Raw genomic sequence first — 101,919 nt, 5'->3', positions numbered from 1 at the left:
TATATGCCTGTTTTGGCCCACGGGTACCATGGTATCACAGCTCATGTCAGTGAGTATTTTGATGTATGAATATCAGAAGAGCCTTCTGGATCAGGCCAGTGGTCCAGTTTCCTATTCTGACAGTGGCTGACCAAATGCTTGTGGGAACCCTGTAAGCAGGACCCGAGCACAAGAACATCCCCCCCCACAAAGTTTCCAGCAACTAGTATCCTGAATGTCCTGCTGTCTTGAACCCTGGCATACCTGGATGTGAGTCTTGTGGGTGTACACAGTCACAAGGGCCATGCTAGAGAGTAGTCAGTCCTAAAGGTAAAAGAACAGCCCAGTACCACAAGCAAACAGTAAGGCCAGGTTCCTCACCTCTGCAGCAGACCCAGGGTCAGAAAAAGTCCCTAAGTCACAGTCCAGTGGCGTTTGTGAAGCAGCCAAGCCGTGGTCCACCCACGTAGAAAGCTGCTTCCCTTTTCTCCTTCCCATCTTGATGGACACATTTGGGTTTGCTCCACTTGATGAGGCAGGTGATCCTCACCTGCTCTGAGCCTAATCCAACGGAGTGACCACAAACCTAGAACTAACAAATCCTGTGATCTTGACATGCTCAACTAGTAAATTTGGCTTGTTCTGTTGCCTGTCTCAGTCTCCTGGAGTGTACCTCCCATTGTTCCTGAATCCTCAGAGCCTGCTGTGTCTGTGGAGATGGGGGGGCACCTCTGATTTCTGGCAATGTGTCCCCCCTCCCCTGACTCCCGTGACCTGTCAGCTGCCCCCCGCCGTCCTCTGATGTCCCGCGAGTACCTCCTCAGTCCCCAACTACCCCTTCCCCATCTTCAGCTTTCCCTGGGGTGTTCCAGTCGTGGCTACACCTGTTTGCCCAGTATCCCCTCCCCTTCCTCGGTGTCCTACCAGTTCATTACAGCTGCCTCCCAGCAGGGAAGGCAAAATGTAGCTCATGGAATTAGTCGCCACTGATAGCCAGCAAACATTTGCTTGATGTATTAATGTTTTTGACCCTCCATGAAGTGGGGAAGGATATATCAATGAGCAGCAAATGAATAGTTAAAGCAAGTAAAACAAAACATCTGGCGGATTTGTGGTGACTGCTGTTGGGAAGAGGAAGAGAGCAAAGGGGTTTGATTTGGTTTGCGAAATGCCTTCAAGTTTTTAATAAGGGAATGTGATGGAGGATCAGGGAGCTACGGTGGCTCTGTTCTTCCTCCTGGGAACCTCATGTCACAACATGTATATATATTATATATCTGTTATTCACAAAAAGTAATTGCAACTGCAGAGCAGTGAGAATAAATGTTACCATATGAATGCAATTTTTCAACCCTCTACCCAAATACCTGACTGGTTCCTTCAAGTCCTAATGAAGATAAGCCAGAGGCATTTGCTAAATTAAAGTAAGAGGGAACCCCAGTCAAGCCCCCTGGAATTGAAAGCTTGCCCAGGCTCCATAGGAGTTGAGCATGGGGAAAAATGAATTAATTTTCCTTTGCTGGTGGGAGGAAGAGTGCTATGTTTTTCCTGCAAGAAGGACCACAGTTCAGGAGTGAAGCAAGCCCTTTGCACGCAGAAGGTCCCAGAACATCAGTCAATTTTAAAAAAAGGATCAGGTGGCAAGCATTAGGAAAGATCTCTGCTTCAGAGCTGCTGCCGGTCAGTGTAGACAATATTGGGCTAGATGGACAGAGAGCCTGATTAAAGCTTTCCTACGCCCTTGACCTGAAGATGCTCTGCAAAAATCCACCTCTTTCCTAGCAGCCTGGGCACCAGAAGATCCTTTCTGTGCTGCTCACAAGGGCTCATGATAGACGTGTGTGAGTGGGGAGTCTGTGATCTGGAAGCAGTGGCTCTGCGGAGAGGTAGCTGGTTGCGCTGGAGGGCGTTCATCTCTCGGGCTCAGAGTCCGGTTGCCATGAGGCTCCGTGTAGATGGTGCCGGTTTGGGCAGGTCCCTCCTGCAAGCCAGCCTCGTCCGCTTTGCCCTCTGGCTTCTCTGCCAGCCGTTGAGCAGGCGAGTCGTATTGCGCCAGGGCCTCTGGGCAGACCGGCGAGACCAGGGGTCCTGCCTGGCTTTGGGGAGAAGAGATGACTTTGATGACGCAGACGTTCTTCCTGAACGCGCCTCCTTCCGGCTCTGCAGGAGGAGACTGATCTAAGAAGGGGGTGGCATACTCTGGCTCAGGTGGCAAGGGCTCTGCGTACTCGTGGTGTTTTCCTGGCACATCGTAGTGATTCACCACCAGGGGGAGCGTGTAGCCTTCGTCCAGAGCCGGCTTGAATGTGGACGGGATGGACTGGGTACTGGGGCTAACTTGGACCACATCTGGCTCGGCGTATTCTGTAAAGGGGGAAAATCCCGGTGAAATTATGGATTCAGCCCTCTGAGACACATCACCCACAATCTGCCTATATATGTACGTACCTTGGTTCTCGAACGGCTTGGCTCCCGAACAAATCAGCTCCCAAACGCCACAAACCCAGAAGTAAGTGTTCTGCTTTGCAAATGTTTCTTGGAAGCCAAATGTCTGACACGGCTTCTGCTTGAGTGCAGGAAGCTCCTGCAGCCAATCGGAAGCCGCGCCTTGGTTTTCGAACAGTTTTGGGAGTCGAATGGACTCCCAGAACGGATTAAGTTCGAGAACCAAGGTACCACTACATTTTTTCATTCATTCATTTACAAATACCGTATTTTTTGCTCCATAAGACGCACTTTTTTCCTCCTAAAAAGTAAGGGGAAATGCCTGTGCGTCTTATGGAGCGAATGGTGGTCCCTGGAGCTGAATTGCCCAGGGGCCAAAAGAGGATCATGCTTTTTATTTTACAAAGAGAAAAGGGAGTGTTGAAAGGACCCCGCTCAGCAGCTGATCAGCAAGAGATCGGGAGAGAGATAAGAGTCCCGGCTCCCTTTTGAATGTGCTGCAGAGGGAGGTTGTTTGTTTCCCCAGGACATGTGACTGGCTGATTAGATTATCTGTCTGGAAACTGTAGAAATGGCTCCCTTTCCTTAAGATTTTTCAGAAATGTGAGTTAAACCTCATAAAAATGGGGCTTTTCCTCTTTGCTTTTCCCCCTTTGCAAAAGGAGCTTTGCTTTTCCCCCTTTGCAAAAACAGCTGCAAAACTTTTAGCTGATCCTCAAAAAAGCCAGGGCTTTTCCCTTTGCAAAAAAGCTGCAAAACTTTTAGCTGATCCTCAAAAAAAAACACACACACACACACACACACACACACACACAAAAAGGGCTTTTAGAGGAGGAAAACCAGAAAAATATTTTTTCCCTTGTTTCCTCCTCTAAAAATGAGGTGCGCCCTATGGTCCGGTGCGTTCTATGGAGCGGAAAAATACGGTAATTGTATGCCACTAATTTATTTTATATTTCAGAGTGGATCACCACAATTGCAAATAAAAGCCATGTGATAAAAGCCATATTAAATAAGTTTATTTTTTATTTTAAAAAATCATGTCACTGTTGTGGAAAGATGTATTTTGAAATGCCTGTATCACCCTGACGGAATAAAAGAGTTTTTCAACAGGCATATTTAAAAGTTGAATTGGAAAATGCCTGCTGAACCTCCATTGGCAGAGTACATTCCACAATACTTCCACATTAGAAACCTTACTTGTGTTTGACGTAATACCATCTCAGGATGTCTGTTGTCTGCATTCTTGTACTGGTGCACAAAGCCCTATGGGGCCCGGAACCTGAAGGATTGTCTCACCCCTTATAGTCCCAGTCGATCACTGTGCTCTGCAGCTGAGGGCCTCTTGAAGCTACCATCTTATCAGGATGTCCCTTGCACCCAATATAGGAATTGGGCCTTTAGTGTTGCGGCACCAGCCCATTGGAATGCTCTCCCCTCCCTTTGAATATTAGACAGTTCCCACCTCTCTTGTCTTTTCCCACCTACTGAAGACCTTCCTGTGTCGACAAGCTACCTAAATGGAGATCTTCATCCTAGTTTGCATCTGTATCATCCCCACACCCCCAAACATGGATTCTGCCAGGACATATTTCCTTGGTCCTACTCCTACAAGCACTGCTAACATCCTGCACTTGCCCCTGAGAAATGTGCAGCAACAGGACTTGTTCCAAGTGGCTTTGTACTGCAGGGACAAAGGGTTGGGCCATGGCAGGGCGCAAAATGGAGATTCCCCCGAATTCCTCCCGCCTCCCTGCTTCCTTCCTTCCTGTGGGCCTGACCCCTTTGCACGAATGGCACTGCCACCAGCTGCTCCAGAATGCAGATGTTTGCTGATGGCCTCATGCCCAGTTCTCCCCCCCCCCCATGCGTGCTTAGCATCATGGATGGAAATCGGGAGTCAATGGGCTGAGTGTTTGGTCCCATCTGTGTAGGGTGAATGGAGCGAATATGCTGAGCACGAGCTGGTAATAAGAGATGTCCAAATTTGCCAGAGTTGTTTCTGCACAATGAGCTGCATTGGCTCGAAACTAATTTATGGGCACCCGAACCCGGTTCCTTAGAATTAACCCTGTGTTTTCTCCACCACAAAGGAACAAGACGGCCATTCAGAAAAGGCATTCTTTTCCCTCCCCGCATCCCCTGTGTTTTGGGGGGGGGGGGAATGAAGGGCAGGGAAAGAAAAAACAGGTGTCTGTAAGTTGCATTCGGGATGGTTTGCTCGTAAATATTGTTATGCTCTCCCTACTTCTGCAACCAGGAAGTGATTCCTGCGTGGGTAGTACTTACCTGGGTCTGTAGAAGCTTATGGCATTTCATAATGATTTACAGATATGCAGGTTGAGTAGTGCTGGCACGTGGCCCCTGGAAGGTTACCCAGAAGGGAATGCAGCCCTCAGGCACAAAAAGGTAACCCAGCCCTTGCTTTAGGCAACAGTGGGCCTTTCTCAAGCCCAGAACAGATGCCACCTACCTGGAGACTGAGCTCTGCTGAGATCTACTGGTGTTCCAGACCTAGGGAACGAGGCGATTTCCGAGGTGGACAACTGCAGGCTCCCTCTGGGACACACCTGGCTGGCCTCTGATGTCGGGAAGCCTAAAAGGGAATCTTGAGGTCAGCAGGAGTAACAAGCGAGCAGCTTGAAGCCACTTGGCATGCTGCAATCAAACAGTCCATTTTTCATTTTGGAGAAAGAACTAAATGGGCAGACAGCTCACCACCACCAGAAACACACAGATCCTACATTGGGGCTTGGACTAGAGGATCTCTAAAGTCCCTCCCAGCTCCTGTGATAAGAAATAAAAGAGCGTTCCTTTCCAGATATAATTGGAGCAATTTTTAATAATAATGAGCAGGCCGCAAAAGGAAATGACATTCAGTTTTGGAAGTTAGCGAACAGAAGCTGATGGGAGGCTGTTACTTGTCTGAATGGGGGTAGGCAACATGCATGCCTTCTAGATGTTGCTGGACTCCAACTCCCACTGGCGCCAACCTGCATATGGTCAGGGATGATGGGAGTTGTAGTCCAGCAACATCTGCAGGGTACCATGTCAGCTAACTCTGGTTGAGGAAATGCACGTACAAGCCAGCCTTTATCATTTCACTCCTTGAGTGAAAATACACAGTGAAAAAGTAAAACCTCTCATTCTCTCCCCCCCCCCCAACCCAACAACAGAACAATTTAAAAGATGGAAAATGTCCTCATCCACCCAGCAGACCAGACGGGAGCATAATAGCTATGAAAACCAGCAATTCAAAGAGCTGGAATGCCTTGTAGTTCACCTGGAGCAAAAATACAAATTAGTGTTGGGCAGGTTTCTCTGGGGAGGGCATTCTAGACACAATGGTGCCATGACTAAGATATTGGAAGGTTTGGGGGTCAGCTCAAAAAAAATGTGTGTGTGGGGGGGGAAGAGCCATTTCAAAACAGGTGTGCAGAAACACAAAATAATCTGTCTCCCTGCACCATACACACTTGTACTGGAAAAGCAGGGCGATCCGCTCACCAGTTCCCAGATGTGACTACCTGTGCTAGTTCCGTGTGCTGTTAGTTAGGTGCTTTACCTTTTATGAGGTTGCAATCCTGATCTGCTGGTGTCTTTCTGCTGGGGAGAGAGAGGGAGAAAACTTATCGAGCAGGTTCAGCCACATTTTCCACCCCGACCCCAAGGTTCTGGATTTCTTGATAGGCGGCAAGAGCCCTGTTTTGCCAGCTGCTCTCCATAATGGGTAAGGGAAGATCAACTTCGAAATCGCAGAAGCATTCGGTGCCCCAGACTGGCACCTGGACAAACCCCGCAGCAAACAACCCAGCTCTCTGCCCCCATTTGGGCATGTGCACTAATTTATCCCTTAGTCGTTACCTGATTGGTTCCAGCAGTGCTTTTTTCGGGGACGACGATGGCACAGGGGTACGCATACCACTAAACATTTTGTGAATCTAAGTTTGACCTCATTGAGGGGCAGTATTTCAATATGAGTAGGAAAATAAGAATACCCCTAAACAATTTTTTAAGGAAAAAAAAAGCACTGGGTTCCAGGAACACTCCCAATTCATGTACCTGCTTCCTTCAGAGGTAGTGCTACCCCATTCAGGGCAGGCAACTGGAGCCAAGAACCACACATTCACAAAGCCTCTGTCTTCTCAGGATTCAGACTGAGCCTAATAGCCCTCTCAAGGCTGCTACAGACCTCTAAAACCTAGAGATCTCTCCCATCGCACGACCAGTGCTTGGAGATGATGAGAACTGTAGTACAACAGGAGGTTTCTGGAGGGAGTCAATTTGTGTGAAGTGAGAGGGCAACAACCGCCTATCCCTAGTGCAGCATGATCTCAGAAAGCGCAATCTATTTGCAGACTCTTTGCGGTGACTGGATGGGAACTCTTCTTGTACGTATGTGCTCAACTTGTGTTTGTATAAAAATGTGTTAATATGGAACTAAACTGACAATATCATCATACAAAAAAGCATTCATAGATATTTCCTCAGAGGCAAAGCCTATATATGCTTTAAAACATCAAAGTGCTGATTCAAAGTGCAATATACAAAGTGCAATATAATGTTAAAGATGGTTATGCAAAAGTCTATAAGACGCATGTGTCCACCCTCCCAATGTTGGAGAAGGTTACACAAAGTCACTCAAACATGTGGGTATGTTCTCCCGACGGGTGGCCAGCTTCAAATCTTCCCGTTTCACCAGCAGTTTCGTCAAGGTCTGGACTTTATCTTTGATAACAACGATACAAACCATCAACTTTACTAGAGATAGTTTCTACTGTGCAACTTGTGTTTGTGGCTGTATGCGTATCGTACCGTTGGAGCAAACAGCTTTCCCCAAGGAATCCTGAGAACCATAGTTTATCTCTCACAGAGCCACAATTCACAGCACCCTTAATAAATTACAGTTCCCAGGCTTCCTTTTGTTATGTTTATTAAAGCCATGTGCCATGAAAGTATGGTGTGTATGCAGCCCATTGTCAAGGGGAGATTGCAGGAAAGCTATAGCTCATGGACCTTGTGATGATGATGATGATGATGATGATAATAATAATAATAATAATTTATTATTTATACCCCGTCCATCTGGCTGGGTTTCCCCAGCCACTCTGGGCGGTTTCCAACAGAATGTTAAAATACACTAATCTATTAAACATTAAAAACTTCCCTAAACAGGGCTGCTTTCAGGTCTGGTAGTTGTTTTTCTCTTTGACATCTGGTGGGAGGGTGTTCCACAGGGCGGGTGCCACTACCGAGAAGGCCCTCTGCCCGGTTCCCTGTAACTTGTGACTGTGACATCTCCCGCTCTTCCAGGATGGGATTGAAAGGAGCCCCCACAAATTACAGGGCTGGTTGGCGAGAAGTGGGAGGGGGGTGCTACTCACCTCTTCTTACGACAGAGGAAAACCAGCAGCAAGAGAGCGGAGGAGATGAGCACAAAGCCTCCAATCAGCAGCATCACCAGCAATGGGGGCCCTGGAGAGAAAGGAAGGGAAACAGTTCAGTGCGGAAAAAAGGGGAGAAATTGGCAACGTGATGGAAGTGTACCAAATCAGGCAAGGTGTGAAGAAAGTGGAGAGACAGTGAAGGCTTTCTTCCTCTGTCATAATACCAGAATGTGGGGTCACCCAAATATGCTGAACATTGAGAGATTCAACACAGGGAGGAAAAGTGTGGTCCTTAGAAGCATAGAATTGGAAGGGACCCAAGGGTCATCTAGTCCAACCCCCTGCAATCCAGGAATCTCAGCTAAAGCATTCCTGACAGAAGGCCATCCAACTTCTGCTTAAATATCTCCAAGGAAAGAGTCCACCACCTTCTGAGGGAGACTATTCCACTGTTGAACAGCTCTTACCTTCAGAATAATTCTTTCTCATGTTTGGTCGGAATCTCCTTTCCTGCAATTTGAATTCGCTGGTTTGGGTCCTAACCTCTGGAGCAGCAGAAAACAAGCTTGCTACACCATCCATGGAACAGCCCTTCAGATATAACCCATCATTTGTGCCTCTGCTCCGACAGCTAGGCCAAGCCACTCCTTGCCACCAGCGAGCACTTACCTGTTTTTTCCGAATTGATCACTATTCCTGGGATTCGGGTGAAAACAGCTGGGCTGCTGGTCAGGAGAGGGGACTCCTTGGGGCCACTGCGAACTGCAAAGGGGTAGAGCTTCAGGGGACATACTTAAAGCACCACACTTCAGGTGTTGCCTCTTAACTCTTACTCCAAAAGGGTCCAAACACAGCCCACGGTCAACCTCCGGCTGCAACATGGGTTATAGGGGGCAGGTTGCTTTTCTCAAGCCAGAGCGTTTTTCCATCTGGCCTAGTATTGTTCAGCTCTCCAGGGTCTTGGGCAGAGAAGAGTTTTCCCAGCAGCTGCTCAATGGACGCTTGACAATATGAGCAAATCTCAGCCTGCCCTTACTTTCTACCTTCTTAGAACCAGTTCAGAGGGTGGTACAGACTGGTAACATTCCTCCTTCTGCACTGCCTTTCTAGGCCTCATCAGGGACAAAACTTGAACTAGTGGGCTCTGGCTATCGTTGGCTCTGCCTCTTCCTGTCAGTAGCTCTGGCCTCACCTCCAGGCCTTGGCGGTGCCGCCGCCGCCACCACCAGGAGCTGCTTGGTCGGCCTTGACTTGTGACGGCCTTATACAATGTATGAAATGTTACAAACCCCATTAAAACCCACAAATAAATAAATCGTCTTTCCAAGAACCAAACATACAGCCGGCCCCACCCCTCCTTACATCCGCCGTCGCTATAAGGGTGCTGGGACTTCAGGCGAGCCACTTGGCACCCCAGAAGCGCCACTTTCAGAGCGACCCTCTGGTTCCAGCTGTGGGGCACGATGCGCAGGTAGCGGGCCAGGATTGGGGGGATGAAGGCGTTGGAGACTTCTTCGTGGCTGTTTTTATTTCCTTCGAAGACCTGGGATGGGTTAGAGAGGGTGAAATGGAGGGTCAACTGCGGGGAACTTTCCAAAGCGACCTTTTGCTACCCGTTTTCCATCCTGGCCTAAACCATTCACCGATGCTAATCCCTCCGCACCTTCTCCTCATGACCACCATTGGATTTGTAGACCTTCCAGTTCTTTCCATCCCTGCTGGAGAGGACTTGGTAGGACTTGACGTAGTAGTCGTGCTTGTGAGACGATCCCTTAGTTATGATCCCTGGAACAGAGATGGGTTAAACAGGTACCTCACATACAGCAATGGTGCTAATGTGTGAAATAGGCTCCTGTCATGCCACCGTTGTGTCAGCCACTGAGCTGCAATTCCCAGAGTTCCTTGGGAAGAGGGAGCGGTTGTTAAAAACACTGAGAACTGCAGCTCTGCGAGGGGAAAAGAAACCTCCTAACATCTCCCAGCACCCTTAAAAAAAAAACTACCCTTCTTGTGAATCGCCCTGAGATCTTAGGATGAAATAAAATTAACCCACTTCCCAGGATTCTACAGGGGAAGCCATACCTGTTTAAAGTGGTATGATCCTGCTTTAAAAGTGTGGTACAGATGGGGCCTATGTTTGCTCCATAGTTTAAACTATGCATTTCCTGAATCCTCTCACATTCAGCTTTATCGGATGGCCCCAAATTCTGATATTTTGAGAGACTTGTAATATAGAACAACAACAGCCACAGGAGTCCCTCCTCTGTGGACCACTGGGACCTGATTCTTGAAGCTTTTTGAGACCAGTCCGCTTGTATGTTTAACCCTATCCCCTTGCTCTGCCAAACACCAGCCGGAGAGGCAATCAGATAAGCCCCCTTTCCATTCATGCGTTCCCTTTCCTGCATTCCACTCAGCCCCCAGCCACTCGGCGTCACAATGCCTCTCTTCTTCCTCATGCCAATTAACAGGCTAACGTTCTGGGTTTGCCACAGCAGAAAGGGCCCAGTTTGTCCTCGGGCTTCGCCAAACAATAAAGAATGACTCTGAAAGGACATAATATGAAATTTGTTCCGTGCAATGGTGGCCTGGGCCATATCCCTGAGGTAACAAGGGGCAGTGGAGGAAGGAATGGGGGAAAGGAAGCAAAAGAAGGCAAGAGGAAGGCCTCATCTGCACTGTGCGTTTAAAGCAGGATCATACCACTTTAAACAGTCATGGCTCCCCATGGCTGACAGCTAGGGTCACCCCCCCTGGACTGGATACAATAAGCAAGAAGGCAGACTGAAGTTGGGACCAATTCCCACTGAAGTGATGGGAAGGATAGGACTCTGGAAAGCTTCTGCCAGTCAGAGCATATTGGACAAGGGTCATTGTTTATCTCCTTCCACTCTGCCTGTGGAAACAAACAAACAAAAGATGTGGATACTTACTGACCTGTGATGTTCCTCTTTCCACCCAAGTCTATTTCCAACCACTCATCTGCAGAGCTCTGAAGTGCTGCCCAGGAAGTGCCGTCGGCACCGAAAGAGGCTTGCTCTGCTATCCAGGCCTTGTTCTCCCCCATGACGTTCTGTTCGTGCCAGTAGGATGAAGCGTTGAAGCCAGATACTTCCAGGAAACTGGAGCAGGCTGCAGAAGGAAGGAAAGGGTGGCTTTTGGCTGAACGCTAGGGAAAAAACATGTTTCCAGTAACAGAAGTTCAGCGGTGGGACCAATTAACTACAGAGGTAGAGCTGGACATATCTCTCAGCTTCATTTCTCTTAAGTGTCTTGGTTTTGCAATCTTAAATTGGATTCTCCACATTTTTTGCAGCAATTTGTGGTGGTTGTTTTTAAGGCTGAAGATTTGTCAGCATCATAGCAGGAATAGAAATCCCTCTAAACAAATGCATCAACAAATTACCGGTAGTACGAGTGACATACCTTTGTGAAAGATGAGGCGTTTTTCAGATAAAGATCCCCTATTCAAAAGGAAATAGAAAGATGGATAAAATTAAGGATCTTGAGACTCAGGTTGCTTCCAGGCGACCTCTTTATTGAGCATTCACCCTTATTTGTTTGCAGGGAGATTAGACAATGTTGGATATTTAATGAGCATCCGCTCTGATTTGTCCCCTCACCTTTTTGAGTAAAGTCCATTGGCAAAGGTTGACTCGTAGAGAGTGATACCCTTCTCTCGAGACACAGTGACCTGTCCCCCTTGCTCATCTAAGATTACGCCGGCATGGACAGCAGCTTTGCAAATAACAGATGTCTGCAGGTAACATATATTATGAGACAGTGAAAGGAAGAAGATTGTGGTGACAAATCCTCAGGCAGCAGAAATCCAGCGGGAAGACACCAGAGGAATGGAGAACATTATTTTATGTATTAAACAAAATTGTTATACCACTTACTTGATTAAAAAAAAAAAACCACACACACACCTCTAAGTGGTTTACAAAGTAGAATTGAAAATATTCCTTAAAAATACAAAAAAAAACAATTTTTCAAAAATGTAAATAACCGATCTTAAAACCACTCTACATAATACTAAAATTACATTCTGAGCTTAACTGCTGATCTTCCCATACACCAGATGTGTTGCAGGGATAACTTTACAGAAACAATGGTTGTATCAGCATTGAAGTTATATTTATTCTTCACTGCCTTGGTATCTTTGAAGAAAAGCAGTTTCTAAATATCTCAGTAAAGAGAAACAAGTAAACAGAGGCAAAAAAGGGAATTGGGAAATAGATGTGTGTTTTGTCCATGTGAAGAACCATCTGTAAAGAATGTCCCATTTCTTTTTAAAGAACTATTTAAACCCTTCACTGATATCACAATTGAAACATTTTAATCAAGGCCACTCCTGCCTTTATCACACAATATCCTGTTTGAGGCTGGGGACTAGCGGGGTTTATTGGTTAGGGGCTCAGCAAGAGTTGAGGCACGGCTGCAGAAGGTCAGGACCACAGTCAGCTCACTGTGGGGCTGGTCAGCAGAGACCTTGGGGGTATTGTTCTGGCCACCACCAGTGGCCAACTGTGAGCTTAAAGGTGGGCATTCCAAGCCTCACTCTTTCTGAGCTTTCAGAAACAGCCCAGTGTTGTCTGCAGCCCCGCAGGAAAACATATTCACTCAGGGACTTTCCACTGCAACAATTTCAAAGCAGGGTAGCTATGTTTGCCTGTTGCAGCCAAAAATAACCTCTGAAGAGTCTTTTGGCTAATTATAAAAGCAAAAGCAAAAGAAGCTTTCGTGGATTATTTCATGCCCCTTCAGATGATATGGACTACAGCTCCCATCAGCCTCAGCTAGCCTGGCCAAGGGTCAGGGGTGATGGGAGTTTTAGTCCAAAACACCTATGCCTTTCTGAAAGCATGACTGATGCTGCAGGACTCACATCTCGGTAGCCTTGATTCGTGTTGCCCCAGATGTCTCCCGTTACTCCTTTGCAGCCTGCAGGGCAGTAAACTCTGCAAGAAAATAGAAGACAACATAGTGTTGGGTCCTTTTCTTTATGTGGGAGCAGCTCTGTAGAGCTAGCCAGTTTTCATATATCCTCAGGTGGCATTTGCATGCTTTAGGGTTCCATTTCTACCATGCTATAACTTAGTGTCCTTGGGGCTCAAAGACACTAAGAAAGACTCAGTCCTAGTTGAACACGGATTCAAATCCCTGCATTAGGATAGGACCACAGAGGGCAGCAGCCCCAGTGCAGCCCCACAAACCTACTTAGAGGACAGGTTTATGCTGGCCTTGGGTTGTTGTAATTTTTTACCCTACGGTCCCAAGGCGGGTTACAACAATTAAAACACAGCATTAATATTAAAACACAATGTTACACTGTATAAAAAAAATTAAAAACTTAAAATCACAAGAATTGGTGGGTCCTAAATCTCAAGCGTCAGAGCTCAGGGTAAAGAGCTGTACCTTCAGCATTTTCCGAAAATGGTATAATGATGGTGCCAGAGGGACCTCTGTGGGAAGGGAGCTCCACAACATGGGAGCTGCTAGAGAGAGGACTCTCTCCTCAGCCACCGCCCTGGAGCTTCTGAGGGTGGTGGAACACCCTTGGGTGATCTTAGCACCCAAGAGGGTCTGTGAGGAAGGAGGCGGTCTTTTAGGTATTGAGGGCCCTTTAGGGCTGTTAAGAAGAATCCCATCTATGCTTGGAGTCTCACGTAAGGGAACACTCACCTGATTTGTTCCTTCTCATAATGGATTCCCTTCTGCAAACAGGAGATCAAATCTAAGAGAGAAGGGGAGAGCTCCATTGGGTAAGAGTTCAGAACTTAGGGCCTGGCTGATTGCAAGTCACAGTGACTCTGACGCTCTGACCCCTTGATAGTGTGGGTTGTCTTCAAGTAAGTCCTACTCAGAGTAGACCCATTGAAATTGATGAAACCAAGTCAGTCATGTCTATTAACTCCAATGGGCCTATTCTGAGTAGGGATACAATCCAAAGGCACCACCAGAGCAGGGCATTTGGGCAGAAGTCAAGAGCAGCAGAAGAGGCAGCAGGGTAGGCTTACTACATTTTAAAATAAGTGATGAAATTCACACTTCCAGCTAAAGTGTGTGTGGTCCAGAGTGGGGTGGGGCGGGAGAGTAAGACCATTAAGTCTAAAGGGTCTAAAACAGGCTTCTTCAACCTGGTGCCCACCAAACGTTTTGGACTCCAGTTCCCATCAGCTTTACTCAGCATAGCCTATGGTCAGGGATGATGAGAACTGTAGTCCACCAACATCTGGATTGCACCAGGCTGGGGGAGACTAACCTAAAATTACCTAACTGCACTACTGCCTGGATCCAAATGTAGTCTGGGCTTATAGAAATAAATTCAGAACTCACTTTTTCCTCTGTATGTGAGGAAAACAGAGGCAAATCTGTCATGCAGCACAAAATTTGAGGCAACAGAAACAGAATCAGTTCTACTAGTTCAAAACAAACAAAATGAATTCCAGTAGGGACAAATGTAAGGTTCTGCACTTAGGCAGGAAGAACCATATGCACAAATATAAGATGGGGGCACCTGGCTTGCAAGTAGTACACGCAAGCAGTAGCTCTAGGGGGGTCTTAGCGGACCACCAGCTTAACATGAATTGGATATGTTTAGCCCGGAGAAGAGGAGACTGAGAGGAGATACAATAGACATCTTCAGATATCTAAAGGGCTGTCACATAGAAGATGGAGCATGCTTGTTTTTCTGCTGCTCTGGAGAGTAAGACTCAAAACATTGAATTCAAACTACAAGAAGGGAGATTCCAACTAAACATCAGGAAGAACTTTCTGACAGAGAGAGCTGTTCGACAGTGGGACGCTCTCCCTTGGGAGGTGGTGGACTCTTCTTCTTTGGAGGTTTTTAAGCCGAGGTAGGTTGGCCCTCTGTCATGGATGCTTTAGCTGAGATTCCTGCATTGCAGGGGGTTGGACTAGATGAGCCTTGGGGTCCCTTCCAACTCTACAATTCTATGACTCTGTCTTCCGGAGAGTGTCATGGATTGGCTACCCCTGCATTAGGAGATTCAGCAGCACAAGCTCTATGGGGATGAGGAGCTGCAATACCTATGAACCATATTCTAGGAATCTGTTACTGAGAGAAGAGAACTGCTTAGGCAAGAGTAGCTGATTGACAGTGCTATGCTCATAGCAGGTCAGAAACAAATGTCAAGAATGCAGTGTGTTCCAAGATAGACACACTGGGTGTTGTTTTCTCCCAATTCTCGTAAGAGAAAGAATACCAAGCAGTCCAATGTCCAAAGTTTCTCATCAACCCTGAGGAACTCATATCCTCTTATGATCCCTCTCAAAAAATCTCAAAGGGATGATGGGGTGGTGGAGGATGGTGACTCACAAATGTTTGTGGTGTGGAAAGCCCAATGACTGGCTGCTTGTGTGGGGCCTTCAAAGGCAAAGGCCAGCTGCAGATGTTTCCCATTGGCATTCTGCCTGCCAGTGTCAAGACACTGCAAATGCTCGTGCATATAATGGCTCATTTACACTGCTTTGGGGAAGGGCTGTGGCTCTGCAGGTTCAACCCCTGCCTGGCATCTTCAGATAGGACTGGGAATGTCCAAGCTTGGAGCTCTGGAGAGCTATTGCCAGTCCGTGTGTAGACAATACTGAGCTACATGGACCAATGGTATGACTCACTCTTGAGACGACATCCTGTATTTCTCATCCTTTGGGAAAGGGCCACAGCTCAGTGGCAGAGCATCCGCTTTGCATGCAGAAGATCCCAGGTTGAATCCCAGGCATCTCCAGGGTTCCCTTGCTTGAAACCCCCGAGAACCATTGCTAGTTAGTGTAGACATTACTGAGCAAGATGGACTTGCTGTAAGGCAGCTTCCTAGGTTCCTACATCCCATCAGCAGTTCCTTCAATTGGCAAAGGTGGAAAAAGGTTAACTAAATTGATCAGGGGTCTGGGGCACTTTCCCTACGAGGAACAGTTTCACTGTATGAACAACCACAGATACTTAAAAAAAATATATTCATTTACATTTTTTTTAATTAGAAAGGCATTCATCAAAGGGCAAGAGTGACATTTGTGTGAGTTCACTGAGATATAGTGTTGGAAGTGGAGAGTGCCCACTGGCAGAAGGCTTGAAGAGGCAAACTTTTCCCAGTTATCTGAAACTTTGCACCAAATGCAAGGTGAGAATCTCTCTTACCTGACTGGTTGCCACTGGCATAAGAAAGGAGGAAGCCACGTCCCGAGCGATGTGTTGTTGTGTTGAACAGGATGGTCACTGAGGCGGAGTCCATCACCAGGACTGTGCGTGGAGGATTTGAATTGCTACAATATGGGCCTGGGGAGAGAGAGAGAGAGGAAGAGAGAGAACAAGTTACACTCATGAATCATTACATCAAGAAACACACTGGTCATTCAGCCCAGCCTTAAGCAATCATCTTCAGCAATGGATCAACAGGGAGCTCAGATTGACCCTTGATGTCTAACTTTTCTACCTTCAATTTTTGAATGCAGAGGAGCAATCAAAAAGATGATTCCCTTACTTTTTATAAAAATATTTTTTATTGATTTTCCATATTTATGATCAAAACTATGAAACAACATTTAAAAAAAACCAGTCTCATTGTCTTATTCCTGAAGTTAGCTTAGCAGGTCTCTCCACAGATTGCCATGAGTCAAAGGCAGGTTCTGAACACTGTCCTCATGTTGTATGAAGTCAAGGAATGATTACCAAGTATTGAATATATTAAAGGGGCTTGAATTCTTATTGGCTGTTCATATCTGGCATATCAGTTTTTCAGCCAATGCTAATGACCAGATCCTCATGTACCACAATTCAATGTTCAGACCATCAGATGTGTATCGGTTTCAGGCTACCTCCATGCACACTGCAACTAAAAGAATGGTCAAAAGTTCCTTGTGGTGGACCTGCAAAGCCCAGATGCTTCCCTTACTAACCTTCTTACAAAGGCAGCAAGACTTATTACCGCCAGAGTGAAACACTGGACTATTTTGAAGAACAGTACAGTGGTACCTTGGTTCCCAAACGTCGAAAACCTGGAAGTAAGTGTTCCGGTTTTCCAATGTTTTTCAGAAGCCGAACGTCCGATGTGGCCGTCAGCTATTGTTTCCGGGGCGCTTGCACCAATCAGTAGCTGCGCCTTGGTTTTTGAACATTTCAGAAGTCAAACGGACTTCCAGAATGGATTAAGTTTGGCGCTTTTGTTTTTGCTATTTATTTTGCGGTTTTCTTTTTCAGGCTTTTTTGGTTAATTTGTTTTTGTGACTGTGTGGAAACCAGTTCACCTACTGATTGATTGATGGATTGATTGGCTGACTGATTGTGTGACTGCGGAAATGGATAAAAGCCTCCCATCCAAACAATGACTATCATCAGTGCAGGTAAGAAATTTTTATTTTATTTTATTTTTATCACCTACAATACTGTCTTATTTATTTTATAATATAGTACATTGATTATTGCTTTTATTTTATGGACCAATGGTCTCGTTATTTTTTTTTTTTTATAAGAATTTATTAGCATTTTTCTATAACAACATATACCCACACCCACACCTACAATTAAACAAATGCAAAACAAATAAAACAAATACAAACAATGTCAAGTTATCTTACTGCATCTTTCTAAAAAAAAAAAAAATTCTATTTCCATATCTTGACTATGACTTCCCCTGCCTTTTCACCTTCGATTTTATATCCTTAATCTACTTTATAACCATTTCTCCTGAGAAAAGAAAAGAAAATTAAATTCAATTGTATAATTACATTCAATTTATATCTTCAACATTTTGCTAAGAATACATCGTCATAATAATACCTCGTCGTAATTCTTCTTCACTTATTCTTATCGATTTCTTATCTTAATCTACATCTTAATCTTAATCCATAAACTTAATCCACTAAAATTCACTTTGCTTATACTCCACCTCACAGATCTTCACAAATCATTCACATCAAGTCTATCTCTTCTATCCTTAAGACCACTGCTAATAACATAAAAACTTGAAATATCTCCTTTCATGTTCGAATAAAAAATATAAAAAGAAATATTGTTGACAGTATTCGCCCTCCGATTTCAATTTACCATAACAGGCTACTTTAAATTTTACTTAATGCTTCACCCCACACCCCCTCTGTCCATTATTCTTCTTCTGTTGGCATCAGCACTGAACTTCCATGTAGCTTCCCTCTCCAAACGTCCACAGATCCAGGCACAGTCCAAACCTCTCCTTGCCACGAGTTCAGGGGTGTCCATCTCATCATCCCTCAGCTTCTTCGGTTCTTTGTAGCATTCCTTTTCTTCTTGTAAATACCTTAATTCTCTGTCCCTGGCCCCCGAGCTCACACCTCGGGGACTGGATATAAAAAATCTTGACGTCGCCTTGGGGCTGCCACCCCCAAAAAGCGAATTTCTTCTCCGAAGTAGCTCACTCATTTCTCTCCATCTTTCCATCCACCCTCTCAGCTCCTTGGCAAGGCTTTCTTCCAAAGTGTCAAAAGTTTTAAAAGCCTCCTCTGTGGGCAATTGGTTCCATTTCAGACCCCCACACAAGACTTTGACTTTTCTACAAAGCAGTTCCACCTTCAAGGCAGTGAGTCTCTGTTCATCTGTTAGTCCAGAGTTCAATACCAGTTCAAGGATGAAGCCCAACATACTGGCAGAGGAGGAGGAAGTGGGTATCATATTTCTACTCCTGCCTCTTTGTTCGTCGCCATTTTCCTGAGCTGGAGCACAAATACCGCAACTTTAAATGGAGATATTTTCCTCTAGTTAACTTCCCCAAAAAAGAGATTGCCAGTCTCATGTGTCAATTTTAAATACTTTGTAACCAGTTCTGTAGCAGTAGTCACTCAAATTGGTTAGTTTGAGCTCGAAGGGAGGGAGGCAGGCTGCCTTTCTCCTTCCCCCCGGATCGTTCCGAAAACACGAATTCTAATCAGATTCTTTACTCACGACCACCGGGTTCCTTTAGCTCCATTCTTCAAAGGTAGAACTTAGACGCTCACCGCGGGCTTTGTCGCCGCATTTGCATCCCGGTTGGGGCATGTCCCCGAAGCCCGGCTCCGTTTTCCCTTCACCCCCACTCCCCCTTTACAGGGGGGGCGAGGGAAGGGTTCGGAGCCTCCGCGGGCGCTGCCGGGGAGCCCAGGGTGCGGGACGCTCTTCCCGCACCCCAACCGGAGCCCCGCTTTGCGGTAGCGGGGCTCCTAACCCCCGGGATGGACAGGGCGCTTCGGACCCGAAGCAGCCCTCGACCACCCGGCGATTGCGTCGCCGCCGGACCAATGGTCTCGTTAGATAGTAAAAGTCATGTTAAATTGCTGTTTTAGGGGTTGTTTTTAAAAATCTGGAAGGGATTAATCTGTTTTGCATTACTTTCTATGGGAAAGTGAGCCTTGGGTTTTGGAACGCTTTGGTTTTGGATTAAGTTTGAGAACTAAGGTACCACTGTAATATCAAGTATGGACACTGGCTATAATGAAGGGGGGGAACCATATCAAGCAATTTCACATCATAAGAAACTACAAGGAAGGCAACTTTGGGGGGGGGATACCACTTTGCAAAAAGAGATATTGCTTTCTTGATTAAACCTGGTGAAGGGAACCTTTGGCCCTCCAGATGTTGCTGAACAGCAATTCCTATCAGCCTCAGCAAGCATAGCCAATGGCTCTGTTGAAATCATGAAACTTTTTCTACAGTACTGCCAATGTTCCAGTTTCTTCTTCCCTCCTTTGTTACGCAAAGTGCAAAAGTGCTGCTCCAGATGGCAATAACCCAAGCTTCACTTGGGTAAACCTCGCAGATCAACTAATAAAGTGGAATGATGGATGGTCCAGTATAAATCCACCACTAAATGCACTATAATGGCATTGTTGACATGTTACAGAATATGCAAAAGCAAAACCAACCTTCCACCAATCTGGAAGGGACCCAGGACTGATGGCAGTTTGAGTCCAGCAACATCTGGAGGGCCACAGTTTCCGTGTCCACAGAGGACAAAACCCTCTCTTTCTGTCTCCTGTGGCTGGGGATAGGTAAACCTGCTAATTTCAAAACAAAATCGAAAATTCTTTCTAGTAGCACCTTAGAGACCAACTGAGTTTGTTCCTGGTATGAGCTTTCGTGTGCATGCACACTTCTTCAGATACCTGGTATGAGCATTCGTGTGCATGCACACGAAAGCTCATACCAGGAACAAACTCAGTTGGTCTCTAAGGTGCTACTAGAAAGAATTTTCGATTTTGTTTTGACTATGGCAGACCAACACGGCTACCCACCTGTAACTGCTAATTTCAGTTCTTCTCTGTTTCTCAGTTTTCCACATTTCCACATCAGTTTGCAATTTTATTATTATTATTAGGTTGTCATGAAAATTCACCAGCCAATTTCTCCAGATAATTTCGTAGGCTGTTTTGCCTAATATGTGCATTTTGTAAGCACTTTTCACTGACATATGCAATTTAATACACACTTTACTCTAGTGTATGCATTACTGTGCACCTTACTTGGCCTTGCAACATCCTTTGAATTTAGAAGGATGCCTGTGTTTCAATTCATGTGCTGCTTCAGGAAGTGTGAATCTGGGAGGCTCGCCTTTACATGCAAACGGATCCCTATTTCCCCCCCAGCCATACATGCGACCCAAACGTCTGGTGTCCAACAAATGAAGAGAGATTTAGCTACCAGCTATGGCCAACAAATTCCCCCCTTTTCTCTTTCGGCTCCAAACAACTCAGAAAACAAATCCCCTCGTGCTCTCAGCCATGTAATCCAAATTAATTTGCAATCTCCCTCTCCCCATTAAGACCCCGGATTAACAAACTACCAGCCTTTGCCCAGCACTTTGTAGGAAGGGTCTGATCAATAAGTCCCTGTTTTATAACGGGCAGATTTGCACGGCACAGCTTCCCCCTCCCGCAAGTCCCAGCTGTCATTTCAGCAGGCAGGCCAGGGACACCAAGACCTCTTGCAGTGGATTCTGCTCCTATTCATTTTATGGCTCCCACTTCACCTTGACAAGGAAGGCCTTGTTCACGCATTCTAATCCTCCATGGAACTGAATGGGCTACCTAGACGACAAGCCAGCTCTGCAACTTAAATGAGGGGCGGGAGGAGAGGGTTACTCAAACTGCCAGTGCGGAGGGCCTGATCCAGATTAGGACTGTAGCTTGGTGTGTGTGTGTGTGTGTGTGTGTGTGTGTGTGTGTGTTGGGGGGGAACTTTAACCCTTTGCACGTCAATTCAGTTCCTTCCATGCTGGCTATTTGAATGGGGGAGGGATTCCATTCACTGCAATGTGAACTTATTCCCTTTAGGTCAATCGACTGGCTGGGTGGGGGCAGAGATCTATATTGGGATCATAGCTGGGGACAAAGAGTTAAAGCTCTACTTCTTCCTATATTGGGAATTTGAGTTGTGTGTGTGTGTTTGTATATGTGTGTGTGTGATATAGATTGCTGCTGGATTCAGGGCATCTGAAAATATATACAGGCAACACCCCATTTGCGAGTGGGTTGCGTTCCAGGTCCTTGCGTGCTTGTGTGAAATCACGTGAAATCGGAAACCCGTTGAAGAAACCTGCCAAACACCCGCCCTGCCCTCCAGTCAGCCCTTTTAGTGACGTTTCAGTGAGGACGTTTCCAGGTCATTTCCAGGTTCGGTGCTGTGCACGATTGCACCAATGTAGGCCATGCCTAAAACGGGAGTTACCTGTATATCTTTTCATATGCCCTCAATCCAGCAGCAACCCAGACACAAGAACTGGAGGCTGCAGAGGCACCAGTTAAGGAACTGGACCATGTTCAGGGCTCCGAGTTGACTGTTGGAGATCAGGAGACCACTGGGACGTCTGAGAGGACCGTCCAGAAGAAGCTCCTGGACCAGATCCAGGACCCTAACAGGATGCCTTCCCCTGAATCTGAGGAAATGACCTCCCAAAGTCCATTCTATCCCTGAGAATCTAGAATGAGAGACAGCAGATGAGGCAAAGAGGAGCCGTTCAGGGAAGGCCTTGAAGCCTTCACCTTCACATGCTGGAACAGCCTTGCATGTCCTCTGTGAATCATCTTAGATGGACAATTAATGTCTGCATGGATGAGCTTCCTTCCAGTACAGACTTGAATATGGAAAGGAGGTGTAGATGAATAGAACGGGGGGTGGGGTGGGGTGGGATGCATTTGGAAACATTTCTTGCTGTGTCTCTCTCCTACTCTTTGTTCAGTCCTGCTTTATAGCTGGCTTGTGAGCATATGACACATTTTGCTTGCCCACCAGATGTTACACAAGCATTACTGACAGCTCTGGTATGTGCCACTGCAGGCCAGCGAGTGGGAGGGAGGATGGGAATCTGCGGTCTCAAAGCGCAATGCCAGAAATTCAGTAAAGGTGACCAGATAAGCCAAAGCACCCACTCCAAATCACAGGACACTGTCACTTCCCAAAATCACTGGGAAGTGTGGGATATAAATTGCTTGATGCAAGGTCATCTAACTTTCCAGCAAACAATTCAGAATGAATGCTCAAATGGGGGTGGAAGAGAAAAATTCATTTTGGTTCCCATTTGAATGAGAAAATACCTAACTCACGCTTCTTGAACCAATCCCTGCACCAAAGCACAGCTATGTTTAGAAATCTGCACATCTCTGAATTTTGCAATGCAGTTCTCCAATCAAAGAATATGTAGAAAAATGTGTCTGTTTGGGGGAGACAGTGCAAATAGCATTAAAAAAAAACCCCAGCACTTTATTATAAGAGATTGCTTGCAAAAAATCAGTTATATCTAAATCTAAAAATCATTTATTAGTAGACATTGCATGAAAATGCTGACAGATTTTCGTGAGGGTTTTTTCTTTCTTTAAAATTTTTTCAAAGTTCTGCAGAAATACAGAGAAATGAATTCCAGATTGGGGAAATGAGAAACCTAGAGCACCAAAAGGGACAGATCTGTCCATTCTTAATGCTCAATGATTCGCTTATACTGTCTAATCTGCCTGCACATTTTCTGCAAACAAAGCAAGGAGAGTTATAATAAACAGATCAGCTGAAAACCAACCTAATTCTTGCTAGTAAGGGCATGCAGGGCAGGCGGGGAGGGGAGCTCCTTGAGGCGAGACCCTGAACCTCTGTGCTGCAAAGTCTCCTGTAGATGCTTCCCCCTGATTAAGCAGCCATAAAACTATGGCTGAGTCAGAATGAGTGATTCCCACATCCTCATCTTACCCAAACACCATTCTGCAAAGAGCTCTGACTGGGACAATAGGGCAATCATGAATTATAGAGCCATCACTGGAGTCACTGTGTGCCAAAAAAAAGCGCCTTGCTTCCTCCCTGCAGCTAGACACCCACACAACCTTTTTAAACAAATAGCCATGTGTGTCTCCATCCTCATCAGCCATTAGACATGCCTCACCCCAGTTCCTAACTCCAAACTGATCCATCTAGGTAGATGAAATGGTGGGGAAAAGGAACAGATTCAGAGCCAAAACAGATGTGATGTGTGGGACAACCGCAACAGGCCATTTACCGACACTCTTTCTCCCCCCCCCCTTTGTCTGGCACTCCTTCCCTTTGCTTCACTGCTTCTCCTTCAACTTGCAGATTCCTAGGGAGTAGAGACTTATGTGTACGTCGCTCCTGCCCTATGGGAATCCCTTGCAGACGACAACAGTGACCAGAGGAGGAATGACCGCTGGGAGGAGCCCAGGAAGAAGAAACGCAGCGATACACCTGCATCAGCAGAAGCGGACGCCTTCATCTTCCCCAGATGCAACAAAACATGTCTCCTTCATATCTCTGCAGTCACACCAGGTGCTGTAACTCTCCAACAGTTTGACTTTACGCCAAGGCACAGTCTTCCATTGTCTCCCAAGACAGAGGGTTGCCAACAACTCACAAGTGCTATGGGACACAGATGGTGCAATAAAAACCGAGGGTGGACAATTTGCAGCCTCCATTAGGCGTTGGCCTCATTTGATCTGGGTGGGAAGGAAGGAAACTACCAAGTGGGGAAGGGGTAGTTGGAAGAGGGAGGGAGGGAGGGGTTCTCCCCCCTCTTTTTAGTCCACCCATCACTGGGCTACGCCTTGCCTGCCGACAATGGAGGTGCACTGATTCACCTGCCTACCTTCCAACATAACCATTTCAGAGGGAGTGATTGCCGGCTTAGTTTCATTCAGCATCGCCCTTTAGAACTCAGCAGGGAGGAGGGTGGGAGCAAACCTAGAATTGGTTGGTTCTGCCTGTCTTTGGCTCTGGCTCCGGCTCCTGCCCCAACTGCCACCAGTCACCACTGTCCACCTGGCAGATGATCACTCTGGCCTCCACAGAAAAAGGATCTTCAGATAACTTCAGCTATGCTTCCCTGCTGTATATAAAATAATAATGGGGCTATTTATTTTATTTTATTTTTAGAAAGGATGAATATGGCAAGAAAACAACTAGCGGCTGGCCAGCTTTGAAAGCATTCAGATGAGAAGTGTGGGCTGCAAATATGACCAAAGGAAGCTGCTTTCAGGCCTTTGTAGTGTTCTTTGCCACAGGGCTCCGGCATGAAATCCTTCATTCCACCCCACTTGCCTCAACCTCCGAAGAGCCTGCCAGTTGCCTCATTTCCCACAGCACACTGGAACAAAGTGACGACCAAGAGACAGCCAGAGACCCCCTCTCCCTTCCTCGCTGCACGCACATCGCATTGTTCCAAGGTCATGCTGCCCCAGAACTTACGTTCCAGAGACCTTCCCGAAAGTCAGCCAGGAGCCAGTTCTGCTGAAGGCTGAATTGGACCAGAGAAGCCTCTGCTTTGAATTGAGGATCTGCTCTGGATCCTGCTGCCAGGAGCAGGAACTGGAAGACTGAGGGGGGAGAATCCCAGCCAAGGCACCATGCTCTAGTTAACTCAAAAAAGGTGCTTTCACTATAAACCCAAACTCAGGTGTGTGTGTGTTTGTGTGTGTGTGTATTCTTTATTGAAAGATAAAAAGTACATGACACAAAGTGCACAGAGCAAGATAAGACACAAAAAAGAAGGGGAAAAAAGAAAATAAATGGGACCCATGTAGAAAACAAAACAGAATAGCAACAAAAAATGTATACATTGCAAAAAAAAACAACCTATTGTAGTTAACCAGACCTTAACCTAATACATTATTTATAAAAATGAATTCCAAATATCATTGAATTTGTCCGCAGCAAGTCTACATTGGTACCCAACTTGTTCATGTGTAGGGAGTTTGTAGATATCTTCAATCCAATATTTGACAGGAGCTGCATTTTTATTTTTCCAGTTCATCAATACCTGTGTTTTTGCCGAAGTAAGGGTGCAGAGAATCCATTCCTAGTGTCCCTTTGTTAGATTACATGTACTGGATATATCATTCAAAAGGATATTTCCTCTGCAAATTTAAGATTATTCTGTACAGTCGTGTTGATCGTCTCTATTACCTTCACCCCAACTCACATGTTACAGAGAACTAAAACCATGTAGGGAGCTGTTTTCTAACAATCCAGACCACCAGTCTGCATCAGGGATGTAGAGCTACATTTTTGCATCCTCCTTGTTTTCCTGTTGCAATTTTGCACAACTCTGCTCATGAATATCTTGAATGCTGAGGCCGCTTATTTCCTACCACTTCCTGCATGCCTGGTTGTTCCTCCCCTTCAGTTGACATGCTTCACACTATCAGGCAGAAGCTGGCATTTCAGCAGTTTCCTATGCATCTGTTCATTGGGGTCTTTCGGTCAACAGGACTCCTTCAGTGGTATTCATGCAGTCAGGCAGAAAGCACCTTCTTTTGGAACATGAAATTCTGTTCAGAGAAGAGGAAACTCAAGCATTGTTGTGTTTGGAAGCGGGCAAAGAGGAATTCCAACCCTTTTTCATTCCAGGAAATGTAGGACCAAGATCAGGTCAAAATTATTTTGTTTTTTCCCCCTGCTAGAAAATGAGAACACTATAGCTGATGAGTGAATAATCATTGCAAGGTTGGTAGGGATGGAGGAGAAAGTCAATTCCTTTTGCATTTAAAGAAAAACCAACCCAATTCCAATTTCCCAAAATGAGGTGTGAATCATAACACAGCCATCCTTTGAAATTTGTGCAGTTTTGTGAATTTTGCATTGCAGTTCCCCAGCCAATGCATGTGTGTAAAAAAAATCATCTGTTCATGGAAATAACATGCCAAAAAATTGCATTTAAGGCAAAATTGCAAAGAAACATGAACATGCAAGGAGAAATATGCAATAAAACACTGGTGAATTTTCATGAGAACTTTTTAAAGAAAAAAAAATCATAAACTGAAGTTTTGAAAACCTAAAGAGAGAAGAGGTTTCTCCCTGCTGGATATGAGATTATATTATGAAGCATCTTGTATGTGCTGGTTAAAGGAATGGTTGCTATTGAAGAATCAGCATATTTTAGATTTGGAAGGTCATGATAATATTTTTCGTTGGCACACTTATTTGTGGTATGAAAAGGTGAAAGTACATAAAGGTTTTACAAACCATATAATTAGGAAAAAAATGTATAGAATATGGATCAAATATAAAAAATTATTGGAAATTAAAACACCACTTTGGCTTTTACCTTTGGAAGCCATAGCGGTGAAAAAGAAAAATATGGTGGAAAGCTGGGCAACTTGTAGAAATTTGCTAAGAGAGGAGGGTAGAGAATTTAAACTAAAAGAGTTTAAGGATTTACCAGGAATGTTAACAACATGGTTATATTATTATAATTTGAATGAAATGTTTTAAAAAGATATGACAACTATCACAATTAAAGACCTGTTAAATTGTAATGTTTAAGTGATGTCTAAAATGTAAAAGGTGTTATTGGAATGGCAGACAAAGGATGAACAAAAAGAAGAAAAACCTTCTGCCAATTAGTTTTATTGATTAAATAATGAAAAACCTTCTAAACACCTTACAACAATAAAATAAGACATTGACATTCTTGATTAATAACAGGTTTGTTAGAAGCATGTTTTTTAAATATTTAAAAAGATAATTGAAATCAACGCTAACAAACAAGGAATGAAACACATAGAACTTCCACTTGTCTGGATAGGCTTGCTTAAACAAAAATGTTTTCTGCAGGCATCGAAAGGAATACAGTGAACATTTATTTATTAATCCAAGCAAGCTTTGCACAGCATCCACACAATATCAACCTCATCAAAATGATGCCCCATATTATTTTCCGTTTAATCTGGATTTTATGTTCCTGTGGAAAATCCAATAAGTAAAGAAACAGCACAGAAACAGTAAATCCGGATTAAATGGGGAAGGGTGGGGAAGTATGAGATGGCATCTTCATGCAGACACCATTGTATTCTTCCTTGGTCAGGCTCCCCTTGGAGTCGTGTGCCCAATTCTGGGCATCACATTTTAGGAAGGATGTTGACAAGCTGGAAGGTGCCCAGAGAAGGGCAGCCGAGATGATAAAAGGTTTGGAGATCAAGCCTTATGAAGAACAGTTTAGGAAGTTGGGTATGTTTAGCCTGGAGAAGAGAAGCCTGAGGATGATGGGGTAGCTATCTTCAAATACTGAAAGGGCTGTCACATGGAAGATAGAGCAAGCTTGGTTTCTCCTGCTCTGGAGGATAGGACCCAAACCAATGGATTCAAGTTACAAGAAAGAAGAGTCTGACTAAATATTAGGAATAACTTTCTAACATTAAGAGCTGTTTGACAGTGGTCTCTTCTCCATTGGGGTTTTTTGTGGGAATGTTCAGGGAGGCAGGAGAGGATATATTGTTTATTAATATCCTTCCTAACTTGCGCTAGCAAGATCTATAACTTAGCAGAGTTTTACATTCCCCTTTTACACGCACAGCAGATACCTGGTTGCAGGCTTGTTTAAGCCTCTCAATATTAGATTCCTGGTAAGTTCCCTTAAATCCCTCTTAAAGGAATAAACACGCCACAATCTTGTGTAAAGAATATAAAAGAAGTTTACTCACACCATCATTTCACAGTTGGATCCCTGAAGGCAGACTTAGTTACAAAATATATACATGTGGATCTATCCCATATGGGGATAATCCAGTGTCCTCTGTTGGCTGAGAGCCAACAGAGCAATTCTAGCTAAAAGCTGCTGCTCCAACGATGGAGGAAGTCAAAGAGAGAGGGTGTGCTGTGTGCCTTGTCTTTTTGTTACCTGGGCAGGTAAGGTCACGCCCACCTCTAGTCACAGGCAAAGGAAGTATGTCCCAGCCAGGAGGAAACAGGGAGTTTTCGACTGGCTGGACCAAACCTTCCCCTGCATGTCCACTCTAACAAAACAAGGAATGTTGTACTTGACTGCTACTTATGTATAACATCCCACAGTTTTTAAACAGAGGTTGCATGGGGCTGGACTTGAAGACCCTTGGAGTCGCTTCCAATTCTACAGTTCTATTATTCTTTGTGGACACCATAAAAAAGTGCAGGGATGAGCAGCACCAAGCCCACATTAAACTTCTGTATGGAGGCACCTTCATGACCACTTTAAAGCTTCTTCACACATGTGCACAGCTATAGCCTGAAATAGGAATGTGGGGTGGGGAGAGAATACAAATCTGCCTTTTAAAATATCTGCATGGGAAACGGGCCACATGGAGGGAACTTATGGTATATGATGTGTGTGCCAGTTCATTAATTTTGTCCGCCCCCCCCCCCACCAGGAGAAGCAGTGCTTGAAATGTTTTCAGGATTTCCTAGGAGAGATTTTATGGATTTAAAGGGAGATTGGATGGGCCTTGAAGCAGCCTGTAGAGAGGGAAACTGAAAGAAGGAAGGAGGCAAGCAAGCAAGCAAGCAAGGATGACCTTTGGAAATGTCTTCCAGGAACTGTCTCTCCCAAAGAATCAAGTGAAAGCAGCCTCTGCCAGGAATCGGAGGTGATGGAGTCGGAGAGGCAAGGGGCGAAGGAAGGGGTGGGCAAGTCCCCATGCCAAGAGGAAGCAAAGTTAATTATAGGATGCAGCAGGAAAAGAGCTGTCAGCCAAGGAAGCAAAGAAGGGACAAGGGCCCAGGAGCTCCAAGTGTATATTGCAAAGAGAAGGCCCCTTTGTGTTCTGCCAGAGCGACACATGAGAGGGTCAGCCAGGAGATCATTTAGTGTTTCCCCTTCTTCTGTCTGAATAGCCATAGAAATCAGAGATGGAAAAGACCGGTTCATTTCACTGAGCGCCTCTTGCCTCTCGTTTTTCCAAGCCAATAAGGGAGTGGGGGGACGGCCACCCTATTCCTGGGACAATAATGCGCTTTAGCTGTATTTAAGATTGAATTTTAAATTGTTGTAACAAAATGGCAGGAGAAAGGCAAGAACCTTTTTCAAAAAGAAACTTATTTCTGGCCAGCTGTATTCCTCCCTATAGCCATGCCAGTCTATATGTGTCTAAGGAGCAGGGACACTCTCTGCTCACATTTTAGTCCGTTTCTGTGGCCTCATAGGTACCTAAAGCCATTTGCACATGCAGAATGTAGGCACCTTATATACAGAAATGAGCAAACCAGTGATATTTTAGGGAGGAGGCTAGCAGACCTAGCAGACATCATAGGAGCCTACACAACACAAAACACTGTTGCTGTATGTAGGTTTTATTTTATTTTTATCTTATATTTTGGAGATATACATCCAGTTTTTTCCCTTTAATTTTTTGGGGGGCCCCCAAGAGAGTGGGGCCCTAAGCCATAGCTTGTTTAGCTTATACATAAACCCAGCACTGGACACTGGGTTAAGTCAGAGGGAAGTTCCTTGCTGCTTTTCATTTAGTGGCACTGTATATAGCCCTGTGAATTGCTATTTTGAGATTAATAATGTGCCTTGCTAGTGCTATTAAGCATAAATCAAAAGTGGATATGTGAATATGGGAGTCTCAGGTCTGGACTGGTTGAAGACCATTGGTCTGCACTGATTGGTAGTGGCTTTCAGGGAAGGGACATTCCTAATCCTATCTGGAGTTGCCAGGAACTGAACCTGGAGCTCCTCTGCATGCAGAGCGGATGCTCTCCCATGGAGCCACAGTCTTTCCCTCTTACCTCCACGTGAAAAGGACATGTGCCGTTTCCCCTTCCTGACCCCACTGCAGAGTGTGCTCCACTCCCATGACCCCAAGCTGTCCGCGACTCCTGAGATCCTTACCACCAAGAAGTCAAACGGTTGTCCTTACCGAAGTGGGTTCCATCCGATGGGGAAGAGAGCAGTAGGAAGCCGGATTTGCATTGCTCCGAGGCTTCAATGTCCACGTCTCCAAAGATCAAGCTGAGGTAGCTCCCCGCAGCTCCGTGGATCTTCCACTCGCAAGACGTGAAGTTGGGATAAGTGCCGGGGTAGTTCTTGGAGGTCAGAGTCCCACTGTAAGGCGTCAGCGTCGAGTGACCACAACCATCCCCTGGAAGGCGAGGAGATAAGACTGATGTACACCAGCACTAAGTACTGAGTGCCAAGCATGTTAGGAAGCTGCTTTGCCTCAGGTCAAACGATCTGTCCAGCTACTCAGGAATTGCCCACTCTAACTGGCAGCAGCTCTCCAGGCGGAGGGCTTCTCCATCACTTGTTACCTGATCCTTTGCAGGCTGCATGACTACTAGTCATGATAGGGGAAATTAAGAGAAAGTGCCATAGCTTGGTGGTGGATAGCATCTGTTCTGCATGCAGAAGATTAATAATAATAATAATAATAATAATAATAATAATAATAATAATAATGATGTTGCCTAAAATTTTGGAGAGCTGCTGCCAACCAGTGTAGACAGTACTGAGCTAAATGGACCAATAGCGCACGATGTTCCTACCACCTCCAATCTCATTTTCCCAGTCTTGAACCTGGGACCTTCTGCATGCAAAGCAGGTGTTCTACCACTCAGTAAGGCCCCCCTCTATTGGCTTAGCTGGGATCAACTACCTTCATCTTTCTGCTCTCCCACAACTATCTACTGCAGTGACCATTCAGCACTAAACTGCAAATTTTCCCAGGGAAAAGCGGCAACACAAACTGGATAAGCCCTCAGTTTGCTTAATTTTCTCCTACAGTTCCTTTTAGCCTCTTAGAACATAAACCCCATCATTTTATTTAAAAATGCAACTGGCTAGGAATATATCAAAGCCAACTCTACTCCCCCACCATCACATGGTTGGCCCAGTCAACTTGATCAGAGATCTAGATAAGATCCTGTTTATTAGCACATTGGGGCTTATTCCCAAATGAAGTGTGTAGCTGGTTGCAGATTTGAAAGCCACATAAGCCTTCTCCCAAACAGGATGGTTAAGGGAAAATGGCATATTGTGTTTCTCTCCTACCCTTTCGACAGGGGTTCTCTAATTTGGGGGTGGGGAAGCTATGGCCCATCAAATGTTCTGCCACAGACCTGTAGCCATCCAGGAGGGGAAGGATGGTAGCTCAGTGACAGAGTGCCTGTTCTGCATGTTCGACCCCCCCAGCATCTCCAGATAGAGGTGGAAAATTCCCCATGGCCTGAAAACCTGCAGAGCAACTGTCAGTTAATATAGACAAAGCTGAGCTAGATAGATTAGTGGTCTGACTCAGTAGAAGGTAGCCATCCTATGTTCATGGACTACAACTCCCATTATCCCTGACAATTGGCCACCCTGGCTGGAGCTGGAGTCAAATAATATCTGGAGTGCATTAGGTTGGGGAAGGCTGCATCAGATGATTCTATGATTAAAACACAGGGCATGACCTGTTAAAGTACACCTTTGTCATTCCACCAGTTGCAACTTTTTAACGAAGGGCAATCTTTTAGTATGCAATACTTACACTGTTTTAATGCAGAGCTGTGGTGCTTTATCAAATTTAAAGATACAAAATCTTGGATTACACACGATCCCTTTGACAGGTAAGAGCATTCAGTGAGCTCTCAGTTCTGTCTACTTTCTGATCATCGGTCCATCTACTTTTCTTTCTTGTCTTTTTTTTAGCAAAAGGCAGTTTGTGTGTGTGTGTGTCAACATAATTGTCTTTGGTTGGGGAGTAAGGTATTTATGGGAATTGGTTTTAGACTACGGCCCACTATCCTGATTGAAGATGCAGATGAATGAGATTATGAGTCGGGTTAGAGTTTAATCAAGGGCCTGGGAGAGGGAGAGGGTAATCTGCTTGGGCAAAGATTTCCTACAATTCCACAAGTTTCTGGCTTTGCTTGTTATCGGCTTCCTTCTTAGCTGTACAACATTGCGGGTGGATGCTCTCTCTCTCTCTCTGGCAAATGCATGAAGATGAAAGGTCCAATAAAGTATTTACTCTGCCTGTGTTCAGCAGGGATGGGGAGAGAAAAACAGTGGAAGAACACCAGCAGGAAAACTAGACTGGATAATGAGTGCTTGATAATGAACGCAACACAAGAAATTGTTTTAAAAATACAAAGCAATATAGAAACAAGAGGTGGCTGATTTGGGTATGCTCTGAGAACTGTTTGGGTAGGACATAGAGAGATGAGGGGTCTGAGCTTGGGGAAGGAGCCAGCAGGTTGTCACCCAGTTGGTCCATGCGAGCCCAACCCACAGTCCTGCTACCATCTCCCAATGTTCTTCAGCTGTCCCCAGATGTTGCACTATAATCATCCCTGACCACTGGCTATGCTGTCTGAGGCTGCTGAGTGTAGCTTCCAGATGACTTGGGAGGCTGCGGACTCTCTTTCCTTGGAGGCTTTTAAGCAGAGGTTGGATGGCCATCTGCCATGGATGCTTGATGCTCTGGCTCCACATACTGTTTCTGCCTTACCAGTCCCAGTGGGTACTAGCCAGGTGTGAACAGTGGATTCTTCCCACCTTTCTCTTTGTTCAAAATCTTATAAAACCCCACCATCAACCTAACAATAATAAACCAATCCATGCAAGAAATACATTTTTTGCACACTACTATAAAAATACAGGATGGGCGTATAGACACCACCTTATACCGTAAACCAGCTGACCGACAAACATATCTACATGTTTCTAGCTACCATCCCAAACAACCCAAACAATCCATTGTATATAGCCAGGCCCTACATTACAGCCGCATCTGTTCCAACTCTACAGGCAGATACTCTCACCTAAGAGATCTACAGCAAACCTTTTAAGAACTAAAATATCCCCCTGATGAAGTTAAACAACAGATCAACAGAGCCAGACTAAGACCCAGAGATAACTTGCTGCAAGACAGACCCCAAAAAGAAAATAACGGAACACCACTAGTAATCACATACAGCTCCCAAGTTAAAACAGTTCAACGCATCATCAGAGACCTACAACCTCTCCAAGACAATGACAGTGCTCTTTCTCAAGCTCTGGGAGGAAGACCTTTCATTGCCTACAGACAGCCACCCAATCTTAAACAACTCCTCACCCATAATAATACAACAACCAGACTTAACATGGACACTGGTACCAGAGCCTGCAATAAACCCAGATGCCAACTTTGCTGCCACATACACCCGGACAACAACATTACTGGCCCCAACAACATCAAACAAACCATCTCAGGACTATTTAATAGCTATCTTCTAACATTGTGTATGCCATCAAATGCCAACAGTGCCCTTCAGCTCTCTATATTGGACAAACAGGCCAAACCATACGCGAAAGGATAAATGGACATAATTCTGACATCAGGAATCACAAGGCAGAGAAACCAGTAGGAGAACACTTCAATCTCCCAGGACATTCTATACAAGATCTCAAAGTAGCTGTCTTTCAGAAATAGACTGGAAAGAGAAGTTGCTGAATTGCAACTTATTACCAAACTTAAAACCATAGAGAGACCTGATCTGAATAGAGACATTGGATTCTTATCTCATTATAAAGCTATTTTTAGCCATCTCACCCCTTACTTTTTCCTGTAAGACCAATTGCAGTCGTTAACAGTCGTCAACAGGTTTACCCCACCTATCAGCCAATCACCCATTCCCACCACCCTTCTGAGTACTACCCCTCCCCACCCTCTTACTATATATATGGGTCTGGTGACTTCTGTTTCAGTGTATCTGAAGAGGTGTGCATGCACATGAAAGCTCATACCAAGAACAAACTTAGTTGGTCTCTAAGGTGCTACTGGAAGGAATTTTTATTATTATTATTTTGTTTCAACTGTGGCAGACCAACACAGCTACCTACCTGTACTTATAAAACCCTGTAAGCAATTCTGCAGAAAGGAAGCCCTGCAGTAGGATGGAGGGTTTCTGCCATGCTTGAACAATAATCAGGTTATTGGGGCAGAGATTTGTGGTGGCAGTGGAGTATGCACGTCTAAAAACATAGGTGCCTGCTTGTGGCTCTGAGGCTACACTTTCCTGCCTTGACACCTTTTACTCAGCCTTTGCCCCTGATGTTTTTTTGCAGTGGCCCAAAGTCATAGAAAGTTGGTATCTGTGTGGATCTGAATTTATTTTATTTGTATGTTGTTGTGGTTAAACTGTTTACATTGTTTTAATTGGTTTTATATAAGCAAATGTTTGAACTGTTTTTACATGTGCAGGTTTTTCTATATACATTTTTACTGTAGTGCAAATCGCTTTGGGGTGCCTCGTGGGAAGCCATTCATAAATGAAATACACTGCAGTTCATATTTTGGAAAGCTGTTTGTTGCTATGCAACAAAGCCATTACAAAAGATAAACTAAATAAAACAGAATAAAATTAAATTCCCAAGTAAAAATAATGATTAAAACCAGACATTTTGTCAGATAAGAGTTTGCTCCCATGAAGAATTTAACTTATCACCCCCCCCCCCAAACTTTACTCCTTAAAATCGTTGCTCCGAAGGCAAAACAAGCCAATTTTTCAGAGACTATGCATTTGGACACTTCTTAAAGACAAATGATGCTTTCTGATATCAAAGAGCAGGTTTCTCTCTATGTTTGGATACATTTGCAAACCACTGTGAATCAAGATGAGGGACTGAACCTTTCAAAACTGCTCTGATTTTAACCACTGATTTAAAAACTGGAGTGGTTTTTGTGTGTTCGTGTGTGTGTGTGTCCTAGAATTTCTGAGCAATGCTGGGTACAAGCTTGCTAGATGATAACAGCAGTAGTAGTGATACTAACCATCCTCTCATTTTCTGGATCTGCTCTTATGGATGGATGGCTGCTACATCCCTGACCTGGTATTAACAGCACCTTCCCCCCCCCCCCAAAAAAAACACTTTTCAGAACTATGTTGAGGGAAGCAGCGGGAAATTCCAAGTTAGAAGATGGAGTCACAATTCCCAGGACATTTCACTGGCAAAAAAACATAAGCAAAAAAAACCCCAAACAAAAACCACTTGGTATAAAGAAATTAGACACAACTCAGATATTGAAGGTTCCCAGTGCACAAGTCGTTGCATTTTTCTGGAGCTCATTCAGCAGGAAGACATTACCAATGTCGGTCAGCAAATTCCAGGCGGTATATTTTTCAACAGGATGTGGAGAAGACAAAATACAACAGATGCTACCGGGGGGTTGGGGATGGGGAGTACTTCCTTTTGGATTAAGACCTAAAACCTCAGAACTAATATTTTACACACAGAGAGACACACAGAGGAATAAAATTTCACCATGGCCACTGTGCTTGTTTCATTGTTGTTTTTGAGATGAGTATATAGAAGGGTTATTTTGCAATTTATTTGCTGTGGTTCCCAGAAGTGATGTGACGCACCACTTGATCTCTATACTGGCTTGATGGCGTGTGTGTGTGTGTGTGTGTGTGTGTGTGTGTACACTAGACATCTATACCTATCAGGAGTATCTATTGTCTTCTTATGGTTGCTGGTGATGCTGAAATCCTCCTCCTCATTCATTAAAGTTATAAGTTCTTTGTAAAGCCATTAGATGAGCACGATCATCGATTTAAAGCAGTCCTATTTGCATGGATGGGCATCAACTCAAGAATATTGAGGGACTGACTTCTTTGTGGAAGGGTCCAAAAATGCAAGGACGAGAGAGAGGGGGGGGGAGAAGTGCAGCAGCACATAGCACAATACCCAATTTATTAGGATCAGCATGACCAGCTATAGTCCTTTGCAGAGTTTCCTCTGCTTCCATTAAACTCAGTGGTGCTTACTTCTGACTGTATACTGTGTAGGTTCAGCTTGCGAAGCACAAACATGTCAGACTTTATTGAACAAAGGATTTCCAGACACCTGAAATTCAACCTGAAAACTTTCAATAGGAACTGCAAACCATCTTGAGGAGATTGCCTCGTTCAAAGTTTGTTGCTGCTTTAAAGTCTTTCAGAATTATTCAACTCGTTGTTTTGAACTGGTTCCCCCCCCCACCTATGATTTTATCCCCCCACCAGCACTCACCTCTTTGTAAACCGCTTTGAGGTTTCTTTTACAGTCAAATAGTGCTGTATACACCTAAATAAATAGTGTTCCTCTGCATCCAACCAATCTATGACAGCAAGGGATGTGAATTTTTGTATGATAAGCTGGTTTCTACGACACATGCTCACCCCCCTTCTCTCTCTCTCTCTCTCTCTCTCTCTCTCTCTCTCTCTCTCTCTCCTCCATCCAGGCAACCAAGAGACATTATCAGAGTTCTTCTAAGACATGCTCCTGCCAGATGAAAACACTCAAGACGAGTGTGAAGAGGGTGGGTGGCCTGGAATGGGTCCAAAAGACCAGCTAGGGAAGGGGCCTTAGTTTCCCCATCTATGCCATCCTGCTGCCCAAGACTCAGGAGTCAACACTTTTCAGGTATCTGCGCTGCTTGCCAGGTAAATGTGAATAGCAGGGGCAGGGGAATCCACAGCTCCACGTAACTTGTTGCAATTTCCATCAGCTACAAACAGTTATCAGGGATGATGGGAGACATAGGTTGTCTATACAATGTGATACACATGAAGCACCCCTTCACCCTCACCACCCCGGAAAAAAAGGATCCTGGGAAATGTAGTTTTATTAAGGCTGTTGGGAATTGTAGCTCTCTGAAGGCTAAACTACAGCTCCCAGGCTTTTTGGGAGAAGGAATGTGCTGTAAATGAATGGTGTGCATGCAGCCATAGTCCAGCAGGATTTGAGGGCCATAGGTTCCCCACCCCTAGTTCGTTGTGTCGGATTGCAGCTGAGTATCATTCACTGAGCTCTGCAGCTCTGCAAATGAGCTTACAAACTCTGAAGGGGACAGGAATAAGAAAACAGGGACCGCCAGCAGAAGCCTCTAAGATTTGCCCAGCTGTTTAACCCTAAGCTCCACAGATCCTCTTAGTGCTGCCATCTGGAATGAGAGCCTAGGCCAGGGGTCAGCAACCTTCGGCTCTCCAGATGTTTCGGACTACAATTCCCATCATCCCTGGCCACTGGTCCTGTTAGCTAGGGATCATGGGAGTTGTAGGCCAAAACATCTGGAGAGCCGAAGGTTGCCTATGCCTGGCCTAGGCCAGCAACTTCGCCAAGCCGAGTCCCCGCAGATGTTTTGGACTACAATCGCCATCAGCTGAAGGGAGTGAGTGCTGGCTAGGGCTGATGGGAGTTGTAGTTCAAAGCATCTGGAGGCCCCAGGTTGGCAAAGGCCGGCCTGGGAAATTATCGCCCCATAGTCATGGCTCCAGACCTGTGTTACACATTTCCCCAATAGGATGGGGCAGTGCCGAGTTGCACCCAGAATTTTTTTTGGGGGGGGGCGCTGCGTGTGCCAACCCAGCCAAGCCAACTCTGTCCACCATCCCACACCCACCCATCGCCAGCCAACTTATCTTTGTGAAAGGGACATGTGGGGCAAAGATACTTTGCCCCGTGTTTCCCTGGCAAAGCTTGCCAACGCACCTTCCAGTAAGGCGTTCGCTGGCAATCATTAAAGGGACATGAGGGGTGAAGATGCCACACTAAATCCATCCCATTTTTATTCTTTTATCTATGGAAGTATAGAAAAGAGGTTTTTTATGCACACTTTGACCAACGGAACGTAGAGAGTGGCTTACACACTTGTGACATTGTCATTAGGACTCCCACCTGCAAAAATGATTGGTCTACCATTTCTGGCTCACCCCACCTACAGGTGAAACTTGCTGCCACCAAACCATGTCTTCTGGATAACAAAGAAACATAGGGCAGTACACAATTCAGTGTTACTCAGAGGGGATCTGTTTAAATGAATTCACCTAACTTAGTCCTGTTCATTCATTTCAATGTGTCTGCTCTGGGTGAAACTCAGTTGACAAGTACCGCTAGAGTTGGGAGAGGTTTCTGAGTTCGTCTGGTTCAGTTCCTTGCTCTGGGCAAGAACTGCAACGCGGGATACAACAAGGGCACCCCTGACAAACGGCCATCCAGATTCTGTTTAAAAAGCCCCTCCAGTGAAGGAGTGTTTGCCACTTTGCAATGCACTAAGTCACACCATGAAGAAGTTTCTTCTAACAATTAGCCCATTTGGACAGAGGGGGCAGTGCTCCACCAGCCTCAGTCTACCCCTACCTTTTCCCTCAGTCTACCCAGTCCTAGACTCCTAGTGGGGCAGAGGCACTGGCTCCCAGCTTCCTCCACCTTAGTTTCAGCGTTGTCCTTGAACTCAGCAGGGAGGAGGAAGGTAAGGACAAACTGTGGCCCTTGATGTAAAGCCAGAGCCAGAGTAGATAATGGTCAGGGATGATGAGAGCTGCCATCCTGGCCACAGGATCTCCATCTCAGGTTGCTTCCAGACAGCCTGTTTAGTGAACGTTCACTCTGATTCCATTGCAGTGAGATTGGAGGACGTTGGTTATATACTGAAATCCCTCCTTCCTTGCAGGTTTTCAAGCAGAGGCTGGATGACCATCTGGCATGGATGCTTCAGTCGACATTCCTCCATTGCAGGGGGTTGGACTAGATGACCCTCGGGATACCTTCCAACTCTACACAGTTCTATGATTCTATGAAATGAGCACCCGTCTACTCTACAGGGAGGTTAGACGAGGTTGCATCACTGCAAGTGCGTCCCACGCTTCCCAGCAGCCACTTTCCTTATCCCCGCTCAGGCATAAAAATGAAACAAAATCGTATGTTTTCGAGAAGCGGGTTTGTTGCGCAAGATCTCCCCATCAGCTGCAATTGTGCAACCGGAATTTGCCATGTAAGACTGCAACCCGCCCGAAAGCAGCGAAGCAGCCTGGAAGTGCCCCCCCGAATTCAAGACTGTGTGCTTATCGGTCTTATGGATCGGCCTTTCTTGTGTCAGCAACAGGCGTCGCTTCACTTAGCATTTACAATGTTGGCTTGGCTTCCCATCGCCGCCTCTCCCAACTCCTTGTTCCTTCTGCCAAGTCCTACCCGGACGGCGCCGCCGCCTGCGACCTCCGCCGCCTCTCCTGCGTCCCACCGGCAGGAGTTTCCCAGCCCGTCTCCCAGTCCCTCTGCCGCCTCGGCCACTTACCCGTCTGGCCGCTGGCGAGATCTAGGTGCTGGAGCAGCTGGAGCAGCTGGAGCGCGCGCAGCGCCGGGCGCATCGTCGAAACGGAGCGGCGCCCAGGATGCACGCGAGCTCAGCCCGCCGCTCGCTCCAAACCCGGCGCCTCCACCAGCGCCGCGGCATTCCCGAGCCCCACAGTCCCCGCCTCCCGATTGGCTGCAGGCGCCAAGCCCGGCCAGGGCTACTGGCCCCGCGGAAGAGCCAATCACCGGGCAGGGACTCCCCCAGCCCAGCCCACCGCCCGGCAAGCTCTCTCTGGCGGGCTGTGCTGACCAGCAGGCAGGGAAATCGCGTGTGGGTGGTTGGGGAGGGGGATTACCGCCCCTCTTCTCACTGACATACATAGCACCATGGGGGGGGGGAGTGCAAAGAGAGGGAGGCTGGGCGGTTTGCACATATGTTTTGTCTGCGTCCAAAAGTCTCAGCACCTCCCCTTCTATATGTATTCAGAAGTGGAATTTGCTGCCAAGGAGTGTGGTGGAGTCTCCTTCTTTGGAGGTCTTAAAGCAGAGGCTTGACAGCCATCTGTCGGGAATGCTTTGATGGTGTTTCCCGCTTGGCAGGGGGTTGGACTGGATGGCCCTTGTGGTCTCTTCCAACTCTATGATTCTATGAATCTATTTGATCACCGTGAACTCAGTGGCAGGATTCAAATTTGCTTCCACACTACCAGTGGTAGCACCAGTATTACTGCCAGTGTTACCAGTACTGCCAGGTACCGGTGCTATTTTTTTTTACCTATACCTTGTTTACCTGCCAGGTAGCAGTAATATTGCCTGTGGTGCTACCACTGGTGCCGATAGTATACTTGGGTAATTTTTGAGTCCCGCTTTTGAGTATATGGGGATGGCAGGTTCTTTAAAACAGGGGTAGCCAGTCTATAACCTTCCAGATGTGTGCTGGGCTAGATAAAAATAATGAAGTGGGGAGGGGGCAGGACAGGTGCATATCAGCTGGTGCATATTTTTCCGCCCCTGAATAGGGCTTCTTGAGAAACTGGTTTCACTCTGAAAATAAAAGCTTGTTTCAGATTGATCCATTCCAACCCCTGCAATGCAGGAATCTTTTTGCCCAAAGTGGGGCTTGAACTCATGACCCTGAGACTAAGAATCATGTCCTCCACCAATTGAGCTACCTTGGAGCTAGCATGTTGAGGACAAGCACAAACTATTGTGGATTAAGTTACAGGTAGGTAGCCGTGTTGGTCTGCCAGTCAAAACAAAATAAAATAAAAAATTCCTTCCAGTAGCACCTTAGAGACCAACTAAGTTTGTTCTTGGTATGAGCTTTCATGTATCTGAAGAAGTGTGCATGCACACGAAAGCTCATACCAAGAACAAACTTAGAAAATAAAATATCTGGACTTCTCCATCTCTCACTATAAAACAGGGAGCTGCTTCCTGAAATTTCTTTCGTTTAATGTCTTAATACTTGGCAGTGCCTATTTTCAAAACTTGGCATTCACTCTTTTTCAGTAAACAGATGTCAGCCCTGACACCCAGCACGCCAGGTGGGATTTGGCGCCATCAAGTGGTCATGACATTTGTCCCGCTAAAAGTCCCTTAGAACGAAATAACTTGCTTTGCCTGTGCTGAGCAGCAACAATTTGTGGGCCACCTTGCAAAGAAATAATGGGTTGCAGAGAAAAGGCTAGCTTGCATATTGGACATTTACTTCGAGCAGCATTTAATTGCATATTGAGGAGTAGATGTGCTGAGCTCCTTTATGTGAGGTGGGATTGTGAGTGGCCCAGGATCCCGCCCACCCCCGTGTAGATTCCCCTTCATATGATCCCCGAGCATACAACCAGGGGTGGCATAGCTGACGTGTTGGGGCTGCACAGTGTGATCCCTCACATGCACTTTCAGTGTCTGAGAGGGAGGGCCAAATTGACCTCTTACTACTACTACTCATGGGAATGGTAGGGTGAAAGGCATGGAGACCAACAGTAGGCGGTGCCACCACTAACCAGACCCAGACTCAATGACAGGCAGAGCCAACTAATTCTGATTCTGTTCCCCTCCCTTCCTTGCTGAATTCTACAAGGGCAACACTGAGACTGAGAGGGAGGAAGCTCACAGCTAATACAAACCCCTGGACTTGCTGTTAAGTAGGAAGGGAGACAGGTGTGGGCTGGCTGAGGGCAGACTGAGGTTGGTGGGTCAGAGCACGTTCACACTAACGGACCAGCCTCCCCTGGTGTTAATTCGCCAAATCGTGGTCCGCGGACAAGCTTCATTAAGCAAGTTTACGGTGCATCTGCAAAAATACAATTAAAAATCATACAGCAACTACCACAGTGCACTGCAATTGCTGCAACAGGCAGAAAAATCATTAAGTGGTCTGACCCTCAGCAACTTTTGAGTGGTCGGTGGGGAGAAAAGTTGCACAACCACCAGTTTAGCCTTGCGAATGGGTGTTTTTTAAAATACGATTTCTTACCTGCCCTTCACCATAAACTCCCAGGGCAGGTTACCATATAATGTATGGTACATATAAAAACAAATGCAGAGTTACAACTCTACAAAACGAGTTAAGCCCTTCCAGCCAGAATTGAACAGTACAGACTCAGCAAAAGAGGTGGGTCTCACAAAACAAAACAAAAGCTGTCAAATTGCATGTTGATTAATTCATTAATTTGATACAGGATCGTTCTGACGTATGTGTTTGCCATCCTGAGCAACGTCTTAAAGGTGCCATTCCCTTTTATGCAAAAGAAAAGGGGTTATGTGACTTTTTATTCTTGCCCCACTTTTAAAGACATGAATAACAGAAGTAAAACAAATTATCAAAGGCAGGATAAAACAAAAATCAAAAACATCTGCTTAAAAAGCCCAGCATAGTAATAGTTGAAGCTAAAAGAAACGTAAGGCTTGGTGAAACAGAAGTTTTGAGTTGGTGTCTAAGTCAGACATGAGAAACCTGTGGCCTCTCCAGATGTTGTTGGACTATGACTCCCATCCCTTCCCATTGGCCATACTGGCTGGGGCTGATGGGAACGAGGAGTCCAACAACATCAGGAGGGCCACAGGTTCCCCACCCTTGGTCTAAATATTAGAAGTGGCCCTAAAGATCTCAAAGGGGAGGAAGTTGCTTTGGAACACTGCATTGGCTGAAACTATAGTATTTAACTCAGGGGTCGGCAACCTAAGGCCCATGGGCCACAAGCAGCCCACAGGGGTCGTTTAACCGGCCCACAAGCCACCCCCGAACTGAGCCACCTGCTTGGCGAGTCCCCGCGCGCTGCGCTAAACTGGTGCAGCGCAACGCAGGGACTTGCTTCCACGGCATCGAAAACCGTGTCTGCACAGGTGCAGATGCTGGAAATCACGTCTGCGCAGAAGCTGGAAATTGTGGGTGTGCGCTCATGCGCATGCAATCCGGCCCACAGAGGGATCTCTGCTAGAGTGAACCGGCCCAGGCGAGGTAAACCTTGTCGACCCTTGATTTAACTGAATAGTGCTTTGAGATATACTGGGTTGTATGCAATTAAATGAAAATATTTACAGAGTTTACAGTGGTGCCTCGCTAGACGAAAACAATTCGTTCTGCGAGTGTCTTCGTAGAGCGAATTATTCGTCTAGCGAAGCACCAATGCAAACCGCTAGTTTTCACGACGGAAAAAATAATTTTTTTCGTCTTGCGAGGCAGCCCCATTGACGTTTTCGTCTTGCGGGGCAGCCTTCTGCTAGCGAATGCCGTTCGTCTAGCGAGTTTTTCGTCTAGGGAGGCATTCGTCTAGCGGGGCACCATTGTATAAAGAATACATCTATGGCCTATGAAAGATACATAATCAATCTTGTGTGCCTTCACAACACCGAAATGCAGACGCTGTATATAGTATCACATCCATGTCTGCACCTCAGAGTCATGAAATCATACAATTGTTCTGTTATTATTGCATTGTTGTGCACAAGCCCTATCTCTGAGAGAAAGACTCCAGTGGTTCATGTGCTTATTTGTTTATTTACTATATTTGTATATAGCCTGAAGATCATAGGTCAGCTCACAACAGAAAAATGTGAAACGAGAACGTAAAATACATGAAACAAAAACTAATACCCCCCTCCTAGAAACACATTTAAAAGGAAGGCCATAGAATGTTAATTAGCCAAAGGCCTGATTACAGAGAAACGTTTTTGCCTGGCACCTAAAGATATGTAACGAAGGCACTGCGGAGAGCACTCCACAAATGGGGAGCCACTGCAGAAAGGGTCCATTCTCATGTTGCCACCTTCTGGATGTCTCATGAATGAAGGACATGGAGGAAGGGCCTCAGATGATAATCGCAGGGTTTGTTTGGGAAAAGGTGGTCCTTGAGGTATTGCTGTCCTGAGCAAAGGAACTGGCTTGGCTGGTTTCCTCTTATAAATTCTACCCAACATATACAGGATCACAGGTTTCAAAGGGACCCATAGGTATCATCTAGACACCCCCCAAAAGCCCCTCGTAAAAGTATATTCCTAGACTTATGCTTTGTAAAGGTTTTATAATTTTCTCAAACTTACGTTACAGAAATATGAGTATTTATTTAGTTACCTTGACTTCACTCGCTCTTTTGCATCTAGTCGTACCTCGGGTTACATACTTAATTGGTTCTGTGTCACTGTACGTAACCCAAAACGTATGTAACCCGAACAACGCGTTTTGCGCATGTGCGAAGTAGGCTTCTGCGCATGCGCGGATTGCGCGTGTGATGGGTTATACTTCCGGGTTACGGGAGTACGTAACCCAAAGCGTACGTAACCTGAGGTACGACTGTATTGATTTGCTTGGAGTTCTATTATCCAGGGTTGCTTTTTTGCAACTGACTTCTACTCAAGAGTAGGCCCTACTGAAATTAATGAACCCAAATTAGTCATGCCCATCCACTTTAACGGGCCAACTCTTGACTAATGTTGCTAACATTCTATGCCTTTTTAAATGTGTTCCGGGAAGAGGGATTTATTGGTTTGTTCCTATTCTTATTTATGTATTTTGTGTTCTCGTTTTGCATTTTTATGCTGTGAACCACTCTGTGATGTAGTATACAAGTTTAATAATTTTTTTTTAAAAAATAATCATCCTTCCCATTGCTGAAAAGCGGCTGCAACCCTAAACCCTCAGTCGTCTTAGTTGTGTTCCACTCTCTGTAATCCCATGAACCAGAGCATGCCTTGGAAACTCTCAATTTCTTCTCAAAGCTTCTCCTTTTTTACGTCCATGGAGTTTCCTTGGCAAAATACTGGAGTGGTTTGCCAGTTCTTCTCCAGGTGGATCACATTTAGTCTAGACTCTTGGCTATGACCTGTCCGTTTTGGGTGGCCCTGCATGGCACAGCTCATAGCTTCTTGGAGTTATTCAAGCCCCTTTGCCACGACAAGGCAGTGGTCCATGAAGGGATTGAAATGGATGGGCATGACTAATTTGGGTTCATTAATTTCAGTGGGGTCTACTCTTGAGTAGAAGTGAGCTGCATCACGGCGGGGGGGGAGCAGGTTTCTGCTGAGGGGGGGCAGAACCCGTTAATTTAGTACACAATGCTTTTCAATAATTTTTGTGGAGGGGGGGGGCAGCCACGCCCATACTCCCTATGCATGTTTATCAGGAAATAAGCCCGTTGGGTTCAAGGGGCTCTTACTCCCAAGATACTCCTTGCATCTGACTGCGGCCATAACGGGGTAAGAAATACCTGCAAGCAGTGGTGTCATGAGTTTTGCGTGTTACTTTTTACCCGCTGCTTTGGACGAATAATTGCTAAAGCATTTATACTATTCTGGCTGCCCCATTGCGGCTGTTGCAGCTGAGAAGCGACTACCGGCTCCCGACCACCCGCCGCCTCGCACCGACCAATTTCCTCAAGGGTTGCAAGCCGAACCCCACCCGCCTCTGCCCACCTCCCCAACAAAGTTATTTCCGAGCTCCCCCACATTATGGCCGTGGGGGGCAATATCAGCAATTGCTCGCGGCCCCTTTAAGGCAGGAGGCGGCCGGAAGTGCTGGCGGCCGAGTCGTGGAAACTCCTGCGCATGCTCGCTACTTCCTTCTACTCCCCCTCCCCCCCCACGCTTAACAGCCCCGGACTCGGCCGCTCGGAGACGGTAAGGGGGGGAGGGAGCAGAGGGCGACGTTGCAGCCGCCACCGCCGCGCTACGGGAGCCGGGAGGGACCAGGACGGGACGCAGAGTGCGTAGGGACGAGGGAGGGGGGCTGCGCCTAGAGTTGCGCACGGCCACCGCCGCCGTACGTGCCGCCGCCGGGAGAGCGGACGTCGCCGCGCCACTGCGGGAGGAGGGGAGGGGGGAAGGAGGGAGAGAGGGAGGGAGGGGGGAAGGAGGAGGAGGCTGCTGGCGCGTCGTCCGCTGGCCTGGAGCGAGAGGGAGGTGGTGGTGGGCGTGGCCGCGGAGAGGCCACACCTCTCCTCCGGGGATCCCCGCCTACTTTCTTTCCCCATCTTGAGGGCCTGTGAGGGGGCTTCGAGGGCAGGGAAAATGGGCGCGGAGCGGAAGCCGCGCTCTGGGGTTTCCCTCAGGCACTTTTGGGGCAGCAGGGGTTGGGGTTTTTAAAATAGTAATAATAATAATGATGACGCCGACGACGATAATACTGAGCTGAGATGCTCTGGTCAGAGGCAAAGTGACCAATGGTGGGAAAAGGATTACTTCAGCTGCTGAAATTGCCACCTTTTTCTTTAAAAAAAATTGCTTTCCTGAGCTGGGCAGCAGTGCCTTTTAACAGTGTCAAGATATTACTGATATAGCTGCACATTTATTTATTTATTTACTTATTTATTTTGAGGGAGAAGCTTCATGCCCTGAGGCTCTTATAGAAATAATGTGTCCCTCAAGAAACTGAAACCCTTAAAAAGGTGAGGAACGCCAGACATGGATGGAATTAAGGGTTTAAGTAAAACAAAACATTATAAAGCCCCTCAAAGTTAATAGAATAAAGTTCTGGAAAAGCCTTCTAGCGCTGGGTTTATTACTTATTTTTATTTATTTCAGTTATAGCAAGGAGCAGAATAAAACGACTGTCCTTCCAAGTACATAACGGAAATACCTTTGCAAATGCATAAACAATATATGAAACTTGCTCCCACAGAATGTGGTGGCGGCCCCTAACTTAACTTCAAAACATGATGCTTGGGTAGTTCATGTTCAAGAAGAAATCTATGAGTTCAAACAGCATCGCTGGACATGTCTCCCCTTGCTTTAGGTCCTATTCCTTAAATAGTTCTGATGTAATAAGATCGGTGGGGTGGGTGTGTAGGCAAGAAATGACTTTCATTTGTAAAAGATAAATAATGATTAAAGGGTAGTTGTGATTCCTGGATTAGATATCAATAAAAACCATAAAATGCGCATTTTTTAAAATGCCAATGGCGTATTGATGCCAATGGGTGCAAAATTATGCCTCCGATGACCCTGGTGTAGACTGCAGTTTTGGTGAATGTGCAATTTATCTCGAAGATATATGCTAGCTGGAATCCCAATTCTTTAAAAGCCTGTTTCTCGGTTCCCAGAGTGTTTTTCTCATCATTTCATTATGGCTTCAATTTATGGGCTATATGATTATGGTGGTGGAAGAAAGCAGGGGTTTTTTCACCCAAAGAAGAGAGGATTGTGAGAGAGCAAACACTAATTGTTAAGTGCTTGAAGGGGATGGGAAGGATAAAGGCAGAAATATGATTTCATGGACTATCTCAACATTTAAAGCACACCCTTTACCCATAACAATAAGCAGCTAGGCATTCTGAATTGTCAAAGATAGTATAGTCAATGCCTATGACCCTACTTATCATTATTAATTTTAATCAACCTGAAATTGCAGCTGTGGTCTGTTGTAAACACTATTCATTAGGACTTCTGAGTAATCATGTCTAGGAAGGTTGCAAGTATTGTGATCACTTCAAATCAGTGGGCTTTTCTTTTCAGTAAATATGCATAGTGCCTTTAATAATTTGTTTCCTGAACTTGGTTGTCAAAAATTACCTTCCAGATCTAGTTACAGGTAGGTAGCCATGTTGGTCTGCCATAGTCAAAACAAAATAAAATAAAAAATTCCTTCCAGTAGCACCTTAGAGAACAAACTTAGTTGGTCTCTAAGGAGCTACTGGAAGGAATTTTTTATTTTATTTTGTTTTGACTTCCAGATCTACTCCTTCATTCCTGTATCTTAACAGACAAAAGTGCCTAATTTGTGGACTCCATTTCTACAAGATGGGGTGGTCACCCCTAGCTCAGATCACTTTAAAATTCATTGAGGATGGGTTTATCAATAGCTATGAGGCATGATGGCTATATGCAACTTTCGGCTCAATGGTAGTCTCCAAGTTAAAAAGTATGTTGATAGGGAACCCCAAAAGTAGATGCCTGCTGGTTTATGTCCTGTTTGTGGACTTCCCAGAGATATCTGACTTGGAAATAAGATAACTGAGCAAATGGACAGTTTGTCAGACCCCTGAGGGCTATTCCTATGAGCATAACGCCAAAAAAAGCTTTGCTTTCTATGTCTTACCAAGCCAAATGAATAATGGAACAGATACTCTTCTTTCAATAAGAGCCACATGGTAAAATTTCTTGAATAGGGAGGAACCATAGCTCAATGTTAGAACTTTGAAAGTAGAAGGTCCCAGGTTTGGGGCCCTGTCACTTGGTTGAAAATATCTGGTAGCTGGTGAGGTGGGGTGGGGAAGGACCCTTTAGCTGGGCCCCTGAATAACCACTGCCAGTCAGAGCAAACAGTGTTTAGCTAGATGGACAGCTTTTTAAGAATATATACACACTACTTTTAAAGCACATTCAAAACACATTTTCTGCCTCAAAGAATTTTGGGCACTGTATTTGTTACTATGAGGGAATTTGTTACTATGAGGATTAAGCTACAGTGGCCATAATTATTTGAGGGGGGAAATGTGCTTTGAATGTGCTATCAGTGTATATGGTATGTACTCTGCCTGTGATAATAAACCAAGCTACACAACTTTCTAGTTATCAGGTACGGTCCCTATTTTTTGTTACCGGTCTCTAAAAAAATACTGTGTTTGCCTTTTGTTGACGCCTTCTTAAAATATTGCTCCTAGTGTTGTCTTCTTCAGAGTCTTTAGAACTGTGTGGGGCAATCCTATAAGTGTCTATTCAGAAATAAGTCCCACTGATTTCTGTGAAACTTCCTTTAAAGTGCATGAAAACTAAGGCAACATGTTGAACAAAGCCTGCCATTTCACACATGAAAGGCGCTGAAGTACATTTTGCATTGTAATGTTAATATTGTCAGACAACTGCATTTTTGTAATATGGACCATTTTGGGGGGGGGAGCCATGTTGGTTTTTAAATGGATGGAGGGTATGCTCTTTATTGAAAATGAAGTTAATGGAGCATAGTTTTTAACAACATGGAATGGTAGTGGTGGGCTCCTCCTGCCCAGACAGCCTGCATCTCCTCTCTACCCTAGCCTGACTCATGATCACTGTAGTAATAGCCTTTTAACATTTCAAACCTGGTACCTACCTTCCTGTCAGCCAAGCATGCATTTTAGGGAGCAAGCTTTTCTTTGACTATTTAGCTGTACAATAGCAGAGTTGCTGTGCAGCCTGTGACTTGGTAATGGTCCTGACACACTAGTTGAAGACCAATGCAGCATTATTATTAAAATTATTGTTTTAATATTTATTGCTCATTTTTAAGCTTAAGATTCCAGGGCAGGTTACAGCACAACACAAGTAATGCAACTTAAAACCAAATAAAAAATCACAGATGTACACAAAAATCAAACATTTTGGGGCTTCAGTTTTGGACACTGATGTTTGCTTCAGCTTAACCCTTTCATGTGATTCGGAGAGGGGATAGAGAGAAAGCACAGGCATATATAATCTCTTGAATCTTGAACTGCTCAATGGAGTGTCCATGTTCCCTATGCTCTAGTTGCCCTGTGGGAAGAATCGTTGGAGTGTTACTTTCTGTCTTTCCTCTACGGCACGTGGTATGACTCACAGCTTGCTAGGACTGTTGCATGTGTACTCATAAGTGAGTCATGTTGAGTTTAAAGGACTTTACTCCAAAAAATTGTATGTAGGATTGCAGCCCTTAATCAGTGAACTGGTTGAATAAATTTGCTAGTTCTGCAGCAAGATAAAAATCCGGTCCTTCTGAAGAGGATAGGACTCCTGCATCTTTTATAGTTGTCTTGCAAACTACACCTGCTGAAATTCATTCTACACAGCTGGCAAAAGTGCAGGTGCCTTGTCTTCTTTTGCATTTGACCATATTGCACCAGTTTGAGAGAAAGGGGAATGTCTCTGAATAAGGTGATGAATGCTCTCTGCAGTTTTTAGATGTACTTGTATTAGAAAATATATATAAAAGAAAAACTTGGGGCAAGCCAATGTAGCCAGTAAGGCCTTGGCACTTTCCCCTTCCCAGGACTTCAGTGATCTAAAGATTACGGTAACTGAGCAACTGAAATGTGATTTTTATGAGCTGTTGCTACAGGTGGTAGTGCATTTGGTCACATGTGACATGTTATGTTTGTGCTAGAAAAAATATCTCTCATTTGGCCAGAGATGATAACTTGTTTGTCCTTGCAAGAAAACCAAAGTCACCTTCTTATTTCTTGCTACAGCACACTTGTCATCCATTCTCTTGGACTTCATGTGGGCAAATGGCAAATGCTGAAGTAAGCATCCCTGTAGGGGATGTTGTCGTCGTGCCAACTGAAGGAAATGAAGGGGGCAACCCAGAAGATACCAAAACTCAGGTGATATTACAACTGCAGCCAGTGCCACAAGGGTAAGTTGGCAAGTCATCAGCTAGGTGTGTTTCTATGATTCTGTGTAGAATTCAGTCTTGGGTGCAGCATTTAGAACTGTTGAGATGTAAGTCCACAGGGTAGGCATAAAGGAAGGCAGTTGTGTGCAAGAGAGAATTTCAACTGAAGTTTTAAGATCTCATGCCTCCAAAATAGTCCTGAAAATGCGAGGGCAACACCAGTAGGTTGTAGGGATGCAATTTTGAGCTTTCATTTTACAGCTGGATAGAGAACATGTATTTGCAGGTTTTCTTCCCCAGCTTGTGTAGATAGGATTTAGGGGCTGAGGTTGGGAAGAGGAAGTTACCCGGTAGTTTATAAACTATTTCCATTTTACTTGACTCACGGAGAAAGGCCTCGGGTGCTGATCTTGGCATTTGAGCAGGTTGATATGGAGGCACGTTTTCCTTTAGATTCTCTGGTTTCAAGCCATGCAGAGCTCTAAAATCATTTCTGTGCTTTACATAATGCGCTTACCAGTGGGTACTTTCACAGCAGGGTTTATCAAGAGAGCTCTGAGACCAGTACAGCTGTAGTGGCCGTGGAAACGCACACCATACACAAGCTTGAAGAAGGCATTGGTAAGTTTCCTCTGTGGCGATACGATGCATTGACACCATTTCAACAGAGTTGTCATGGAGCATAATTTGCAGCTTTTGTGTACCAAGGTTCTCCTACTCCCATGGTTGGGTGGATATGCAGGTAGGGCCCCAGAAGTAGTTATAAGAGTGCTATGTTGTCCAAAACCAGTTCAGACAAGGTCTTATACAAGCCATGATGGTTAATGCAGGCAGAGACTCCATTCACATGTAATGATAAGTAATGGTTATCCATGATCATGCCATCCCTTCCTCCTTTGCATGTAAGGTGAGGGGGGTAGCTTTTACTTCTAGCTAGCATCAAACCATAGCTCGATGATTTCTCTAAGTGCAGCACACTATGGTTTGTGTGACAGTAGTTTGGTGCATTTTGTTAAGTGAGCCAAACGCCTCTCACTTTAAGGAAGTGGCTGTAGCTCAGTGGTAGAGCATGTAGTTTGTGTGCAGAAGGTCTTGGGTTCAATCTGTACATCTCCAGGTAAAAGGATATCTGGTAAGCTTGAGATCTTGGAGTGTCGTTGCTGCTCACTGATGCAGCAGTAGTCTGACTTGATACAAGGCAGCATCATATATTTATGTAAATGGCACGCGCTTTCTAAAGGAATGGTCTCTTACTTTCTCCTGCTTCTACCAACAGACCCCAGCACCATTGAAACAAATGAAGAAATTGAGATTGCCTACCCCATCACCTGTGGAGAGAGCAAAGCCATTCTCCTCTGGAAGAAATTTGTTTGCCCAGGAATCAATGTCAAATGTGTCAAGGTAACAGCACAGTAAAGCTATCCTTGCCAGCTCCCCTCTCTCTGTTCTCTGTTGTTTGTTTTTTGACATAACTGTTCTCATTTATTTATTATTACAGTTTCACTGGAATTTCCATAGGAGGATTATTTGAAGTACATGCAGGTCCCACTTTCCAAATTGTGGGTGCTCATTATACAGAATTATCTGAATATAAGGAATTAGTACCCACACTGCATATTCAGATATCCAAATAGCTGGACCTATGTGTAGTATTGTAAGCAAATAAGCAGCCTTAAGCAAGCTTTAATTTTTTGTGTGTTTTGCTGGTCTGTGACAGCTGTTTCAACAGAAACCATGGGGGAGGGGAGGGAGAGAGATTGGATAAATAAGAAAGCATTTTTGTTTCCTTCCTTGTTTGCCTTTTGCAAGGTTTTGGAGGGTTTTTACAGTTTTTTTTTTCATGGTTTGGGGGTCAAAATTCTGTGGTCAGGAACGCATTAGAAATTTCCCCACTGGAATCAATGAAAAATGTCAACTTGTTATGTGAACACCCACCTAACGTATTGTGTTTGGATAGTGGGACCTGTTGTGTGTGCACGTTTCCTGGTGTCAGCACTATCAGTTCAGGAGGCAGAATCTTGCTTGTAGGCTTTCTGGAGGCTACTGTAGAAAAAGGATGCTGGACTAGGTGTACTTCTAATCTGACTCAGCAGGATTCTTCTTATGGAAATCCCACCTGGGGCACATATAAGAGGTTTGGGAGGTTTGAACCATCTTATTAATTAGCCTCTCTTTTGCCTCCAACCTGTTTACGCTGGGCAGTTGGCTTCAGCCAGTAATTGTATGCCCCAGGTTATAGGGAACTGGCAGGGGCCATCTTGTAGCAGTGTTGGGAAAAGAGAATATGGAATCCTGAAAGTGCTCCATTGGTCACCACTATTCATACATTTTGTGATAAAACCTTGAAAGACAAATGTGAAAAGTCTGGCATGTATGTCTGGATGGAGGTAATGATAAAAGGGGCCCAGTTTCTAACCCAGCATTAGAGAAAGCACATCACACCAACTAGTCAACGGTGGGAAGTAGATTAAGGTGGGTGAATAGCTGAGCTGGCCCACTTAGCATGCCTGCCATGCCTGCTAATTCTCTGGTATCCCACAGGGCTGACCAATGGGAACTAGAACACTCAGATGCTGTTTGTCATGTAGGATGAAGAAAGCGGTATTAAAGATACAGTATCCCTCCTGTTCTCCCTTGTATCTGATCATTGCAGAGAGAAGAGCAGAAAGATGGCCTTGCATCATTTAATATTACATTAGTGTAAGAATGGGTACTGAGCGAGAAGAATAAAGTACTTTTTTCATGCAGTGCAAGTTAAACTGTGGAACTCGCAGGAGGCAGTGATGGCCACCAGCTTGGATGGCTTTGAAAGATGATTGGACAGATTCATGGAGGACAAGGACAAGGCTACCAATGGATGCTCACCATGATGGCTATGCTCTGCCCCGGCCCACAATCAGAGGCAGTATGCTTCTGAATACCTGTTGTTGGGGAGAGTGCTAGTGTGCTCAGGTCCTGCTTATGGGTTTCCCACAGGCATCAGGTTGGCCACCGTGAGAGTAGGATGCTGGATTAGATGGGCCACTAGCCTGAGATAGGATACTGGGAGAAAGGAAGGTCTGTCTGCCCTTTCTCTCTCTAGATGCGAAAACTAAGTTTGCTAGTTCCTGGTGTGATTTGATAAATGTCCACCTGCGATTGATGGCGGCTGCTGTGCTGACTTGGAGATGGCATATGAGACAGAGTTTCTCCCATTTACCCTCTTCTTTCTCTTCGTTAGTTCAATGATCAACTTATCAGCCCAAAGCATTTTGTTCATCTGGCTGGCAAATCTACCCTGAAGGACTGGAAGAGAGCCATTCGCCTGGGAGGAATCATGCTGAGGTAATGGCCTTCTGCCACTGTAGCAGCCTTCCACCAAAAGCATACTTTTCTGTGCAGTATCCCCCCCCCCCCGCATTTAAGTTCCCATCTTTCATCTGTTGGTTAAAAGTGGTGCTGTTGGTTCAGCATGGTGCACTCTGAGATAACAAATGTTTAAGATGGGATTGAATCCTTTTGGCAATTGCATGTTCCCTCAAATAACGTCGGAAGAGTGTCCTGGGGCAGAAATATGAACAATACCAACTGAGGGAGTGGCCAATAATTAGCACTTCTTTTCACAACATGGGCTATGTTTGGACATGCAGTCCCTATCAGTGTCACATGAGCATTTCCTCTGACCATGATACCATGGACTTGATGTCTACTGAGATTCCAAATACCATGGCCTCAGTAATGGAGCAAAGAGCAATCGCTCCATGGCAGCTCCCACACACTAGACTAAATCTGGGGTTGATAACAATGTCTGGAACAGGATATCAAGGCTACTGTGCTGCCCAGTCCTTCTTACAGACAGCTGACAGGGGGTTGTTCATGGAGTTCCCATTCTTTCTCACCAATGCCAGTGGTAATTCTGGGTTGGCTTGCTTTGGTGATGAGTCAGAGAGCAGCTGAGTCCCAGAAACAGTCCTTCCCGGACTAAATGTGCGTGTGGAGCAGATAACCATATTAGAAATTTGCCTTTACCTTTTTGTTAGAGCTTTTGCTATGGGGTTGTCCCCACAAAATCTGAATTCTTCAGCTTTTATAAATCATAGTTATATTCCTTGAAAGGTGGGATAAATATCTGTTTGAGAAATAAATACATAAATCTTGCAAATTTGTGATTTGTTTAGTCTGTTTCTCGCATTATTAAAGAGGGCAAAGAGCTACCACGGGCGCAGAAAGGCCTGCTCAGCTTCCTGATTGGCTTCTGAGATTTTGCCCCATGTTGCCCACAAACTTTTCTAACCTTTCTTTGCGAATTAATTAATTAATTGCTTGTATATACCACCTTTCCTTCAAGGACCAAAAGGTACTGTACTTGCTTCTCCACCTCCTTTTATCCATACAACAACCCTGTGTAGGCTGAGACCAGTGACTAGCCCAAGGTCACCCATGACTGAGTGGGGATTTCAACCCTTGTCTCTCAGGTCCTAGTCCGACACTCTAACCAATACACCACATTGGCTAAAATTACACAAGGTAAAATTTACAAGAAAGAAGTATGCTGAGCAATGCATCCAATACCAAGTTCTGGCATTGTTCTGTGTGATTGCAAAGTGCCCAGTACCACACGGCCCTGAGCACCTCTAAAAATGCATCATGCCAAAAACGCTTCATCTTCTTGCCTTGAGGACTTCAGGCAAGAATCCAAACAGAAGGTTCATTTCCCATGATCTCTTCTTTTTTCATTCTCTTTGCAGAAAGATGATGGATTCTGGGCAAATTGACTTCTACCAGCATGACAAGGTTTGCACAAACACCTGTCGCAGCACCAAGTTTGACCTCCTGATCAGCAGTGCCAGGGCACCGGTGCCAGGGCAGCAAAGCCTGGTACAGACTCCCACCTCCGCTGACGGTAGGGAACAGGTGAACAGGAGTAGAATTCATTCCTGCCATGTGGCACTGCTGTCTGCCATTTCCCGTCATGCTGTCTTCTCTTAATGAGCTAACGTTAAAACAGTTTTCTTCCTACTCCCTTTCCCCATGAGATTAACTTTGCCTGGGAGGGAGCCCAGTGACAGAACAGTAAAGTGGGAATGGGGTGAAAGTAGTAGACCTTCTGAACTGTTTTTCTCTTTCTTTGAGAAACACTTGACAAATGAATGGGAATTTCCATGGTTCTAGGAAACAATTTTTAAGTGTATAGACAACTGAGAACCTACTTCTCTGTGTGCTGAAAACTCCCCCTTATTTTTGGTTCTTAAAAATGTACAGAATGGTGTATTTTACAGCTAAACCTTTCAGGCTTTCTTCTGGCAAATTAATACTCTCAGAAGCCTTACCACTGTATATGCTACAGGTGGCAACAATTGTAGCTTTAAAAAGAAAGAAAGAAAAAAGGATTGTTGTTTTTTAGAGTGCCACATACAGTACATGGCATGAGTTCCTTTGTAATACAGATTCTAAGAAAGGGGTTTTTTCATTTAATTTCCATTCCTTATTTCATACGAACAAGATTATGATATTTCGCCAACCTTTTAGTCAACTTTTAGTCATGTTAGTGAGAGAAACTTTTCCATTTCCTCTTTTTTCCTTTTTTCCATTTGCTGCAGTTAGAAGATTAGCTTCAAAGTCTTTATCTGTGGGTGGAACTGAAGCTTTTAAAAAATGCATTAAATCAATCCGATCCTGATTCAGTCTGCAGCTGGTACATTTTATACACAGTACCTGGGTTTATTCATTTTGCATCAATTTTTTTTAAAAAATATGTTTGCACCAACATAGCCCAAATACTGTGCCAGTACAAGCTAATTTTTTTTAAATAAATCATGCAAATTTGCTTGTAATTCCATATATTTGCTTAATTTACTTTGCTTCTCCTAGTTGTAAAAAGGAGCAAATTGCCAAGCAGAGCAGTGAAGCCCTACCCCTGACCACTGGACATCCTGTTTGGATTACCTGCTGGCTTCTGAAATGTCACCGAATGTTGCCCACACACTTACAAGTGCATCGATATGGACTAGAATCTTGCAAGAAAGAAAGAAAGAAAAATTAGATTCTCAGCATGCAGAACAATTTGCCCGATAGTAAATCATGCCATTGTGTTGTGCAGTTGCAAAATGGCACATTACTCATGCCCCGGAGTGTATACCAAATATGTGAATTGTCTTTCACTTCCACCAAATGTGTAAAATAAAATAAGAATAAGAATAATCAGCTGTCCTGTGATTACATTTCAAACATTTAGCTTGTTTTGCCTATGTGGAGTCAAATACCTTGGTTCCTTTTGAAATGTATTTATTTCGTTTTGACTTGTAGCTCATCTCATCTCAAAGGCTTGGGATGGGTAAGAAACAGTATGTTTTAATAATAAAGTCCCAATTGCCAACCTTTAAACCCATGTCTCTCAAATTCAAACATTACCGTAAAACTGTGCCCAAGCCACTTAATATAAGCCTGTAGGTATTACACACACACACAAAATATTTGACTATTTTTCTTATCGTAATCCTCCATTGCTTGATGAGCACATAAATTATTTATGTATTTACTGAATTTGTGTATCATCCTTCATCTGTGGACAGTTCATAATGTAAAAATACAAGATAATAACAAAATACGTAATAAAAACAAGAACAAAACCAAAACAAACCAATAAAACCCCACTCCAGCTGTACCTGAGAATCTACTATTTGTTGAAATTCCTTCTGTTCCCATAGATTTATTTTTTCCTTTACACTTTTTATTAATACAGTGCCTTGCTTGTTGATGGTGGTGCAACTGAGATCTTGATCCTATTGCATTTTGGGACGTTAGAGCACATCACAGTCCCTTCCACGAATCTGGTTGACCACGGCCTGGGCCAATAAGTGAGCAAGCGGCCTTCTGTCATCTTTCTCATCTCAAGGCCAGAGAAAGATGGTGCCTTCTTCCAGTTGGATAGGGGATACACATGTAAAATCACACATGCATAGGTCACCTCCCAGGCTGTATGTGAAATATTGGCTTGTGCAGCTCAGGCCTGTATGTGACGGATTCTACGCATGTAGGTCATGTGAAAAAATTATGCCCATGTGTAGGAACATCCAAAGAGCCTGCAGGCGGGGAGGTGTGCTCAGTGAGCATGGGAATATGATCTGGCTTCCCTCATTACACTGTTGCTTCTGGATAAGTTAGTTTGTTTTCTTAACCAGCCCATTATGGCTTCCACATGGAGACCCCCCCCCTTTGTTTACCCAGAGTGGACGTAATTTAAAAGACAATTACACCCGCTCAGTATCTGCATGGCTGATGCTTGGAATATACAACATGGGTATTGTGGTTTTGTCAGCTGCTGTTGTTATTGATCTTTAAACTGGCCCTTGGTTTTTTACTTTGCTTAGTTCAATCCATGTATTACAAATCAGGGTGGCCGTGTGTGTGTGTGTGTGTGTCGGGGGAAACTACAGTGGCAATGAAGCATCTTCAATTGTATCCTCCCTTCTGCAGGAAGCATCACTCAAATTACAGTGTCTGAGGAGAGTGTGGAGGAAGGGATTGAATGGAACCGTGCTCTGACAGCAGCAGTCACCATGGCAACTGAGGAGGGAATCAAGAAGGACCCAGAGGAGATTTCAGGTATGTCTCTGCTGTTTGCCTGAATGACTTAGCAGCCCACCTGCCCAGCACCCCCTCCCCATCTTCAGGCAGCAAAATACTGCAAAGAGCTGTGTTTGTAATTTTATTTATTTAAAACATCTCTCACCTTTTCTCCAGAGAAATCAAGGTGACTGACAACAAATTTTATAAAACCGTAAATTAACAAATTCAAAACCTCTTTTTTACAGCTGAACACTAAAACACAAAGTTGATATTAGAGATTTTTTTTTTTTTTTTGCAAGGGGGCAGGACATTCCACGGACATTTTAAAAGCCGAATTTGTTTGTAAAACTCCACACTTCAAAACCCATGGGGTTTCCTCCCCATCCATACCCCATATTCAACATTTGAATTTCCAAAATTCAATATTGAGTTGTTCAGTGAGTTTTTCACAGGTGGGGTTTGATGGATAGGATGGTGAGCCATGTGAGATCGTTTTATGGTAAACATGGAGAGTGGGGTTTTTTTGGAAGGGAGGAGTGGGGTTAGCAGAGAGCTGACCTGAAGATGATTCTCATGACTGTAGATCAGGGATGGAGAACCCACGGCCCTCCAGATGGTCCTGGATTCCAGCCCCAGCCAATGTGGCCAGTGGCCAAGCATGATGGGAATTGTAGTCCAGGAACATCTGGAAGGCCAAAGATTCCCCAACCCTGTTGTAGATGGCAACGCATCAGCTGTCAGCTAGAGGAGGCCATTTGGACACTATTTCAATTATTGGCTGGTTCACACAGGCATGCACATTGCTCAGCAGTGCCTCCTTGCTTGATTGTTTGTACCTAAATGTGTGACTGCCTGAAGTACTGAGTCTGAAAAATCTGCCCCCACCCCTTTTGGAAACTGAGGCACCATGTGCTAATTGGTGCTAAAATTTGGAAAGCTCTGCTTTTGATCTTGGTGACTGTTTAATTGTGCAAATCATCAGTTGGATTTTTAGTCCTCACTGGCTGCTGCTCCTAGCAGCTAGTATTCAGTGGCATACTGGCTCTGCAACTGGAGGTGCCATTGATAGTCTTATCCTCCATGAGTTTCTTAAATCCAGGCTGGAGGTCGAAAACAATAGGCTGGCGCTGGCTGGTCTAATCCTTCCAAGTCCAGCATAGTCCATGTGTCATGCCCTGTGATTTGGTATTTTTAAAAATGTCCAACCCCTCCACCACAAGGATGGCTTCAGTTGTCTTATTTAGAACATACTGTTCAGGCAACAAAAACAACCCAGATTTGCATATATTGCTTTACTTCAAATATATGCTGCTTTTCAACCTGACAATGTGTCCAAGATGGGTGAGAATTAAAGAAAACGGACACACAGCAACTTGATCAGATTTTGGGAGGCTGATGAAGACACATGGGAGGAATGCAGATGTAAAATGCCCACTTCCAAGTGCTCAGGTATTAATGCTGCTGCTTTAGCTGCTACGATTGCTGTTCTTTAAAGGTTTGCAATGATTTGGGGGGCATGATGTGATGGGATGTAAAACTCCAAGAAGTCATAGCAATATGGAATTCCCTACTGCTGCTCTCTATATCTGGAGTTGAATAATATTTTTTAATTATTCTTTTTTGCAAGGTGAGTGCCCTGATGGCTAGTTTTACTGCACAGTTCTATGCAAGCCTATTCATGACTAAGCCCCATTAAATTCAGCAACACGTGCTTCCATGGAAATGTGTGCAGCTTTGCAGCCTTAGAAGCCAGTTTCCAGAGATGCCTCCTGCTATACGATGGTTTGCTGGTCTTGACATGATTGCCAGTCTAGCTTTGCATTGCAATTGCCAACTGATACTTCCTTCCAAATCTTTCTCTTCCCTTGTGCCAGAGGACACACTGATGTTCTGGAAAGGAATCGCTGATGTGGGGTTGATGGAAGAAGTTGTCTGCAACATTCAGAAGGAGATAGAAGAGGTGCTGAGAGGTGTTCAGCAGAGGCTTGGCCAGTCACCCTTCCAGGTTACCGGTGGGTAGGAGGTCAGCAGTCTCCATGTCAATATGAAATGAACTACCAGTGGGATAGACTTTCATGCTTTTTTATCTTTGAGACGTGTAGCTGTGCACTGTATTTAATAAGTCAGTTTATAATCCTTCCTTCAGTAACAGGACTCCCAGGGTGGTGTACCCTCCAAATATAACAACACTATAAAAGCCATGTTCCAGAAAGGCAGCTAATGAATGTTTTAAAATAAATTCCCACCCCAAATGAGTTTTATTCAGCTGAGTTCCACTCACAGTACATTCATTTAATTTAGTCACTCCCATTCATTTCAGTGGGTCTGTTCTGAGTATGATTAACATTCCATACAACCCTTGAAAATTGCAGAAGCCACAGCAAAACTCACCAAAATCCAGAATGGCTTTAAAACAATACTAATGTTGCGGTCCCATAAACCCCCCTAGTGGGGAACTGAATGGGGCTTAGTTCTCGGCAGACATGCATAGTACTGTGTTGTTACCAGCCATAAAACAAGCAAATAAAAGTAAATATAGTCTTGACCTTATGCTGGAAACACATCAACATCAATGCCAAGCGAGCTTATCTGGGAAGTGCTATAACCAGGTATTGACTACTTGGGGTGGGGAAAATAATTACTTTAGAATATTTACATTCTTATTTTCAACAAAAAAGTTATCTCAAGTGGTTTCCCCAGGGCAACAAGTGAAATATTCTGTTTCCTAAATAATTTCTCCCCTAAAGCTACTAGAATATGCTGTTCATAAGAGTCTTGTAGGCTGAAACGGGAAGGTGGGCATGAGCAGCTCCTGGCTTTCAGACCTCTTGGTGAAAGCCATTGGAGGTTTGGGGATCAGTGATATAAAAGTCCTCTCTCTATCCTTCTTAGTTGCTGTGGTTGCCTTTTCAGGGCTACATTAGCCATAAGGGAAAGGTCTCCAGTACAGTAATCAGTTGGATTGATGGATTATTTTGTTTTATCCTACTCTTCCATCAGGGAGCTCAGGGTGGCATACATGTTTCTCCTGCTTCCGTTTTATCCTTGCAACGAGCTAGGTTAGACACACACAGAAAGAGAGCACTCATGCTAAATGCAATTGATTTCTTTGTCGCTAACACACAGTATGCGAACCAGCATGCATAAAAATGTAACATGGGGATTTGCTTTGAGATGCCTGGGTTTTGTTTTGTTTATTATTATTTTAATTAAAATGATTTCTTTCCCCAGTGAAACTTCCACAGCAGTTTACATAATAGCAATAAAGTCAATTCAACCAGTCCCTGCCCATGGGTATACATAACACAAAAGGAAAAAGAGATGAGGAGGGAAGAGAAAACAAGCTCTAATTCAATAACAGTTCTTACATTGACCAAATGAAATAGAACAGGACCTTTTCTGTGCCAACTGATCATTATATGGGTACTGTGCAGGATTTTCTTTTATAGGTTGCGGTTCTAAACTAGGGAACACAGTGGGAGTTACTTCTGAGTAAACCTATACAGTGGTACCTTGGTTCTCAAACTCAATCCACTCTGGAAGTCTGTTTGACTTCCAAAACGTTCGAAAACCAAGGTGCGGCTTCTGATTGACTGATTGGCCCCGGAAACAATACCGTCAGCCAAAACAGACGTTCGGCTTCCGAAAAACGTTCGCAAACCAGAACACTTACTTCCGGGTTTGCGGTATTTGGGAGCCGATTTGTTTGTCAACTAAGCCATTCGGGAACCAAGGTTCCACTGTATCAGATTGTGCTGTAAATGGGCCAGATCCTGATGGGATGCATGGATGGTTGGAATAGCTCTCGCTTGCATTTGCACAAGCATGCCACTAACTTGCAGTCACTGGGAAACAACAGTGGGATATACTATTGCCCTCATATCCCTTTTCTGGGCTTCCCATAGTTATCTGGTTGGCCACTGTGGAAAAGAAATTGCTAGAGTAGATAGGCCTTTAGTTGATTCAGCAGGACTTTTCTGCTCTTAAGGAGACTTCTGGCCTAATTCTCAAAGGCCTAGTTTCTGCTTTTAATCAAACATCCAAGGATCACTGCCAATGTTAAATGCCAGCAGAGGTGCTTGGACATCCCACAACAGTTATCCATGTGCAGTTCTCGAGAGAGGAACTGTCAAGAGGAACTTTTCATGGCTTTTCGTCTTGATTTCCTTCTGATGTAAATCTTGACCCATTGCACCGTATTAATTTATTAATATTCAAAATGAAGAAGAATATGTAAACTACCTCTGTATTTCATTCAAGATCACTTTGTTAGCTGCAGAAGCATTAGGTAAATGCAGTACTGCCAAATAGAAGAGGTTCAAGCTCTTTGTCATGAGGTGCTCTCTCTCTCTCTCTGTCTGGATGTTGGATTCCGTTTAGAAAACTAGACAATAACCCATGGAAGTTTTTCTGTAGACGCTGCTGTCCTAAATAATGTTGCTCACACTTTTGGCCTGATGGACACTGTCAAGAGAGTGCTGGACAACAGGAAGAGTCAAACAGATCAGGGAGAAGAACAGTTTCTTTATACTCTGGCAGGTATGGTAATGACTGGGAGTACATTTCTTGGGATATTCTAAATCTATCATCTTGCTGTGCAATAAATGTGTTTTTGTTGTTCATTTCGCCTCACAGCCTAGTCAACTTTTCTCAAGACTGCCATTCTTCTGTTAAAGAGATACTGCAGTTTCTTAGTATTCAGATTCCCATTTCCATTGCTGCCGCCAATGTTCTCCAATGCTTGTATCGTTTTGTAAACTTGTTTTTTTTTTTCCCTTTTCAAATATTCTGTGAGGACAGTGTGCTTCCCTGCTACAGTGGTACCTCGGGTTACAGACGCTTCAGGTTACAGACACTTCAGGTTACAGACTCTGCTAACCCAGAAATAGTACCTCGGGTTAAGAACTTTGCTTCAGGATGAGAACAGAAATCACATGACGGCAGCAGGAGGCCCCATTAGCTAAAGTGGTAGCTCAGGTTAAGAACAGTTTCAGCTTAAGAACGGACCTCCGGAACAAATTAAGTTCTTAACCCGAGGTACCGTGTTTCTCCTAAAATAAGACATAGCCATAAAATAAGCCATAGCAGGATTTCTATGCATTTGCGAAATATAAGCTGTTCCCCGAAAATAAGCCATACCCCGAAAATAAGCCATAGTGACGTGGCACCTCCCATTAAAACAGCCTGGAGAGGCATGGCTATGCAGCGTACCCATGCAACGCAGTTAAAATAAGACATCCCCTGAAAATAAGCCATACTGTGTTTTGTTGAGCGGAAAAAAAAATAAGACGGTGTCTTATTTTAGGAGAAACATGGTACCACTGTATACAGTTTCGGCCCCACAGTGCTATTTTTAGTCTTGTCATTTTTTAAAAACAACAACTGGCACTTGCAAGACAGCCCTCTCCTTTCTTCTTGAAGCAATGCCCTAGTAGTCGTAGAAGTAGCCCCCGCTACAGTAAGTTATGGAGCAAGACTGTAGCCTTTTTCAGGAAGAGCCATATTTTAGTGGTAGAACACATGCTCTGCACGCAAAAAAAATTCCCAAGTTCAATCTTTGGCAGCTTTGGTAAATGTTCAGGTAGCAGCTGTTGGGAAAGTCACGATGGACAATATTGAGTCAGATGAACCAATGATCTGACTTTGTATAGGCCAGTTCCATAAGTCCAGAAGGACCCAGGATTTAGGCTTCCTGAAGTAGGAGATACTGGCAGTGAATTAGCTCAAAATAGTCAACATCTATTGCCATTCTGAGTCCCTGTCTTTCTTACTATATTTCCCACAATCATTTTTTTAAAAATGCAAATAGCAGTCATGGGAGATGCTCAGCAGGGTCTGGACTGTGGGGAGTTTTTAACCATTTCCCTTTTTATGGTGTGTGTGTGTGTGTGTTACCTCCCCCTGTCCCTGCTCTTTGCATTTGGAAGAAAGCTCCCTTTGATGCCAATGGCAGCTTCCCTTGCTATTTAAATAGAAGTTAGAGGACTTTTGTTGCTACTGTGGCTCTCTTTCCTTGGTCCCTACAGTCCTGACACAGTAACACACACACAGAGAGAGGCTAATATGGGAGGGGTGTTTCCGGCTATCCTACCCCTTGCCTTCAGAAGTCTACAAGCTGCTATAGGAGAGAGATTGTGAGCAACATCATGGGAGGGGCTTTTCTCAGACCAAGCTAACTTATTATTTTGGCTTTTGGATGTTGTTAATTTACAATGCTAAAATGTTGGTGGGGGGGTTATATGTTGTTATATGTGATTGTTTTGTCGTTGTATCATGTTATTAAAAATTGTTCCTGTATGGTTTGATTTTGAAATGCATTCCTGTTTTCTTTGTCATCAGCTAATTTGGGCATGGTTTCTTTCCTTCTTCTTTTTTTGTAGAAAAGTGACACACAAATAAAATTACAAACAAAAGAGTACTGGCATTCTTAAAATGTGCATTTTAATTGCATTCATACCTAGTTTTTCCATAAGTTAAAGCACCGTTTCTATACCTAATACCAATGATTATGTTTTGGCATGTGTGCATATGTGTGTTCCACTTCCTTATTATTGGTAGGGTTAGTATTAGCTGTGTATGGATTTCCATTTCTTGCCAGAAGGTATGAATTGCATACCAATGCTCTGGATTTCTGTAAACAAGTATGATAGCCTCTTCCCACAGTTTTCTAATGTTTGAGGACACTTTTGATGGTTTAAATACATGTAGGCTTGAATATTTAACACATGATGCATCTTTCATTCTAATAGCTTGTTGCCTGCCCTCCATAGCATTGGTGTTGGGAGGTTAGTATTTAGGGAGGGAGATTCTTGGCTGTCATTTCCCCCCTTCCACCCCCTTCCCATTTTTGTTCCCTAAAAGAATTGGAGTTGTCTGCAGAGACAATCTGTTCCGCCCACCTTTCCATCCTTTTGATGGGGAGCAGCAGAAGTGGCTGAAAACTCTTTCCCTGCCAAGAAGCTGCTTTGCTACTCTTGTGAAAATAATCTGTTTTTCTCACTCCCCCCCCTCCCTTTTGGCGCTTTGAGGAGCCCCTGCATTCTTGGCAGCTTCTCAAAGGTTTCTCCCAGTTGACTGTGTAACTTAATTTCTCCTTGCAGACCTGGACCGCCAGCTGGAGGAGCAGAAGAAGTTTGCCAGGGATCAGAAACTAAAGTCCCAGACTGTTCAGAACGTGGTCCTCATGCCTGTCAGCACTCCCAAGCCACCTAAGAGGCCCCGGCTGCAGCGTCCAGCCTCGGCCACAGTCCTGAGCCCTTCCGCCCCCATCCAGCAGCCTCAGTTCACAGTGATTTCGCCCATCACCATTGCACCCATGGGGCAGCAGTTCTCTGTGAGCAACATTCCAATGGCAACCATCAGCCAGAGCTCCAGCCCAGTGACTGTCCATACCTTGCCATCAGGCTCGCAGTTGTTCCGCTACGCCACGATGGTCTCTTCCTCCAAGACCAGCTCCTCCGACACAGTGACCCTTCACCCGTCTTCTAGCTTGGCCCTGCTGAGTTCAGCTGCCATGCAGGACAGCAGCACCCTTGCCAATGTGGCCACCGTGGTGAATCCTGTGGAACTGGTGGCCATGGAGTCTGGCCTGACCTCTACCCTACAGGCTGTCGAGGGCACTTCAGACGAGGGACAGACCATCATAGAAATAGACCCGGCACCTGATCCAGAAGCTGAGTCAGAGGAGTCTGGGGCCAAAGCTGTGATTCTGGGAACAGAACTGAGGACTGAGGAGAAGGTGGTGGCTGAGGTCGATGAGCACCAGCATCAGGTCCACAACGTAGAGATTGTGGTCTTGGAGGACTAGCCAAAAAGCCAGATTGTAAAGTTCCTTTGGGGTTCATCGATTGTTTATTTGTTTTGCCTCCCTTTTTTTTTTCTTTTTTACAGCCTTTCAGGTAAGTTCCCATAGGATATTAAAGAAAAAAAAGATTTTCACATGGGAGAGCGCAGCCTCCATTTGTACTGAAGGGGGGAAGGGAAAGGAAACTTATTATCCTGCCTAATCCTAAGCACTCCCACAGAAGGGAAACAAGCACCTGCTGTTACCGAGATCATCGCACAGCGTGTGATTACAGCCCATAGACCCAGTTTTGAAAAAGACACTTTGTCTACACCTTGTTTACACTTCAACTGTTTTGTCTTAGAAATTAATGAAGCCGGGTACCTGAAATGTATCTGACTAATGGATGAGAGCGATTGTGGGGAAATGGGATCCTTACTTATTCCTCAGCTCTCAACCACCGTAAGAAATTAAATTCTGTGTTACCTTATCAACTGTGCTAGACTTTTGATTTTTGGAGAGAGAGGGGGAGAAAAAGAAATTGCAACCCCCCCCCCCCACCTCATCCCAATTTGAGAGACCACAGTCCCATCACTCAGATGCTGGTGCTTTTTGTTTTTTGTTTAATTGTCTTCATCTTTCTGCAGCAGCTCACACCCTTGAACTGTTTTTGCCCTTTTGTGGCACCTAGAACTGGATTCTCAGCTCTCCCGGTGGTTTTTATTTTCAATAGGTGCAGTTACGAGACTTTCAAGAATTGCTTAAGCCTTGCACGCACATGCACACATACACACAAATCAGACATAGCACCCAAGCACCACCTGCCCTTTTGAGTATTGGATTGTCGTCCTGGATGTATCAAGTGTGGGTTGTGCTGTTGCTGTGGGCTCAGCAGGCCAGGTATACCTGCTGCTTACTCTGCATGCTGGGAACCATACCAAGCTTACTAGATAAATATATATAGATATATATATATATATACACGTGTGTGTGTGTGTGTGTGTGTGTGTGCATGTTTGGTGTTCATAACACTTTGAGAAATAGGTCAACAGGATTCTAGCCTGGCACAACACTTCAGCAATGTGACTGCCTGGTCTCTCTCTCTCTCTCTCTCTCTCTCTCTCTCTCTCTCTTTTGTTTCTTTAAGGAAAGGGAAAGGAGTGAAAAGGGATTTTGTTTCCCTCCCCACTTGGTTCATTTCTTTAAAATAGGAAAGTGAGACTTTGGGGAAACCTGTTTGACAGAAATATCTAAAGCCAGCAGTAAGAATACAATACTTTGGGGCATGGGTAGAGTGCCATTTGTTTTGTTTGTTTGTTCATTTTTTGCATTAAAAATTAAAACAGAAACCAAAGGCTAACTGGATTATTATGGCTATACCAGGTTCTTCCTCTCTCACCCATTTATCATAGAGCAACCCCATGGAGGCTGAGTGTGTAACTTGCCCAAGATCACTCAGTGCCTTCCATGGAGTGTGGGGCTATCCTATTCTAACCATGACACTATACTAATACTCAGTTAATGGTTATGTAGACTGGGTTGTATCCAGTGCTGTTTTTCTAGAAAAAGAGGTGCCGGAACGCACCATGAACACCTCCCTCATTCTCTTAGAGTGGCAATGGCTCCTACCTGAGAGGTGCCGGAACTGAGTTCTGGATGAAAAAAAGAGCCTTGGTTGTATCCAACTAATCTCGGATCAGAGTAGACCCGTTGTGCCTGTTGATTTCAGTAGCTCTATTCTGAGTGGGACTTAACATTGGAGACACCACACTGTTTATGAAACTCTTCCAGTTGGACTGGCAATGCCATGTCCTTCCCTTCACCTCTGCAACCAGAGGGCAACTATTACCTCTCCATGTTTGCCTAAGGCCACCGCATAAGCTCACGGCAGGTAGGGATGATATTCATGCTGATTTGCAGCTCCACCTCTTAGACATGCACCATGACAACTTTCTGTGGTTCCTGCTGCACAAGCGCAACTTGGGTCAGCTATCCACTGCTGATCTCAGTAATCTATGGATATTTGCTTTTGCACTCAAGTGTGAATGGCTGTCCAGTGCTAAATAGACACATACGATTTATAACCCCTTTTCTGGAGGTGCCTGACTTTCCCCCCCCATCAGTGCATAGAATTGCTGATTCACAGGTCCACTGGGCATGTGGGCGTCTCCAAGGGTGTAGGAGGGCACAGTTGGATCTACTGGATTTCTGAATCCCAATTAACAATGACAACAAGAGCATTACTCCCCTAAAATGTACTGCTGAAATGAATTGGGAGTGGATTTTGTGTGTGTGTCAAGAGTACTGTGATCTCACTTCAGTTTGGGGATTCAAGAGTTCTGGGTTCTGAATTCTTTAATTCATAGTGTGTATCTTTGTGTTTGTGTCCTGGCTCCAGTTGTTCATCTTAGAGTTCTGATAACAAAGTAGATTCTGCATGCCTCAGGTCTTGCCAATCCTGTCATAGGGGTCACTTCAAACAAGAGGTTTAAAGTATGCACCTTAAAAAATGTTGAAATGCAAACGTATTATCGTATAGGTGTGCTTACCAGGGCACTGTGAATACTTGCACCTCCTTGTGGAGCATGCACTTGCAAGCACACTCAGGAATCATAGCTGTCAACCTTCCCCTTTTTTGCGGGAAATTCCCCTATCAGTACTGATAGGGGAATTTCCCGCAAAAAGGGGGAAGGTAGACAGCTATGCTCAGGATTGCCTCTGCATCATGTGAGAAGTTCCTTTAGAAATGGACCTATGAGTTTCATGCCTGCAAAATGAAGAGCAATAGGGTCTTGATCAACTGTTACATCTATTTCCTTGCGATTTCTCAGAACTGTTCTGAGAAAGAGAAAACACAGTTCTTATCTCATTCATCCTCACAACGATCTGGTGTGGGAGGCTGTGTTGAGTGATGGCCATTTTGTACAAGGCAAGCTTGTGTTTATTGCTGAGCAAGGATTGGGAGGTTGGGAGGAAACTACTGTGAAGGGCAATGCTGGGGCTCCCAAAGTTGCCACCATTAGATTTTTTGTAGACAACCACAGTCAGATTATTATCTCTAGTGATTCTGGTTTGAGAACCTTCAAATTTTTCAATGCATTTATTATCATCATTTATTTATTTATTTCCTTCTAAATGGCCATCCTGGGGTAATGTAAACTAACATTCAATATTCTGTGGCTGCAGAACATGATGATGAGGGTGACTATAATTAATAATTTGATTTCTTATCCTGACCTTCACCACAAGGTCTCAGGGAGGGTTACCACAGTTTAAAACTGAGTAGGAAAAGCAGTTTAGGACAAACTACAGTCACAGGAATAGGGTGGGCCATGAAAAAATACCTTGGGTATGAAAGCCAGGGTAAAAAGAGGTGTGTCTTCAGCATACAATGGGAAACTATATAATTAAGGTACTAGGCACACCTCTGTGGGGAGGGGATTTCACAACCTAGGAGTTGCTACAGAAAATGTCCACGCCCCAGCATCTTCCTGAACCTCTGAGCAAGTTTCCTGAACTTGTGCCAGTTTTAACACCTGAGAAGGTCTGCAGGGATGGGGAGGGTATTTCAGATATTTGGGGCCTAAGTCCTTGAGTACAGGGGCTCCCAGTCTGGTCCACGGAGCAGTAGTGGTCCTCAGGGTTCATTCAGGTGGTCTGTGGCACGTCCCCATTAAATATTCATATTGATTTTTAATGCTTTTATTTCTCATACTCAGGGGTCCCCAAACTTACTTGGCCTTGGGCCGGTTCCTCTGGCGCCGATCACGCGGCGGACGGGGGAGTGCATGCTTTTTCCGGGTCGGCGCAGCACTGAAAATAGCTTGTGCGCAAGCGTAATTTCCGGCGCACTTCTGGCACGGTGGAGCGCCGGAAATAGCTTTTGCGCATGTGCAAAGCATCATTTCCGGTGGACTTCTGGTGCGGCATGGCACCAGAAATAGCGTGTGTGGGTGCGCACGGGCCTCTGCAGACCCAGAAGTGCACCAGAAATGACGCTTTGCACATGCACAAAAGCTATTTCCAGTGCTGCACCGTGCCAGAAGTGCGCTGGAAATTACGCTTGCGCATGCATACAAGCTATTTCCAGTGCTGCGCTGACACAGAGATGGGCAGCTGAGCTGCGCCAGTAAGGGCGGGCAGCGGGGGTCGTCGGGGGCCGGATAATTGGCTCACGCGGGCCGTATCCGGCCTGAGGGCCTTAGTTTGGGGACCCCTGCTCATACTTTACAGACGCTTCAGGTTACAGACAGTGCTAACCCAGAAATAGTACTAAAGTGGTGCTTCAGGTCTTTAAGAGCAGTTTCAGGTTAAGAACAGACCTCCAGAACGAATTAAGTTCGTAACCAGAGGTACCACTGTATTGTACTTTATTGTGGCTGCAATATGAATTCTGTGGAATTCAAACTGTAAACTCAGTAAGATACATACAATATAAGAAATAAAAAAGCAATAAAAGTACAATTAAAAACCATACATCATCTAGCCCAGCTCATTACAACTGCTACAACATGCAGAAAAATCATTAAGTGGTCTGCCAAGACCCTTAGCAATTTCCAAGTGGTCCATGGCGGGGGGGAGTTTGGGAGCCACTGGTTTCAGGCTTTAAACACTAATGGGAGCACCTTGAATTGGGCCGGAAATGAACTGGCAACCAATGCAACTTTTAAAACAGGGCCTATAAAACATGAATTATTCCTCACTGGACTTCTTTTGTTTGTTTGTAAGGAGTGGTTTGTCCATGTTATGAGAAAAAAAAATCTGCTCCTTTTCCCTTATGGGGTACCCAAGAGCCCATATTGAGTCCTTTTGTAGGTTCTCTAGCAGCAGGAGAAAATAACAGAGCCCAACCAGAGAATATTGAGAAGCAAAGCAGCTAGTAAGCCTAATCTTTATTAAAGCTGTTGCAACAGGGTGCTTCCCCCCCCACAACAGGGGGGGAGGGACCCCAAGCCATGCGCTCAAGCTCTTATATAGACATTTTTAATTGCCCACCCTGGAGTCCAAGACCACCCCCAGAAACATCATACATACATCACAGAAGCGGTGTAGCCCAAGACCACCCCCTTAATACATCATAGAAGGGGCGGAAATCTGGGTGTGTTGTTTCTTCCTGTCAGGTTACCTGATTGGATTACCAGTGCAACCTGGCCACTCTTTTATTATGATAACGAGGTAAAGGGACCCCTGACCATTAGGTCCAGTCGCGGACGACTCTGGGGTTGCGGCGCTCATCTCGCTTTACTGGCCGAGGGAGCCGGCGTACAGCTTCTGGGTCATGTGGCCAGCATGACTAAGCAGCTTCTGGCAAACCAGAGCAGCGCATGGAAACGCCGTTTACCTTCCCGCCGGAGTGGTACCTATTTATCTACTTGCACTTGGACGTGCTTTTGAACTGCTAGGTTGGCAGGAGCAGGGACCAAGCAACGGGAGCTCAGCCCATCACAGGGATTCGAACCACCGACCTTCTGAACAGCAAGCCCTAGGCTCTGTGGTTTAACCCACAGCACCACCCGCGTCCCGTTATGATAACTACCGGTACTCAGTTCCTAAATCCAGGCCACAGGCCACAGGCTCACATCCTATTCATATCTTAAAAGTGCCCTTAAGACGGGATTTGTCAAAGAGACAATGGGGAGATTTCCCATTTCCTTCAACCTTGCAGAGAAATATTTGAGGTCATTTTGGGAGAAAGAAAATGGTTTCAGGACATGTGGTTTACGTATTTGTATATGTTTGCTTTGTAGATTTATGAACATCTACCGATAAATATATCGGGGTGTGTGTGTGTGACCTTAAAATTCTTATAACATTTGTTTAGGGCTGCATTCAGACTGTGCTTTATTCTGTTTCCCCAAAGTTTCATTATCTGATAATTTCCAAGGTTTATGTGGAAAACTAACAGAAGCTCAGTGTTCATATCCATGTTATTTGCTTCAGGAAAAGAAAAAATTGTTTGCAACACCCATTGACCTGTAAAATCACAGGAGTTTGCATTGTAATTTCCCGTGAGGGAATTTGGGGTGGCATCCCAATTTTCTGCATACAGCTATTTCCTGTTAAAGATTTAGTGTGACAGGGCCGGTCCAAAAAGCCAGTTCCATAAGGCAGCAGGTAACGCAGTGTAAAAGGAAACATTAGAATCCCAGATGGAAGCAGGAGCCTTATCACCAGGAAGACCAACCTGCTAACACCCCCATGACTTAAAGTTGTGTGCGTTTTTATTTGCCAGGCTTTTTTCATTTATTATTTCTGCTGCAGGCTTCACTATTCTCCTGAGCAGGGACTGTGCAGAGGGGGCTGAACTAGATGAGCCTTGGAGCATCCTTTCCAACTTTACAATTCCATGACTCCAGAGAAAAGCCTAGGCTCCAGTTGCAACCTGCTGTGCATGATGACACCTGCATCTGCCAGGATTTTTGTTAGGGGGTGGCAGAACTGACCTGATTGGTCAGCTAATTATTTCTATTTTTTTACTGCCCCCCCTGGCTACACCCATGGCTCTGTGTGTGTGTGTTTCATGAAAAATAAAATAAAAAACCGCCAAGGTTGTTAAAGGCATAGGCCCTCTTTCAATAAATTAACAGCCTCCCCCATCTTCCTTGGCTTCATTTTTATACGTATTATAAAACTTACAGCACCTTTTCGGAAGGGGGCGCTAGTGACAACTCCTCCTCCTCCTCCATCGCCCCACCCCTTTCCCAGAGCGGTTCAACACATTTACCCATCATGCTTTTCTCTGCCCCCGCATCTTCCCCCCTCCAACCCCCCAGCGCGGTATCTCACCGCGCGCTCCCTTTACCGCGTGACACCTAACCCTCGCCGAGCGCGCGAGTGCGCGCATGCGTGTGTGTGCGCGCGCGGACCATAGAGAGTGGGGGTTGTTGTGGTAGAGGGACGGGGGCTAGAGCGTCGAGGCGAGCAGCGGGCGGAGCCGCGGGCGGGGCGAGCCAGTCAGAGTCCGCCAGGAAGCCGAGAGCGAGCCGCGCGGTGTGTCTCCTCCTCCTCCTCCTCCTCGCTCCCCGGACAAAGCCGCCGCGGTCTCCGCCACCACTACCGCCCCCGCCCCTTCGCTTCCCCCCCGGGTCCCCCCTCGCCTCACCGGCGCAGCTCACCTCGGAACGAGGCCGCCGCCAGACGCCGCCGCACGGAGCCATGTCGGCCAGCAGCCTCTTGGAGCAGGTAACCGGGGTGGGGGGTGAAACTGGCTGGCGGCGGCGGCAGCGGGGAGCCGGAGGCGCCGCGGTGGGAAAGGCCCCGGCTTCGGGCCTACCGGGCGGCTGTGGTGGGGGCAGCATAAACGGGCAGGGAGGAGGCCCCGCGCGCCCTTCCTCCGCCCCTCGCGTCGCTCCCGTTTCAAACGAACCCCCGCCGTCAAGCAGGGCCCGGCCTTCCTCCCGCCGAAGCCTCCCCGAGGCAGGCGAAGAGGCCTAGGTTTTGCTCTCCGGCTCTTCCCTTCCTTTGCGTCTCGGTCGGACTCGGGGTTGGGGTTCCCCCCCCCCCTTCGCGTCCTCCTCTTTTTGCCTCATCGCCTTACGTTTCCCTTTTCTCTCTTTCTCCTCGCCGCTGCGCCGCTGCCGCCGCCGCTGCAGAGACCTAAGGGCCAAGGCACTAAAGGTGAGTTGAGGGACCAGCCGCCGTGGCGGGACCGGGAGACATCCATGAGGGGTGGCCGGGGAGGTGGTGCTTCCCTTTTTTTGGGTGGGGGGAGGGTGGGTGGTGGAAAGGTAGCGCGTTTTCCGTTCATGGAGGATAAGGGAGGGACGCCTCTCGTCCCATTTTTCGATCGGATCTCTTGTTTCCTGAAAGGCGTGCAGGTGAGGCGAGTTCCTGCCGTGCCGCCGTCTCTCCAGGAAACCATAGTGTGGGTTGCCGCATGGGCAACACACATATGTATCCGTGTGACTTTTGAGAAATAAAATGAAACAGAACGTGGCAGGAAGGAATGCAGCGTGTTTTCCCGTAAGCAATGATGCCCCCTTGGGGGGGAAAAACTGGAGGAAGTCATCATCCCCATATGGTTTAAAACTTCGTTCTAGTTATATGTGTGTGTGTGTGTGTGTCATTTAAGGGAATCCCAAATTAGTTGATTGAGATGAGAGTGACGAGTTATCCCTGGTTAAGAGGGAAAGTGTGACGTATTTAATGGGCTCTTTAATTCGGCAGAGCAAGGAGCTAGGTGCTTGGAAATTAACGTTTTGAGCTAATTGCAGAAATGAGTCATAGTTAAGAGGGTGCAGTGCACATTAAAAGGTGGCAGTAGCCAGTTTATGTTAGTGGACTGAGGGGGTATTGCATTTTCACATTTTCTCTAGGCTTCACCCACCCTCAGAACAAAACCAAAAAACCCAAAAACAACAACATACAAACACAGCAAGTTGTGATAAAAAGATAATGTATGGCTTACTGCTGGGGTAGTAAATGTGGTGCCCTCCAGATGTTGGACCCTAATTCTCATCAATCCCCAGCATGCATGGGCAGTGGTCAGGTATGATGGGAGTTGTAGTCTGGCAACATCTGGAAACTGCCCCATTATCCTTGGATTGCAGTATGGAGATAGGTGGTTTGCCTGAATATTCAGGCTAAAGGAGAAGGAATGGACTCATTAAGTTTCTACAGCTCTTTTAAGGTGAACATAAAGGAGAGAAGCTTTTAAAGGCCATATAAATGAGAATAGCAATGTTAAAAAAGTTAAGGGGGGTCACTTCATGGGTTCCAGTTGCAGAACAAAATTCTGCCAAAGCCTGTACCTGTGTTTCTCCCTGCCTCACTATGAAATGCTTGTCCATATGAGATTAGGTGCTCGAAGGGGAAAGTTCCTATTAATGAAGTTGCTCCTTCACTAAGTTTAAATGTGAAGCTAAAATATGTTTTTTTGTCTCTCACATAGCTGTAGACCGTGTAAAGAGAATTCAGTTGTGTGTTTGATAATGGCAGCATATACAGGAAATAATTTGCCCTTTAGTTCCCCAACCTTTACAGTGGAAGGGGGTGGAATTGAAACAGAAGGAAAATTGACATATTTCATTTTCTCTGTGCAGGAATAGGGATCAGGTGGCAAGACTTTCTAGGTCACAGGGTGTGGCTTTTAGACAAGATAAACTATATTGGTTATTCTATATTGAATAATGCTTGTTATACATTTTTGTTTTTAGTGCAAAATGGATCGGTGCATCAGAAAGATGGATTAAATGATGATGATATTGAACCTTATTTGAGTCCTCAGGCCAGACCGGTGAGTGATAGAAAACATGCCTATTTGTTTAATGGGTGGGGTGCATTATTAGTAATTGTTTCCTTTTCTGCTATCTAGCTTTCAGGATGCCTTTTGGGCTTGACATTGTACAGTTAACTAACTGCTGACTGAACTGGCAATGCTATATAGATAATCATATATAACTTATATAGAAATATGCAGTGCACTGTGCTGGAAGCATGTGGTAACAACTGAGTATCAGCTGAACAATGCTTATAAATGTTGCAAACCTAGCATTAAATAAATAACGTGCCCCCCCCCAAAAAAACCCTTCACCCAGTTCTCCTTAACATGGGTCCCGATGCAAACTTCTTTCAGCTTCCTATAGGAAGCGTGGACTACATATAAACTTCTATAACTGTTTTTATCTGTATAAATCATTTAAGCCGCTTTAGTGGACCAAGGCCACAATCCTCAGCACACTTACATCCTAAATTCTGTGCTTGAAATTCTGCAATTAGCTAAAATATATTTAATCAGAAAAAGTGCCATTGATTTCACTGGGACTTGCTTTCAAGTAAAGGTGCTTAGAATTGTAGAATAAATCAGTACAGGATGACTTAGTTCTAGGAGATTTAATTTAGAACACTTACTTTTTAATTTTCATCAGGAGTTTATTTGTGCGTGAAAGGAGGGATGCTTTTCTTTAGTTAGATTCAGTCTTCTGATTTAGATGAGAGCTAAACCTTAATATCGGTTTCATTTTGACTACTTAAAGACAGCCATTATTCTCCCTACTTCTGGAAGGTGTTTAGGTTCACACTGTGGCTGGGATCTGCTGGGAGAGAATTCCATCTTTGTCCAATAATACATTGCCACATGCCATAGTGTATTCTAGTGCACATTTAGCATGTTCATGTAGGCACATCTAGTCAGTCTTTGAGTTTGTGACAGGATTAAGTAGCCTCAAGCTGTTCAGTGCATTCTGGATACATGAGTATCTTGAATTGTTCCCAGAAGACCACTGCCTCTTGAATCATGCTGTAATGTGCTCCCAATCACTGATGTGTCAAGACTAGCTGTAGGCAGGTAAAAACATTGCAGTAGCAAGCTTCAAAGTTGCAAAGACATAATAGGTGGCTTTCAATTCTGAATTGATAAGAAGGGGCAGTTGCCTTTTCTGCTGATAACTTTGTGAAAAGTGTTCATGCCACTGAAGCTACAGCTGTATGAACAGATATAAGAACATTCCATGCATGTAAATCTGTGGAACCCAGGGCAGACCATCCCCCATACATGCTGGATGTTCCTATTTTCCTGCAATCAAAGGTCTGCTACTCATCATTACCTCACTTTTATTGGCTTCAGCTCCAGTTGGCTTGTCTGCATCCCGTTCCCCACTTACCCTGGATATCAAGTAAACTGACTACAGGACCTTGGTCGGATGAAAAGAAAAGAGCTGGGTGTTACCAGCGTACTTATGACACCTCATGCCAGGTCTTCACTTGATCTTGCTTAGTGGCCTTATGTTATATATACATGTTAAATAGTAGAGGGTGGAATCCTGTGATGCCTGGAAGTTTTCAGGGAGCTGGGTGGTTCATATTGCTTCAGGAGTTCCCTGCCATGAATGAATGGAAATTCTTGAGTAATTGTGTAAATATCTTACAGGCCTTGTAGTAGTGGTAGCAAAACCATGTGATCTGTTCTTCCAGAGCACAGTATGTTGCAATTACTTATTTGTTCCATGGTGAAAAATAATTAGATTTGGGGGCTCAAAAACAGTTTTCCTGCTGTACATGATTGAACATTAGAGTGGCAGTCCCAGAAAACAGTCATCTGGATGCATCTAAAGTGATAGGAAAATCATCTATTTGGCAGCCAGTGACAACTGGCTGGAGTTATCCAGGGTGCTCTTAAGCAGAGCAGAGTCCTGGACAGTCTTAAATCTCATTTGATTTTGCTTAATGCTCATCCCCTCTACCCTGATCATTGCCCAGTGTTTTGTTAATTAAAAAAATGTGCACATGGGTGCTACTTACGCCTGGGTTCCTATCATCACACCCCTCACCACTGGTAGACAATGCCAACAAATAGTCTATCAAGATGAGAGGAAGCCCCTAGATGCCAACTTTTAAACTCCGAATTAAAGCATTGCTTTATTTGTGAAGTAGATGTCAACCTAATATTGGTAGGCTTGAGATAATTCTGCCTTTGTATGTGGGGAACCTTGGTTTTACCACTTAGTTAACTGGGCCTTGGTTGTTACATTATAGTTGTTAGTCTTCTCCTTGGAAAGTTTGCATTGCTAGATATGGAATGTCATCTTTGTACTCTTCAGCTCTTCAATTTTTTAAGTAGTAGGTCTTCTGTAAACAAGAGAGACTTTAAGTAGTGGGTGATTTTTGTGGTCAATTTTGCATTGGGGCAGTTCAATGACAGTTCACTATCAAGATCTATGAGGGGTTTTATGTGCCTACCCCCCGGTTCTGCAATAAATTTGGGTGTGGGTGAACTGGACCATTGTCACAGTGTTTTGTGAAGTGGAGCACATCCAGCATACAGTGAGGCCAATGCTATCAGTTTACATCCTTAATCTTTAGGTGGTGGTGGAACATATTCTTGATTAACTTCAATTAAGATTTAAAAATTCATGGTCCTTGTGTCCAGCAATATGCTCAGTTATGCCATTAATGCCTGTTTATTTGCTGGCATTAAAAGGAAGAGTTCTGGCAGGCTTGAGAGATATGTTTACGCTGTTAAAGCAGTTGGTCCTTGGGGGAGCTTTTTGGTTCCTGGAGTACATCTCAAATGCATAGCCTCAAAAGAGCTTGCAAAAGTAACATTTTGCAATGATTATTTAATGTGATGCCATGCTGGCAACTGATGTTTCAGTTTAATGAGTGAGACTTGCAGGTCACAAGTTCATCCTTTGAAAGGCTTAGGGCTGCACCCAAAGTTAGTTCTAATCAAAATAGACCCATTGAAATTAATGTGCATAACTAACTTATGTCCCCAATTTCAATAGGTCTTCTCTGAGTTGTCCTTAGTTGGATACAAACCTTAGTTTCAAATTTTCACTCTCTTAGCATGTCAGATTCTTCCTTTTCCAAAGGAAACCACAGTTGGTTTTCCTGCTTCTACAGTGACTGTGTTATGTCCTATTTGAACCTGGCAGGTAGGGAAGCCCAAACTGGACACGGGAATAACTGTGAGTGCTCTCAAAAGAAGCAGACATGCTTGTTGTCTGCTGCCCCTCCCCACCTTACTTCTTGATGATATTTTTAAAAAACTTTAACAATGTGGCGTGATAAGACATAATCAGTTGTTACTCCTGCCACACATCACACCTGTGATACAAAGTTTTGTATTGGGTAAACTGAACATTATCATGCCATATGTATTGAGTTGTGTCCAGCTGAACTTTACTAAGAGCAGGCCCACCAAATTTTAACAGACTGAACTTCGTCATGGTTATTACTTTCAATGGGTCCAGTCTGAGTAGGACTAGCATTGGATACAAGCCATTATCCTTAGGCATTAGGGAGTTGTGGGTTTGTGGCAGCCATGATTTGCTTGCAATGTGTTGTTTGGGTTTAAGTCAACACTTAAATGCAGTGTAGGTTGCTGAAGCAGAGAGAGGTTGAATTTGCCAACTTTTCATTATTTTAGTAGCAGCAGTTATGGTACAGATATTATGGCATTGGCCATTGATGAGCATACATCACAGAATTATTGTGAATGAATGAGGACTTTCTTGCTTACAGTACAGGTATGGGCAACCTGTGGCTCTCCAGATGCTATTGGACTCCTGTCAGCCCCAGCCAGCATGATTGGGAAGCTGTTGTAGCTAAACAAAATCTGGAGGGTCATAGGTTTCCTACCTGCGCTATAGTACCTTTGCAACCTAATCCTGTGCCTGTCTAAAGGTTAGTGCTGTGAACGGAAGATTGCACTTCAGTGATCTACAATGCAGCTGCACAAGGCGGAGATGCCACTTACTTTTTGAACTGCTCATAACTTAACATTATTTCTAGAAACCATAAGGTTGAATGTGCAAAGATGTATGTGCAGAACTGCATATGTTCTTCCATTGTGCACATAGTGCTAAAGAGGCAGTTGGGTATTAATAATTTTAGCAGGTGTGGTCTCCTTGCTTGGCATAAATCAAGCAGTTCTTTCCACCACCTGCAAAGTTTCTGCTCACACATTCAGAAGTGTATGATCCCCTTGCCCTCCTTCACAGCTTGTATTCTATTTTAAGCCAATAAATATAAGTTGCTGCATTCATTGCACATCCTCTGCAAGGTGTCTGTGTCTTTCCTGGATAGAGGGATGAAGTACAGGTACTACCTTACTGTTGACAAGGGAGGCATCCTTGCTGCAGCTTCTGGAAACTGTTCATTGGCTTATGAAGCATATCCATACCCCTTCTCCCAATGTCTCTGAATGTTTTTACTTACATTAGTTGAATCTATCCTATGCTTCCTGCAGGGAGCCTCTCCCTGGTCTCCAAAAGCCCTTTGGGCAACTCACCAGTTGCTGCAGAGTGTTGGGCTGGCTCCCAGGTGTAGAATGACACTGTAAGGTGTTCCCTTGAGCTGGGTGTCCTGTGCCCAATCTTATAATCTACTCAGACTACACAGCAAAATACATGAAGAGGGTCTTGGTTTAAATGGCGTTGAAATCTGAGACTTCTCAAATACAAAACTACTCATTCTTGTAGGTTCAGAGACAAAATATTTTATTCTTTCATAGCTTGTTGCTGTTCTTACCTTATGTGGGTCTGCTGAACAAGTAAAATGGGCTGAGAGATGTTTAAATGAGAATACTTTATCAAGAAGGAATGTTTCTGCTGCTGTGGGGTCAACAACTTATATTGTAGCTGAGTGATCAAATAACTTTCACCTATGATCTTGCATTCTAGAGCAAGATGAAGCTTTAGGCAAATTACTTAGTATCTCAACCTAGTCTGCCTCACTACTTTGGGCTTCTTGATGGAAGATCAAGAGACAACATACAAATTGTGAATTGTCAACTTCTGAAAATTGACAGGGAATAATTTCAAAACAGAGGGCACAATCTTCTGAGAAGTCCTGTAAAAATTCATGGGTGCTGTCCAACAGTTGTGCACATCTTATTATGGCTTGTACAGGAGGAACTCTAAATGTGCCCACTAACTGGAGCGTGGGTTTTTTTTCTAAATTTCTTTCTTTAAATCTTATACTTACTGGTAGATCACAGAAAATGCATTATCCTTTCTTATTTGTAGTGCAATGTAAGGTTAATTCTGAGAAGTTCTTAGTTACTGGCAGAGACTCTGGGTATAAAGTCCAGAAACAACTTAACAACTTCAAATAATATACATATAATTAAAAACTATTCTGAACTTTATTTGGATTTTTTAATTTGAAATTGTAGTGAATTTTCAACCTAGACTCATGTGAAAAGAACTCAGTAAAAATACAACCTAGTCAGAACTCTTTATCAGTGGTAAAAAATACTGATCTTGATCTTGGGCTAAAGTCATTAATGTGCTAGTGCTTTGTGAAGGCCCAACCAGATACTTTCAAATGTTTGAGCTACTTTGGATCCTAATGTTTTCTGATCTCAAATGCGTGTAAGTTTAAACTGCACCAAATTATTTAGAAAGAAAAAAGAGTTGCAAGAACTGAGCCCTCCCTTCACTTTTTCATTTTTGTTTGAAGTATTTACTTGTATTAATTTTGTTAAATACATAAATTTTGGTTGTAATAAATCCCCCAAGTACCTTTGTAAGGAAGCATTAAGTCTTATCAGCCTGGTAACCACATAATAGTCATCATTTGAAACCTGTTAATTGCTTTCTGTTCTTCACTGGTATCAATATGCCAACAACCTTTGATAGTATTAATGGTGCCTACTGCACTCATCAATTTACTTTGCCTTAATTGTGATTACTTTTAGTATAGTGATCTGAGAAGAGTAGCAATTTAATGCTTTAAATGGGTAGTATGACCACCCGCTAACCTACAATATGGGTAAGAAGTGGAAACACCACATATGCCAGACAAGTGGGCACATTTTGGAATATCTTTGTGGTTTAGGGTAAAATGCAGAATGATCCAATTTTCACTGATACTTTAAAATCAATAGCTTATTTTTAATTTTATTTCATTTGTCAGTTGCTTTGTACAATAAAAAGTCTCAAAGCAACTTGACGAAAATGTTCAGTGTTAGCCACAGGTTTCAGTAAATAGGCTTGCCTTGAAAGTACAATGTGGGGAAAAGGTCTGTGGAAAGCATATATAGTATTGTTTCATGCTGCAACGTGCTATTCATCTAACTGTTCAGTTCTTGCTTTTCTCTTTCCAGAACAACGCGTACACTGCAATGTCTGATTCCTATATGCCGAATTACTACAGTCCATCCATTGGATTCTCCTACTCTTTGGGTGAAGCTGCTTGGTCTACAGGGGGTGATCCACCAATGCCCTACTTAACATCTTATGGACAGATAAGCAATGGAGAACCTCACTTTCTCCCAGATGCCATGTTTGGACAGCCAGGGGCCCTTGGCAGCACACCATTTCTTGGACAGCATGGCTTTAACTTTTTTCCAAGTGGAATTGACTTCTCAGCTTGGGGCAATAACAGTTCTCAGGGGCAATCAACTCAAAGTTCTGGATATAGTAGCAACTATGCTTATGCACCAAGCTCATTGGGTGGAGCCATGATTGATGGACAGTCTGCTTTTGCTAGTGAGACCCTGAATAAGGCACCTGGCATGAATACCATTGACCAAGGGATGGCAGCTTTGAAGCTAGGCAGCACTGATGTAGCAAGCAACGTCCCAAAAGTTGTTGGCTCTGCTGTTGGCAGTGGGTCTATTGCCAGCAATATTGTAGCTTCTAATAGCTTGCCTCCAGCTACCATTGCTCCTCCAAAGCCAGCATCCTGGGCTGATATTGCCAGCAAACCTGCAAAACAGCAACCCAAGTTGAAGACCAAGAATGGCATTGCAGGGACAAGTCTTCCACCACCTCCCATAAAACATAACATGGATATTGGAACTTGGGATAACAAAGGGCCAGTGACAAAAAATGCTTCCCAGGCTTTAGTTCAGAATATTGGTCAACCACCAACCCAAATATCTCCCCAACCGATGGGTCAGCAAATGAGTAACAGTCCTCCAGCTGTGCAGCCTTCTGCTGGACAACAGCCACAACCCCTGCCACCTCCACCACCCCAACCAACTCAGCTGCCAGTGCAGCAACAGGCAGCTCAGCCTGCCCGCTGGGTTGCGCCTCGTAACCGTGGCAATGGGTTTGGCCAGAATGGAGTGGATGGTAGTGCAGTTGGACAGTCTCAGGCCACTTCTGGTTCTGCCCCTTCGGAGCCACACCCAGTCTTGGAGAAGTTGAGGTCCATCAACAACTATAACCCTAAGGATTTTGACTGGAACCCGAAACATGGTCGGGTTTTCATTATCAAGAGTTACTCTGAGGATGATATCCACCGTTCCATTAAATATAACATCTGGTGCAGTACAGAGCATGGTAATAAGAGACTGGATGCTGCTTATCGCTCCATGAATGGAAAAGGTCCTGTTTACTTACTGTTCAGTGTCAATGGCAGTGGTCATTTCTGCGGAGTTGCAGAAATGAAATCTGCTGTGGACTACAACACATGCGCAGGCGTGTGGTCCCAGGACAAATGGAAGGGACGCTTTGATGTCCGGTGGATTTTTGTGAAGGACGTTCCCAACAGCCAACTGCGGCACATTCGCCTAGAGAACAATGAGAATAAACCAGTGACCAATTCCAGGGACACTCAGGAGGTTCCTCTGGAAAAGGCTAAGCAGGTGCTGAAAATCATTGCTACTTACAAGCACACCACTTCCATCTTTGATGACTTCTCACACTATGAGAAACGCCAGGAGGAGGAGGAAAATGTGAAAAAGGTAACTTGCCAAACTGTCAGGATTTGGAAAGGAGTAGAAACAAAGGGGAGGAATGAGGTGTGATTATATGAGATGAAGTTGACTATGGCCTTCTCCTTATAAGTGAGTTTGAAGGGGGTGTCATTGCTCTGTAAACATTTATTGAGAAGCTTGTGTATCACACAAATACATTATATAGGAATACTGTTAGCAAACTTCAAATAGGCCTCTTTGCACTGACACACAGTGAAAGGGCTAGATGAGGGTTTTTGCAGTCTTATTCCTGTGTGACTTTAACGAAGATCAAATTGTTGATCTTCAGTGAAAAGTGTGACTCCATTTTTGTTTTTGGCCAAAACGTTTAATATGATTTCCCCATTTTGTACTTGCGATTTGTTTGTATTCCTATAGCTATGGTCTTGACTCGAGCAATAAAATTAACTTGACATCTGTAAAAGTTATGCTGAGGAAAGTTTTACTTCTTGGGTGGTTGGTGAGAAGATGCTAATAAATGGGAAGTAGAAACATAGGGCAGGATCCAAACACCTACTTTGGGCATGCCCAAGGCATTGATGACATCTGATGGAATACTTGACTTCTGAATAGGAGGCCCTTATTTCATATCAAACTGCTTATGAAACTTCACTGTTTCAAAAGAGGCATGTCATATGACATAAGGATTGCCCTTTGAGGAAGACAAGTCCATACTTCCGTTGGGCACCGGAAGCCAGTTAATAATAATAATAATAATAATAATAATAATTTATTATTTGTACCCCACCCATCTGACACTTTGGGCGGCTTCCAACAAATATTAAAATACATTAAAATGTCACAGATTAAAAAACTTCCCTAAACAGGGCTGCCTTCAGGTATTTTCTAAATGTCAGGTAGTTGTTTATCTCTTTGACCTCTGATGGGAGGGTGTTCCACAGGGCAGGCGCCACTACCGAAAAGGCCCTCTGCCTGGTTCCCTGTAGCTTTGCTTCTCGCAGTGAGGGAACCGCCAGAAGGCCCTCGGCGTTGGATCTCAGTGTTTGGGCTGAACGATGGGGGTGGAGATGCTCCTTCAGGTATACAAGACAGAGGCCATTTAGGGCTTTAAAGGTCAGCACCAACACTATGAATTGTGCTCAGAAACATACTGGGAGCCAATTTAGATCTCTCAGGACCGGTGTTATGTGGTCCTGGTGGCCACTCCCAGTCACCACTCTAGCTGCCACATTCTGGATTAATTGCAGTTTCCGGGTTACCTTCAAAGGTAGCCTCACATAGAGCGCATTGCAGTAGTCCAAGCGGGAGATAACTAGAACATACACCACTCTGGCGAGTCAGTCTGTGGGCAGGTAGGGTCTCAACCTGCGTACCAGATGGAGCTGGTAGACAGCCACCCTGGACACAGAATTAACCTGTGCCTCCATGGACAGCTGTGAGTCCAAAATGACTCCCAGGCTGCGCCCCTGGTCCTTCAGGGGCACAGTTATCCCATTCAGGACCAGGGAGTCCCCCACACCCACCCACCCCCTGTCCCCCAAAAACAGTACTTCTGTTTTGTCAGGATTCAGCCTCAATCTGTTAGCCACCATCCATCCTCCAACTGCCTCCAGGCACTCACACAGGACCTTCACCGCCTTCATTGGTTCTGATTGGAAAGAGAGGTAGAGCTGGGTATCATCCGCATACTGATGAACACCCAGCCCAAACCCCCTGATGATCTCTCCCAGCGGCTTCATATAGATATTAAAAAGCATGGGGGAGAGGACAACTCTGAGGCACCCCACAAGTGAGAGCCCAGGGGTCTGAACACTCATCCCCCACCTCATCTCTAAGGTGCTACTGGGAGGAATTTTTTATTTTTTATTTTGTTTCGACTAAAACAAATCCTGTGACATCTCAAAGACTTAACACATTTATTATGGCCTAAACTCTTCACAAGATAGACTCTCTTCACCAGTTGCATGTATGGACTAGCATAACTGCATAATACTATTAGTATGCCACTGTAAACCAGCATAAGTGTTTGCTTCCCCTTTCAGTATACATAAGTGCAGGTTTTCTGGCACTGATGATGAAGAAATGGTTGTAACCTACCCTAGGACCTCATGGTGAAGGGCAGGTAATGAATGGAACGAGTAATAATAGGGCACACTCTCTTTAAAAAAAATGTTGCATGGGAAAGGTTAATGTGCACAACCACCTATGGGTCTCAGGTTACTTCATGAACCTTGAAGGGTGTTGTTTTAAAGACTAAAATACGTCCTCCATCATTTTTACAACAGTGGCTTATGAGGCACCTATGTTGTAAAAATGCAATGAGCAAAGAAGCAAAACTAAGTGGCCAAAATAGACCTTGGAGGTGCTTATGTTTATGGATTGTAGAACTTCAAAGAAGGTGCAGGAAGAAAGAATGGCAGAGTAGTACAAGTATATTAATTCTTTAAAGTCCAGTGGGTACTTGATGGTTTCAGGCACTCCTTTTTAAAATTGTAGTACTTTTGTTAAAATTCAGCTTATGTATTAACAGCAATGCAGACAATGTTAAAAGCTGATACGCTGCTGGAAAAGCATGCTTTTAAGTTAAAAGCTCCATGAGTTGCCTTTTGTTCCCCCTTGGAGTTTGATCAGTGGGCCCTCAAATGGACAAGTAAAAACAGTATTATTGTGTCCCTAGTATTGTTTAAGCAAAGTGATTTTTTAAAAAGTCTGTACATTGGTTTTATATAAGACTGCCACAGTCTGAGAAGTACATTAAAAGTGGTTTGGTTTGTAATAGTTCAGTGTTTAGCATATCAGTTTTGTATAATTCTTTGTAGAATTCCAGGAATGCGTTCTTTATCTTTCCTTGTTTGTCCAATGTCTCGTTGTTTTGAATGATTTTATTTATCGTAGTTGCCTCCCTTCTCTTCTTCAACTGCCAAGCTAACCATCTTCCGGTTTTATTAGCAGATTCAAAATTCTTTAATTTCAGTATATTCATTTTCCACTCTACCTCCTGGTTTATTAGTCCCTCCATTTGTGCTAATAGTAGCTTATATTTCTGTTTTATTTCTGTATCTTCCGGTTTTTTAGCCAATTGATTTTCTGCTTCCTTTATTTTCTTCAATATATTTTCTTTGTATTTATCTCTTTCTCTCTTCTTAATTGAACTCTGCTGGATGAGATAACCTCTTATTACTGCCTTACTGGCATCCCATACTACATTTATGTCAGTTCCTTTATTTAAATTACATTCAAAATATGTGTTTACTTGTTCTTTCACTTTTGTTAGGATCTTTTCATCATCTAATATAGTTTCATTCATTCTCCACCTAAAGTTTTTCTTCCGTTTAGTCTCCCACTCCATGCATACCGCCCTATGATCCGACAGAGTTTTTGGTAATATTTCTGCTCTATTAACTCTGGTTGTTAAATCTTTCGTTGTCCATATATGATCAATTCTGCTCCAACTTCTATTTGCATCTGAATAAAATGAAAATTCTTTCACCGTTGGGTTTTTCCATCTCCATATGTCAATTAAACCGTTCTTTTCTGCCATCAATTCGAATATCATTGGCAGTTTCCCTTGATTCATTCTCTTTTTCTCTGATCTATCCATTTCCAAAGATGGTACTCCATTGAAGTCCCCCATCAGTATAATTTTACAGTCGATATAATCATTTAATATTTCATCTAATTTCTTATAGAATTCCACCTTATTATCGTTTGGTGCGTAGATTCCTACGACTATTATTTTTTCCTCTTCAATTTGAACTTGCAGTCCTAAAATTCTTCCTTCTTTGTCTTTAAAGATTTGCTTCGTTTCATATTTATTTTTTACGTATATCACCACCCCTCTCTTTTTCTGAGTATCCGAGGATATAAATTCATTTCCCAGTTTTTTGTTTTTAAGGACTCTATTATGTTTTTTTATCACATGAGTTTCTTGCAGACATATTATGTCTGCCTTTTGTTTTTCCAATACATGTCCAATTTTATTAGCATATCAGTTTTGGATGTGTCCTCCATGTTATGAGAATCTGACCCTCGCCATGAATAGGCAAGACAGTACAGTTGGCAGAAACTCTTTAAGCGGGAGCTGACTTTTACTTTTAATGGAATGTAGTAATGGTTTTAAGCAGAACTGGTGCATGTCATCCTCTTTAGCCTGTTCTGTTGGCTTCTGGAGAAGAACTTCCACATCTAAGTTGTCCAGGCACCTGTAAATTGGCTTAAGGTTTATTGGTCCACTGCCATTTGCAACAGAGGTTGTTTTTCAAAGAGCTTGTTGTCTTCACAGTTGGCAGGAAGATGGTAAGAGATTCTCCATCCCTGCTCTTTGAAAGATCAACACTTCAGTTTGCCTGATGTGTAACTTCTTCTTTTTTTTGGAAGTATTTTTATTAAAGATTTCATGATTTACAAAAGTATGTAATTTCATTGGTTGGGGATCCACCTAATACTGTAACTCCTCCAGTGCTACTTTGACATGGTAGTATTGGGAAAACTTGTATTTTCAAGGGGCTTTGGATTTATAACAATATTCTGTGAAACTGTAGCATAGCACCCTAACAGCAGTCAGAATGTAGGGATACAGTCAAACCTCTGTTTTTCGGAAGCCGAAAGTCCGACATGGCTTCTGCTTGAGTGCAAGAAGCTCTTGCAGCCAATCGGAAGCCGCGCCTCAGTTGTTGAACGTTTCAAAAGCTGAATGGGCTTACGGAACTGATTATGTTCGACAACCGAGTTTTGACTGTACAGTCTTAAACCCAGGCAAGAGCGGCTGCTTTTTGTATTCTCATGAACCACTTGATGTTCCAAGCAGTGTTTGGGGTGGGGCAGAGGTATATTCTGCTACACAACCAACTTCTTTATGAGTGATCAGGTTCTATAATAAAGCATCATCTGGCAGGAAATGCTAAAAAAAATTATGAGTTCCTTGCAGTCTTGTATATCTGAGACATCATATGTAAAACCAATAGAAAGCTGTAATGACTGGAACATCTATTAAAAAATAGTTTCAGAAGTCATGGTGAGAAAAGCTCTTAATGTTTTACCACATCCTTATGAAAATGTTCTCAGGATGGATAAAATTGGATCATAGGAACCTGGGAAGCTGCAAGTTAGGACATTTGTCTACTCCGCCTGCAGCTCTCCAGGGTCTCAGGCAGATGGTCTTCCCCATAACCTGCAACATGATCCTTTAACTGGAGATGCCAGCCTAGGACCTGCTGCATGCAAAGCATGTTCTGTACTACTGAACTGTGGTCACATGCAATATCAGGATCATCGGCTGTCAGTTGGCCATCTCTGACTAACATAACCTACTTGGAAGTAAATCTCAGTGAAGTTGGTAAGTTTTTAATGTGCCACAGTACTCCATTGTTGATAGAAAATATTTGTTCATCTTGTTTAGAGCTCTGGACTATGTAAGCAAAGTACATACTGCACATACTGTTTAGAGCTTTAAGAATTTGCCTAAAGATTTGCATTTTGCAATGGGATTTTTTGTTTGTTTTTGGCTGTCCAGAGGGGCACCTGAATAATGTAAATCAGACCAGCCAGAGTCAAACAGTAAAGAGCCAAATTGAGCTAGGTGTTATAATACTAGGGTTTCAAAATGTGAGTATGTGATCTTTGGTGAAATCTATTCAAATGAATATTTCTTTAAATTGAATGTGTCATTCTAGGTGGCAACTCTTGGGTCCAATTTTGGACAATTTGCAGCGACTCTCTTTGATTCAGAACAATTTGATAGCCCATTTCAGCATTGCATGTAATCATAATTTGTCCAAAGATGGTGATGTCAGTACGCTAATTGGTATGTGCTATGTTGGCCTCTCATCTAGTACTCTTTAGTACTTCACAGAACCCCAAAATGATTCTGAGCTCTCAAAAAGCCTGAGATTCATTAAGCATGGATTTGCTAATTTGAGGGATTAGTCTAAGCCTCGCAGCAAGTATTGAGTTCTCTCTGCATATCAGAGCAATGTTTCCTCAAACTTAGGTCTTCAGCTGTTTTTGGACTACAATTCCCATCAGGACGTTGTGGTCAGGGATGATGCGGGTTGTAGTCCAGCAACACCTGGAGACCCAAGTTAGAGAAACACTGAGGGTGAGAAGCCCAGGAGTGGGCATAATCACTTGGAGACTCGCACACTTCTGATAGCCTAAGAGAGTTATTTGGAGAATGCTGTACTCCTTTCAAGAGGCCTATCTCCCATTCATACATAAGGAAGAAAGCCTTCTCTGTTCTATGATTATTGATAGTTATAATCAATAAAATAGCAGGATAAGCAAAAAAAAAAAAAAAAAAAGACCCAACCCCACAAAAATGAGTGCTCAGAACTTGATGCTGGATGTCAAACCATGAAGAATTCTGAAATTGTTATTTAAGCAAGTATAGAAAAACTGTAAATTCCCTGGTCTGGTGACCACTAAGTGAGGAACTATGGACTGTGGAGACCATGTTTCACAAAAGGGAGCTTCATTTCGCCAAAAATATCAGATATGTAAATCACTGAATAGTCACATTCTATAAATACTATACCTGAGCACTTGGAACTTGGTTGTTGAGTGTTCAGTGACTTACACATTTGCTTTGCTCTGATTCAGAGTGTTCAGATTTGCTCCCTTTTCCTTTTGTGCTGCTCCCAAAGCTAGTGTGTTTAGAAGAGAGGATTGAATGTGACAAAAGTGGAGTCAGAGGGGAGCTTGTCGCTTAAAGACACTCCTATGTCTTCTTCTGTCATTTGAACACTGTTCTTAGTCTTCAAGCCAGTTGCTCTAGCCTCTGTTTGGGACTAGATTTAAAGGGCTTGAACTTTGCCCTTGAGTCAGAGCCGTAGCCAAGCTAGACTTGCTGTTCCTTCTTGCAGCAGGATGGTTTGAACAATAAACAGGCGAACTATATTTCAGAATCCTGTGATGAAGCCTGCTTTACAGCTTTTGGGTTCAGAAAGCTCTTCACTACTTTTCCTGATTTTGCCACTACTTAAAAATTTCAGTTGGGGTAATATCACTAGCAAGTGCCTCAATCTCCTTACTGAATCCCCTTAATTATTCTCTTGTTTTTGTGTGTGTATCTAATTCTACATGCTTGGGTTTGAAAGTAAATTTTGGCAAGTTGCTAACAGAGAGCTAGTTCTAAACTTAGGCATGATGCAAGATATGAATGGAACATCTTTCAAATTTTTTAAAAGTAAAAAGCAGCTTTGGATCATGTAATTGGGAGAGCAAGGGCAGTGAGGAGGAGAGGATGTTTTGGCTTGTCCGGGTGCAAAATTAGAAGTTATGCATATGAACAGTTCCTGATTTATTTATTTATTTTAATTGGAAAGAAGCTGTGGGAAGACTCTGCATCTTTATCTCCTGCAGAGAGAGAGATGTGGCTTGACAAGGGTGATCTGAATGGACAAATAGCTGGAAGAGAAAATTAACTCTAACCCCCACAACTTTTTCTCTTCTCAGAGAGTCAGCCTCTTGTGGCTGCTGTACATTGTTTTTATAAGCCAGTAAGAACATGTTTGTATTACTTTCCTGTGTAAAGCTTTAGGTTTGCCCCTGGACAACAGAGGAAGATGGGTTATCTCTTGAGCTAAGGGAATGAGGAAAGTTGTAAGACAAATCACAACTGGTCTTCTAATCTGCAGCAGTTCATTAAATATATTTGGCCTATAAGCACCTGAAATCCTATTCAATCATGTAAAAGCTCTTGTATGTTCTCTTTTGGCCTTTAGTCATTGATAGATTACATTCTATGCTACTTGGGGTTGTTTAGAAATCAGGCTGGGTAGGGATGCCTTCATATGGAGGAAAGGCCATATCTCAGTGATAGAGCATCAACAGGTTCAGCATTTTCAGTTAGGTCTGGAAATGTCTTCTGTCTGAAACCCTGGGGCGCTACAGCATGTCAGGGTAGAGAATACTGAAATAGATGGACCAGTGGTTTGACTCAGTATCAGGCATTTTCCTGTGTTCCTTTGAAAACTGTATTTAAAACATTTCTTTAAAAATGAGTGAAGATACCGTATTTTTCCATCTATAAGATGCCCCCTGTATAAGGACCCCCCCAATTTTTAGTGACTCAATTTAAAGAAAATGAAAGGAGATGGCCCAAAGTTGTTGAGCTTCTCCCCCCACACAGCTGCGGGCAGGAAACACTCCCTAGATCGTTTCATGCTCGCTGTGGCATTGGGGGAAGTTGTGCTCCTGCCAACTGGCTGGCTGGCAGGTGCGCCACTTCTCCCTCCTCCCCAAATGCCACTATCCGTGTATTGGATGACCCCAGTTTTTTGACATGATTTTTGAGTCAAAAAACCTTGTCTAATATACGGGAAAATATGGTAAGTGAAATATGAGCAGGGTGGCCACGGTGCAGAATTTCAAAGATGAAGATAACTTAAGAGAGCCAGCATGAGGCAGTGGTTAGAGTAGGCTGCTGGGGAGACCCGCCTTGAAACTCACTGGATAGCCTTGGGGCTTTCTTTTAGCCCAGCTTTTCCTTCCACTCACTGGTGCTCTCCAAATGTTATTGCACTCCATTTCCCAGTGCCTCTGAACATTTGCCCATGCTGGCTGGGGCTGATAGGAGCTGGGTAATTTTGGCTTACCCATCACACAAAGTTATTTGTGAGAATAAAATGGAGTAACCTATATCCATTTTCATTGGGTAGGATACACGTGCAGAAAATGGCATTTACCTATTTTGTAAGAGCCCTGCAGCTCTGTTGGCACAATGGAACCTCTTCTTCCACTCCTGTTCCCTCAAAATCAGTGCTGGAGATTTAGGGGACCTTCCAAAGCATGTGTGAAGGAGAGAAAAGGAAAATGCTGTTGCACCAGTGGAACTCCATTGGTGCAGCATTGATGCAACCTTCAGTTCCTTATAGGTCTTTCTCCTTACCTCCCCCCCCCATTTAACTCAGTGCCCAAACCATAGTCAGTATTTGTACAATACATAATTAAAATAGTTTGTGAGACACTATTCATTCTAACTTCTGATAAGACTTCAAAGTGTATTAATGCTATCAATTCTTAAAAGCATCTCTAAATAGCACCTCATGTCTTGTCACGTTTTTGCTTCCTGAAATAAAGTTGCAAAAAGTTTCCTTCCTCTGTTGTTTCTGAAAGGTCGTTTTGAAGGTATATTACTAGGATTTGTTAAGAAGCATTACTGCCATTTTAGTTAGGAGCTTGGTGTAATGTACTCCGTCGGGGTTGGAAGCCTCATGCCTAGGGACTGAATGTGGCCCTCCAGACCTCTCTAGTTGGCCCTTGATACTTTCTCTTTGGCTAGTCCCCCCTGCAGCCTGCAAACTGCCCCCCCCCCCACTTGTGCTGCTTCATGCCTTCCTTGAGTTTCTTTGGCTGGAATGTGTTGTTGAACTTTGATAATGTCTTTTTCTTGGCTGGACAGTGTATGTAGAGATGAGCATGTGGGATAAACACGTGACCATATAAAAACCTCTGACTTTTCCTTGGCAAGAATGTAGCCTACTACACAAGCAGAAAAGTCACATCCACTGTGCTGCCTCCTTTTGCCTCTAGTTCCTTCCTTGTTCCATGCATGCGGTCCCTGAAAAGATCTATGAAAGAATGTGGCTATCAGATTTTTCCCATCCCTGTTCTACATTATGATAACTGCCATATCATTGGCTCACAATGCATTCTCTTGTATACAAAGCTGTATTTGCAAAAGTGGAAAGCACTTCTTTTGAAGGCATATCAAAGCTGCTTGTGAGGGTTTGTCCCATCAAACACTTTAGCATATGTCATGGGTTGGTGAAGTTGACGAAATCTTGAGGGCTGTCTTGAAAAGCACTTCTGCTTAGATCCTTGAGCAAACATGTTTTGGACACAAGCCATTGGCTATTAAGCAATGTGCAAACCATGGTTTGGCTGATGGGGCTGTGTCTCAAGTTCCCGTGTTCCCTATTCCTCTTGCACACTCAGATTTCCTAATTCAAAGTGAAGGACGGCACCTCTGCTTTGTGCAACCATAGTATACGGTAGTTCTAGTTCTTGTTTGGAGGCAAAACAGAGGTTGCACAAATCAGTTTGTTCAGTTTTGGATATGCTGACACCCCGTGGTTTGCCAGAAGTGGGGAGTGAATTGGAACATAGGAGAGGAGGAACATGCAATGCCAGTGACCTAAGCATCGTTGAATTTTTACATGTAGAACAAGCTGAAGAGTTTAGCTATTGGGACAAGATGGCTGACGAGAATTTTACATACATTTACATACAACATCTTAGTTGGGCTCCTAGTCCATTGCCTTGTTTGCATTGATAGTGTACATTTGTTCTTCCAGAAGAGAGAACTTTCATATGCATAAGGCATCAAGTTTGGGAATATGACATGATTTGCCCCTTAGCATTTGTTTTGAAGGCTATTATCAGTGCAATGAAAGCTAATAGCATTAATTGCTTTCTAGGTGCTGTACAACGATGACTTCATTCAAATTATGGTAAATCTATATAATTTGTATGGTGATAAATCTATCAGAAGCTAAATTCTTATATGGTATTTAAAATGCTGTGTTAGATAGCTAATGCATTATAGATGTTTCAGATTGGCTTTGGTGTTACATAGTAACTACAGTCAATTTGTAGAAAACACATGGTTGTGGGAATCAAGCGGTAGAGGGCATCACCTCCAGGACTTAAACCAGATAGGCAGAGCTTGGCTACAGATCTTGAATTCTGGATTACATATAGGTTGCAATAATCCAGTGGCTTGTGTTCAGTGCTTGTCCTACTCGAAGTATACCCACTGAAGTTAATGGACATTACTTGCTTAGTTTCATTAATTTAAATGGGTCTCCTCTGAGTGGGACTTGCTTGGATACAACCTAAAGTGTTGTTTGTGAGGTTTCCCTTGAAGACTCTGGATACCTTTTTATATAGGACCGCTTTTCTGTACCATGAATTAAACCCAAACTTGGTTACCATGAATTAAACAATTTAAAAATGTAATGCATAAAATTGCAGAACAATTTTAATAAAGCGGTTAAAACAAAAACACACTTTCAGTAAAATCCCTAACACCTGGTAGAATAAAACATTTTCACTTGTCTTTGAAACAAAATTAAGGAAGAATGTTGTTGGGCTCTCAGGCAAGAATGATTAATTAAATCAGCAAGAAGAAAAACCAACTTATGGTTATTACTGTTATTATTATTTTTAACCTTCCACATATTTTCCAGTGTATTACATGTGAAAAAGCTAAAATCATTTAAATCAAGCTTCCTGTTGATTCACCTTCATATATTTCTTAAACTATGGCACAAATCTCTCAACTAAATTATGTTAACTTGCAACTAGCTAGAGTATTGCACTTAGTCTTAAAACCAGGCATTGTGTCTTTGCCCATACTGTATACCCTCTAAAGCAGTCTTTTTCTGGTGTCCTGGTGTCCTTCAGATATTTTGGACCACAACTCCCATAATCCCTGACCTGCTGGCTGGAGCTGATAAAAGTTGGAGTTCAAAACTTCTGGAAGGCACCAGGTTGGGGAAGGCTGCAGCAGGGTGTTGTGGGATGAAATTAGATCAGGAATGTCTACATGCAGGGTGTTCTAAAGGAAACATTCTGGAATAGTCTACCTGATATGATTGCCAAAACAAATACAACACTGGATAAATTATGGAAGGATATCTTACTCAGCTGCAGCTGTGATCCATTGAGGTCAGAAAGGATGTACTTTACCTTACATTTGCTTTATTCTCTGGAGCCCAGAGCATCGGTAACTAGGCTTTCAGGTAGAGGGGAATAATCCTATGGAACAATGCTCTGGAGAAATAATTTTCTTGCCAATAAGTAAAATTCCAAATTTTATCCCAATTCAGGTGGTCTTCCCACGTAACCTGTGTCTGCTCTTCTACTTAATCTGTGATAGATAACATCTTGTAGTATTACCACTTCAGTCATCCTCTTCTGACAGCGTTGAGGGTCGAGTCCTAGATTGTTCTTTCCTGCATTGGGTTGTTCCTGTGTTTCATCAATAGCCTTAAGAGAAAGTGGAATTAATAGCCTTTCCCCATAGTTTATAGTCCTGTCTTTCACATTCCTGTTTGACAGATGAGGAAAAGAGACAATTGGGGTTTCCCTATGGTAATCTGGTTGGCCACAAAGGGAATGACATGGTGGATAAGATAGGCTTATAGTTTGACCCAGCAGAGCTTTTCTTTCAACTTTGCCATTTGAACTGTTGATAGGTAATGGCCTATTGAATAGGCTGGCCTATCGAAAGTTTAGCATAGTTCAGCAAAGTGCCCAGGCAAACTTCTTTGATGGAGTATAAACAAAGCACCAGTACAATTTCCATTAAGGAACTTAGCATTAGTATGTAACTTAAAGCTTGTCTCTGCATTCCTTTAGATTTACATGGGAGCAGAGTCTGCTCTGTTGTCATCCCTGCCTTGGTATCAAACATGTGATAACCAGCTGACGTGATGTTCTCAGTAGCCTGAAGGCATCAGTTATGCTTGAATAGTAAAGGGATTTCTTTGCACTCTTCATGACGTGCTGCTAGTTAGCAGCCTAGCCTTCATCTTTTAGATGGGATGCATACTGAGTGTCCTGCAATATATAGGTTCACACCACATTAACTTTCTGCTTTTAGCGGTTAAATTATAAAACGATCAGGCAAATGGAAGGTGCAGTATGATTACATATAGTTTGTTCACATAAATGGAATGGAATGCAGCTAAATTATATCCTGACACCTTTTGAGTGGGAGTGTTACATTTTCAGTTGCCATCACCTCTGGAGAGCTTTATGCCTTTGTAGCTCAGTTGGTGCGTCGATAGCACACTTTATACCAACTATTGCATTGCCACTTGTTTACTATTTTTTCTCACAACGTAAAAGAGGAAGAAGAACAGAAATTACCACTATCTGCTTCTGGGGTAGCAAACATTGTGCTCTCCAGGTGTTGTAAATGACAACTCCCATCAGTACCAGCCAGCATGATCAGTGGTCAGGGATGACGGGAGTTGTGATCCACAACATTTAGAGGGAGCCACAATGCCTACCCTGATCTAGTTAAATGTGTGCAGGTCCAAAAATTTGCTGATTGTTAGAAATACTGGGATCTCTAGGAGGAAGCAGACCCAAGTGAATGTTTTTCATGATGCAGATTGGCTTGCTTCAAAAGATGTTTTAGGGATTAAAATGTGCACAAAGCAGGTGCTGTCTGGTATATTTTGAATATGAGGAGGTAGTTCAACTCAGCTGAATATCCACAGAATGACTCTCATCCTAAGTCATTAACCTATTCAGCAGTGACAATAATACTATTAAACGTTTTACAAAACTGCCGTGCCACTAACCGCCACCTTTCTGTCTCTCTCTCTCGTAGGAACGTCAAGGCCGTGTCAAGTAAAATGCTGAGCCCTTCCACAGAGACTGCAGCAGACATGCTGCAACGTGGATATCTTTCAGAAAGGACGAAAAACTACACCAGAGAAAATTAGAACTTGTTTCATTGACTTCATACAAACTCTTATAAACTTACAGTTTTAAAAAAAGTATTGGAATTTCACAAGAGACATAGGACTTAAAAAGAAAAACAAAAAAAAACCCTTCTAGGTAGAGTAGAGGTGAAAACTGTCCCCTTTCTTTTGGCTTTGGTTGTGATTTCAGAGCATACGCTTTGTTTTTTTGTCTTTTTACTATGTTGATCGGATTTTAAAGTCCGCAAGTGGCATATGCCTTTTTCTCTAATTTTTAAACCTGCCGCTTCCCTGGTTTCCTGGCCTTCTAAACCCCTCTTCCCTCTGGTTTTTTTGACATTTGCACTTGGAACACCGAGTTGTGACTTTCTTTTGGACATCTACCATGGAAAGTGGAATAAATAAAAAAAATTTCCATGGACTGGAAGAGGAATTTTATGAAGAATTTGATTTTTTATGCCTAGAAGATTTGAATGGAATCTGTCGGCAAGGTCGTGTCTGAGGGGTGGTTCATTTTCTCTCAAAGTCAAATACGAAGAGTCCTAAGAAATGTTCTGTTCTTGTGCATTATATGGATTACAGATTAAGTCTGGCTTGATTTGATTTGAAGGCTGAGAACAGTGGTAAAAACTTGTTTGTTTACAGGAACATTAATTTTGGAAGAAAAATATTGTAAACTGTGTAGTGAATGTTTCTTCAGTTTTCTTGTTAAGCCAATGAGGAATGGGCGCTGCCTTTCTTTCACCATTAATCACTTCTCAATAATAAACGTGAGATCCTGTTGAGCATCACTTTTTGGCCCCTTAGTTTTTAGTCTGTAGGCCATTGCTTTAGCGCTTGGGCACAGCAACGAGAAGCTTCAATATGAGGAATAAAAGCAGGTGTGATGAACTTCAGCGAGGCTTTCCAGCCTCTAGTTCATTGGCTAGTTCTGGTCTTTCTCATTTTAAGACTCACTTCTCAGGGAGTTGCTGCCTGACTATTATCTTAACATCAAAGGTGATCCCTACTCTAAAGCAAGTGACATTTATGAGGTCTCCTTTTACAGGCCAGGTGTTTGTAATTGCAGACCTGCTTTACATCCCAGTGGTGGTCTCTTTGATATTTGGGGATGATTCGTCTGGTGGTATGGGGCATTCCTCCCTACATAAGCGAACTCTTGTTTCCGGGGGGGGGGGGGGAGCTATCCCAAGTTTGAGGCGTTATCTGAATTGCTGAAGTTCATCGTCAGCATATTGCAGCTGGACCAAATTGACAAGTAGAACGATGCTAGGATTAAGTAATACCTGTTTTAAGTAAGTTGCAGTAGGACAAAGGGACTTGATTAGGATTGAGATAATACGACAGAAATAATGACAAAAGTTCAGGCCAAATATGACCGAGGCTGCAGTTTAGTAAAATTATGTTGAGACCTTGTGCTTAGTACTAATGTGACCCATGTAAGCTTTTTGTCTAGACAAACAACATTTCCTGTTTTCCCAGTAGCCCATACTTCTGTTCCATGCAGTAATTTGGCATTTGCTCAGGTGACATGTTTAAAAGACCCTCCAAACAATATATGCAAGACTGTTCATGTAAAAATTTGCAGAAATTTGACCAAGTCAATAGCACTTGAACAGAAATGAACCCACAGGTTATAGACGATTCTGCTCAAAGTGCTATATAAACAGGTCTTAACAAAGAGTAATTGAACTAGAATAAAAGGAGACACTTATCACATGAGACCTTGCAATTGAAGGCTGTGAGTGGTGGGAGAGAATGTGGCCACCTAGATGTTCAGTTTTCAAAATTAAAGGAACAAAAAAATGCCCTGTCCAATTTCCTTTGTTCTTGCACTGCATGTTTTTGGGTGTGCTTCACAAGGATACAGAGGCAAACAAAGGTCTGTACTTCTGACTTACCTCATTTATTTTTAACACGCTGCCCCTTGTTTTGCCTCTGTGTATTTGTCAGTCTCAAAATTAAGCTCATCGTTTCTTTGGAGTGAAACATACAATGAGCCTCGGTTTGGACAAGCCAAATCTTGCCTTGTTTCCCGGCAGTGTTGCAGGAGCAGAGGAAGAGCAAAGCAATTTCACCACCAAGCGCTAACTCAGACCAATTGCCACCCTGGGCTCCTTTGCGAGGAAGGGCAGGATATAAATTTAATAAATTAATAAATGCAGCAACTTTGCTGCAGGTAGTTATCATGGCCTTGCCAGACCATAGAGCTATATGACACTTCTTTGTCCTTTTTAGGCCTAATAAAAGATGCAAAGAGGAGATTCATATTAGCTTTGAATCTCCAACTGTTAACCAGCTAAAGCGATTCACAACACTCAAAATGTCTCTGCCATTTTTTTTGGACGACAACTCTCATCAGCCCCAGCCAGCATGGCCATGATAGCTGGGGCTAATAGCAGTTGCCCTCCAGATGCTTTGGAATACCCCAGGTTGGTGATAGTTGCTTAATGTTCTAGAAAGGATACCTTTTCAGTATGTGTTCCATTTAATTGCATCTACTTGGTTGTCCTCCCAACGTCTGCAAAATTCTGACCATGACATCACTTAGTTGTGTATGGCACTAAAGACCCATGTCTTTGCAAACATGGACCTTGATTAGAATGTGTGTGGAGTGCTGCTCTTTAGGCAGGCACGGTATATACCGTACAAAAAGTTGTGCATGACAATACTGCAGATTTTGAAGATTGTTTTGTCCATTATGATGGAGAACTGGAGTGATTTTTATTTTTAATTTTTAAAAAGGCTTCCAAAAGATCCCTGCATATGAACAGGGTGGTATGTATATTATGCTGTTGCAGTACACAAGTGTAGAAATTAACACTGGGCAATTTGAGTGTCCTGGACTGCAGAGGTTTAATGGGTGTGTGCGTAAATGGAGAGATGGGGTGGAAGGCAGAGAACAATTTCTAGTTGTTTGGTGGTGTTGCTGCAACAGCAAAATATACTTAGAGCTGTTGCACGAAAAAAAAAAAACTTACCGGAGTTCTAGTAGATTCAGTTTGCATATAAAGGAAGAAAAAAACTATAGAAAAAACCCCACCACACTTCGTTTTTAGAGAGTGCCTATCGTAGTCAGGCATAGCCTTTGAAGGACTATTCATTACCTTCTGTACTGGAGAGGAAGGAGGATCCTTTTTCTAAGACGATGCTTGCTATTTGCAGTTTTTAGAAATGCCCATTTATCAAAGACACTTTTTGGTCACTGGAAAAGGTTTTTAAATCTATGAATCATAATCGAGCAAAGAGTGTGACCTTATAAATTATAGAATAAGTCCTCACAAATAAAATTTGTACATGTTGCTCTGTATATGCCGCATGCTGGCTCTTTTGCAATGAAATTGCTGCAGAGATCTTTTTTAATTTTTCGTAGCCAGACTTGCAGGGTGAAACCTCCACTGCAGGGTAGTTGCCAAGGTTGCTGGAAGGGAAATGGCAGATAGGACATGTGAAATATGTCCCATGAAGTGAGACTGGGGGATATATTGGTGGCCATGGGTCACAAGTACATGGTTTTTTTTAGTCTAAGGTAAAAGAGACTTTAATCTTCTGCTCCTTGTAGCCTCTTCTAGACTTGCTTTGTATTGCTGCTGGTAGCAGATGTTCTAGCTTATTTGTGGTTTTTCAGAATTCAATTTGAACATCAAATGGAGCACTTAGCCGTAGAGTGGGTTATGTGTCTAAAGCAAAATAGGCTGACTTTCCCTCCCCATCCACCTATGCTGGCCTCAACCAGGGGTGGGGATCAGGGTGACCTCATAAGATGCAGTTGGTGTTTCTTAAGTAGTGTGTTCCCTTTAGCAGAGAAATGCATTTTCTGTTAGGCCATTTGTTTAAAAGCAATATCTGACTTTGTACATTATAAAGACAAGTATTTCCATTTAGCTCAGTCACCCTTTGGAATCGTAGCTTGCTCATACTTGTTCATACTTTGTGTGTGAGAGTAAAGAGCTGTGACTTGGTGGTGGAGCAAGCGTTTTGCATGCAAAAGGGTGCCAGGTTCAATACTTGGCATCTCCAGATAGGGCTTCTCTCTGAAACCATGAAGAACCATTTTCTGGGGAGACCTCAGATTTGCTGTGGATCTGCTTTATTTTTTACCAGAGCCCCAAGATCCACCAGCTAGGGCAGTGTTTTTCAACCACTGTTCCGCAGCACACTAGTGTGCCGCGAGATGTTGCCTGGTGTGCCGTGGGAAAAATTGAAAAATTCAAGAGAATTACTTTATATATAGTCAATATAGGCACAGAGTTAAATTTTTTAACATTTTCTAATGGTGGTGTGCCTCGTGATTTTTTTCATGAAAAAGTGTGCCTTTGCCCAAAAAAGGTTGAAAAACACTGAGCTAGGGTACTAACCAGTGCAAATGGCATTCACATAGAACTAAATAATTCTGAGGCTTCCACAGATGGCACCATTCCTGATTATCTCCACCCCAGCTTTTTATGTAAGTTGTGTCTATGTGCTTATGTTTTGTGGACTGGAGTCATTTTGTTACCTTTTTTAAGCAGTTGTCCTTAGGATCGGTGTCTGTGCCTGAGGACTGGATAGGCCAGAGTAACACCAATTTTAAAATAGGCATTAGAGGGAAATCTGGAAAATTTCAAGCCAGCTCTCAAAGCTAGCTTGATGTTTTTCTGGGGGAAGTGGTGGAAAGCATGGCTAAAGATGGAATTGCCAAGCATACGAAAGAACAAGTCTTGCTGAAGCATGGCTTCCGCAGCGCTGCCTCACTAACCTTTTTGTTCTTTGAGAGTGTCAAAAAGCATATAAATAGAAGCGATCCAGTCAATATGGCATACTTAGAGTTTCAAAAAGCTTTTGATAAAGTACCTCAAAGACTCCTGAGTAAGTTTAGCAGCCAAGGCATAAGAGGAAGAAGTCCTCTTACAATCAGTAACTGTTATAAGAAACAGGAAGCAGAGGGTGGGAATAAATGGACAGTTCTCCCAATGGAGGTATGTTGAAAATGGAGAGCCCTATCCCTCCAAGGATTTATATTGGGACACTTGTTCCTAAATGATCTTGAATTAGGGGTGGGCAGTGAGGTAGGCAGGTTTGCTGCCAGTACCAATTGTTCAAGATGGGGAAAGCAAAAATGGAATTGTGCAAAGTTCCAAAAGGATATCTTTGGAGCTGGGTGAATGGGCAGTAAAATGGCATATGCAATTTATTGTAAACAAGCATAAAGTGATACACATCAAGGTTAAAAAACACCTTAGTTTTACTTAAACCACATAGGCTCTGAACTGGTGGTGACGGACCAGGGACAAGACCTTGGGTTATAGTAGATGATTCAAAAAAGATGTTGACAGAGTAGCTGTGGAAACGTTAAATTCTATGTTAAGTTTAATTAAGAAAAGGAATTGAAAACAACACTACCAATAACCCAATGCTGTTGTAAAAAAAACAACAACAACACTATGTTGTGACCACACTTTGAATACTGCATACAGTTCTTGTTGCCTCACCTGAAAAAGGTATTGTGGGGCTGGAAAAGATTCAGAAAATGATCATATTTACTGCATCTATAGCTCAATTTTTTCTCCAAGGTGACGTACATATTTCCATTGTACCCTCACAACTACCCTGCGAGGCAGGTTAGGCTAAGAGTGAATGACTGGCCCAAGGTGACCCAGTGAGCCACATGGCTGAGTGAGGATTTGAACCCTGGTCTCCCTGGTCCTAGTCCAACACTGTTAACCACTACGCCACACTGGCTTTCAAAGCTAGTGCCCAACATTCTACCGGTACCAGGTTCTGTGAAAGGCAATAGACACTTGCTTTAAGCCAAGTCAGACGATTGGTTCACACTGACATGCAGGTTTATGGTTCCAGTAGCGCTTTGGGGTTTCCAACAGCATACATTCGCAGTCTGACCTGGAGAAACAGGGGGTTGAACCTTGGACCGTTTGTATGCAGAACATGTGCTCTGCCAACTGAGCTACATCAGTTTTGATTCATATATAAAAACCTTTTGAACAGCCATTTTTTAATATTGCAAACACTGCAAAGCAAAAGGACTTGGTAGTTCTTGCAACTTCAATGTATTAATCATGAATAAGTTCTTTAACACAGCAGGTGGCGCTGTGGTGTAAACCACTGAGCCTTGGGCTTGCCAATCGGAAGGTTGGCGGTTTGAATCCCCACGATGGG

At 43.9% G+C, this 101,919-nt stretch overlaps 3 protein-coding genes across 7 annotated transcripts; 2 read left to right on the top strand and 1 right to left on the bottom strand.

Annotated features, from left to right (window-relative positions):
* Window positions 1–1,134: 1,134 nt before the first annotated feature.
* Window positions 1,135–39,271, bottom strand: LOC117051970 (discoidin, CUB and LCCL domain-containing protein 2-like). The gene is made up of 16 exons (XM_033158698.1): window positions 39,102–39,271; window positions 29,915–30,164; window positions 15,973–16,151; window positions 13,497–13,548; window positions 12,700–12,772; window positions 11,435–11,568; window positions 11,238–11,275; window positions 10,749–10,943; window positions 9,475–9,596; window positions 9,004–9,354; window positions 8,671–8,683; window positions 8,481–8,603; window positions 7,809–7,899; window positions 5,990–6,030; window positions 4,898–5,020; window positions 1,135–2,343 (listed from the first exon to the last, which is right to left on the bottom strand). Exons 1-16 carry the CDS (start codon window positions 39,172–39,174, stop codon window positions 1,796–1,798), a joined length of 2,406 nt encoding a protein of 801 aa, XP_033014589.1. The 5' UTR covers window positions 39,175–39,271; the 3' UTR covers window positions 1,135–1,795.
* Window positions 39,272–45,161: 5,890 nt separating this feature from the next.
* On the top strand, window positions 45,162–65,704 carry GMEB1 (glucocorticoid modulatory element binding protein 1). 3 transcript variants are annotated; one of them, XM_033157931.1, is made up of 10 exons: window positions 45,162–45,217; window positions 49,738–49,904; window positions 50,422–50,504; window positions 51,160–51,284; window positions 53,104–53,207; window positions 54,611–54,765; window positions 57,339–57,467; window positions 59,306–59,443; window positions 61,848–61,970; window positions 64,532–65,704. In XM_033157931.1, exons 2-10 carry the CDS (start codon window positions 49,777–49,779, stop codon window positions 65,236–65,238), a joined length of 1,692 nt encoding a protein of 563 aa, XP_033013822.1. In that variant the 5' UTR covers window positions 45,162–45,217; window positions 49,738–49,776; the 3' UTR covers window positions 65,239–65,704. The 3 variants fall into 3 exon arrangements, with proteins under 3 accessions (XP_033013822.1, XP_033013820.1, XP_033013821.1); XM_033157929.1 differs by having other exon boundaries at window positions 50,419–50,504; XM_033157930.1 differs by lacking the exon at window positions 45,162–45,217 and adding an exon at window positions 45,232–45,302 and having other exon boundaries at window positions 50,419–50,504.
* A 6,452-nt stretch (window positions 65,705–72,156) lies between these two features.
* On the top strand, window positions 72,157–96,554 carry YTHDF2 (YTH N6-methyladenosine RNA binding protein 2). Of its 3 annotated transcripts, XM_033157926.1 has the most exons (7): window positions 72,157–72,396; window positions 72,807–72,831; window positions 74,370–74,449; window positions 75,779–75,907; window positions 80,765–82,351; window positions 92,743–92,775; window positions 95,670–96,554. In XM_033157926.1, the coding sequence occupies exons 1-7, from the start codon at window positions 72,370–72,372 to the stop codon at window positions 95,691–95,693; spliced, it is 1,905 nt and encodes a 634-aa protein (XP_033013817.1). In that variant the 5' UTR covers window positions 72,157–72,369; the 3' UTR covers window positions 95,694–96,554. The 3 variants fall into 3 exon arrangements, with proteins under 3 accessions (XP_033013817.1, XP_033013819.1, XP_033013818.1); XM_033157928.1 differs by lacking the exon at window positions 75,779–75,907; XM_033157927.1 differs by lacking the exon at window positions 92,743–92,775 and having other exon boundaries at window positions 72,159–72,396.
* Window positions 96,555–101,919: the final 5,365 nt, after the last annotated feature.

Source organism: Lacerta agilis, chromosome 8 (assembly GCF_009819535.1).
Source record: "Lacerta agilis isolate rLacAgi1 chromosome 8, rLacAgi1.pri, whole genome shotgun sequence".
Taxonomy (NCBI): Eukaryota; Metazoa; Chordata; class Lepidosauria; order Squamata; family Lacertidae; genus Lacerta; species Lacerta agilis.
This window is presented reverse-complemented; position numbering and strand designations above follow the sequence as displayed.

What these genes read in the sequence shown, in the direction of transcription:
- LOC117051970 (XM_033158698.1), bottom strand. Translation starts at nt 39,174, where the DNA reads ATGCGCCCGGCGCTGCGCGCGCTCCAGCTGCTCCAGCTGCTCCAGCAC. An exon ending in TATGAGAAGGAACAAATCAG is followed by an intron (nt 12,773 to 13,496) that starts GTGAGTGTTCCC and finishes ATTTTCTTGCAG; the next exon opens with AGTTTACTGCCCTGCAGGCT. An exon ending in GGATTGCAACCTCATAAAAG is followed by an intron (nt 5,021 to 5,989) that starts GTAAAGCACCTA and finishes ATTCCCTTTTAG; the next exon opens with GCTTCCCGACATCAGAGGCC.
- GMEB1 (XM_033157929.1), top strand. Translation starts at nt 49,777, where the DNA reads ATGGCAAATGCTGAAGTAAGCATCCCTGTAGGGGATGTTGTCGTCGTG. An exon ending in CTGGGAGGAATCATGCTGAG is followed by an intron (nt 53,208 to 54,610) that starts GTAATGGCCTTC and finishes TTCTCTTTGCAG; the next exon opens with AAAGATGATGGATTCTGGGC. An exon ending in GACTCCCACCTCCGCTGACG is followed by an intron (nt 54,766 to 57,338) that starts GTAGGGAACAGG and finishes TCCCTTCTGCAG; the next exon opens with GAAGCATCACTCAAATTACA.
- YTHDF2 (XM_033157926.1), top strand. Translation starts at nt 72,370, where the DNA reads ATGTCGGCCAGCAGCCTCTTGGAGCAG. An exon ending in CCAGCAGCCTCTTGGAGCAG is followed by an intron (nt 72,397 to 72,806) that starts GTAACCGGGGTG and finishes CCGCCGCTGCAG; the next exon opens with AGACCTAAGGGCCAAGGCAC. An exon ending in TAAGGGCCAAGGCACTAAAG is followed by an intron (nt 72,832 to 74,369) that starts GTGAGTTGAGGG and finishes TTTTGTTTTTAG; the next exon opens with TGCAAAATGGATCGGTGCAT.